General features: G+C 38.1%; 6 protein-coding genes across 8 annotated transcripts; 2 read left to right on the top strand and 4 right to left on the bottom strand.

Moving 5' to 3' along the window:
* Positions 1–10,008: 10,008 nt before the first annotated feature.
* Positions 10,009–12,822, top strand: tbxta (T-box transcription factor Ta). The gene is made up of 8 exons (XM_067425723.1): positions 10,009–10,332; positions 10,635–10,899; positions 11,064–11,198; positions 11,309–11,370; positions 11,476–11,537; positions 11,623–11,796; positions 12,329–12,452; positions 12,540–12,822. The coding sequence occupies exons 1-8, from the start codon at positions 10,148–10,150 to the stop codon at positions 12,802–12,804; spliced, it is 1,272 nt and encodes a 423-aa protein (XP_067281824.1). The 5' UTR covers positions 10,009–10,147; the 3' UTR covers positions 12,805–12,822.
* A 13,770-nt stretch (positions 12,823–26,592) lies between these two features.
* Positions 26,593–37,625, bottom strand: nudc (nudC nuclear distribution protein). The gene is made up of 9 exons (XM_067426280.1): positions 37,429–37,625; positions 36,834–36,911; positions 35,765–35,977; positions 35,329–35,412; positions 35,109–35,222; positions 33,677–33,871; positions 32,271–32,354; positions 31,989–32,107; positions 26,593–26,858 (listed from the first exon to the last, which is right to left on the bottom strand). The coding sequence occupies exons 1-9, from the start codon at positions 37,501–37,503 to the stop codon at positions 26,807–26,809; spliced, it is 1,014 nt and encodes a 337-aa protein (XP_067282381.1). The 5' UTR covers positions 37,504–37,625; the 3' UTR covers positions 26,593–26,806.
* A 2,286-nt stretch (positions 37,626–39,911) lies between these two features.
* Positions 39,912–48,739, top strand: nr0b2b (nuclear receptor subfamily 0, group B, member 2b). Its single transcript, XM_067425011.1, has 2 exons — positions 39,912–40,395; positions 48,495–48,739. Exons 1-2 carry the CDS (start codon positions 39,912–39,914, stop codon positions 48,737–48,739), a joined length of 729 nt encoding a protein of 242 aa, XP_067281112.1.
* A 17,085-nt stretch (positions 48,740–65,824) lies between these two features.
* kdf1b (keratinocyte differentiation factor 1b) lies at positions 65,825–79,206 on the bottom strand. 2 transcript variants are annotated; one of them, XM_067425338.1, is made up of 4 exons: positions 78,950–79,206; positions 77,319–78,252; positions 70,958–71,026; positions 65,825–66,901 (listed from the first exon to the last, which is right to left on the bottom strand). In XM_067425338.1, exons 2-4 carry the CDS (start codon positions 78,172–78,174, stop codon positions 66,825–66,827), a joined length of 1,002 nt encoding a protein of 333 aa, XP_067281439.1. In that variant the 5' UTR covers positions 78,175–78,252; positions 78,950–79,206; the 3' UTR covers positions 65,825–66,824. The 2 variants fall into 2 exon arrangements, with proteins under 2 accessions (XP_067281439.1, XP_067281438.1); XM_067425337.1 differs by having other exon boundaries at positions 78,959–79,206.
* Positions 79,207–83,658: 4,452 nt separating this feature from the next.
* Positions 83,659–86,769, bottom strand: zgc:175136 (uncharacterized protein LOC100136863 homolog). 2 transcript variants are annotated; one of them, XM_067425334.1, is made up of 5 exons: positions 86,673–86,769; positions 86,504–86,556; positions 84,748–86,406; positions 84,503–84,653; positions 83,659–83,869 (listed from the first exon to the last, which is right to left on the bottom strand). In XM_067425334.1, the coding sequence occupies exons 1-4, from the start codon at positions 86,693–86,695 to the stop codon at positions 84,529–84,531; spliced, it is 1,860 nt and encodes a 619-aa protein (XP_067281435.1). In that variant the 5' UTR covers positions 86,696–86,769; the 3' UTR covers positions 83,659–83,869; positions 84,503–84,528. The 2 variants fall into 2 exon arrangements, with proteins under 2 accessions (XP_067281435.1, XP_067281436.1); XM_067425335.1 differs by having other exon boundaries at positions 83,659–83,856.
* A 33,940-nt stretch (positions 86,770–120,709) lies between these two features.
* Positions 120,710–125,724, bottom strand: tpbg1b (trophoblast glycoprotein 1b). Its single transcript, XM_067425346.1, has 2 exons — positions 125,133–125,724; positions 120,710–123,702 (listed from the first exon to the last, which is right to left on the bottom strand). The coding sequence occupies exons 1-2, from the start codon at positions 125,396–125,398 to the stop codon at positions 122,853–122,855; spliced, it is 1,116 nt and encodes a 371-aa protein (XP_067281447.1). The 5' UTR covers positions 125,399–125,724; the 3' UTR covers positions 120,710–122,852.
* Positions 125,725–130,593: the final 4,869 nt, after the last annotated feature.

The raw sequence follows: 130,593 nt of genomic DNA, 5'->3' as shown, positions 1-130,593 counted from the left end.
CAGTAAATAAATGTACCTTTCTTAAAAACATACACTCACACATTCCATACTCACACTTTTGTGGTAAGGCATAAAGCGTCAATATCTGAAGAGTTCAGATGCAAAAGCCTCTAAATCAGTCTGATGTTTTTCTTTAAAATAAGTATTTTTGTCAGGCTTCCATGTATAGGTTTCTAGCTAAGTACTGGCACTTCTGAATGGGCCGAGGCTGGGATTTAGTGGGTTTGAAGTGAAAGTGTTTATGAATGTATGCAAAACGAGGAGATCATTCACTCACTATTGTTATCTCATTTTTGACCGAAGTGGCTTTTAGAGGCTTTTGCATCTTTATACACAGCCGTTTTAGCTACAAGTGGCGTCACTATGACGACATCGTCCCCCGAGGCTAAGAGGAAATGAAGACTCAGATTTACACCTACACCATCACTCTTCATGCATATTAACTGCTTATATGTTTCTGCATACAGTGTTTCCACTTGCATTCAAGTTAAACATCACTGTAATTCAAATAGCTTACGTTTAAAAACAACCCGATAAAGGAACAACCATGGGAAGAGGAACGGTGACCAAAATGTATCCTGTAAATAATCAGTTTGTGCACTGCCTTAAGAATCTGTACGGGCGAGTCTGCTTGTGGCCGCAGTTAATGTTTTAATTATGCTTTTTCTCACACACCGGTGAGGGTTGACCTCAGCGAGACACCGCAAAACATGAAAAATCTGCTAAAGGAAGCATCTTTCCATGTGATGATAGGCCTACACACACTTATCTCTTTCAAGACAAGTTTTGCCCTTAAATGCATGAATGTTTCGCCAGTCATTATTACACATTCAGGTCTTTAGCGACCCGGATCTATATCTAACATGTATGGATCTCTACCTGTTGCGATGAAATAAAACTCTCCTGATATTAGAGTAACAATTATGACCCATTAGTGACATTAACATTAGCGACCCTATTCAATTTCTACAAAAAATGAATGGGAAAACAAAGCATTCTTTAATAACTGTATTATGTTGTTCTTGTTTATAATGAATTGGTTGAGGAATACTGTAAGAAGGTTGATGTCTAACTTTAAAAAAAATGAACGAGGAGGATTTCTAGGTCACTAAAGACCCGAGGTATGCATTTATAACCAAGATAACCAAGAATATTTCCACTCTGTGAGAGACCCTTATAACAGCTATTTAAAAGATTATATTGTGTAGGCCTAAAAGACTAATGTAGAAGGCAACACTTGGGACATTTATTTCCCCTTATAGAAGTTTTTTATACAAATCAAAAATGTATTGGAATCATGTGTAACCGATGTGTTTTTAATACAGAGGCACCGACATGGAAGTTCCAACAGGATTCGCGAGTCAGTTCAGCGTGCTTTCGGCAATCTCTTAAAAAAAAGATTCATGTCTGTGGAGGAGCTCTGACCTCATGTGTGGTCCCATTTGGAAGCTTAGAGTCTCTACTGTCTGGAGATATGCATCACTTTGGCATTTGTTTTAGACAAAGTAATGTATTTACACTAAATTACTTTGGTAATATTTCCAATATTTGGCCTACAGTGGTCTAAGGACAAAATGATGTAATTTTACAGGAAACCCTTTGAAGTTACATAAAACTCTGCTAAAAGTGATAAACATGTAAGTATATTTGGTCTTAGCTGTAATAACCCCCCCCAAAAATGAGGCGCTTTTATTATTATTATTTTTTTAAATAAATACATCTTTGAAAGTGTGTAACTCAGGCCCTGTGTGCTCTAGGACCCTGCTGATAGTTTGGGTTGTTTCCAGCATGTATAATTAATTTAATGACACTGGGATATTGCATTTATATCACTGTATATGGTGGGGGGAGGGGTGGTGGAGGGGAGCAGCAGGGTGGGGGGGGGGGGGCTCATCCCTTCAGAACCATTTGAATAAATCTGTCATACAACATGACACAGACAAACTTCTTTTTTTCCCCCTGGCCCTGGAATTTAATGGAAACAGCCCAAACTGTCTGCAGGAACCTATAACACACAGGGCCTGAGTTACTAACTTTCAGAAATGAATATAAATAAAATAATAATAATCAAAAAGCCTACTTTTTTTGGGGGGGGGGGGTTATTACAGCTTAGACAACATATACTTACATGTTTATGACTTTTAGAAGTGTTTTATGTAACTTCAAAGGGTTTCCTGTAAAATGACACCAACATTTTGAACTCAGACCACTGTATGCGTGCATGGGAGGCTTTTCAATTTGGGTAGGCCAAATCCAGGCGGAAATCCCAAAAAATGGTCCTGGAGTTTAAGAGGTTGACAGGTTATTTCAATTTTTTTCTGGTGCGTTTTTGGCATTAAGAGAACATGTCTCATGTCAGAGTACATCATGCCATCTTGGATACACTGGGAAAAAAACAACAACCATCCGAATGCAAAACTTTTCAAAGGAGTAAAAAGATCTAATGAGTTGTTATCACTGTGTGTTTGTTGCTGGGCAACCTGACCTTGGAGTGTGCTGTAAATCAGTGCGTTGTCACCCTCTCTGCCTGGCCTGTGTGCTCAAACCAGCTAACACTGAAGTGAGATGGAGAGCCATGTATCCATGCCAACATGCTTTATTTTTAATATTAGACATACAAAAAAACTGTTCTCAAACCATTTGGCATTATTGTTGATGCTTTATTACGCAGCACCTGATGTCACCAAATGCAATATGTTCCTGGATCGACATCTTTGTTGACCCTGGAACAACATTCCAATCAACCAATCAGATTTAAGGAACAAGTTAACAGTCGATGTCAAGTTTGGGCTTTAAAGCAGGGTGCTTATCCATCAGTGTTATTCACCCATCCTTTCCCTCTGATTTTAGGTGATGGGGTTAGGTTTAGGCGTAGGGATAGGGTTAGGATTACACTGACATTGTTCCAGGATAAGCTAAATATGTTGACCCAGGAATACGTCTAACTCGGCTAAATCAGGACATGCCTTGATTACATAAATCATATTTTATGAGTAACTAGGGTCACACTTTATTGTTAGGTGTCGTTCTACAGTGAAATTATATATTTAAGTACCGAGTAATATTTAGTAATACTTTAGGGGTGGGATTAGGGTTTGGTTGAGGGTTAGTTGTATGTAATTATGTATTTATATACTTAAATTATACTTAATTTAATGTTATTACTATGGTAAGTACATGTAACATATGAAAGAAGGACACTGTAATGTAAAGTGTTACCGTAACTTGTTCATGTCATAATGTAAAAATCACTAATTTGATCACATATTATTATTATCATGGTGTGAAAGCACCAGAAAAACAAGCGGACACACTGTTGGGGTCTGGATTTGTTTTTCTCATTATGCTTTTAAAATACATCAAAAAGGGGGATAAATAATAAAATAGTAAAACAGAACAAATGGTAACGCTTTACGATCAGGTTTCATTAGTTCACATAGTACATTAGTTAAACTGAACTAAGAACAAACAATGTTTCTACGGCATTTAATAATCTCAATTAATGTTCATTTCAGCATTTACTAGTAAAAACTAAAATTGCATTTGTTAACATTAGTTAATGCACTGTGAACTAACATGAACAAAGGATCAGCTGTTTTTTATTAACTAATATTAACAAAGATGAATAAATATAACAAAAGTATTGCTCGTTGTTAGTTCATGTTAATTAATGCATTAACTAACATTAATAGAGACCTTATTGCAAAGTGTTACCGAAAACATAATGTATTATATTATGTATGTAAAAATGTAATAATGTATATATAATGAATTATATATAATTGATCCAAAGTGACAGTAAAGACATTTTAGTTTAAGTTAAAAAAAGATTTATATTCTAAATAAATGTTCTTTTTAACTTTCTATTTATTAAAGAATCCTGAAATTGTATCATGGTTCCCACACAAATATTAAGCAGCACAACTGTTTTAACATTGATAATAATAATGATTCTTGATCAGAAAATGAGCATATTAGATTGATTTCTGAAGGATCATGTGGACAATGATGCTGAAAATTCAGCTTTGGCATCACAGGAATAAATTACATTTTAAAATAATGATAAAATGTAAAATGTTGATCAAAAATAAATATTCTGTCCCCATACTTCCTAACAGTAGTGTATATTAATTTCTACACTGTAAATATGTATATATGTAAAAAAAAAAAAAAAAAAAAAAAAATATATATATATATATATATATATATATATATATATATATATATATATATATATATATATATATATATATATATATACAATCAATACGTTATGAAAACATATGTTTTTACATTGCTTTAACTCATCAAAATAAGTTAATACATTTTCAACTTTATTTGTAAGATAAGTATATTTGAGCATTACAGAGGACACACACGCCTGTGCACATCTAATATCAACTTCATCAAGATTTTTTGGTCATGTGAAAGGAAGCATTTTCTGTGACAAACTGAAGAAAAAAACCTGTCATTTCATACTCCTGATTAGACCAGCTTACACTGTGAAAAATATTGTTGGTTTAACTTTAAAAAGTAAGTAACCTGGTTGCCTTAAAATTTTGAGTTTTTTTAAATAAAAAAATTTGAGTTGATACCATGAAGGCAATCGGTTTAATAAATAGAAACTCAAAATATTATTGTATCTGAATCACATAAAAAATGTGATAAATCATAAAATAGCACAATTTAGCATGTTTCTCTGCGTCATCACAAATAAAACACACACAATTACCCAAAATGTTTACAAAATCTTTTAATAATATTTGAATAAAGGTTGTCGATTCTCAAAAATTCAATGAACTCAAAATTTTAGGGCAACCAGGTCATTTTTTTGCAGTGTATAGATACGTTCCTCTATGATTTTCTTTAGTTTTCTCCGCTGGTTTGTTTGTTTCTTTAGCTCTCACCTCACTGTGTCCCTACAGGATAAAGTTCATCAGAGGCTTCTGAAGCAATACCATCTTCTCTCCCGCTCTCATTAGCATCCAAAAGGTCTGACGTCTATTGCGGGGAGGGGGGCCGAGAGAGAGGGGAACAATTACTGTCCCTCCAGTCTTTTTTATCCCTTTCAAAGGGCAGGGTGATTAGGAGAGGAAAGTTTAGATTTCCTGAACTTGAAGTGGAAACGCAGCAGTGACAGACGCATCTCAAGACTCAATCCACATCTGGCTGAGAGCGGGGGGAGTGTGTCTGTGTGGACGGCAGAACTGTAAACTAGTGTAAATCTAGTGTCCCTCTACACACACTTGCACTGTCCTCTGCTTCAGCCTGTCTTCTGTAGTAAAACCACTGTGCTGAAGAAACCAAATCTACCTAGTTTCAAAACTGGCTTGTGATAAACTTGTAAAGTAAATAAACCAACCCACCAACCAGATTGTATTTTAAAAAGTTGCTTTTATTTATGCTTGCATCACGCACTCGTGTCAATTGCTCTTATACATAAAAAACTGAAATTGAATTCGAAATGGTTTATGCGAAAATCCAAGTTTCTAAAATGCTGCTAAAACGTTTGAGAGCAGCAATCATAACTGAAATGATTAACACATCTAGCATAGAGGCTAAAATATGATTAAGTAATGATCATTAATCAACATAATACTTAATAACAAATAACCATTTTAAAGCTTGACTGTCTCCACGGATGAGGAAAACAGCTTAGGCACAGACAAAATGTGTGTATGTAATACGACACAATGGATACACAATATTAAAAACTGTGTACACTCTTACCTGTCTGAAACAGTGAAAAAAAGAGAAAAAATAAATAAATATGTATATTATTTTATGTAAGTACAGCGGTCCCCACTTTTCAAAATCCTTATAAATCATACAGGATGAGTTTTTTTGAGAAAGTAAAAATGCAGAATGTTTCCTGTGATGGGTAGGTTTAGGGGCAGTGTGTGTGTGTGTGTGATGGGTAGGTTTAGGGGCAGTGTGTGTGTGTGTGTGATGGGTAGGTTTAGGGGCAGTGTCTGTGTGTGTGTGATGGGTAGGTTTAGGGGCAGTGTGTGTGTGTGTGATGGGTAGGTTTAGGGGCAGTGTGTGTGTGTGTGATGGGTAGGTTTAGGGGCAGTGTCTGTGTGTGTGTGATGGGTAGGTTTAGGGGCAGTGTGTGTGTGTGTGATGGGTAGGTTTAGGGGCAGTGTGTGTGTGTGTGTGATGGGTAGGTTTAGGGGCAGTGTCTGTGTGTGTGTGATGGGTAGGTTTAGGGGCAGTGTGTGTGTGTGTGATGGGTAGGTTTAGGGGCAGTGTGTGTGTGTGTGATGGGTAGGTTTAGGGGCAGTGTCTGTGTGTGTGTGATGGGTAGGTTTAGGGGCAGTGTCTGTGTGTGTGTGATGGGTAGGTTTAGGGGCAGTGTGTGTGTGTGTGATGGGTAGGTTTAGGGGCAGTGTGTGTGTGTGTGATGGGTAGGTTTAGGGGCAGTGTCTGTGTGTGTGTGATGGGTAGGTTTAGGGGCAGTGTCTGTGTGTGTGTGATGGGTAGGTTTAGGGGCAGTGTGTGTGTGTGTGATGGGTAGGTTTAGGGGCAGTGTGTGTGTGTGTGATGGGTAGGTTTAGGGGCAGTGTGTGTGTGTGTGATGGGTAGGTTTAGGGGCAGTGTGTGTGTGTGTGTGTATGTGTGATGGGTAGGTTTAGGGGCAGTGTGTGTGTGTGTGATGGGTAGGTTTAGGGGCAGTGTGTGTGTGTGTGATGGGTAGGTTTAGGGGCAGTGTGTGTGTGTGTGATGGGTAGGTTTAGGGGCAGTGTGTGTGTGTGTGATGGGTAGGTTTAGGGGCAGTGTGTGTGTGTGTGATGGGTAGGTTTAGGGGCAGTGTGTGTGTGTGTGTGTGTGTGTGTGATGGGTAGGTTTAGGGGCAGTGTGTGTGTGTGTGTGTGTGTGTGATGGGTAGGTTTGGGGGCAGTGTAGGGGGATAGAATGTACAGTTTGTACAGTATAAAAACCATTACGCCCATGGAGAGTCCCCACAAAGATAGTGAATCAGATATGTGTGTGTTTGTGTGTGTGTATCTTGTCTCTTTTATTTTCCAAAGACTGACTCATCCAATTCCCCTGTTTACTGAATTAGGCCGGAGAGGAGAAGTGTGGAAAATATGCATCTTCTCTTATAACTGTCCTTTTGTGGAGCACCAGTCCTCTGTAATATTTCTCACCGAGGTGAGAGTGTCCTTACGCCAGAGAGAGGCAGCATCTCTTAACCCCTACATCTCCGAGCAGAACCGCTCACACTAAACCTCCATATGCACAGAAACTCTACAGAAAACACAAAGAAAACTCTAAACAAAATACCACACACTGTGGTACACATATTTTATTGTGTCCCGGTTACACTGTAATTATACATTTAAGAGTAATATTAATTAAGTACATGTTACTAGGTTAGGGTAGGATTAGGGTTTGGTTCAGGGTCAGTTGCATGTAATTATACCTAATTTATGGGTAATATATAGTAAATATATGTAACGTTAAAATAAAGTGTTGCCAAATAATGTTTTGTCTTTTAATTACAAAAACAACAACAACAACAACAACAACAACAAAAAAAAAACAGTTTACTTTAATTGTTTAACATGTTAATCGGGTTTATTCTATTTATTTATTTTTAATGTAAAAATGCAGAAAGTTTTGTGTGATGGTTTAGGGTTGGGGTTAGTGTAAGGGGATAGATTATACATTTTTACAGAATAAAAACCATTACACTCATGGAGCATCCCAATAAAGATAATGGACCAGGTGTGTGTGTGCGCGTGCGTGCGTGCGCGTGCTTGCGTGTGTTATAACGACATGGGTATGACATAGGTATTACAAGGAGAGGGTGAAATATGAGGACATTGGCCATGTCCCCACTTTTCAAAATGCTTATAAATCATACATAATTTAGAAAGTAAAAATGCAGAATGTTTCCTGTGATGGGTAGGTTTAGGGGCAGGGGCAGTGTAAGGGGATAGAAAATACGGTTTGTACAGTTTGTGTCACAAAAACAAATGTGTGTGTGTGTGTGTGTGTGTGTGTGTGTGTGTGTGTGTGTGTGTGTGTGTGTGTGAGCCTGTTTATGTGGTTTATGAGGACACAAATTTGTATAACTACATGGGTATTACACTGGTATTACACTATAAATGTGGTTTATGAGGACATATCAAATGTCCTCATAATTCAAATGGCCTTAAAAACATACTAAATGATGTTTTTTGAGAAAGTAAAAATGCAGAATGTTTCCTGTGATGGGTAGGTTTAGGGGCAGGGGCAGTGTAAGGGGATAGGAAATACGGTTTGTACAGTATAAAAACCATTACGCCTATGGAGAGTCCCTGTAAACCACATAGACCAACATGTGTGTGTGTGTGTGTGTGTGTGTGTGTGTGTGTGTGTGTGTGTGTGTGTGTGTGTGTGTGTGTGTGTGTGTGTGTGTGAGAACAGAAGCTCAGGACAGGAGAGCGAGCTTGATGTGACTGATGACAGGCTGTTTGTTGCTCTGTAAATCGGCTGAATCTAAGCTAGTGGAAAGGAAAGGTGTGAGGGCCCTTCACATTTATGGCCCCTGAGAAGTGCGGACTACATCAACATCCTCTATTATCAACTCCAAGTGCGTCAGAAAGACACCGATTCACAGAGCTCTTTCAAACTTAAAACAGTCCACATCAATGCTTACCATCTAATGTAAGAATTATATAAGCTGAGGCAATGAGACAATAGGGAATAGGGGAAGCTTTGGGGTCTCTACATCAAATTTGACTGAAATATTGGGAATTCAGTTTTTCATTGTTTTTGCATTCTGCAGGCATACTAAAAAAATTCCACTAAAAAGATATTTGGTTAAATATATATATATATACCCCGGCTATAAAGTATCTCAATATTATATATATATATATATATATATATATATATATATATATATATATATATATATATATATATATATATATATATATATATATATATATATATATATATAAAACTCCAAATTACAAAAGAATTGGAAATGTTTAAATTGTTTACAATATAGGTTTAGATAAAGTATAGGCCTAACATGTCACAGTGCTCCCTGTCATTGCTCGACTTCTCATGTCAAACACTAAACGCACTAGGCTACATTTAAAACTGCCCCGCGATAGGCCAACTCATGCTAATAAGAAGTAAATAATTTTGTCTTCGTTATTTTAAATAAACAACGAATAAAAAGTTTCGGGTAGGCCTACGCGTTAAAATTGAGCGCATAAATATCCCAGATATTCCTGTAGGACGTTTATCCGACTGGAGTCACGCTGGATTAAGGGAATTCACACATATCACCTTTGGGCCATCCACACTTCAGTCGAGCACTGGCGCAGGACGCGTTAATGGCCCGTCCCAGTAAACACGAGCTTTCTCACATGTGTATCTGGGACAACAAAAGATTAGCATTATTCGCAAATATACAGCTGAGTTCAAAGGCACCGAGGGAGCAGACACTGTCTCTCTTCCTTCTTTTGTTTCAAAGGCGAGTTCGCGAAAAGGAAGACGAGATTGAACCGTTCAATCATTCCAGGAAGTACTCTTATAAATGTATGACTATAAATGTAACAAATATGTTCTTATAAAAGCAGCATCTTGGTCAGTGTATCAACTATAATAATACACTAGCCTATTTATAAAAATAAAAATAAACGTGGCTACTAGCCAAAATAATATTCACAATAAAAATGCAGAACAAGGTGTGTAAAGTATTAAGTATATTTTAAAAAAAGCGGAAACTTACAGACTGGAGTTTTCAAAACAATAAGTAAATGAATTATTATAGGCTAGTCATATAAAGCTAATAAATTCGTAGTTTGTCAGTGATGTTTTTTTTTTTTTAATTTGTTTTATTATTCTTTTCTTAAATAATAAAACGTTTGCCAGTGACTGTAGACTATTGAGCACTTTAACACTTTGTAATGTGCCACTATACTTTCCGTTTTGTGGCGACAAATTATCGGGCGCTATTAGGGCGCGATGGGCCTGGTCTCGCGCTCCGGGTCACGCCCCGTAACAGCGGGAGCTCAGTATCGGGCCTTTAAAAAGACTTCGGGCACGTTAAAAGGGCACATTGAGACCGTGCTGTCAAAGCATCGTTGCCCAACAGGATTTGCTGATTTCGGACTTAACTCAAGGTTTATTTATCGGAAATATGTCCTCCTCAAGTCCCGATCAGCGCCTGGATCACCTCCTGAGCGCCGTGGAGAGCGAGTTTCAGAAGGGCAGCGAGAAAGGCGACGCGTCCGAGCGGGATATTAAACTTTCCCTTGAAGACGCGGAGTTGTGGACCAAATTTAAAGAACTCACCAATGAAATGATTGTCACTAAGACTGGAAGGTATGTTGAGATTTCACACCAGTTGTTAAAATTCACTGCACTAAAACGCTCCCTATATAAAACAATTTTGCATAAAATTGACCTAAAAGGCGTGAAAATAGTCCGTGAGGTGAAGCTAGACTTTGTCAGAAGTCATAGCAAAAACAAAAACAAAAAAAAAGAAGTTGCGTTGCTATGGTTACGACTCCCTCGTTTACAAGCGTTCTAGGTTTGTAGCGATAATACTTATTCTTGTCCAGTTACTTCAGTTTGACTAGCCTACTATTAAAATGTTTTTGACAAATCTTTGTCTCGTCTTCTAGACGAATGTTTCCCGTGCTCAGAGCCAATGTATCCGGTCTTGACCCCAACGCAATGTACTCTGTCCTGCTGGACTTCGTGGCGGCCGATAATAACCGGTGGAAATATGTCAACGGCGAGTGGGTGCCAGGCGGAAAACCTGAACCCCAGAGTCCGAGCTGCGTCTACATCCATCCAGACTCACCCAACTTCGGCGCGCACTGGATGAAAGCGCCCGTCTCCTTCAGCAAAGTCAAACTCTCCAATAAACTCAACGGAGGAGGACAGGTAAATGTCATTTTTAGATCTCAGAGGTGAAATAAATACGTGTATAGTAAAAAAAAAACAAGTTTACAGTAAAAGTACAGTTTGTTAGGAGTTAATATATTTTCAAATTTTACAATTATATTCAATATTTACATTTCATAACCATAATTTTTCTTCTCTTTTAGATTATGTTGAACTCTTTGCACAAATACGAACCCAGGATTCATATAGTGAAAGTCGGTGGGATTCAGAAAATGATCAGCAGTCAGTCTTTTCCTGAGACCCAGTTTATTGCAGTCACGGCTTATCAAAACGAAGAGGTGAGTGTTTGCTAAATCAAAGTGTCAGGTGTGTCCTCAGCCTTCATAATGTTGCATTAATTGAGCATTTTCCTCTATGTTCATTTGCTCTAATCATTTATTATTTTCAGATCACGGCTCTGAAGATCAAGCATAACCCGTTTGCCAAAGCATTCCTGGATGCCAAAGAAAGGTACAAGGAAATATCCCTTTAAAAGCCATTCAGTAACCCCGTTTGGATAATTGATGTACATGATTAGCCTACAACTGATCATTTTTTGTGTTGTCATGTCAACAGAAGTGACCACAAGGATGTCCCAGATCACAGCACTGACAATCAGCAATCTGGATACTCACAACGTAAGTTAACCATCACTCAAAAATCAACTTTATGAACAACTAAATCTTCCCCTCAGTGTTTAACATTTTTGTGTACCTCCAACAGTTGGTGGCTGGTTCCTGCCCAGTAACGGCCCTATGGGCCCCAGCAGCAGCCCTCCTCAGTTCAGTGGGGCCCCTGTTCACTCCTCTGGCTCGTACTGTGAGCGATACTCCAGCCTGAGGAACCACAGAGCTGCCCCGTATCCCGGCCATTACCCCCACCGCAGCACTACCACCAGTAAGAGCACGTTCATTCAGTTCAATTTGGCTTAAAGTACTTTATTGGCATGATATGTTTACATACATTAGATACAGATATTATAAGAATGAAGAAAAATTATGTTCTGGTCACATTTTATAATAGGTGGTCTTTTTTACCTAAAGTATGTACATCACAACAAAAAAAGGTACAATGTGCTTATTGTGTTCTTGTTTTTTTGGCTATTGAGGTGGCATATTGGTAAGGTTAGATACGGGTTTGGTGGTATGGTTAGGTTTAAGGGTGGGTTAAGGTGTAAGACAAGGGTCAAGTACAATATGTACACAATATATGCATTGTGAATATTAGTACACAGCACACTTAACATAAAATGTGACATGGTCTTTGATTATATTGATCAAGGCAGTCGTTTCTGAGGCTGTGCAGAAAAAAATGAAATTAGCAGTCCATTTTAGCACAGTAAGATTGTCATAGCAGTTTATCTGACCCAGAAAGTATATTTTAAACGATTCCTTTCAATTTATTTACTTTACTTGTATTTTTCTCTTAGATAACTACATGGACAACTCTTCAGGAAGTCTTGCTTCTCATGATAGCTGGTCAGCCCTGCAGATACCCAACTCCAGCGGGATGGGCACCCTGGCCCACACCACCAACACTACCTCTAACACCAGGTGGGTGCTTTCTACACATAAAGATCTTTCTTATTTTTTTGAATAAATAGCAATGGCTGACGCATGGATGTACTTCCTACTTTACAGCCAATACCCAAGCTTGTGGTCCGTTGCTGGGACAACCCTCACCCCGTCGGGCTCTGCATCGGGGACCATCGCGGGCGGCCTGACGTCTCAGTTCCTGCGCGGTTCTTCGGTGTCCTACTCCGGGCTGACCTCTTCTCTGCCCGTCTCCTCTCCCTCCTCGATGTACGATCCAGGCCTGAGCGAAGTTGGCGTGGGAGATGCCCAGTTTGAGAGCTCAATCGCCAGGCTTACAGCATCCTGGGCTCCTGTGGCACAGAGCTACTGAGTCCCAACCGGGACTCTGGGACTGATGGAGCAGTATGGGACTTGATCTGAGGTGGAGATCCTACAAAGGCTGGCCTACATCCCGAGGGAATCTAGAAGAGCTCAATCCGAAAACTGGTCAATTTTGAAATTCACATCTGTATGATATTGCGAGTATCACAATCAAGACCTGAAAAGAGACAATCACTTTATCATAGAGCATCTATATTCACGGGGGAAAAAAACATCATTGGAATTTTAGACATCAGTCATAAAAATGGGGCCAATTATGGTGTATATTCTTAATAATATTATCTAAAAGATTAATAAGACCAAATCGTGCTTTTGACTCACTAAAATGTATATGTGTGTAAATAAAGAGAAATTAACGACCATTTTCAATGCATTACAGTATATAACTGTAACAGTCCTACATGTGCTTTCTGCAGAGCGAATGAAAGACAGACTTTGCTGTTTAGTTTAAAATGGTGGAAACGTTCGGGGGGGGGGGGGGGGTAGTCTTGTCTGCAATCCGTCCTATAGAGAAATCATTTGTACATATCTATTTGTATTTGTTGGACTCTTTGTGAGTTTTATTTATGTCATTTTAATAATAAATTAAATTTCTTTTCTTTTTTCTTTTTCTGTCAAACACTTGCCAGTGGTCTTTTCTTTCGAGGGACTTTATGTACAAATCTTGACATTGTAAAGAAAAAAAGAACACATTTCTATAATTATTAGAATATCAACTGATCACTCTAAGAGGATGCGAGTTCTTCTCTAAACCACCCAAATATAAATTATTCAAATTTAACAGCTTTAATAATAATAATGTCCTAACTGGTTGTTTACTATGAAACAGTTTAGTATTGAGGATTTTAAATATTTGCTTAAAAATTAGACATTATATATTAATAATCTGATAACATTTAAGGTTTTTCAAGTCTTTGTCTGCACATATGTCTACTCACTTAAAGCCTTCCTGTTCTATTATTGCATGTGCATTGTTGAACATCTTGATCTGGAGGTAAATCAGTGAGGCGGTTTCAAGCAGTTGGACAGCAGGTGGAAGGTGATCTTTAAATTCAGGGAAAGGTGGAGATTTTAGACGAGCGCGCTGATGACAGCGCAGCGGCAGGTTTGTGTTAAATGAAGTGTGGACTCAGTGAATGCTGTAATAGAGAGATTCAGAGCAGGTGATGGGCTTCACGATCTCTCACAGCGCTTTGTTAGAATCTGCAGATCTGTGTGACACATGGTCAACACGTTACAATAAAAGAAGAAAAAAAGGAACAAATTGCAACTGATCATGACAAACGACAAAATGAATGGCAGAATCAATTCAAATAATCTAAAAGCGGGAAGAGACGGACGTCCTCTCTTTTTTGGATTAGCATTAATGTTGCACACTTTATTAGAAATGAATTTATGTTGTGTCATACTTTTATGTATATTGTTGGAGGTCTCTTTTAGAGGTCTGACCTAATAAAACCAAAGCTTGTATAAACAAAGAAAGAAACATTTAAATAAAAATAGCAGTATGCCTGTACACAGTAAAAAGATTGTCCCTTTTCTGCCAGGATATTATCCAGTAATTCCATTAACCCTTAAAACACAACCTAATGCAATGCGTCATTTAAAAAAAAAGGGTAAAATGATTACATTTTTACATTGTGCCCTATTTTTACTGCTTTTTTTTTACAGTAGTAGTTGTATATTAGCACTATTATTATATTTTTGCTGTGTTAATAATAATACAAACAATACAATTAAATACTACCAATAATAAAACATATAATACTTACAGTATAATTACAGTATTATTACTACTACTAGTAGTAGTGGTAATGGTAGTGTATCAGTATTAGTATTAATAATAGCAATAATAATAATAATAATAATTAATATAATTAGTTGTGTGGTAATGTTTTATTTTTTAAAGCTTTGTTTAAATATTATTATTATTATTATTATTATTATTATTATTATTATTATTATTATTATTATTATTATTTATAGTGGTAGTGGTAATGGTAGTGTATTGGTATTAGTATTTTATCATTTAAATAATACATAATAATAATCATAATAATAGGATTCAATAGGATTATGGATTCAAATCTCTCATAAAATGAAATCAAGCATGTCATAAACGCTCTGCATGAGCCGTGGCGTGACTGATGTTGGTGATGTCACTGCTCATTGACAGCACTGGGGATCGGCGGTCTGGGGCCGTGATTGAGCACTCAACACTTGGGCGTAAATGAAGCCTGGAGGGTCACAGGGCCACAGGCAAACAATAATGAAGGAGCAATGTGACAGGCAGCTGGTAGAGCAGCCATGGTGTGTTCCCAGAGTAAAGAGAACAACCCATGAAAGTTAGTCTTTCTAAACAGATCTCTGTCTGTACTGTGTGTAGGGCCAAACTCACAGAATGCTGCCCTGAAAAGCACTTTGTAAACTGTCTAAGCAAAAGACTGTTGTATGAGCACTTGAACATAAAGCACATGTTTTAAAGATATTCTGGCAATGTAGTTTGCATGGTTATGTCTATGTTTTTGGATAAAAATGAAAAAATTAAACAAATAATAAAATAAATGAATTATGTGTGTTTTGAGAGTCTTAGTTCATATCCAAAGTTTTGTTTTGTACTCAAATCTGCTTTAAAAAACAAAATTGATGTACCTCTTCTGGGTCAAAACAGACCCGAATGCATTAGGAGGGCTTAAAACATCCTGAGAATCACACATCTATTAATGTAAACTTTTTATTTTTACTTACTTAAAACACTTTTAAAAATCTACAATGAGAGATGGGGTGGGCTTAGTGGATAAAATATTATATATCGCATGAGGCACTAAACCTAGTTTTACTATATTGTACTGTACATTTACACCGATCAGGCATAACATTATCGTGTTTGTCTCGCTTTTGCTGCCAAAACAACTCCACTAGACCCCTGAAGGTGTGCTGTGGTATATGGCACCAAGATGTTAGCTGAAGATCCTTTAAGTCCTGTAAGCGGGGTGGGTCCTCCATGGATCGGACTTGTTTGTTCAGCACAGATGCTCGATTGGATTGAGATCTGGGGAATTTGGAGGCCAAGTCAACACCTCAAGCTTGTTGTTGTGCCCCTCAAACCATTTTTATGAAATTAGCCACAGCCACCAGGGAATAATGTTTCCATGAAAGGGTGTACATGGTCTACAAGAATGCTTAGGTAGGTGCTACGTGTCAATAAACCTCCACATGGAGGGCAGGACCCAAGGTTTCCCAGCAGAACGTTGCCCAAAGCATCACGCTGCCTCCACCGGCTTGCCTTCTTCCCATAGTGCGTCCTGGTGCCATGTGTTCCCCGGTACGCGACGCATACACAGCCGTCCATCCAGGTGATGTAAAAGAAAGCATGATTCATCAGACCAGGCCAGCTTCTTTCATTGCTCCATGGTCCAGCTCTGATGCTCACGTGCACACTGTTGGTGCTTTCGGCGGTGGACAGGGGTCAGCATGGGCACACTGACTGGTCTGCGGCTATGCAGCCCCATACGCATCAAACTACGATACGCTGTTTATTCTGACACATTTCTATCAGAACCAGAATTAACTTTGTCTGTTTGATCAGACAACACGAGCCAGGCTTCCCTCCCCACGTGCATCAATGAGCCTTGGCCACCCATTAAGCTGTCGCCGGTTCATCACTGTTCCTTCCTTGGACCACTTTTAATAGATACTGAGCACTGCAGACCAGGAACACTCCACAAGAGCTGCAGTTTTGAAGATGCTCTGAAACAGTCGTCTAGCCATCACAATTTGGTCCTTGTCAAACTCGATCATATCCTTACGCTTGCCCATTTTTCCTGCTTCTCACATCGAGGACAAAATGTCCACTTGCTGCCTAATATATCCCACCCACTAACAGGTGCCGTGATGAAGAGATAATCAGTGTTATGCACTTAAAAATGTCAGGATGCCATATGCATTATAAAACAAATGATCAAACCAACATCATCTTCCCTCAAATACTGCTAGCACCTCACAACTAACATTCATTTTTGCTATTTTGAAATATCTCTTAACTGGTGTCCGCGTGATTTGAAGTGATGAAATAATTTCCCCTCAAGTTCACACAGGTAGAGCAACCACAGGTGTTCTTTAAACGCCACTTCCCCTCATCAGTGCCGAGTCTTCTCAGAGTATTTCTAGCTCTCTGACTGAGCTCTTTGTCTGTGTGGTTTGTCTGGACACTCATAACATCCTAAACACACACAAACACTCAAACACACATATGGCAGCCTGCCTGTGTTGATCCTTGTTAATAATAGCTTCATTGGGTCTCTGTCTTCCTGGCAAGTGTGTCTTTCAAATACGCTCTTCAAAGTGTGCTCGGCACACAGGTGAGGAAAGGAAGGCCTATAGGACCCCTTGCTGTGAGGACAAATGAGACAATTGTGTTCTGAAGTGTGCTATTTGTTGTTTTCCATTGGTGCCCGCTTTACCCATATGGACCTCACCAGTCTTGAGTTTGCTTGTTAACACTGCTAACATTGCATGTTACTGAGAAGCTGGGTATTGAGAATTATGTTTATGATACATTAGGCACAAGTCATTCTCTGATGGCCTACTCTGTACTGATGTGGGTTATTGTTTTGTATGTGGTGCTACTTTAAACAAATGTGTAACATCAGGAGAAAGAAGTAAAATGTAAAAAAATACTGGTTGAACGTAAGAGGTCTTGATTTGACCAGCCAAAAAAAAAGATAGTGGAACGCGGCATAACAGAGATGAGTAAATGGCTTGTATATTAAATTAAATATATCATATATAGATATGTATTTAGTTAGTTACAGATAATTGACTCAGAAGAGATACATCAAAAATATTTATTAATAATGTTTTAGTACCGTAAGCAAGCAGAGCAAATAAGCCAAGATGACCAAATTTTTAGTTAGTTATTTAAGCCTAATACTTTTAATACAAGTTACACGTGATGAAATTTGCCTCAAAATTACTTTTATATAATATTTGTAGCATCTTTCCCATATCTCACACCACACTTTTGGGACTAAATATATGCACATCTACTGATTAACAATCGCAGCATTAAAAACCATTGATTTCAATGCAGTTAATTTGGCTAATTCTCCGATTATATGTTTTAATAAATGTCATCGAGGCAAGTTTTTTCTTGCTCATGTGAAATTTCAAAGCTTTTCTCCCATTTGTAATAATAAAAGGGGTAATGTGATAACATGGTAGCATTCAAAACTTTGCTGCGAATTCACTAATTAAAGAGTTGTTATCATATACAATATGTTTTTAGTGAAAAAAATATTACGTTATGTCACATATTTTATAAGCTTATTTTCCACAAGGAATTCAAAAACCGACATTATGAAGGTTTGGGGGGGGGGGGGGGGGGGGGGAAGCATTGTAATAAGTGTATTTTCCCAGTTAAAAACATTCAACAGGGTTGATCCTAAGAGGAGTGAGATTTAATTTAGAAAAAATAATTTTCCCACTTTAAAGTGTTGTAATTGAATTCACATTCTGTTCAATTTGCCATAATAGGATGAACTCTGAATGGGACAAGAAGAATATGATGAGAAAACATCGAATAATCCCCCAAAAAGGAAAAGGAAATATATATTTATAAAGCTGCCATTAGTTTATACTAAAATGGTGGAAAGCAATACACTGTAAAAAATATTGTTGGCTTAACTTAAACCAACAATAAAAAACCTTTTACCCAGTAAGTAACATGGTTGCCTTAAAATGTTGAGTTAATTTAAATAAAAAAAAATTAGTTGATACAATGAAGGAAATTGGTTTAATAAATAGAAACTAAAAATATTATTGTATCTGAACCACATAAAAAATGTGATAAATCATGAAAATAGCACTATTTGGCATGTTTCACTGCGTCATCAGAAATAAAACACACACCCAATATGCTTACAAAATAATGTTTTTAATAATATTTGAATAAAGGTTGTCGATTCTCAAAAATGTTCATTGTATTAACTCAAAATTTTAATTTCAATGAACTCAAAATTATAAGGCAACCAGGTACCTTATTTTGTAAATATTTTTTTATAGTGTACTAGCAAACCTGAACAGAACTGGGGACGGAAATATCAAACAATCCCAAATCAGACTTGAGACTTAGAGAGATAGGTTTTCTAGTTCAATTATCCTTAAAGTGACATCAACATGTTATGTCCGTTATTGGTCTCACTTTATATTAGGTGGCCTTAACTACTAACATCAAAAAATAAGTACAATGTACTTATTGTGTTCATATTGTATTGCAATACACTGATATTGAGGTGGGATACGGGTAAAGTTAGGGACAGGTTTAGTGGGATGGGTAAGTTTAAGGGTAGGGTTAGGTGTAAGGGAAAGGTTAACAGTCTAATTATGAATGCAACTACGGAAATTAATTTCAGATGTTCAGATGTAATTACATGCAGGCATTTCAAAAAATATATAAGTCATGTAAAAACGTATGTACACAATAAATGCATTGTATCAAATGAAGCATTCAAATGTTAGTACATAGTAGTTAAGGCCACCTAATATAAAGTGGGTCCGCTGTTAGTATGTACTACAGAGTGATTAAAGGTGTCATTGTTACAGTGTAATTATATATTAGGTACTGAGTAATATTAGCAGCATACTTACTAGGGTTAGGGAAGGAATATGGTTTGGTTGAGGGTTAGTTGCATGTAATTAAGTATTATTTTCTGTTCATTAAACATATAAAAAGGACACTGTAAAATAATAAAAAAATGTATACCTATATGTGTATATACAGGGGACAGAAAACATGAAGTGTCAAGAATAATGAACGGTTTAAGACAAAAGAGGATTTATATTGTATATTGAAATAGCAGCAGTATTTTAAGTAAATATAATTAACGCTAAAACATAATCTGCTTGTGATGAGTTTCCCAAGGGCCAGAATATAGAGAACGTCAGCGTATGCTTCAGTTTATCCATAGGGACCTCGTTTTCCATCAACAATGCCAATTCATCTTCTATTTCCCGGTATTCGGTGCAGTCAGTACAGAGTCAGTGCATGACTGGGTAAACACCTGGGTTATAATGGTGAGTCTGAATGCGAGGACTTGTGGATGAGTTATGGGTCCCTGCTGCCAAAAACAAGTCATCAAGTCTGGAGCGGCCCGTCGTGGTGCTGTGTTTGCCCATCATCTCTCTTGCCTTTCACCCCCACACAAACCCACTTCGCCCTCTGATGTCTGTGTGCCTTCGTTAATGAAGAAATTCTCGTACCTGGGTGAGACATAGCTGTCAGCTGAGCAACCTCCAGATCCCTGTCCCGACTCTTCACCCCGGCCAGCTCACAACTACACCCACCAACAGGGACGGAGCATTCTGGAAGAAAACATTACAGCTGCATCACGCAGTAGGTGGCCTAGCTTTACCTCTTTTCTCAAAATAACCCATGAAAAATCACAAATCAGATCTCTTTATTATCTCTGTCAATCCTCCTGGGCAGCAAAGAGATTAAATGGAGAGCCAATTGGTTCTTTTTTGCCAAGAAAATCAACAGACCTCAGTACAATCTCCAACACTTCTCATCAAATTATCAAGCCCACCCTTGTGAAAAAGTTGACTTTAACACACTTTTAAATATGTATTATAGAAATTATATTATTTAATCCTGCCACAAAAAAAAAAACCTCTAAAAAAACTACTTTATATGAAAGTACTATACTATATTTTAGTTTGACAATTTAATATTTTGTATTATAGGGGGTTTTATCAACCTATATTATATTTATGGAATAGTTATGTTCCATTTACCTGGTAACATTTTTCAGCATAGAACAAAAAATTTACTTAAGGTAGGTTTCTTTTTAAAGAAGACACTTCAGATTATTGCTAAAGTGAAGAAAGTTAAAGTAATAATAATAATAAAAACACGTTATAGAAGTTTATTATGAAAAATGCACAAAAATACTATTTTTACATTTTATATGAAATGTACTAAATTAACTCTGAACAGTGAGAAAATTAAAGGCATTAACCTAAACAAGTTGTATTCCAAATTTTGAGGTTGATATAAAAATCTTTCAGTAAGATATTTAGATTTTACAAAGATTTTAAATATGAAATTAGTCTAACAACATTTCCAATGCTGTCATTTTTGACTGCGAACAATAAAACAGTGATTTTTTTTCAGAACCAAAAATCCATGATTTTTTGTACCATTCGGATGAAAAAAATAAATAAAAATAAAAACTTTTTGGTAAAAGATTACCCAACAGAACCAGAAGGGTTAAAAAATATGATACTTCTACACACTGTAAAAATTATTTAGAAAAAAAAGTTACCTGGTTGCCTTAACATTTTGAGTTTATTGAAATTAAAATTTTGAGTTAATACAATGAACATTTTTTGAGATTCAGCAACCTTTATTAAAATATTATTAAAAGATTTTGTATGCATATTGGGTAATTGTGTGTGTTTTATTTCTGATGACGCAGTGAAACATGACAAATAGTTCTATTTTCATGATTTATCACATTTTTTATGTGGTTCAGATACAATAATATTTTGAGTTTCTATTTATTGAACAAATTTACGTCATTGTATCAACTCAAATTTTTAATTTCAATAAACTCAAAATTTTAAGGCAACCAGATTACTTACTTTTTTAAGTTAAACCAACAAAAACCAACACAAATTTTTTACAGTGCATATACTAAATATTGCAAACTGAATGTAATTTTTTCGGATGTAATGGCATGTTAACGGCAATTCAATTGAAAAGTATTACATGCAGTTAGCTTAACATTAAGACATTTGATGTAATTTCATAATTAGTTCTATGGCTTTTAAAAAATTATTAAAGTGTATGTACTGAAAATACTTACAAGCATTTATAGCAAAACTAACAAAACATTTTTATACCCATTGTATTTGAATATATTTGTAATTACACATTTGTAATCAGTTAAAATTATAATCAAGTACTTTACATGGGTTTTATGATGTTAGTCAACACTTACATCATAAAAATGAACCTAAAATGAAAAAAGTACTTCAAATGTTACTAATACATAATTTTAAACGTTCACGGCGAACAAATTAACATTTTGTTAATGTATTATTAACAAACATAAATTGACACTGAACAATACTTTATTTATAAATACATTAATCTATTAAATGCAGTAAAAATTATAATGTAATAATTATTAAGATACTGTAAATGTTATTGAAAAGTGTTAGTGAAAAGTGCAGTTTTTTCCCTGGATACAATAAAAACAAGTCAGTTTATGGACAAAAGAGAATAATTTTCTAGTTCACTAAATGATTGGAGGCCTAGTTCACTAAATGATTGGTTGCTTAAAAAAAGAAGAAAAAAATGTAAATGTTGTGTTTGTGCTAAACATCATCACATGTTTGTCTACCATTCTGACGACTGAGCTGTGAAATTGCCTACAAGAGGCAAAGTTACTATTAAGTTTTAGGAAACATATGTTTCATTTCACATACAACAAACACTTGCTAGTTTGCACAAGCTACTGCAACTGACAGGCACGGGTAAGATGGTAACTGACACTCTCACCATCATGATGAAGGCCGCCACTAAAGCTATAGACAGTCGCACGATGTCCAAGAGAGTTGTTAACAAACTGCACACTCTGCTCCAAACCATTAGCAGTGATACAAAATATACAATCAAGCCTGCGTGAGGAATAACTCCAGCAAATGTGATAGCAGGGATGTCAGAGGAGGGTCTGATCTGTTCTTTTGCTCTAAGGAATGGGTATTTGAAATACCTTATCAGCATCTACATTTGAAATGAAATAACAAATGCATACCAAACATTTGACAAAGACACACTCTGAGAATATTAAAAAGCTAACCCCTAAACCTTTCCAAATAAGAAGGTCCCAAACATGAAAGATTCTCAGATTGTTGCTTTGCCCTATACACTGTAAAAAAAAAAAAAAATGTTTTTAAAAAAAGGTTACCTGGTTGCCTTAAAATTTTGAGTTCATTAAAATTAAAAGTTTGAGTTAATACGATGATACATTTTTGAGAGTCGACAACCTTTATTCAACTAGTATTAAAAGATTGTGTAAGCATATTGGGTAATTGTGTTTTATTTGTGATGATGCAGAGAAACATGCCAAATTGTGCTATTTTCATAATTTATCCAAAAAAAAAAAAAAAAAAAAAAATTGGGGTTCAGATGCAATAATAATTTGAGTTTCTATTTATTAAACCAATTTCTTTCATTGTATCAACTCACATTTTTTATTTCAATAAACTTAAAATTTTAAGGCAGCCAGGGTTACTTACTTTTTAAAGTTAAACCAACAATATTTTGTTTTTACAATGTAGAGGGCCAAAATGATCCCAAACAGAATCCCACACTTTTTTGTGGTGTAAAACAGAATGTTTAATTGTGACACTGGACCACAAAAACATCATAAGGGTACATTTTTTTTTTTATTGAGATTTATACATCATCTGAAAGCTGAATAAATGTACCATTCGGATGAAGTAAAAAAAAAAAAAAGGAAGTAAAAGAACCAAAACAAAACTTTTTGGTCAAAAATGACAAAACCAGAAGGGTTAAAAAAAAGAAGATATTTCTACATATACTATCATGCAAACTGAATGTCATGTTTTCGGATGTAACCGCATGTTAATGGCAATTCAATGGAAAAGTATTTCGGGAAATTTAATGCGGAACATTATGACATTTTATAGGCTATGAAATTTCATAATTATTTCTATTGGCTTTCAAAATTGGTTAAAGTGTTCAGCCGAATGTACTCACAAGCATTTATGGATAACTAAAATATCTTAATGGAACGTGATCTATACATAATATCTTAATTTGTGGCTAATCTTAATTTTGGCTATGTAGGCTAATGCCACAAATATACCCATGTAACTTGTTTTGTGACCCAGGATCATATTTGTAAAAGGATGTAACAGGATCTTCATTGATATAGGAGTCAGAGGAAGTGTTTAAATAAAATTATGAAAAAACAGAAGATTAATCTGGAAACTACTATTTTTAGCCTAAGGTTCTCTGTGCTTTTAAAATATTTTAATATTCTCATTAAAACTGTGGTAATGTACTATTAGACACCATGATTATATACATTGCATTATTTTTACAGTAGTAACAATTGTTGTAAGCATGATATGTAGCAGTAGAAAATAATTAACATAGTCAAATTTGTGAGGGAATATTTTTTATGGTGGATTGAAAACGTGAGGGTTCAATGCCGCCTCCTGATGGCCAGGAGAGGAAAAACACAGCTCTCACAAAAACAGCCGCCGTCGCAATGATCATTTGCCAGCACTGCCCCCTTGTGTCGCTCGAGTTGAATTGGACAACTATGTCTGCATCAACAATTTTTCTCTATACTTTCAATTGAGAAAATTTGGTCAGTAAGTAGGCCTCAAACATTTTCACCAAAAAAATAAGGTAAAGGAAATGAATATTAGAATACTGCACAGGTATTATCCATGTAATGTGTTTCTTAACACACACACACACAAAAAGAGGAAGAAAAAAAAAAAAAGACTTCTCACCACAATGTTCTTTTTGTAATATTGAAACTGAAACACACACATTTATTTTGTAATTGTAAATATTTAGAATCTGTGCCTGGTTGCATTAAACACCTTAAAGGGGTACTTCAGCGCTGTGAAGATGAATCTGTATTTAAACTGGGTCATCAATGCAGTAGAAATATGAAATTATTTTTGAATTTGGTGCCTCCTAGACAGAGAAAAGACAGAAAATGTATTTTTGTCCCATGGGGATGAAAGACTACAATTCCCAGAATGCTTTGCTGCCCTGTGAGGCCATTCCCAAAGCCACCAACTTGATTACTGTGACGGAGTTAGAGAAGACTGAACGTGTCTGTCCAATATAATGAGTGAGTCACCGCGCGAGTATCACAGCACTGAGCACTAACTGCAGTGTGTGATGAGAGTGATGAGAGTGATGAGAGCTGAGGTAATTGCAACAACACTTGCGGCATACATTCACAACGCGAGTTCAGTCTGGCACGTTTCAGTTCATGCCTTTGCAAGCTTAACTTTCATAGAAATTAATTTGAGAAGTTAAAAGACTTACATTGCTCACCATATCTCTGTTTAAATGAGTGCCTGTAGCTGCCAGCTGAGCTCTCCCTGCCAGCTGAGTGTAATCTCCCATCCCCTATGCGCGGATTCAAAACATGCGAAAATGGCTCCCTCTGCTGCTGTAGTCTCTAGCCTTTGGGCAAACATTCCTCCTATGATGCAAATATCGTCAATTTGCATCATAGGAGGAATTTTTCCAGAAATAAAATGCATTAATCTCGTGTCTCAGGGGGATATGAAGGGGGAAAGCACAATCATTTGAATATACTCCAGAGTTTCTACTGATACAAAGCCATATGCTAATCGCTGAAGTAACCCTTTAATAACACATTAAAGTGAATTCTTCTTCTTGGGAAGTTTCATATTCATAAAGCTAAAGTAATGGCTATCACCCCTGCATTTAAAGGTGCACTATGCAACTTTCCGTCCACTAGAGGGTGCCTATTCTAAACAAAGGCGTATTTTGATGACGCCAAGTGTGAGCGCAGTATCTTGGGACATGTGGTCTTCACCTCACAGCCGGTGGGACTGTAGGAAAATGTGGGAAAATGTGGGAAAATAGGACTCGGGCAGAAATCATGTTCATGAATGCTTACTGTTAACGTTACTGTAGTGTAAAGCAGAGCAGGACCGAGTGTTGTGGAGCTGAGCACAGCCGCTGGAGTGATACAAACACACGGCTCGCGAGTACCGGGACTTTTATTATGACGGGACGGGACATAGTCGCTGGGGGCGCGCACTTCCGCTTTTTCCAGTCATGAATATAAGGTAAAGCCAGCAGCTGTTTATCATATAAGATACATTTAAGTGTGTTTTAAATTATGTTATGACGTTACTCTGTGCGTTCGCTCGGCGCTGCTGTGACATTTTCACACCGCTAAGAGAAAAGCGCTTCTGCAGAATAAAACCGAGGGTAGCGCAGATATGACGCGAATGACAGGCGACTCGCTCAAACGCTATGCTGAAACGTCCCAGTCCTTAGTTAAAATAGCAATTTTCTCACAATTTACAAATAGTTGGAAACATTTGGGATATTGTAATTACTCAACTGAACAAAATATATAACACTGGCCTAGTGTTTTTTGGATATTTAACTGCCAAAATACTACATAGTGCACATTTGTAAAACATTACAAATGTAATGTTTTACCCTGTACAATTTAAGATCTATTATGCCTCCCCAAATTTCTGTTTATTTTTTGTTTGATGTTAAATGTCATGTTTTTTTCATAGCCAATGACATATTGTTTTATATATCAATAAAGTACATCAGAATATCGGGTAAAAATGTTTTAACATTCAAATTTAAGATTATGAAATCTTTCATTGGAATAATAAATAAATACTGGAATAAATAAATAAATAATCTTTATAATTAATTTTTTTTTAGCAAACTTAGCATTTCTTAGGTACAAAGAGCACTTCACTAATCACTCTAGTTTGTAATTACTGTGTGTTAAATTTGGTCAACTTGTGTAAAAATGTCTTCATAAATGTTAAGCTCAACCTAATCACACTTGATTAACTATTCAAATTCCCTAATCAGTGTTTTTAACCAGCCCTCTAACCAGTGATCTCTATACGTGACTTTAGGACAATTATAAAATCGTGACTTTCAATATAATAGTTAAGAGACTTTAAGAGTTAAAGTTACACAAACAGATAAGGTTTGAAATGATTTATTTATAAAAACAAAAAGACAAAGCTGGACATGGTGTATCATCATCACATTCACATCAATGAAATTGTTAGTTGAACACGCGTAAACCCAAAACAAACTCGTCTAACTGAACGGGTGAGCAGAACAGGAGGGTAACCTTGGGTCACATGTACAGTGATGATCATTCAGAGGTTTGTTCATGCAGCACAAACGGCTCTCAGCTGAACTTGGCTTTAGAGAAGTCCATCTCAGGATGCTGAGCCATGAACCTGCAGACACAGACACATGGAAGAACATTCATGAATTCAGAAGAGCAAGTTTCAGTTTTAAACAGACAGAACGGATTTATGTACAGGACCATTCAAAAGGTTTGAGTTCGGTAAGATTAAAAAGGTTCCATTTACACATTAAATAACTATTACTAACTGTTTTATATTTGAATACATTTTAAAGTGTAATTTTTTTTTTCATGTGTAGGTAAAGCTACATTTTAAGCAATTACTTCAGTCGTCAGGGTCACATACTTCAGAAAACATCAAAAGAGCTATGCTGCTTAGATTCTATGATGAGCAATGTTTAAAAGAACATAATTAAATTGAAACAATTTTATTTTTTTGAACAGAGACCTTAATGTTTTTAGAGTCACTCTGCTGGAAAATTATTCTTACTGACAAAACTTCTTATAGTGTATTATGACATTTTATTTCAAGGTCAAATGTATTTAACCAAAAACATTTTTTTTTATACAAGTTAAAACATTTTGGGAGGCACATGACATTTACAACCTGACTAGGAAAATGTTGCCGTTATTTTGCCACTTATTGAGCAGTAGGCTAGGTGGAGCCATTGACCTCCAGTCTCTGTGCTAAGCTAGGCTAGCTTTGGGTGCGTCAGACAGAGTTATGGCACGCATGGAGATGAGAATGGTATGTTTGGACTTATCTAACTCTGGGGGATACGATGAATAAGCTAAAGTCCCCAAAGTCAGTGTGTTCCTTTAAGAAGTGCTGGGCTCCAGACATAAAAAAATAATAATAATTAAGGAGCCATTGGCTCCTATAAGGGAAAAAGATAGGCGCCAAAATATAATTTTTTTACGTGCAAATATATGGCCGGTGTTTAATTTCATTTTTAGCTACTTCCATTATTTCTCATGAAGACAACAGTTAAAGTAAACCTATAAGGATTATGTGATAGTGCATATATTTAGCAAAATGCCCTTTTTATAGTTAATTTTCTAGCTAGTAAAGTTTATGAGCGTTGAATGGCTTTTCTGAGGTAAATTTGACGTTACGTGACATGATTGTTCTTAAGCTGTTTTATACAAGCTCTTTCCAATGTTGAAATGCTGATTAAGCAATCTGTCACGCCACATTAAAGGGCGCCAACAAGTTAATAGTTTGTTAATGGTTTACTAAAATTAGCAAACAAGTTAAAAGTGACATTAAAGGTTACAGTTAAGTACAAATCTTCTTGTAATTATGGATGGCTGCGCTACAAATAATGAAGTTCAGGCAATAACAGAAAACAGCAACGGTTAAAATATATTGAGAAAAAGATTCCATATCATTATCTATTAAAACCAAGATTTGTTAATGATTAGTTTGCGTTCACACAGCTGACATGCTTATCTGTAGTGGCTAACCACTTTGTGTGCACGAAATAGACACTGCCTTACTGTACCCCTGGTGCGGTTCATTTGGCCGGCCCTGGCCCGATTGGAAGAGGTGGGCCAGAGCGTGGTTCGGTTGGGCTCGAGTGTGGTTTACATACAGTGTGAGCGCCAACCGTGCCAGAGAAAGGAACAGCTGTGCGCTACTGTCATCATTATAACGGCAAACAATTTTTGATTAAATCAAGTATAATTAGGTTAATAATGGTCCAGGTTATCACCTTATTGATGATCATGAATTGTAGTTTGCGAGTAAAGCTGCATATTCATTCATCAATATCAGCTGCCTCTGTAATATTCTTCTGGTAAGTGCAGTGTAGTCAAGTAAAAATCGCTACGTGGCATCAATCTATTAGACAGTCTATTACGAAAGCACTTTTCTTCTGGTCTTCTTCAAAACAAAAAGCTGTATTGTGAATGGCGAAAGCGTGCACCAGCCCGGTACGTTAAGTGCAATGTGAGTGTAGGCCAGTGGGGGAGTAGAGAATGGGGTACATGCCTAGTGTGAGTACACCCTGACAGTATTTGGGTGTTCATTCATTGACATGTGTCCGTCGCTTTCGAACTCTCTCATGCTAGACAGCCATCAGCGTTGTTGCTCTATAAAGATGAGAGCTTTGAAAAAGCCAGATATTTTCCATTTTGACATCCCTTTCTGCAAGTATTTTGTCCCCAGACACGGTGAGCTGTTTTTTTTCCACTGGAACTTTGCTGCGCATCGTCTCATTTTACTACGTCAACACATAACAAAAGACGTAAAGGGCTACCCACAGAATATGCCGGTAAAAAGTCACATTTTTAACCATGACGTACATGGTCACCAGTGGCGATCACAGCAAAAATATCACTCACAAATTGATCTGACTTAGTCACAGTTTTAGTCAGTCTGGAGCCCTGAAGTGTGTTTTTGGTTGTAAGGGAAAGATAACCATGTACAGATTCCCAAATAACCCAGCATTAAGGAAACAGTGGATGCAGTTTTTTTTCTCCAGAGCAGCAATGGAGTTCTGCATAGTGTTTGTTTGTTCCCGGTCATGACTTGAAACCGAAGGCAGTGAATGAAACTGCATCAAATGTCTGTGTTTTGTTGGCATGCGGGACGTAAACAACAAACATATAGTGAATCAAAAGTTATTTAGGGATAATATGATGATATATTGTTTCTGTCTCTTTAACTCTGGCCACTGCATGCCTCCACAAGTTTTGCTGTTTTCAAAAAGAATTTGTACAGCGTATCTGTCTTTTATAAATATGATAAAACTAAAGACTCATCTGAGATATGAACTAGTGCTGGGCGGTAAGACCAAAAAGTTATATAACGGTATTTTTCTAAATTATATCGGTTTTGCGGTATATGACGGTATTTTTTTTTCTATACACGACCAGGTGTTAACCATATTTTAAACTGATTGAGAGAGGAAATACTGCAGTAGATTGACTCGAATGCCCTATTTTACTCTCATGATGAGTGAATACTATAGAAACATTCCACACTAGAGTTAATACAGGTTTGAAAAATCCCACAAAATGATGCTGTGGGGAGACAACCAATAAAACACAGACCTGAAACAAACTCATTACAGAAGCATAAATATTTAAAATATGACCACGGAGAGAAAAAAAAAAGAGTTGAGGGCACCTTAAAGCATTTTAAAAATCTAACCCTATATAAAAAACAAACTGCCAATATGACGGAGAAACACGGAAGACCATTTAAAAGATCTAGGATATTTTCAAAACATTTAAGAGCACTACAGTCTCTAAACAAATGACCAGTGTTGGGAATAACGCGTTACAAAAGTAATGCATTACAGTAACATATTACTTTTTGCTGTAACGCAGTAGTGTAAGGCACTACTAATCAATTTTTAGTAATATTTTACTCTATACATTTTCAGAAACGTTTACGTTACAACACAGTTTTAGCCCAAATTTTAACTGTTCAAAAAACAAACAAACAGCAAGACTGCGAGACATTAACGAATTTGTCTAAAACCGAAAGAACTATCGACGTGCAAAATACAACTAGTAATAAAAAAAATTAAGAAGTAAAGCAATTACTTCTGTTTATTAACTTACTTTATTAAAGCGGGGGTGAAATGCTGTTTCATGCATACTGATCTTTTTACACTGTTAAAGACTTGGAATCCCATACTAAACATAGACAAAGTTTCAAAAGTTAAGGTGGACGTTTGATGGGAGTATTTCTTTGTCAAAAATACTACTTCCGGTTAGTCATAAGTTTCGGCAAGTTTTTTGAGATCATTTGATGAGGCGGAATTTCCTTGTATGGGCCTTACGGACAATTCTACCGGAAGCGCGTGAGAGAGAGAGAGGGAGAGAGCGAAAGTAACAGGCTACGCCCATCAAAGCGCTGGCTTGTAGGATGCTGGACAGGTGATGTGCACATAACAATGTCACCAAAAAAGTGCGTTTTTGGTTGCCAGACCAAGACAGTCCTGCACAGATTCCCCAAAAACCCCGCGTTAAGGCAACAGTGGATGTAATTTGCTTTTCCGGATCAGCAACTGAGTTGCGCGAATGTTTATATCTGTTCGCTGCATTTCGGTGCCGACTGTTTCATAAACAAGGCCCAGCTCGACGCCGGATTTTCCCGATCGCCTAATGCTGAAGGATGGAGCAGTCCCAACGATAAAGGTCCCAACGTTAGAACCGCAGGCGGTGAGTGAGACTGCTTCAAATGTCTGTGTTTTTGCCTATGCCCATCAAGTAGCCCAAACATGATCACGTATAGTTAATTGATCAATGGAGCATGCGATGTGTAGTGCGTGTACATTTGTTTAGCTGGGCACTATATGTGTAACTTTATGTTTGTATATTGTAAAAGCACTCCAAACAACAATACACAAAGAGGGGGGAAATATGTTGAACTAAATAAGCACGCTTCTTCATTCAAATGCGCTACTATTCCGTGTCTTTCTATGTAAACACTAACTTAACCTGCCGTGCAAAACCAGTCCGCTTACTGTCTACACAAACCACGCGTAAACACACGTGCACAACTGCACTTCCCACATGTACACCTTCAAAGACAAAAATACGACGATATAATTCAAGTATAAATATGTAAATAACACAAGCCGCTAAGCATATTATATAGTTAGTGTATAACTTGTACCACATAGAGACGTCCTGCTCTAGTCGTTTTTGCTGCTGCTCCTGTTCAACTGCAGCCTCTGGGTCTGATTCCGGATCATAGATGTATGGCTGTATCTGATTAAAAGCCATATTTTTTATTTTGAATAAAGTTTTTTTCCCGCTGTTAGGGATGACACAGCTTTACGACGCACTCGACTCAACACAATAGCAGCAGCGAGCACACGTCATTATTTAGCTCCGCTCACACGATACGCCCCCACCCGCTCGGCTTTTTTCGGAAAGACTCAGAACAGCGCATCTTTCTTATATAATTATAAAAAAAAATAAAGACTTTTCGGAGATATGCAGGATGCAATGCTACTCTATAGGTACTCAAGATTGACATGACACTGACTGAAACTAAGTGTTTCACCCCCCCTTTAACTGTTTAGTCTGTTTATTTACTTGCATCATTATCTTTCATGTAGCAGAATAATCTATGGTGTCATCGCTGTTGTGATCAGAAACTGTGTTATGTACCCTTTAAAGACATGAGGGTTTCTCTATGATGACATTTCAATTACAGTTTTATGTTTTTTCTGGTTGCAACACAACTTTATATTCTTACTTCTTCAGGATATCCTGCTTCTTCTGCTCTTCAGAGGTGGGCAGCCCCATGGACTTCTGTCTCTGGTCATACATCATCTTCTCCACCATACTGCGCGTCTCACCGTCCAAATCTGACAGCTGAGCAGATTCCATTTAAAAACACAGCATGAGATGAAAGGGCACAATTTATCATTTTGTCTAATACTGATTTAATATTTATTAGACTACATAATGATCCAAACGTTTTTTCAAGCTTGAACATGCAGTTTGAAATCAACTCTTGATCAAAAAGATTGCTTACCTTGGAATTCTCTGGGCAAATTTTCTTGGTGTTGATTTCAGGGTCTGTGGTCACAAACCTGTTCCACCACTCCATTTTGTTTATCTGGAATAAACGTGCATCATTAGTCATCTGGGGTAGAGGTCTTCACGGGGCACCCGAGACCCGTGGACCCGGGATCCGACCCGGGACCCGTACGGGTTCGGGTCTATTTTTTAAATGGTCAGCCGGGTCCGGGTCGGGTCCTAATCTATTACTTCGGTTCCCGGGTCTGTTAATGTTGTAGCCTATGTAATACGCCAATCGGACTCGGAGAACACCTGGCCGTGAGAGTCAGCGCGGCTTGTGTGTTTTGTGTAACTTACAAATTGCTAAATTAGGATAAGAAAAGTGTGAGTCGGGAAATGAGGTTTAGAAATACACAACAACAACAACAACACAAGCGCTCTCTCTCTCTCTCTCTCTCTCTCGCGCGCGCTCTCTCTCTCTCTCTCTCTCTCTCTCGCGCGTGCTCTCAGTCGTTTAGAAAGCGGGCAGATTTAATGCATGCGCGCGGTAATAATGTACTCAAGAATATATTTCAAATCAGCAACAAGACCTCAGGTGATCTGTCACATAAATGTTTTCTGTGATGCTCAAATTGCGTTAAAAAAGGCTCATATTTCAGGTTGCTCCAGCTGACGCGCGAGTGCAGTCTCAAGCGCGTGTCATGTTTCTATGGCAACCCGAGCTTCCGCAGTGACTGTAATGACTTTAAAAATAATATGAATGAACTGTCTTGTTTAATCTTAAAGTTCTGCTAGTCAGACTTGGCTCAGAGAGATTATGGCAAATAAATAATGGTAACGCAAGCGGCCATGGCACTAAACGAGCAATAGTTATTAGTTCAAAAGGGCAAACAGTCAAAGTTATTATGCGAATTAACTCATAAATCCGTCACTGTGAAATAAAATTGACTTTTACAGCTGAAATGAGTGAATTAAGCATGCTTGGAACAATTAATGAGGAATATTGTAATACATCACAATCAAGGTACAAGGAAGGGAAACAACGGCTATATATCGTTAGGTAGGCTGACTGAGACAAAGTTATTTTTCGCAGCTTGTTCATTAACTTGTTAACAGCAGTATATTGTGTAATATGAGACAATCGGGTCCAGTCGCGTCTGTCTTCCCGGCGGGTTCGGTTCCAGCTATCAAATAATAGACGGGTCCATGTCGGTTCCGGGTAATATATTTTTGGCATTTTTCGGATCTGCACGGGTCGGGTCCAGTTTTTGAAATAATAGACGGGTCCGGGTCGGATCTGTGTTGAACATTGCGGGTCTCTTCGGGTTCGGGTGCGAATTTTTGGACCCGTGAAGACCTCTAATCTGGGGCAAATCACAAGCTCAAACAAATGCCATCTATGCATTTTCTCATCCATACCTTCTCAAAATGGATCGTGACCACTTTCCCATCCTCTATAAGCCAGGAGCTCTCCTCCACTTTCACCTCATTGAACATCTGTCCGTCAATCACAGGTGGATGACCCTTCAACCCCACTTTCAGGGAACGCCGCTGTATGTCCACCACCACATCCTTCCCTTTCAGACGGAAGTTCACGTCGAAAGGCACAACCAGCTGTAGGAGGATTTGACAGTTGAGATATGGGTTTTTTTTTAATTAAATTAGTTTTATATTCGTTCCCCCCCCCCCCCCCCCAAAAAAAAAATCCCCACAGTTCCCATTACCTTGATTATCATGAAATTTGTTACAAAGCAAAAGCTTTCCTTCAACCAATTTTTTTTTAAATCTTTTTAATTTTGATTAAATATGAATGTGTTATGCACATACATGACATGAATATGTTATTTAACCATAAAATTTTTGAAATGTACTGTATATGTGGCAAAAATTACACAAAATTAAATAGTTTTGGAGGGTCAAAATCTTTGACAGAAACAGTGATATTATTTAGTGCAGTGGTTCCCAAACTGGGGGGTGCACACCCACTGAGGGGACCCGGAGTTATAAAAAGGGAGGCGAGGGAAGGCAAGGAATAGTATACAGATAGCAGACTGTTATGCAAAAAAACCTCTTAATATATTTTATACATTTATATATATTCAAAACATTTTATATATTCAAGCAAAAAGACAGGATCCGAAGATAGATGCCTGTTTTCGTATACTGTGTGTATACTGTATGTGTAAGCGCTCAGTCAAAGATGTCTATTTTAGAGGTCAACCGATAGTGGATTCTAAATTGCATATGTAAAAATGATTATTTTAAAAATTATATTTCACTCACTCGTCTCATTTGCGGCGATTAAATAATGCTTGTATTGTGTGTAATTGAAAACACGGACGGAACCAGTAAAAAAATGTGGAATGTCACAGAATTTTGTAAATTTTTTGGATTAATAAGATCAAAAGTAGGTCAGTACACAAATCATATTGCGTGTTAACTAATGTCTGTGAATATTAAACCTTATTAATATTAAATCTGAATATGAATCCTACATTTTCTGTCTGTTTCTGTTTGAAATTAATGAATTGTGCAGATGTGCACTTCATGAGCATTTTATTGTTTATTTGAGAAAAACTAGTATCATATATATACACAGAAACTCAAGATCTTCACAGCAACCCATGAAAATAACAGAAATATATTACTATTGCATAGTACTATGTACTATTTTACAGTATAATGCATGTCTACTACTAATAATAACAACAACACAAATGAAAACTTTAATTTCCGTTTTGGCTAAAAATTATTTCAGTGCATTACTTATTATAAACATGGCTGTGTAATCCTATGTGCAGTCTAACTAACTCTCTGTTCCAATAGTAAATAAAGAAACAATACGACTCACGTCCACTTCAGACAGGGTCTGAGTCCACCGGTAGTTTGAAAGGTCTGCTCCATTTCCAGCATTGGGCTTTATCTTGTCCTTGTCCTTTTCATCTTCCTCTCCTTCTGAGTCCGACTGACATACACACAAAAGTGAGCATGAGACATATAGAGCTGCTCAAAACTAAATCAACTATTCAGTTTTCACTAGTATATTTAAAAATGATTTAAACCTCAGTTACCCCTTTTATGTCTTTTGCTTTTTCTGATGTACCGACATCTGTTTTCTCAGCTACTCCAGAATTTTTCTTTTCCTCTTGTTTTGTCTGAGAAGAATGGTGAAAGCTCACGAATTACATTTGATGCTTATTCCTTACATGGTGATAACGGGATAATTCACCCCCAAAAAATGAAAAATTAAACTCTTATTTATTTACCCTCATGCTATTCCAAACCCACAAATCTTCAAAAACAGGTTTAGTTAAAAAAAATATTTTTTTGTTTTCAAAGATTAACAAAATTGGGAGTAAATGATGACAATTTTTATTTTTGGGTGAACTATCCCTTTAAGGTGTAAAAGTATTTAGTTTATACAGGTAAGGTAATACATAAACAGTATTAAATAATTTAGTACATAAACAGTTAAAAATGAATTTAATGGTTTAAAAATGCTCATACTTGATTTAATTGTGACTGGAGTCTCTCGGCCTCCTCATCAGTGAGTTCTTTGATTCTAGGCTCCTCTACATCCTGCTTCCTCTTTTTCTCCTCTTCCTTCAGTTTGGAAGCTCGGTCAGCCTTCTCTTTCTTCTCTTTCTCTTCTCTGGACTGTTTGTCTTTCTGAACTTTCAGGGCGAGCTGATTGTGATGAGCAAACACCTCTTTAACCAGCTATAGGACAAATGAAAAGAAAGCAGATCAATAATCAGTTGGGAAATGCTCACACATTTTTATGTAGAATAAAGGTACATTCAATAATAAAATCGGTACTTCGGTATTAGATTGTGGTACCGTACCGAAGCCAAAATTGTGGTATCGAGCCATCCCTAGTAGGGATACTGCAGGCTTGACCAAAACGCAGAAACGAGTTGGTATAGCGAGTTAGCACCAGTTCCATTATCCCCAAATCAATGGCTTTTTGATAGCTTAAATAAGGTCTGTGGTGATCAGACATTATTCTTCTATGACATTCTACAATTTAAAAAAAGACTATTGCTAACAAATGGCAAAATGGGACTACAGAGGCTGCCTCATTATGCTCATATAAACTATTCTAACTCAAACATTCTGGGGAAATGTTTTTAGATAAAAACTGAAAGAATTGTCAGAAGCTTAGCGATGGTGCCGTTGAACTTGTGGGACCGTGGTGTAGTTTGTTTATAGCCTACCTCTAGCCCCTTTTTACTTCTGGCAACTGCATTTAGGCTTCAAAATTCATAAAAATTGTTTATCTGTGATAATTATCTTGTTGTCTTGAACATAAACTTCTGTTGATCACAGAGCTTTTTTGCTGTTGTGATAATCCAAAAGCCTATGGGAAAATCATATTGGGTTTTTGTTGAGGGAACCAGTGTGATGCTAACTTTCGTTTGACCTACAAAGTCTTCTGTTACATGCAGTCTTTATGAATCAAAAAGACAAACCTTTAATGATTCACAAATACAAATAAAGAAAACAATACTTTATTATTATATGAAATTAAATCTTAGTTAGTAGAACTGACAGTCAATCAAATCAAAATGAAAACCTTCTCTGGGGCTCCAGACTCTCCTCCCGTGAAGAAATCTGTTTTTCTCCTCAGAAAACTGAAGAATGTGTTCACCAGCTGTCAACAATAATAATGAAGAAATGAGAACAAAAGTGATACTCAATTAGGAAGGTATAACAAAACACAAATGTTAACTGGAATGGCATGGCATATAGAAAACAGGTTTATGGCTTGGTTAAATTTTTATTCAATCTTACATTGTATATCAATGAGAACTGTAAACATGAAAAATCTGAAGTATTATTACAAGACATATACCAAATGAACATGTTCAGTTCTTATTGATATGGTTGTTTCAAAACTAGTCAGCTGTCTAACTAGACAGCATTTTTGACATCATAGGCACAGTTAAAGACTGTCTAAAAATATATCTGACTAGGTTTTAAAACAAAACCATATTCTCCACATTATAATACCCCATATAATTGAATGTGCCGTTTTGCCAGGCCAACACTAATAAACAGTCCAGTGGTACTAATGTACATACAGATGTCTTATATATCGTTAGAGCCAGTCATCGTGCATCAGTTAGCTCGGCTGCTAGCATGCAACTGCATGTGTGTTGACATGTTACCTCCTGCACTCCTCCTTCATGCTGCTGCGCCATGGCGAGCAACATCCCATCGAATTTCTCCTCATCATCACCCATTTTCACTATTTCCCAGAGACAACAGATTAAAGAACTACAATTTGATGTGTGATGCTAAGAGTCACGCTAACACCGGTGTGTTGCCTAGACTTCCTAGTTACAAGAACCGCCCACATAATCTTTAGGACCAATCAGATCACAAATATTTGATGGACAAACGCGCAAACTAATCAGGTAACAGTTTTATGAATCCGTAGCGGGTGAGGCGGTTCTTCAGCACCCAAAGATGAGGCCCGAGGACCTGTATGGCAGAACTTTCTAGACGAGACCACACTGACAGACCAATATTCGGACAGACTGATTAACAATACAGTTTTGGGATTGTCTTTATATTAATCTTAAGAAATGGCCTTGGAAACGAAAAACATAAGCACACGACAACACATGAGCTAAATGTACAATGGAATAATAAAATAAAATAAAATAATGGACAGGCCAGTTCTCATATGGGCTCTGGATTAAAATGGACATAATACAATAATAGAACAGAACAAACTGATTTTTTTTCTTCAAATACTTGCAGGTTTGTCAGATTTGTAGTCCTATCTTTACATAAAAGAGGGTATTTAGACTTTATCCCACTGAGTTGGAACAATTTCTTATCTCTGCTATACTTCAGTTAACTGAAAGATCTCACTTGTATTGAATCTTGTCTGATAGAACTCCTTTTCTTATTTAAGAATAAACTGGGAAATACAATTTAAAAGGAAGTTTGGTGAAAAAGAATGGTTAAATCTGTGTATTGAACTGACCTCACCTTTGACTATAAATAGCCTATTCAAGTAAAAGAAACTAATGATAAATTTCTGCATTAGCTATAACCCCAATGAAGTTCAATATGTTTGATGCTGCAAATTCTCCTTATGTAGAACTGAATCAGAGACATGTATGCATTTATTTTGGTATTGTAAAGCTAAAGCTCCTTTTGAGAGAAGTAACTAAAGATGTGTAACTGTACTTTTGAGCTATGTCCTATATTTGTTGAATTATGAAGTGGAAAACAAGTTTCCTTACAAAAGAAAAAATGTGTTCACAATGTTTTCTTATCTTGCAAAAAATGTATACTTACTACATAGATTTCCCAGTCAGCACCCTCCTTGGGTCGATGGCTAGAGCAAATAATAATAGACGTGTAAGTAAACGACATTCAAGACTGCAAGAATTTTTCCACATGGTCCTTACTGAATTAAATAGAGACTATAAAATAAAAAATTCATATTGAACAATGGATATTCCACAGCCTGTGGCATAGGATTATTATTAGAATTATTAATAATTATAATATTTTTATATATTTTTTTCTCTACTGTCCTGTGGATTAGCTGTACTGTCATGTAATATGTCCTAAATTGCGAAAAAAAGAGGGAAAAAAAGAATAGAACATTTCTATATTCACTAATAAATATTGTCCGTAGATCATTAATTAAATTTATTTTGTATAAATTAATTACCATATTTGTATAAGTATTAGGCTAATTAATAACATTGTCATGACGATGTGTTGTCATCTGTAATGTATGAACAATATATGCATGAATAATATACAGCATAATAATATGAATAATGTACAAATTCTAAAAATTATTTTATTTATCAGTGAAACTGGCTTGTCAGGCTAGTCATAGGGCCTGAAGAATATTTCATAACTTTATTTTATTTTAAATCTGAGGTTGTTACTTATCTATTCAGTTGGCTTGTCTGCTTCTGAACACAAATGCTGATTAATATGATAATAAAGTGAGGTGAATGACCAAGAGTGCAACCTGTGACTAAGATAACAAATCATGGGGTCTATTATCTTTCAAAGGGTATAATACACACTGAAATAACAATTATGTTTATTGATCATTTTCAACTTTTCAAACACAGTATAATCGAACCGATATATATAACTCTTGAAGGAATGTAGCCACAGGTCCCTTCATTTAAAATCAAGAGAGATGTTGAAGAATAATGAACACAACTATAACATAAACCTCCAAGAAAAAGAAAAGCAAACAACTTTATCTGTTATGATTACAGTATCAGTTTTTATGTAGTGACATACTAAACGTCGGGCCCGAACTCAAGCCCAAAGTCAAGATAATAGGACTATATTAGTCCTTGGTGACTTGGTACAGGCTAAGTTAATGACAGTTAAACATGATAAATGTCATTAACCCCTTTCCGCATGGTTCAGCTCCCACAGCGTGGACCTTACCGTCTCCACGTGGAGCAGACCTTTTCCTTTAAAGTAAAAAGTTAAGTCTGTCTGATGTGTAAGGGTCAGAAAGGTCAAGGCTGAAGATTAGTCACATGCTATAAATAAGCCTTTGGGGATTCAAACTGGAGTCATTCAGGAGTGCAAAACGGGACCTTTCACAATGACAACAGTGTCACATTATATTTAGGCACTACATCAGAGCAAAATGAAAAAAATCTTTAACAAACAGCATCCCCGTGGAATTCTCTTCAGCATCCTTAGCCGTAAGTGTGACTTTGCATACTTTGAGACACACAGCTGTCACTGTGAGCGGATAGCGTGCTTGAAAAACCCACACACCACCTGTCACGCAGCCTTCGGCGTCTTGATAAAAACCATTCACTTCTTGAAGAGCTTACCTTCCTTCCAAAACCTGCCGCTCGACGACCGGCTCGCCCTTCTCCAGAACCGCTGGGTGCCTCTTTTCCTCCTGGGACTTGCGCAAGAGCACATCACTTTCGAGGTGTGGGACTTCCCTGCTGCCAGCATCCTTAGAGGCATACTGTTGAACGGTCAGCAGAAATCAGATGGCTGTCCGCCCACCCTGGCAGAAGTGTACAAACTTAAGATGTTCCTAAACAAAGTACGGAGCCTGGACCTGAGTCTAAATGAGTATGCGTATCTCAAGGGCGCAGTACTGTTCAATCAAGGTGAGATTTTTAAAAAGGAATTCAAGAGCATGGTTTGCCATCCATCGCTTCTAAGAAAGAAGTGCTCTAATTTGTATTGAATACGTGCACTATTGAGCAATTTTTACAAATAACAATTTAGTTATATGAACAAAAGAAATTCAAGTAAGGCTCACACAATTTCTTTGAGTAAATACAAACCTTTTGAATTTTTCACTGTTACATAATATTTATATGTGCTTTAAGTTTACTTAATACACTCTAAAAAATGCTGGGTTGTTTTAACCCAATGTTGGGTCAAATATGGACTAACCCAGCAATTGGGTTGTTTTAACCCAGCGATTGGGTTGTTTTAATCCTGCGGTTGGGTTAAATTTTTGCTCAAAACAACCCAATCGCTGGGTTAGTCCATATTTGACCCAACCTGGGTTGTTTTTTACTTAGAATTTTTTAGAGTGTAGGGTCCAAATCTCACTATTAACTCTGTCTTTTGACGGGCTTATTAATAGTTAGTAATGTCGTTGTTAAATTGTGGGTGTAGACAATGTTCATGAATAATAAAGCATTAATATGTGCCCCAATAAACTGCCAATATTCTAGTAATATGAATATTAATAAACAACTATTACACTCTAAAAAAATGTTGAGTTTAACCCAATTTTGGGTCAAATATATGTTGGGTTACATTTTTTAGTTTAAATTTTAACCCAACTGCTGGGTTTTTCTATATTTGATCCTAATTTGAGGTGGAACAACTCAGCATTTTTAGACTTTGGTTATTTAAAGAATCCTTTGCTACACTCTAAAAAATGTGGGTAAAAAACAACCCCATGCTGGGTCAAATATGGACTAACCCAGCAATTGTGTTGTTTTAACCCAGCGATTGGGTTGTTTTAAGCAAATATTTAACCCAACTGCAGCTTTAAAACAACCCAATTGCTGGGTTAGTCCATATTTGACCCAACATTGGGTTACAACAACCCAGCATTTTTTAGAGTGTACATTACATGACATTTATAAAAGTTTATTATGTAAGGTGAACACAGTTATCAATTTAATGTACCTTTAAAACTTTTAAATAACAACAAGCATATTTTTAGAAATTAAATACAAAAATAACTCATTGGACAAACTCTTGTTAATAATTTTTTTGATTAATATTTTTTTTTTATTATTGAGATCAGCATTCCATCCAATGAATATCTGTATAAGTGCCCACAGCCTAAACTCAGGCCCCACTCTTCTGCATGATAACTACAAAATTACAGAAACTCCTCAATGTCCAATATAACTGAACATTAAACACTAACATAAACTAACAACATCTTTCCCTTTACAGAAACCCACCTAAAATAACCATTTAATCCCTATATTTACTTTCCTAACGCAGTCCCTTGCAAAGCATGCTGGGAACTACAGATCCACTGCCCAGTTAGTTATGTCAACACAAATATTTAATGTAGTTTTAACACAAATGAATTAAGTAAACTTCCGTTTTAAATATATTAGGTTGATTAAACACAATTAAATTGAGTTGAGACACAATTAGATATGTTTAAATAAGTGGACAGAATTTAAATGTGTCATATCTTAGCCTAGATATCTAGACGCACCCAAGCGGCAGCAAATCTAATCTGCTGCGAGTGTCGTCTAGCAACTCTCAATACACTTCTGAGCTGTACTCTGTACGGGCCAATCACATCGTGAATAGAGTCAGTGGGCGGGGCTTAACATAATGACGGCCGAGTTGCGTTTGTGTGCTTCTAGTAAACACAGAAGCCGGCTTTGACCACGACTCTGGAAGACTTGGAGTTAAGCTTTTCTCTGAGAAAAGAACAAAGAACGGTACTGAAGTCATTCTTTAAAAGGGAAGATGTGTTCGGAGTTTTGCCGACCGGATACGGCGAATGTTTAATCTTTTAACTAGCTCTGTTTCACCTTCGTTGCTCTGGTTGGTTGTAGCGCTATCCTATCGCGTGCAGACGGAGTTTGAAAGACAACCGTTTATCCCGCCCCTCGGATTGAGCCCTGTCTATGGTGAGTTTCCAGACCAAACATCTTGATGTGGGCCTGGCTTGTCAGGCTAGTCATATCTATGAAGGGCCTGAAGAATATTTCATTACTTTTAAAAAGTAGCATTTTGTAATAATGTCAATTTTTTTTATTTTTTTTTATTTAAGGCTACATTTTAAATCATTATGTTTTAATAAACTTTAGTCAGGCTTTAAAAAGTATTATTTTGATGTGTTTGAATTTATTTAAAGCACATGTAAAGTACTATTTTAACTGCACAAAATTACAACGTCATCATTACAAATATTAACAAATGTAGGACATAAATGCATTAGCAAACATGAACTAACAATGAGGAATGTATTTATTAAAACAATTAATCTCTGTTAATGTTAGTCAATAAAAGTAAATTTAAAAAAAAAGTTATTTTAACCCTTTTGTCTGCAGACATGATGTTTTTTCCTGTTCAGGTGAAGGTTCAGATGATATGCACTCTGTCATTTAGAGCTGCACCGTAACACTTGGCCCTGATGCGGTTAAAGGGACCCTAAAATGAAAGTTCTGTCATTGTTTACTCTCCCTCAACATGGTCCAAACCTATGTGAGTTGCTTTCTCACAAAAATAAGAATAATATATTTTAAAGAATGTCAGTAACCTAACAGTTAATGGTCCCATTGAATTCCATATAATTTCCCCCCCATAATATGGAAGACAAAAGGGGACCAGCAACTGTTTGGTTACATTCTTCAAAATATATTATTTTGTGTTCAGCAGAAGAAAGCAACTCACATAGGTTTGGAACAAGTCGAGGGAGAGTAAAAAATGATAGAACCTTCATTATAGGGTGAACTATCCCTTTAATAAAATAAACTGCATTCATCTTGCAGGTGGTTCTAACTTCGAGCCGAGGCGTACATCACATGCAGCGGATGGACAAATAAATATATATATATTTTTTGTCATTACAACCAAACAATTTTCTCAACAAAGTTTCAGTTTTCAACAAACTTTTCATCTACCCACAACTAGCTAAAACTACTTTTTCTGTGAACGGGTCTGACGTGACATGCACGTGCATATGTAGGCAATCTCTCTCGTCCTGCCATTAAAAATGAAAAAAGTAAATTATAAAATTATCATCATCAAAGCAAAGTCATGGTTAGACAGATGGATTTTTTGCACTCCTGCATTAATAATACTTTGATGTTTAAAAAAAAAAAGTTGCATAAAGCCCGCTTGAACATGCATTGACCTGTGTGTGTGTGTGTGTGTGTGTGTGTGTGTGTAGGTGTAACCATGACATAGGCTTCTCTCTGCATTCTGAGCAGTTTTGAGATTTTGAGCTTCAAAGTTTTAGCATTCAATATAGCAAAAATGATATGGGAAACAAGTCACACATGACATTGACAGAGACCCTAAATGTATAATATCAAGATCCTCTCAAATGTGTAAATGGGGATTTTAGGAACAGGTCAATTGCAGATATGACCTTCTAATAAAAAAATAAAAAAACAAATAAAAAAACACTTTCTGCTTGGAATTATAAGGTTTAATCTTGCAAAACATTAACTGAAGCAGTAATTTTCAAGAGCTTATGTTAATGTTGTAACAATGTTTTGACATGCGAAAGATAACTCTAATGCACTGTAACAAAATATTGTTGATTTAACTTAAAAAAGTAAATAACCTGGTTGCCTTAAGATTTTGAATTTATTGAAATAAAAAAAATGAGTTGATACAATGAAGGAAATTGGTTTAATAATTAGAAACTCAAAATATTATTGTATCTAAACCACATCAAAAATGCGATAAATCAGTTTCACTGTGTGATCACAAATAAAACACACACAATTACCCAATATGCTTACAAAATCTTATAATAATATTTAAGTAAAGGTTGTCGATTCTCAAAATTGTACATTGTATTAACTAAAATTTTGAAGGCAACCAGGTAACTTATTTTTTAAATAATTTTTTACAGTGTGCTTTCTTGACATTTATTTAAAGGGGTCATATAATGCCATTTTAAGTTAATATGATTCTTTAGTGTCTAAATGAAAACTTTGTAATATACTTCAATTAAAAATTCTCATTAGTATTGTAATAAAACATTAATTTTACCTGGTCAAAAACAGCTCTGTTTTCACCTAGCCATTCCAGTGCATACAGTTGTCTGCTACACGAGTCTCTAGGTGCAGATCCACTTATCCATGCAACACTTCTGTCGCGGCGCGCTCCACTTTATTCCTATGGGTGACGTCAAGCGACTTTAATGCGCTTGCACATCATTCCGGGAAGGCAGGGCTGCATCTGAGCCGATTTTAACACACAAATGACGGGAAGTGTCACAACATCACGCTTCATTCGTGTCGCAAAAGTGGATCTCCACGGTCTAGGTGCAGATCCACTTGTCCGTGCAACACTTCTGTCGCGCCGCACTCCACTTTATTCCTACGGTGACGTCAAGCGACTTTAACGCGCCCATATTCCGGGAAGTCAGCACTGCATTTAAACCGATTTGAACGCACAAAATAATGGGAAGCGTCACAATATCAAGCTTCAGTCGTGTCGCAACAGTGGATCTGTTCATAGACAGATCATAGACGTAAAAAAGATCAACTCTATCAACTTGAAATGGAGTCGGACCGGGACAAGATGACAGCTCCAACGAAATTTGTCATTTAACCCTTAAATACATGACTGTTTCGCCAAACATTCTTACATATTCGGGTCGTTAGCGACCTGGATTTATATTTAACATGGATAGACCTCTACCTGTCATGATAATATAAAACTCCTGATGTTAGAGGTACAGTTACAGAAGAATAAAATAAAGCCTATTTCGTTACCTTTTGGAGCTTGGAAGGATTCAGTTTGACCAGATGTTTTATACCATCATCATCTGTCCTCAGAGCTCGTTTACCAGTACATTCAGCATCTGCCTCATATGCGCAATCTCGAGCATATTCTCCAAACTCATTTTTAACGTCTTCAAAATCAATAGTTTGATCACTGACAGCTTCTTGAGCACATCCATCATCAAAAGACACTGACACTAATATATGATTGTGTTTAGTACTTGCTCTCTGCAGTAAATCACTGAGCCATTTCAAGTTTTGCAGATTATAATTATTATTGTTTTGTTTTCTGTCAGAGGTAACTATGAGTGAAACGTCACTTCATCATTGCGTATCAGACATTGCCACCTTGTGGAATAAAGGTGAACTGCACCCTATTTCGTCATTATAGATTAATTTATCATTGTGCAAAAAAAATATACGTACAATCCTACACACCTCGGGTCGTTAGCGACCCTATACATTTTTGACAAAAACTAGTGAAAAAACAGGCATTCAGTTATATTGAGGAATACTAAGAAGGTTGATGTCTAACTTTTAAAAAAATAATGAGGAGCAGGGTAGTGAATGACGTCTCGGGTCGCTAACAACCCGAGGTATGCATTTAAGGGTTAAATCCTAAACAAGACGTTTCTGAATGGTTGGTTAATGTCATGTCACTTTGATCTGTCTTTGTACGGGCAGGGTTATGTTTGCACGAATGCTATGTGTTTACTGATGTATACATTAGTTCATGACAGATGTTACACCTAATGCCAATAAAAACTTTTTTTCTGTTAATGTCGGTTTGTCAGTGATGCATAACGTTATCTATGCATTGTAATAACTGTTACAACAAGATTTATTTTTAGACAGTAACAGACATCGTTATAAAATATCTACATAATTAAGCTTAGTGTGAAGTTACCACATCCATGTTAACTTTAAAACCAGAGTACACAGTTTGTAATAACACAATAACCATAACATATTGTTCATTATAAACGTGGGATTATGAATAATATTGAGAACATCATACATAGAAAGCATGCCGTAATTTAACGTTACCCTGTAAACTTTAGCTGCACTTCATCGTGAAGCGTTTTAACTTCTTGTGGAGGGGCAGCATAAACCCGAAGAGCTGGTACAGATCTTTATTCAGGAGCAGCTGAATTAAATGTTCGGATATAGGAACATCAGAATGACTGCTGTGTTCATTATTACACCCAAGAACAGAACACTACAATCGCCCAGCGTCTCTACTTATACAATATGGCGGACTGTACCGACCATAGACATCATATAGATTTGAAACATATGATGTCTATGGTAACGACGACAGCTCGAGCTCGCTCAGGGCGGGTCTGAGCTGAAACTCTGCTTGTCAATCGACAGTCGTGGGAGGGGTGTTCGATCGTGTGACGTCACACATTGAACAGCTCGATTTGAGACAGGAGAAAACATATAAGGAGATTTAAAAAAACACTTAATGGATTTTTATCATTATAGGATGGTTGTGTACAGGCACTGCCAACACACATTTCCATACAATCAGCTTGTAAAAGTGCATGTACCATTATATGACCCCTTTAATATTTTAGGACACATCATTATTTTCTTGTTCAAGTTAAGCATAAAAGGCAGTGCTAAATATTTTGTCCCGTGCAGATTTTTATTTTAGGTAGGAATGCGGTGGGCAATTTAACACATTGCAGAAACAGTTTCTTTTGGTAGACCAAAAGCAGCTACTGTAATACATCTGACCAGGACTTTATTCCACAGAAAGTGAGACAGGTAAAATGGCTTTCTCTTTAGATCAGTACACTGTAAAAAATTATTTAGGAAAAAAGTTACCTGGTTGTCTTAAAATTTTTAGTTCATTGAAATTAATTGAGTTAATACAATGAAAATTTTTTGAGATTCGACAACCTTTATTAAAATATTATTAAAAAATGTTGTATGCATATTGGGTAATTGTGTGTGTTTTATTTCTGATGACGCAGTGAAACATGCCAAATAGTGCTATTTTCATGATTTATCAAATTTTTTATGTGGTTCAGATACAAAAATATTTTGACTATCTATTAATTAAACAAATTCCCTTCATTGTATCAACTCAAATTTTTAATTTCAATAAACTCAAAATTTTAAGGCAACCAGTAAACTTAAACTTTTTTTAAGTTTAAAAAAGTTAAGTTTACAAAAACGGACAATTTTTTTTACAGTGTAGGTATTAAAAAGTTTGTAGACAAACTTTTATGTTGACTTTAGAAAGCCTAGCCAGAAAGTTTGACGTAGTTGTAACAGTTTGAAGGCTTTAAAGGGATGGTTCTGCGTTTTTTTGGTTGTGTTTATGGGGCTCAGTATAGCATGTCTTAATACTTTTTTTTTTTTTTATCGCCGTATTTTTCTAATATTTGACCTTTATTCCACACTGCTGTCTCCACTGTTCTTTGAACATCTCATTTGCTTCCTGCTTCTATGAAGCCCTTCCCTCCGAAAAACGCAATGGTCTTAGATTGGTTAGATTGCCAAATGTAGTTTCATCTATTTTCATTGGCTGAAGTGCCAAGCACTGGTTGTCTGGAAAGGCCATGCCCCTTACCATTACGGGCAAAAGTTACATCTGTGGTGACTAGCAAGGGTTTATGATGTCACCAAACCAGGAAGAAGCTCGTTTTAGTCCAAACTGGCGGTTTTTGTAGGAAATAAGCTGCCATAACTTTAAAAGACAATTTCATTGAACTTTCAGCGCTGTAACTTTGCAGATACTGTTCATGCTCAAGCAGCAACATTACACACTAACTAAAGTTTAAAAAGTGAAATCTCATGCAACCACCCCTTTAAGTTTGAAGGAGAATGATATAATGGAATATTGGCTCACAAATAGAATCTTTTAGAACCAAGAATTTGACTTTGTAGATATGGTTTCTAGAAAGTTTTTTTTTTTTTTTAAACACAGGAAATAAGCTGTCACAGAATAAGAAAACGTGATTAACTACATTTGAAATTTGACTTTAATTTGATGAGAAGAGAACCTTATTCCAAGGTGACTGTGTTTGTGTGTGTGTTCAAAGTGTTCATGTTCATAATGCGACAAACTACACCTGTGGTTACTCCATAGGTGTATATAATCTATAAATGTGACATGTTGCATGGATTCAGACATTATTTTACATTTAATGTCTGAAATGTGAAAGTGACGATCACAGAATGTTCTGTATATTCTTTGGAGTTCTGTCATGTCACTGACTTCCCTCTGTTTTTAGATATTCCTGGCCTGAAGAGTTGGGCAGTGATAGCAGGACTGCGGGAGGAGGCCCAGAGAGCTCTGCACATGCATATTCACTCTCATCATCACCCCAGAGATCAGCATACATTCACGGACATGCTGCTTATGGCTAGCACTCTACAGATGGAGGCCTGTAGCGTGGTGATGGAGCTGTTTTTCAGACCCATCGCTGGCCAGATTGAGCTCCAGGAACTCTTCAATGAGATTATTGTCAACCAATAGAAAAAGAGACAATGTAGGATTATAGCCTATACAATCTGGGAGAGTACAACACTTGATGTTTTATTAACCTTTTATAACCGCATTTTTTATAATAAAAAGCACAAAGTACTTCAGACAAAGCGAGTTGTTTTGCCTTTTAAAATCATATAAAACTAAAATAGATTATAGCTACATTTTGCATTTTGTCAGCAATCCTTTCTCATAACTATTATTTGTCTCCACCTATTGGTTGTTCCCTGCATAGCAGTTTACATATACAGGTGGGTGAAATAGATTTTTATTTGTCAAAATATTGTTTGTGATCCATAGAAGAAAGAAATGCACACGGGTTTGAAGAATGTGAGGGTGAAATGATGACAGAAATTTAATTTTTGGGTGAAATATCCCTTTAAAGGTTGTTTATCAGTTCATGCATTCCTTAGGAATCAAACCCTTGACCTATATAGTTGTTGCTTGTGTGTCATCATGCTCTACTCTTTAATTAACATGAACAGAAGTAAAGGTTTACTTCTAATGTGACCTTCATATAACAATGTGATAAACTCAACCTCTGGGAAATTAAATAAAAGTAAACATTACATTATCCCCTATCCCTAATATGCAGGATTGGTCCTAATACCCATATACTTCCCGGGCTCCAGTGAATGGCTGCTCAATTCTATGCGTGAGTCCACAGTTTGCAGTGTGTGTGTGTGTGTGTTACCTACTCACTGCTCCTAATGTGTGTGGATGGGTTAAATACTGAGGACAAATTCTGAGTATGGGTTACCATACTTGGCTTTCATGTCAATAAATCAATCAACTTTATTTATATAGCGCTTTTACAATCAAGATTGTAGTGTCACAGTGTCAAACAGGACAGTATTGCAACAAAATTAGATTTGGCTGTGCAGTCGTTCTGGAGAAAACAGTGATGTTATCAGCTTATTTTAATTTATCATATAGCGACAATGTTGGCAGATCTGTATTATAGTTTATAGAATTAATTAAAACCTAATTCATAAATTTTATTTGTATAATTAGTTGAATAACTTTGATCATGATTTTAGTGTCCCCAACTGAGCAAGCCAAGCCAAAGGCGACAGTGGCAAGGAACCAAAACTCCATAAGGGCATGATGCACCATCCGATCCGGGTAAACCTCGGGATAAACAGAGAGACTAACATTAGCGTAGATGCCACTCTTTTTATGATGTAACGAGTACATCAGGTGTTATGGGAAGTGTTCCCGGTTCCGGCTGACCTAGTTAATGCAGCCTAACAATCAGTCAATTGATTTGAATAATGAAAGTTAAAAATGGTATGCCATAGTAAAGAGATGTGTTTTTAGTCTAGATGCTAGGAAGACTGTTCCAGAGTTTAGGTGCTAAATAGGAAAAGGATCGACCGCCTGCAGTTGATTTAGATATTCTAGGTATTATCAACTGGCCAGAGTTTTGAGACCGCAATAGACGTGATGGAGTATAATGCGTTAAGAGCTCGCTTAAGTACCGGGGAGCTAAACTATTTAGTGCTTTGTAAGTAATAAGCAAGATTTTAAAATGTATGCGATGTTTAATAGGGAGCCAGTGCAGTGTTGACAGAACTGGACTAATATGATCATACTTCCTGGTTCTAGTAAGAACTCTAGCTGCTGCATTTTGGACTAGCTGGAGTTTGTTTATTAAGCGAGCAGGGCAACCACCCAGTAGAGCATTACAATAATCTAGCCTTGAGCTCATTAAAGCATGTACTGTTCAGCATTTTCCACTGAAAGCATGTGCCATAATTTAGATATATTTTTAAGATGGTAGAATGCAGTTTTACAGATGCTAGAAACGTGGCTTTCAAATGAAAGATTGGTATCAAAGAGCACACCCAGGTTCCTCACTGACGACGAGGGCTTGACAGAGCAGTCATCAAGTGTTAGACAGTATTCTCGGTTACTACTTGTGGAGCTTTTCTGTCCAATAATTAAAAATTCAGTTTTATCAGAATTAAGTTGCAGGAAATTACTATTCATCCAATTTTTATATCAGCTATGCATTCCGTTAATCTTGTGAATTGGTAGGTTTCGTCAGGGTGTGAGGAATTATAGAGCTGAGTATCGTCAGCATAACAATGAAAACTAACGCCATGTTTCCTAATGATATCTCCCAGTGGTAGCATATACAGGGTGAAAAGCAACGGTCCTAACACTGAGCCTTCGGTACCCCATACTGAACTTGTGATCGGTGCGACATCTCTTCATTTACTGCTACAAACTGATAACGGTCAGATAAGTACGATTTAAACCATGCCAAAGCAGTTCCACTAACGCCAACATAATTTTCGATTCTATTCAGAAGAATATTGTGATCGATAGTATCAAATGCAGCGCTAAGATCAAGTAACACTAATAGAGAGATACAACCACGATCAGATGATAAGAGTAAATCATTAGTAACTCTGATGACAGTAGTCTCAGACTATGATGCGGTCTAAATCCTGACTGGAAATCCTCACATATACCATTTCTTTCTAAAAAGGAACATAATTGTGAAGACACAGCCTTTTCTAGTATTTTTGATAGAAACGGTAGATTCGAGATTGGCCTGTAATTGACTAATTCTTTAGGATCAAGTTGCGTTTTTTTAATAAGTGGTTTAATTATAGCCAACTTAAAAGTTTTCGGTACATATTCTAATGTCAAGGATGAATGAATGATATTTAGAAGAGGATCTATGACCTCTGGAAGCATCTCTTTTAGTAGCCTAGTCGGTATAGGGTCAAGCCTACATGTTGTTGATTTTGATGATTTAACAAGTTTAGCCAAATCTTCTCCTCCTATAGTAGTGAATGAGTGTAATTTTTCTTTAGTGAAGCTACAATGCTCTGTCTGAAGTGATACTGTAGTAGACGGCTGCATGGTTATAATTTTATTCCTAATATTATCAATCTTACTAGTAAAGAAGTTCATAAAGTCATTACTGCTGTGTTGTTTACAAATGTCAGCAGTCGAAGCTTTATTTTTTGTTAATTTAGCCACTATTTTAGCCGAATAAATACCTAGGGTTGTGTGTTTTCTTCTAAAAGAATTGAGAAATAAGCAGATCTAGCAGTTTTTATGGCCTTTCTATATGCCATCATGCTCTCTTTCCACAAATTGTGAAAAACCTCCAGTTTTGTTTTCTTCCATTTTCTTCGTTGTACCACGGCGTTGGATTATTTGCTTTAATCTTCTTTAAGTGCCGGGGAGCAACTATGTCTAAAGTGCTAGTAAAGAGAGAGTCAATAGTTTCTGTTGCAGCATCAAGTTCCTCTTGGCTATCTGTAATGCTGAGGAGATGGAACTGATGAGGAAGATTATGTACAAACAATCTTTAGTCGCTGCGGTTATCGTCCTGCCATATTTGAAGCGAGGGGATGGCTTTGCAGCCTTAGGTAAATTAAGTATACATGATATTAGGTAATGATCTGAGAATGATCTGTTGATACTTAACAGTATCAACATTTATTCCATGTGACATTATTAGATCTAAAAAGTATGATTAAGGCGATGAGTGGGTCCCGAAACGTGTTGTCTAACTCCAATAGAGTTTAGAATGTCTCTAAATGCCAATCCCAATGCGTCTTTTTCATTGTCGACATAGATATTAAAATCACCAACAGATAAAGATGTACTTTATCTACAACTAATGCTAACTCTGATACAAAACCAGCAAATTCTTTGATGAAGTCTGTATTGTGCCCTGGTGGCCTGTATACAGTAGCCAACACAAATGTCAAACGGGATTTATCATTTACACTACACAGCGTTACATAAAGCACCAAAACTTCAAAGGAATTATATTTGAAACTAGACTTCTGAGTAATACTGAAGATATTATTATAAATTACAGCAACACCTCTCCCTTTACCTTTCAGATGCGGTTCGTGTTTATAACAATAATCTTGTGGGGTGCACTCTTTTAAAGTAATGTAATCGTCAGGTTTTAGCCAGGTTTCTGTCAAACACTGCACATCTAAGTTATGATCTATAATCATATCATTAACAATAAGCGTTTTTGGAGAAAGGGACTGAATATTCAGCAACCCAAGCTTTATCAATTGTTCATCCGCATTATATCTGTTGTTTATTTGTTGGACATCAATTAAATTTTTACTGTTGAATGGTTTTGATGACAGTCTCTATGTATCTAGGTGAAAGAGTCTCTATGTGCTGGGATTTACCTGACTTTGGTGATGTGAGACAGCTAGCAGACGGTTGGTTTAGCCAGTTTGTCTGCTTCCTGACCTGGGCCCCAGTGAGTCAAGGTCACTTGATTAATTACGCCATAAATAAAGCTCTGTATGTTTTCAAAGCGCTCTCGTGGTACTTTGATGCCATACACTAATAGGTCTGGCGCTGCTTCTCGTCGAACACAGCTTGAATCTGCAGCGGGTCACATGAATCTTTCCGAAAATTACGAGTTTACACAGTTCAGAATCGTTAGTAATTACGACATGGCATGAACACACCTTCAAGCTATTTTTGAGAGATGAAAAATGTTGCCTTCGGAGGATGCATTCCAAGGAAAGGTAGTGTTAGGCAGTAGGAAGGTAAGTAAGTTAGGCAGTAGAAAGGCGAAACCAGTGAATCCACAATCCTATGCGTTCCATTCACGACTGTTGAACTTAAAAATATACATTGCACCTTAAAGTTGTTTCATGGTCAGTATGTGCAAATGTATATTTTTGACCACTGTTTTCCACTTTAGATGGAATTTCTAGCAAGACATTAATAGTTAAGTAATTAAATATTTGCTTAGATCTCTCTATTTTGCTGTAGATTATTAAACCATTATGCTGCCTCAGATGTACACTATATTGCCAAAAGTTTTGGGATGCCTGCCTTTACATGAACTTTAATGACATCCCATTCCTAATCTGTAGGGTTTTAATATGCAGTTTGCCCACCCTTTGCAGCTATAACAGCTTCAACTCATCTGGGAAGGCTTTCCACAAGGTTTAGGAGTGTGTTTATAGGAATTTTTGACCATTCCTCTAGTATTCCCTTTGTGAGGTCAGGCACTGATGTTGGAAGATAAGGCCTGCCTCGCAGTCTCCGCTCTAATTCATCCAGGTGTCTAATTCAGGTGTTCTATCGGGTTGAGGTCAGGACTCGGTTCAGGCCAATCAAGTTTCTCCACACCAAACTTGCTCATCCATGTCTTTATGGACCTTGTTTTTGCGCACTGGTGCGTACTGCGTAGTCATGTTGGAAGAGTTCCCACAAAGTTGGGAGCATGAAATGTTCAAATTTGTCTTGATATGCTGAAGCATTAAGAGTTTCTTCAACTGGAACTAAGGGTCAAAGCCCAACCCATGAAAAACAACCCCACACTATAACCCCCCCTCCATCAAACTTTACACTTGACACAAAGCAGACAGACATGTACCGTTCTCCTGTCAATCACCAAACCCAGAATCATCCATCGGATTGCCAGACGGAGAAGCGTGATTTGCCACTCCAGAAAACACGTCTCCACTGCTGTAGAATCCAGTGGTGGCGTGCTTTACACCACTGCATCCAACACTTTGCATTGCACTTGGTGATGTAAGGGTTGGATGCAGCTGCCCAGCAATGTTCAATGGTCTGTAACTATTGACTCCATAGAAAGTTGGTGACTTCTGTGCACTGTGCAACTACGCATGCACTAACTACGCTCTGTGATTTTACATGGCCTATCACTTCATGGCTGAATTGCTGTTATTCATAACTGCTTCCACTTTGTTATAATACCACTAACAGTTGACCATGGCATATTTAGTAGTGACGGAATTTCACTATGGCAAGCAGCTAGGCCGAGGGACTATGAGAATGGGGCGAGGCCGGTGGCGTGATGATAATGAGGTGGTGAAGGGGGGGATTCTGAAATCCCCTGCCGCTTCAATATACCTGTATATATTTATATCCTAATTAACTTTATAATCAAAACTTTAATCAATATTTATCCTGTATTATTATAATGATTCTATCCAGTTATGATTTAGTTTTAGTTTCTTGTTTTCTAAAGTGTGTATTTGGTCTCTGAGGAGTGACTGAGGGTCTGGCCTAGAGATGTGTGATGTGTCACTAAACACTGGCAACAAGGTCATGTGTTTGGATTTTGGAGGTATCACACACCCCTAACATGTCAGGAGTGCAGCAACAGGGTTTGCTCACTTAGCCCGGCTTCCAGATATGAAATATGGATTTGTCTTTCATTTAATTTATTATGTTTTATTCCTTTTATATTTCCTTTTACTGAAACACTAAAGACTCAAGATGAATATTGCCTGTACTATATTGTGTGTCCCTCTCACTAAAAGAAAGCACATGTTATCAGTATGTTTTGGTAAGAACTGGTTAGAACTGGAGCTTAATCAGCTCCAACCTTGGAGAGACTGTGTATCTGTGTATGTGCACAATATTCTATGCTACAGATCAGAATGGTGTTCAAATGGGCACCCTAAGAGATGGGTGGACTTGTTGTTCTGGGCAAGCTGGCGCCTGCTCCAGATCTGGAAGGTCACTACGGGCCTAATTCTGGGTGAAAGCATCAACAAGTGACACGTCAGTGGAAACGTGCATCAGATTAACTGACATGAGTGGAAATTTACCATGACTGTGCATTGTCTCTGAGCCAATCAGAACCATCCACATCGCAGTAATGACGTGGATAAGACCTTGAAAACGGTATAACTGTTGGGACAATGGTATGTACGAGGGGGCGAGGCAACGAGACGGTGAGAGAGGGAGCGCGGCCTACGAACTCCTTGTGAGACTTGAAGCTGGCTTCTGCTTTTGAAACTGCAAACTATTCTTAAGTAAATTTTTCTTTTATTTAATTGGAATCCTGACTCTGTCTTCATTTCTTCACTACTGGTCCTGGGTCATAAGCTGTTAACCCCTAACAGTTTTGGTGGAGGATGCGCGGGCAATCATTCCTTGGTGACACCCCTGGCAAAACAACAAATAAGGTAGTAGAAAGCTTTAATTATTTGGTTAGGGCTGTCTGACTGGAAGAGATTGGGTACGGGGAGCGAGAGAGCTTCATTTCGATAGGAATGGGGATTAATTATACTAAGTGTTTGTTTTTTGGGAACAGCATAAGGGTATAAGAAGGTCGCTGAGAGCACGCCACGTTACTACGGGCAACGGCTAACGCGTAGCAGACAGCGCAAGACACGTGTCTAATACAGGGGAGAGCCCATTGGGGGCCACTGGTGTAGCACCACCTCTACAGGGGCACGTCTCTCTGGTCTGTGATCTGTTTGTCTGAGTTAGAGTCTTAAGAGACGGTCACACGGACCAGGGGGCATCGCAAACCTGCTCTCTCTCTTCCATCTCAGATAGGGGTACCCCGAACTTAGAGTTTAGAAATTAGAGAATCAGGCAGTCAGGGAAAAAAAAAAAAAAAAAAAAAAAAAAAATATTAGTTATTAGTTAAACAAAATAAAAATAGATTCAGGAGTTGTTTGCCAGGGATGCATCTGGAACGATCCCGAGTAAAATAAAAATTGTGACCCAAATTGGCACGGACCAGTATGTGTGACGTTTTCGTACAAGTGTCCTTTGCAGTTTCATCACGCAGAAGCCACAGCTGTGTTGGGTAAAGATCGCTGCCTCCATCTCTTGCTGTTTCGGTGAGTATGAACTTTGACTAAAATATGGCTGATAAATTGTGACATGATCAGTAACTTGAACAGTCTTGATAATATATATTGAAATGAAAGAGAGCAAACGCTGTAACTAGCTTTGCTCTGAAGCCCTCACTTAAAAGAAATTTGCAGAACATATTTATATAAAAATTAAAACATGGCAGCAAGGTTTTAATTCAGACTGAAAAGTTAAACAGTAACTTGACTGGCTACAAACAAAGAGTATTAATGAATTTGTAGAATGGGTGGGGTTTAACCCCTGAACGAAAAATCCCAGAAGATTACTGAGGGATGGTATAGTCTAATTGCCAAACGTAATAAATTGTCTGAAATTACTGGAATTGAGTTGTAGTCTGAAAAAGGGCTTGAGATTGTTTTTGAAAAAGCGAAAACACCAAGATGTGTGAGCAGCCAGTCTTATCTGCCCCCTCCCCTCTCGCGCGCTCTTCTCTTCTCTGACTGTCCGAGCGAGTGCCGCTTTAGGCACCGCCTTACAGACTGGGAACTAGACTGAAACATGCCAGTTGCTAAATGACAGAGTGTTTTAATTGTGGTCAGCAGGGCCATTTTGTATGTAACTGTAACCACCCACCCATAAGGTGTAGAAATGGTGGCAAATCAGCCCATCAGATTAAATTTTGTAGATAGAACAAAGTAAAAAGAAACAAAGATTTACACTCTGTCTAAGAAAATAAGAAATAATAATGTTAATGATTTTAACATCTTAAGTATTTTTGAAGGAAAGATCTATGAAAATTAATTAAAATTTTGAGGTAAAGTTAAAGACAATGACCGAAAAACATGTGAGGCGAGAAAATGTATAAATAGTGACATAGAGGTTTAAATGACAGATTTATGAAAAAGGTGGTTCCTGTTCCTCTAACTCTTGAAAAATTCTAATAATGTTAATTTGTCTGAATGTTGGTAAAAACACTGTTTGTAAGATAAATTGGAGTTAATATGTTAAAAACCTAGATGCTGGTGTTTTGGTTTCAAAAAGATAAGCTGGTGCAGAGCTGTAATAAAACAATTCGCTTATCTGAATCTGGCCCCACCATTTCTGGTGCTATGGCCGAACTTGCTACAGTAACAGAGACTTAATCTGAGAAATGTGTAGTTTCTAAATTAATTGTATGGAGAAAAAAAAAAAAAGACAAATATAAACTTATGATTAATGAAAAATGTGATCTCTGTCTAAGGATAGAGTTTAAAGGAAAGGTTTGATGTCTTATTTGAAAACAATTTTAATTTCTAGCCAGATCTTATGCTGAGCTAGTGTGAGTAGTATAAAGTTTATGAAAGCACAATGAACCATCCTGAATAACTCAGAGTCTCTCTCTCATTCAAAACCAGCTCAAAGCTGTTATCTGAGCCTGTGTCAGAGGTGATAAGATATTTCTAGTAAAAGCACAGTGCATCAGTTGAAAATCATAGAGACAGTGATTTGTTAAAAAGAGTGAAAGTGCCATTAGGAGGGCAATAATAAAGGTTTAAAATGTTTTCAAATACAGAATTTTAATGAATTAAAATTTTTAAATAAATTATTCCATGACCAGTGACATCTTTGTCTAATCTTAGCCACCACCATGCACAGGACCAATGGATCAGCTCACAGAGTCAACATGCAGGACATTAAATTGAATGGACAGTTGTTATGGCTAAATTCACTGAGTATAATCTACGCACTATGTTGCGGTTTGGAAGATGTAATTGGTATCAGTGATTAAGTGTTATGATTAACCTGTCTCCATGTTCTACTTATAGTAAGCAGACTAAATGGCTCTGGTGACTCTTGAATGCACTTTCCCCAAAGGCTCCAGAAAAACATCTGATCCATTTTAAGGGTCAAAGATCTCAAGCGATGACCAATGTGAATGAGGGTGATTCGCCTAAGACGGGTAAGATCCTCTTTTGGCCAGCGGGGGACAACCTAAGACATGGGGGTCACCGCCATTGGGCACTTCCAAGAAGGGAGGTGTTTTATGTGAGGTGTGTATGAGAGTTGAACCGATGTCTGTGAGGCCAGCAGCATCAGTAAGGGGGGACGCTGTGGTTGTAGGGGCCGAGAGTCCAGACAGGACACAGCATGGCCTGCCCTAATAATGGCTCCTCCATACCGCTCACTCAAATACCGCACTGTTTGTGAATGCCAGGGAAGACCCTGAGTCAAAGTTATGATGGTAAAGGTCATTCAAGAGCCAGCTGAGACCATGAGGTGATTGTCATTAACTTTTGTGGAGACCAGAACAAAAATGCATTAACTGAATCAGTAAAACTGTGATATTGAACTAATATTTCCATATCATGAGTTTAATCCTGCAAGTCATTAGATATGGCAGTGGAGAATTTGAAGGCATGGTGGTGTCTAAAAATAAGGACAGCTGTTGAAGTTTAAACAGGAGGTCTGGATAACAAAAGGTATTTAACTAAAGTAACTTGAAGAAAATAAATCATAGCATAACTTATTTTGAGATGATTATATAGCTCTAATTGGAAAGTTAAACATTTAAAATTTCTGATACAAATTTATTCTTTAAGGATAAACTTTGTGAAGGTTAAAGGTTAATGAATTTAATATAAGAGACTATCCGTGTAAGAGAGAAAGAGAGACTGCTTGAGAAGCAGCGATGGTGCTCTGTCTGTTATCGTCCTGCTAAAGCTGAAACTAAACAAAAGCAATGATATCAGAACCAAAACAACCCAGCTGACTTCTCTAAAAATGAAGGAATAACGAACAGACATGATTTGAAATTGGTTAAGAAACCATGTAAGAACTGAGATTAAATAATTTTTAGTTAAACACTAAAAACTAATTTTGAGAATGAGCAATTCATATGTGCGTATGTTTGTTGATGACTGCACTTTATGTTTTGTATGTGTTGGTTTGTGAAACTGTTCTGTCCTGATAGTGTGTGTGAGGTCATTAACCTCTGGAATGAGTGTTTATCATTACAGATGGGTTAAGGCAACCTTTAAAGGAACTGCTAATTCTGAAGGAATCTGGAAAAGATGATCCAGAACATGGGACGAGCTTTAAGTGGACTGGTATCCAGCTCTGTCCGTTACTGGTAATTATGACTAATTTTGTCATTTATGATGTTGATTTGAATTAATCTCTGGATTAGTTGAAGTGGAATTATAAAGTTAAAGATTGCCGTTTCTTAATGGGTTAAACACCCATCTCCAAATTTAACTGAGGGTTTAAATTGAAATAATGTCAATTGATTAGAAATGGTAAACATAAATGTTAGAAACTTGACGGCAGAGACAAAGTGACAAATTGGCTGAAGTCACTATCTAAATTATCCAGAGATTCCCTCATATTTCTGAAGGCAGAAGGGCGGCCAAAAAGATAACTTCTAAAAGAAAAAGTTTTATTTTTATTTTTATTGTTTATCCCTTAAATGGATGCAGGACATTAGATGTCTAGTAATAATGTCTAATTAATGTTAAAGGAGCAAGTGACTTTAAGTTTTTCGGTGTGACTGGGATTGAAAGATGAATAAAATAATATTTTGGTTTCTGTAGAGCAGTAGAGATAAGACTGAAACAATAACGATCACATGGTGCATTTGCACTGGAGACTTAATATTTTGATAAAGAATAATCTGACAAGTTAAAACGAGAGAGAAATAGCCCTAAAGATTAATGTTGTGAAAATAAAACTTTACGAACAATTTATGAACACTTTACATCAAATTAAGTAAATATTGAACAATGAATGATTTTCAAAATACAGATTGTTTTAAAACTGTTTTAAAGAAACTGATGATGACAGTACAAATGTGAATACTTTATAAAGTAACATGGGAGATTATGGAAATGTGTAAATTCTTGGGAAAATTATAACAATTTTGGTGTAAGTGGCAAAGGAAGGCTAGTGAGGATATGATGAGAAGTATCACTGCCAGATGACATAAATCAACAGGGTTAAGATTTTGGTCATTTGGAGCTTACGCCTAAAGAGTTTTAATGGACAAGACATTGAAAGGAAATGTTACTTTAAAGGAAACCCTAATTAATTGATTTTGAATGGTTTGCTAAATAACATGGCTTTGGAAATATATTTTGAAAAATAATTTGTATTGAGTATGATTAAGCACAATGTCACAAGATAAAGATGTGAACAAGCTGAATGAATGTAATACAAATGGATAAATATGTCACTTTGATGAAGTTTTCAACATTAACAATTTTATGGTTATGTTAATTTTAAGTAAAAAAAAATGATGTGGGCTATCATGAGTGAAAACTGGATTTGATGGAAAAAGCAAGTGTAACAAAAAGGTTTGAGTATGTGGAAACCTATGGAAAAGAAAAAGATGAGTTATGAAAATGGGTTTAACAAGAAGGTTCTTGAGTAAAATCAGGGAAAAGCGATTGAAATGGATGTTATGTACATGTTTGAGAAAGAAATGAATAGAATGTGAAATTAAGATGGTACATGCATGTAGACTGTAAACTGAAGGATGTTTTATGCAGAGACTGAATGTACTTGGATGGATTATGATGCCTATTTATTTTGTTTATTTTTATTTCAGACCACTATTGTTTTTAAGATGAAAAAGGTCTGTGTTTTGAAAGAAATGTATTTAAAATCCCTCTTTTTAGATGAGATATCTTGGTATTTATAATGGGGTGGTATTTAACATGGGGTGCTAATGTAGTATGTCCTCCTGAGGATGAATATGTTCTTATTGTAATCAATCAAGGCATTGATAAAACCAAATTAGATGAGATTAATAATGGTTGAAGTTAAATCCCTGAGGGGAAAAGAGATTTTCTGTTTTTCAAAGATTATAAACTAAAAAGGGGAGGGCATTGAACATTATGAAGCGGCCTAAATTGGTAGACCAACTTTAGGGGGTCATTGGGACCCCAAAATTGGCCTTTAGGAGGGAGTGAAGGGGGGGATTCTGAAATCCCCTGCCGCTTCAATATACCTGTATATATTTATATCCTAATTAACTTTATAATCAAAACTTTAATCAATATTTATCCTGTATTATTATAATGATTCTATCCAGTTATGATTTAGTTTTAGTTTCTTGTTTTCTAAAGTGTGTATTTGGTCTCTGAGGAGTGACTGAGGGTCTGGCCTAGAGATGTGTGATGTGTCACTAAACACTGGCAACAAGGTCATGTGTTTGGATTTTGGAGGTATCACACACCCCTAACATGTCAGGAGTGCAGCAACAGGGTTTGCTCACTTAGCCCGGCTTCCAGATATGAAATATGGATTTGTCTTTCATTTAATTTATTATGTTTTATTCCTTTTATATTTCCTTTTACTGAAACACTAAAGACTCAAGATGAATATTGCCTGTACTATATTGTGTGTCCCTCTCACTAAAAGAAAGCACATGTTATCAGTATGTTTTGGTAAGAACTGGTTAGAACTGGAGCTTAATCAGCTCCAACCTTGGAGAGACTGTGTATCTGTGTATGTGCACAATATTCTATGCTACAGATCAGAATGGTGTTCAAATGGGCACCCTAAGAGATGGGTGGACTTGTTGTTCTGGGCAAGCTGGCGCCTGCTCCAGATCTGGAAGGTCACTACGGGCCTAATTCTGGGTGAAAGCATCAACAAGTGACACGTCAGTGGAAACGTGCATCAGATTAACTGACATGAGTGGAAATTTACCATGACTGTGCATTGTCTCTGAGCCAATCAGAACCATCCACATCGCAGTAATGACGTGGATAAGACCTTGAAAACGGTATAACTGTTGGGACAATGGTATGTACGAGGGGGCGAGGCAACGAGACGGTGAGAGAGGGAGCGCGGCCTACGAACTCCTTGTGAGACTTGAAGCTGGCTTCTGCTTTTGAAACTGCAAACTATTCTTAAGTAAATTTTTCTTTTATTTAATTGGAATCCTGACTCTGTCTTCATTTCTTCACTACTGGTCCTGGGTCATAAGCTGTTAACCCCTAACAGTGGGGACCTATCACGGTACCATGCTTGAATTTGCCGAGCTCCTGAGAGCTACCCATTCTTTCACAAATGTTTGTAGAAGCCGTCTGCATGCCTAGGTACTTGATTTTATACACCTGTGGCCATGAAAGTGATTGGAACACCTGAATTCAATTATTTGAAGGGGTGTCCCAATACTTTTGGCAATATAGTGTATGTCCAAAATCAGCTTCAGCAGGTACCTTTATGCGCAAACTTTGCCTGCAAAGTCATTGTCCGATAGGGCATGCGGCGAGGCAAAAAGTTAACCTCAATGCATAATTCCAAGTACGAGGATGTGAAAAGCTCAAGTAGATTGTCACATGTTGTCATCTCGTAATTACGTTTATTATGACATGGTTGGGACAAAGAAGAAGATTCTTCTGAAAGTGAGTCCAAATATGTTGTTTCTCTGTTAGGTTATAGTTGTGGTGTGGTGTATTTAGAATGATTTTTAGAGCTATATCTTTATTGTTCTTAGTGTCTTTTTTATATGACTCAGTACAGCACTTCCACTCTGTTTAGCACCAATATGAAGGTAGTGTTATTCCCCATCTATGACAAGAGCTTGTTCAACCTGTTGCGTTTGTTTGCTGTTGCCAGAGCTCTGTTTTATATGAGGAGACATAAAATCATATCTTTAGGCCTATAGTACTGCAGAAACACACCTTAATGAAACTAATTAAAATGTTCATTACTTTTTATATTATTCATGTAGGCTACATCATTTTCCTAGATATGTGTATAAATACACAGAACATTATGTCTCAGTATTGAATCTGCACTATCAGGCATGACCAACTTCAGTAGTTTCGATGGTAACTAAACAAGAGAATAATCATACAGACATATCGGATGATTCATAAAGCATCAACAGGAACATACTGGATGTAGGTACATTTGGCAACCATTCAAATGACCCTGTTTTCTCCTGCCAGACTCCAAAAGCCCCCGCAGAGGCTTCATTAAACAAGGGTGGATTGTTGTTAAACTGATACAACAGTGATAGTACTTAGAGCAAATACACTCTGTGTTATAAGGAAATAAGTCCATGCCAATGAGAGTTTTATGCCTAATCACGCCTGGACTTATTTGATATTGAGCCAACAGCAGACAGAATCAAACGCACACTCTAAAAAATGCTGGGTTTAAAACAACATAAGTTGGGTTGAAATGGACAAATCCAGAAATTGGGTTGTTTGAATGGGTCTCAAACAACCCAATTTCTGGGTTTGTCCATTTCCAACCCAACTTGGGTTGTTTTAAACCCAGCATTTTTATAGTGCAATCAATAAATGATTGACTTTGTGGTTGATTTCACATAAGACATAATTAAACTACAACTACATAACCAAGACTGTGGTGTATACAGGCCAATCTGTAACCCACTGACTGCAGAATTATGTAAGGTCATGTGACTGTGGTTTATGGGCCGATTGATCTAGGGTAAGAGTCAAGAAAGTGAATGGTTTGTGGTGAAAGTGCTATAAACAGTACTGTGGTCTCCACAGATTAGCTGTATAGGCTACCAATGATTAGTAAATCGAATTATATTTTGACTACAAATGGCAGTGACATTGGTACAACAGTTAGTATGATAATATAAATGCTAATATTAATACCTATACATCGATCAGGTATAACATTATGTGACACTGATTATCTCTTCATCACGGCACCTGTTAGTGGGTTGGATATTAGGCAGCAAGTAAACATTTTGTCCTCAAAGTTGGTGTGTTTGAAGCAGGAAAAATGGGCAAGCATAATGATTTGAGCGAGTTTGACAAGGACCAATTTGAGATGGCTAGATGACTGGGTCAGAGCATCTCCAAAACTGCAGCTCTTGTGGAGTGTTCCTGGTCTGCAGTGCTCAGTATCTATTAAAAGTGGTCCAAGGAAGGAACAGTGGTGAACCAGCGACAGGGTCATGGGCGGCCACAGCAGGAGTGGCCACACAGGAGCGAAGGCCGATTGAACAGATGAGTTACTGTAGCTCAAATTGCTAAAGAATTTAATGCTGGTTCTAATAGAAAGGTGTCAGAATACATCATGCATCGCAGTTTGTTGTGAATGGGACTGCATAAATGCAGACCAGTAAGGGTTACCATATTGTCCCCATCCACTGCATCAGAACTGGACCACATCAGTGGAAGAAGGTGGCCTGGTCTGATGAATCACGTTTTCTTACATCACATGGATGGCCTGGTGCGCTTGGGGAACAAATGGCACCAGGACGCACTATGGGAAGAATTCAAGCCAGCAGAGGCAATATTCTGCTAGGGTCCTGCCATCCATGTGGATGCTAGTTTGACCCGTAGCACCTACTTAAGCATTGTTGCAGACCATGTACACCCTTTTGTGGAAACTGTGGTGGCTGCCAATTTCAGTAGGATAATGCGCCCTGCCACAAAGCAAAAATGTTTTTTTACAACAAGTAGTCTGAGGTGTTAATTTGGCCTCTAAATTCCCCATATCTCAATCCAATCGAGCATCTGTGCTGAACAAACAAGTCCGATCCATGGAGGCCCCACATTGCAACATACAGGACTTAAATAATCTGCTGCTAACATCTTGGTGCCAGATTCAACAGCCCACCTTCAGGGGTCTAGTGGAGTCAATACATCGACAGGTCAGGGCTGTTTTTCAACAGCACATCTCACAGCTGGCTTTGTGTCTTATGATGCATTCTTAGATAAACACTGGTATATCAAACATGGTGGATGTATTAAAACAACTCTTCTCTCACATTGACTAATAGTTCAAATATGAATTGGCTTCTTGTAGTAAACAATTATTAAACAATGCATGTTGCCATGCAAAACCCCTTTAAAACATTTTACCATGTATAACCAAATGCCTGAAGGGTTCCGAAATACTAAACATGTCAAAACACAACACTTTTACAGCCATTTAACCTTAAGGCAGAAACTGAAATTCTAATGAATCAAAAATCATGTTTCAGTGCATAAGCAGTGCATGTCAAATGTGAAACAAAGGATCAGTTTCAAGTATATGCTGACGCACTATTCCTCTGCTCTTTCTCCTTAAGCAAATATCCCTTTCTGCTTTACAATTTCCTGGTAGTCTCGAGGGGGTTTTATGGTTTCGATATACAAAGCATGCTGTATAGCTGCTTAACTTGAGCATTTCCAAACTGAATGTGACATTGTGTCCTATGAACCATAGTTTAAATGAGTTCTGGCACTGAAAAAGCACATGTTGACATGTTTCTGGGATCACCTCTGGCATAGTCTTGCACGAGGGATTTTTTTTATTTAAATTTGCATATGCATTACAGTAGAGTGTAAATACAGTAGTAGCTAGTACAACTGATTTCAGTGTTGAACACAGTGCATTTACTACATTCGGATGATGTCAGCCACCTTCACTGTAGGCACATGCAAATGCAGAACATTTTAGTTTACTTAGCTTACCAATTTTACAAGGTCTTTGACCAAAACAAGAATCCCATGTACTATGAAACAAGCAACAAAACTTTATTATCATTATTAAGGCAACCCTAAGGGTCTTGCATAAGAGAATGATTTTTCAAACAAATTACAGTGAAATTCACATTAAAATATACATTGAATTGAAACAAGTAATCAATTAAAAGCTATCCTAGACTTTGCCTATGGCAAGTGAAGTGCATATATTGTTTCTTTGTACTTTTAAATAAGCATTTAGCACTCTTCGACATTCATTCCGGCATTTTGTTTGATACAACAAACTTCACACAGTCAAATTTTCACGGATTAGCCAACATTTGACTAATACATTCTTCAATTTAACAATAAAGCAATAGTTCACGACTCATAAAGATGAAACATGTCATTATTTATTAACCCTCACTTTGTTTCTTTAGTAAATCATGACAATAGTTTAATAGCAAAAGAGGGGCTTGCGCTGGTGCAAGCTATTAGTAAATCTGGCCCTGTCTTCAGCAATTTTTTCTTGTTTGTATACTAACACCACTGTTTTTCATCAACTTGGAGCTTGATTGATGCATTTCAAGAATGAAATGCATGAGGGTGAATAAATAATGACAGAATTTTTTTTATAAAACATTTAAAAGGCAGATCTAAGGAGAGTTAAATCATGCTACAGTATATTGTCCATCTGTTTGCTAAAAAGAGGTCAGATTGTTTTCCATTCTTCCATTCTCATTTCATTATTAATTGTTGTCTTATGTCTTCTGGACAGCAACATTGAGATACTTCACACATCCATCACAAGAGACCAAAGAAAAAAAAAGTGAAATAGAAGCATAAATACAACTACCTCTTCAAATGTAAAACAAACAAACAAACAAACAAATAAACAAACAAAAAACAAAAAACTGCCCATGAAATCACATTTTTCAGGGGTATACTTCAAAATCATCCACTGACTCTAAGCCAGAGGATATATACATCATAAAGATGAAGTATGCATTATTTAAGGACGTTTGGAAATTAAAAGTCGATGGTCTGACGGAAAACTCTCACACCATGCTGCTGGGTAGTAAAGGAGTGTCCGACCTGATCGGCACACCCGTTTCCTGGAAACTTGGAGTTAATGCTGTGTGGAAAGAGAAAAAAAAAGACTTTTTTCAAAGCAAATAAACATGCAATTTGATCTATTCTTTATGGGTGTCGTATTGTGAAATCATTTAAAATAAAAGTGTTTTCATTTACCATAAAATAATACTGTAACTTTCAAACCCCCAAAATTCACTCCATTGAAAAAACTAAACAAAAAAACAAGCTGTGTGAATAGCTTTTTCTGAAATCATAGATTTCTGTTGTCAGAACTAAATTGTATATTCCTGAAAATTTATATATATATATATATATATATATATATATATATATATATATATATATATATATATATATATATATATATATATATATATATATATATATAAACCTGTAAGACTTTTGTTTAACTTTGGAACACAAATTAAGATTTTTTTTTGATGAGACATGTTCCGAAGAAGAACAAAAATCTTTTTTTAACCACAGTTTACCAGACATTGTGCCGTTCCTAGCTGTGTCTCTCAACTGCTGTTTTGCATATTGTTTTATTAATCGGTTTATTTTATGATTCTTTCACAATATAAGGCGTTTTTAGTAGGTTCTAGAAGTATGAACTATACTTCACTTGCGGAAGAAACTGTGCCTAAATTGTATCAAATGTACACTTATAGTTTACTTCAAATCTTAAACGTGTGTGTGTATACAGTATATATATATATATATATATATATATATATATATATATATATATATATATATATATATATATATATATATATATATATATATATGATTATCTCTTCATCACAGCACTTGTTAGTGGGTGATATATTAGGATGCAAGTAAACATTTTGTCCTCAGCGAGTTTGACAATGGCCAAATTGTGATGGCTAGATGACTGGGTCAGAACATTTCCAAAACTGCAGCCCTTGTGGGGTGTTCCCACAAGGTGTCAGTTGGGTGTCAGTATCTATCAAAAGTGGTCCAAGAAGGAACAGTGGTGAACCGGCAACATGGTCATGGGCGGCCACGGCTCATTGACGCACACGTGGAACGAAGGCTTGCCTGTGTTGTCTGATGAAACAGGCAAGCTACTGTAGCTTAAATTGCTCAAGAAGTTAATGCTGGTTCTGATATAAAGCTGTTGAATACACAGTGCATCGCAGTTTGTTGCCTATGGGGCAGCAGAGCCGCAGTCCAGTCAGGATGACCCCTGTCCACCGGCGAAAGCACCAACAGTGGGCATGTGAGGCTAAAAACTGGACAACAGCGCAATGGAAGGAGCCTAGTCTGATGATTCATGTTTTCTTTTACATCACGTGCACTTTGTTTGTGCGTCGCTTCCCTGGGGAACACATGGGACCAGGATGCACTATGGGAAGAAGGCAAGCTGGAGAAGGCAGTGTGATGCTTTAGGCAATGTTCTGCTGCACCTTGGGTCCTGCCCTCCATGTGGATGTTACTTTGACACATACCACCTACTTTAGTATTGTTACGGACCATAAACACCCTTTTAATGGAAACAGTATTCCCTGGTGGCTGTGGCCTCTTTCAGAAGGATAATGCGCCCTGCCACAAAGCAAAAATTGTCCAGGAATGGTCTGAGGACCACAAATGAGGTGTTGACTTGGCCTCCAAATTCCCCAGATCTCAATCCAATGTGTTCCATGTGCTGAACAAACACGTCAGATCAATGGAGGCCCCACCTTCCAAGTTACAGGATTTAAATGATCTGCTGCTAACATCTTGGTGCCAGAAACCACAGCACACTTTCAGGGGTCTAGTGGAGTTCATGACTTGACGAGTCAGGGCTGTTTTTAGAAGGAAAAGGGGGACGAACACAATATTATTAATAATGTCATAATGTTATGCCTGATATATATTTACTTTACTTGCACATAATATAATATTAATGAAATAAATGGTCACTGAAGTGTACTTAAAGACAGTACACTTTCAGGACTGTTTTCTTAATACTTAAGTACACTTAAAAAACTGCAGTTTGTTAAAATTAAAAGTTTTTTTTTTTAAATCATTTTTTTTTTTAAAGTACATTAAATCATTGTTTTAAGAATCATTGGTCATGCTTTAAAGAGGTACATTTATTTGGATAAATACTTCATTATAATTTAAACTGTAGTATTATTCAATATTACATTTAAAGTTATAAGAATTTACAGATATATTTAAATACATGACATACAAGTTTCAATAGAAATTATATTAAAGTATAAATGCTTGCCAGTACATTTGACAGTAAACTAATAATATTTAATTTCATATAATGTACTGAAGCCCTACTCTGGGTCAAAAAGCACTCCGAAATGGCACCCATTTCACATCCTGTTCAACTATTTGCATTTATTATTAATTTAAACTATAATACCTTTTCATTTAATTGTAAGTGTCCAAAAGCATGGTTAACACTTTTTTTTGTAAGTCTACTATTTTTGTAATACAGTACTTGGTAAAGTGTCCTGAAGAGTTGACCTGACAGAAAACCTACAGCCTGTGAATAAGCTTACATCTCATTTGCATCTCATTTCACATGTGAAGAGGATATTTACATAGTCTTAAAGCACAGCAGCAAAACACAAACAAACAACCAGCTCATTTTTGACGGATCTTGTGATTATGTCTGGCAAAAAAAGAGAATAAAAACGTAAGTGGGACAAAGGGAAAAATGATATAATTTAAATGATAAACTATGACATGGGCCTGCCTACAGAAAGTATAAATGCTTAAGTAATATATGGGTGCTCTCAGAACGACATGCTGAAAGTTATTATATTCTTAACTTCATGTTTCCACAAACGTTTATATAATAGCATAAAGACAAATAAAAAATCCAGCTGTTGCTTGCCAACACTGTAGACCATGAAAACAACATCAAGCAAAGTGAAAGGGAGGGGTAAACCACCACTGATGAGGAAAAGAGAGACATTCAAATTCAGAAGAGTGTAACCGATCAGATGGCTTCCAGACAAGAGAGCATTGTTTGTGACAATGTGGTTGGTTACATCACAAAACTCCCTCTCTCTCTCTGCTGATGCAGGCACTCAACAGTCTTTAATTCAGGCAGGAAGAGCCTACAGCACTGCTACGCACAAACACACAGAACCATCTTGAGCTGCTAGCTAAATTAGCATGAGGTTAAGACATGGTCTTTGTTAGTTTTATGCAAATCTCATGAAAGTCGAGGTCACATACCTCCCCAAAATCAAAAGAAAGAAAATAAATGATATTTTGCATATAAAACAGTTTTATGAACAGATTTCCACATTTCAGTATTTTTTCATGGTATGTCATTTAAACTATCACAACTAATTAAAATATAATTTACATACCTGTAATATGAATAAAAAAAACATTAATATAAGTTAACATTGTCATGTACATTACCATTTTTGGGGTTAGTAAGATTTGTTGTTTTTTATGCTCAGCAAAGATGTATTTATTTGATAATAAAAACAGTAATACATCATTACAATTTAAAATAACAGTTTTCTAAATGAATATATTTTAATATGTACTGAATTTTCAGCATAATTACTCCCGTCTTTAGTGTCACATTATCCTTCAGAAATCATTCTAATAGGCTATTCCTATTATTATCAATGTTGAAAAACAGTAATGCTGCTTAAAGATGAGGTAAGGGCTTTCTGGTAACCGTTGTTGATATTTCAAATCCCCAAAACAAACACGGCCCTACCCCCAAAAGCTTCTCTGCCCTATTTTGATAGCTCCGCCCCACACATACGTAACCCAGGCAACGACTATGGCATTCTCTGTGCTACTAATCCAGGTTGAATATTCAATGAAAAAGTCACCCCTTCTATCACAAAAACACAAACTGTTCTCATGAACAACTATAGTGCACGAGCCCAACTAACGGGCGTATAGAAAGCATTTGTAACATTTCAGCATTTTGCAACTTTTGAACGTACTGTATTGTAATACCAAGATTTAAATTGCATAATATAAATCATAGGTTTGGGTGAAATGTATCCTAGGAATATTTTCTCATTGCAGTAATCAGGTTGTGTTGAGAAAAGCCTGTGTAAACGGTTCATAAAAATCGAAATTTCCTACTTACACTGGTCACTGTTGTTGCGTAAGTTCCTGGCTGTTATGTCATCGGACCTCTCCATTGAAATCTGCAACTCTAAAAAGAACAAAAAAATGTATTTACTTATTCAAATATCATTATAGCAACATATGGCATGCAGTGATTTCCACCATTTATTATTCACTGTTGATGAGGACTACAGGCTACTTCCACTACAGAAAGAACATCATACAGGTTTTTGGATCGGAAAGATTGGATGAGAGTGTCATTTATACCAAAAGTTTAAAGTTGGCATGAAACCAAAGTTGTAACAGTTTTTTTTGACATACAGTCAAACCAAAAATTATTCAGAGACCAGATATAATTGTTTCCTATTGGGTGCAAGTCACTATAGTTAATTTATGTAAGTGTCATGAGGATAGCAAAATAAACTGTGACGTATTATACCCAAAAAATCTTCATCCAGTGGACTACCAGCAAATTGATATTTTTTGACCAAAATTATTCAGACACTTTGACCTTACCATGTTTTGCTTAAAGGGGGGGTGAAATGCTGTTTCATGCATACTGATCTTTTTACACTGTTAAAGACAAGGAATCCCATACTAAACATAGACAAAGTTTCAAAAGTTAAGGTGGACGTTTGATGGGAGTATTTCTTTGTCAAAAATACTACTTCCGGTTAGTCATAAGTTTCGGCAAGTTTTTTGCGATCATGCGTCCCCTTTGACGTTAATGGGGGCGGAATTTCCTTGTATGGGCCTTACGGACAATTCTACCGGAAGCGTGTGAGAGAGAGAGAGGGAGAGAGAGAGAGGGAGAGAGCGAAAGCAACAGGCTATGCCCATCAAAGCGCTCGTAGGCTGAGCTGCACAGGTAATGTGCACAATTAACAATGACATCAAAAAGTGCGTTTTTGGTTGCCAGACCAAGACAGTCCTGCACAGATTCTCCAAAACCCCGCGGTAAGGCAACAGTGGATGTAATTTGCTTTTCCGGATCAGCAACTGAGTTGCGCGAATGTTTATATCTGTTCGCTGCATTTCGGTGCCGACTGTTTCATAAACAAGGCCCAGCATGACGCCGGATTTTCCAATCGCCTAATGCTGAAGGATGGAGCAGTCCCAACGTTAGAACCGCGGGCGGTGAGTTAGACTGCTTCAAATGTCTGTGTCTATGCTCATCAAGTAGCCCAAACATGATCACGTATAGTTACTATATATATTACTATATATAGAAATTGATCAATGGAGCATGCGATGTGTAGTGCGTGTACATTTGTTTAGCTGGCCACTATATGTGTAACTTTATGTTTGTGTATTGTAAAAGCACTCAACAATACACAAAGAGGGGGGAAATATGTTGAACTAAATAAGCACGCTTCTTCATTCAAATGCGCTACTATTCCGTGTCTTTCTATGTAAACACTAACTTAACCTGTCTACACAAACCACGCGTAAACACACAAACACACGTGCACAACTGCACTTCCCACATGTACACCTTCAAAGACAAAAATACGACGATATAATTCAAGTATAAATATGTAAATAACACAAGCCGCTAAGCATATTATATAGTTAGTGTATCGTACCACATAGAGACGTCCTGCTCTAGTCGTTTTTGCTGCTGCTCCTGTTCAACTGCAGCCTCTGGGTCTGATTCCGGATCATAGATGTATGGCTGTATCTGATTAAAAGCCATATTTTTATTTTGAATAAAGTTTTTTTCCCGCTGTTAGGGATGACACAGCTTTACGACGCACTCAATACAATAGCAGCGCGCTGCTGCACACGTCATTATTTAGCTCCGCTCACACGACACGCCCCCACCCGCTCGGCTTTTTTCGGAAAGACTCGGAACAGCGCATCTTTCTTATATAATTATAAAAAAAATAAAGACTTTTCGGAGATATGCAGGATGCAATGCTACTCTATAGGTACTCAAGATTGACATGACACTGACTGAAACTGAGTGTTTCACCCCCCCTTTAAGTGTTTTTTCTTTCATTTCTAATAAAACCTTTTACACCACAGACCAAACAAAATGCCCTGTTCACAGGGAGTTTAGCACATATCAATTTTGTACCATATCAGCGGTTCGTCCACACGGATCCGGTGTTTTGGAAGCATAAATCCGATATTTTTTTAAACAGGGTCCCGGAGTGGATAAATCTGAAAACGACATTCTTTCATTTTCGTATGTACAGTCAATCCGTATATTTTGTGAAACGGTGATGTCATCACACTACGTCCGGCACGGTGAAAGAGTTAAAGGGTTACTTCAGCGATTAGCATATGGCTTTGTATCAGTAGAAACCCTGGAGTATATTCAAATGATCGTTTGAAAATTTGCCAGACTGAATACGCGTTACCTCAGCTCTCCTCATGACAGCTCATTCATCACGATGATTGTAATCTGACTCCTGCTGCGTTTGTGCTGTGAAACTCGCTTTGCGAATTACTCATTATATTGAACAGACACGTTTAGTTTCTAAATGTAGTGTCTGTTCTCTAACTGAACTGATTTTATGGGTGCATTCTGGGAACTGTTGTCTTTCATCCCCATGAGACAAAAATACATTTTCTGTCTTTTCTCTGTCTAGAAGACACTAAATTCAAAAATAATTTCCCATTTCTTTACATACAGTCCCTGACAAAAGTCTTGTCGCTTATCTATTTTCTAGAAATACCTGATATTAACCTGACTTTTAATTAATTAATTTGTGTTAGAAATAGCTCATATGAAAAGCTAAAACCCTCCCAAATGATGTTTAATGCACTGAAGTAAATAATTTTCATAGAAAAAATATGGGAGAATGTGCGCACCTTTAAGCAAACTTTGAGCTGTGTGTACGCACATTTAGGAGACAAAGGGAATTGGCGACACAGATGGGGAAGTCGTGAACTGAAGTTAGATTGTAGAAAATAAATGTGAGGTTATAAGAATTAATTAATGACATTTCATTTTCACTCCATTTCATACGTTATATCCACATTGTCATGAAGATTAAATCCAAAAGTGTTATTTGTGCTGATTGTTTTAGGCTATATGCATCTAGTAAAATACAAACGTAATTCAAAATGTATTAAAATAATATATCGCTGCCTTACAGTCACATCGTCTCCAATGAGAGCGCAGGAGGAGATGGCGCGACTACATGTGATACAGAATAGCATGAAATACGCTTTTATTAGAGAACTGCACAACACAGAGTAAAAACAAAATATTTTCCTTAATATAGGCTACATATATCATAAAATGTCAATGTCTGCAACAGTCATGAAGCACAATCGCTACTCATCAGCAGTCCTAACTATTACATCACAAATTCGTCATGAAGAAGCATGTGTTCACTATAACATTTTCGTCTTCAATTTTCCCCCACAAATTAATTCTGTGATTTTGTCGAGGTGTTAATGATCGGTCTATTTGTTAGAAACAAAAATCCTCTGGTGACCCAGGTATGTAACGCTTCATGATGGCACTGTTGGAGGATTACACCAATGGCGGAATAAGGAGAGAACGAGTTTCCATCTAGGGACATTATCATCAAAACTGCATGAATTTAATTTTATTTGAAGTGTTTAAAATGAACGAAATTAACTAAATATTTTTAATTAGCCTAAAATAACACTTTATTTATTTATGTTTTTATGGATATTTTGATATATTTATTTTAAAACATAAAAAGGATATTGAATGTTATTCAGCAATGTAATGTGTAAGCGAAAAATAGCATTTATAGTCTGTATCTAATATTTTTCAATGTCTTTTACCTTTGACAGTGTTAAACATGGTGTCACGTGGATGGGGATATGCATGCAAATGATATGCAGATGAGGTGATGCATAGTAAAACTAGGCATTGTAAGCTCCATGTATGGTGATTTCGGGGAGGAGACAGGGTGGAGAAGCACGTACGCACAATCTGCTGCTGGCTGTGATTTATAAAGGGATTTTCGCGCAGCTTCTGACTCTGCATGGTTTTATAAATCTTTATATATAAATTTTTGTGTGCGTACACAAACAGGTTAGAGCTTGCACACCGTCTGCATGAGCCAGGCGGAAAACGCGTGCATGCTAGAAATAGAAGAGACGCCTATTTTTCACGCGACACGCGAGCATGTTGGAAACGTTTCCAGGCAAAATAGAATAGGAAAAGATGCTTATGTCATTTTAACACAAATACATATTAATAAATGACATTTTCATGTTTGAAAGTCTCTAGGTTAACATAAATGCAGATATAGGCCTAATATTAATAATAAAAAACAACATAATTATCAATTTTGCAACTGTCAATACAGTACTAAATATACTGTAGCCTATTTTGCTGTTACATAACAAGATTTGTATGGTCAATACTGCCGACGTTTCTGTATCAGTAGGCATGTTTAACATGAATTATAGGCTTTGCCTGTACATCAATAGCAGCAGCAGCACCACGTCAGACACGCTTCTGGTGTGCAAAGGCATAGAAAACGCCACACAGCCGCCCCGCGGCTGACACGCAACAGAAACGCCATGCTTGCAGTGTGTCTCCGGCCTTATTGTAAGGGTAGGTTTAGGCTTGGCGTAGGTGTAGGGGTTAATAAAACACATCTGTTAAGTAGTAAATGTATTTATTGTTATTGTATCATGAGATTTTGCCTCACCTCCAACCACTGATATACCCCTTCTAGCCACAACTCTTCTTCTCCATTTTTAGTGTATTTTACAGCGCCACCCACTGGCTTGACATGTATACTACATCGTTTTGTGCATGCAGATATTTCTTGAAACAAGGGGAAAAAAAAGATTGGATTGGGAAAGCTCTAGCTTCGTGTGGACAGGGCGTGAAGCATTTATTGGTAATGGCTGCCCTAAATTGGTATTAATTGTGTACTTAAATTTAACAACTGACAGGTTGATTGATATCATTACAGAGCTTTTTATCAAAGTTATCTGACATAATCAAGATTAATTTGTTCTGACACAGTTTAACGGAGTTCTGTCATACTGTGGGTGCCATTTTCTAAACTACAGTGAATAAACTGTGATAATGTGTACATCTGAGTGAAACGCGCGGTATACCGGTACTGGAAAAATACCGGTATATATTTTATTTCAAACGGTACGATATCATGATTTGGCACATTTCGGTATATGCTGCTTTTCCGAAGTTCACCGCTAGATGGCAGCGCTCTACCCAAACTGAGCCGAAACAACCGGCAAATGTGACAACAACATAGACGAACAAAATGGATTAAGCAGTCGAATCTCACTCAAGATGCCCAAAATGAATTAATAAAGAGAGGAGTAGAAGTGACATTTGTAATGACTTTGCTTATAAAACTGATGAAGAACCCTCAAACCTAGCCAAGAAGCATCTGTCACTATCCTGACTTTAAGACTTCTTATGAGATCGACAGGTCAGTGAATCATTCAAACCATCTCATTTAGCCATTTATTTTCTTTTTACACTGATCAACGCACACACACAGCCTAACATAAGATCGAATATCACAATCTCCAGCGTTCGTTACAACCAATGACATTTAGATCTCATTATATTTGCACGCGTACTATTGCACTATTTACATTCGCGTTAGACACAACCGACTGTGTTTATGTGAATACTCACTAAAGACGGACATTTGTACATAATTCTGTGTATTTGACTGTTTTAGGAAACTTAATGTGTAATGTGCGAGCGTGACTAAGTGACAGGCGTGTGTGTGTGTGTGTGTGTGTGTGTGTCTGTCGTATGAGCTCATATCTCCTGTAACTGTTATTACGAAATGCTATAAAATCTCTTGCGTGTTCAAATGATTTCCGTTCTCCATCCCGAGACGAGCGTGAAATGTTGAATCGGATTATGCAGATTGCTTTAGTGTAGTGCGATGTCTTTTGAAACCAGAAGCAATTTGCTAATTTTGAGAGATTTTTGCTGAAATTATTTCTCACAAGAAAGTTTTCAAATGACTGATTTGATGTGATAAGCTTTGCTGATTAATTTACTAATAAACATTTGTGGTAATTTCCCACTTTATAAACTCAAAACTTGCATAATTGTTCTCATTCGCGTGCAATATACCCGCGCTAATATCAGACCTTGTGGTATCGATTTAATATCGGTACTTCGGTATTAGATTGTGGTACCGTACCGAAGCCAAAATTGTGGTATCGAGCCATCCCTAGTAGTGTGTAGTGTAGTAATGATTTGATTTTGGTGTGCACAGATAAGTCATTTATAAAAAAAAACCTGCAATATCCCATAAAAAATAATTGCCAATATTGGTTTCGTGGTGACTTTAACAAGAGGCCATGGAGAATGAGACGACATACTTTACAAAGTTCAGGACTAGACATTGAGAAAAAGAAAGAGAAATGTTGTTGTCACTCACTTCCATCACTCATGGAACTGAAGCTGCTCTTTTGGCTGTTCCTTTTGCTGTTCCAGGTGTCATTGCCGCTGTCCCGCTGCAGCTCCTGTGGACGAATTTGCTGCCTCTTCTTACTCTTCCGCATACTTATGCGAACGATCTCTCGCACCAGCCTGCCCTCGGCCTCCTTCTCTTCTATGTTGTGTTCCTGCACGATATCCGAGATAAGCTGACTGATCTCCCGGGAACGCCGCAGGAACATTGAGTCCGTGGTGCACTTGGCCAGCTCGTTGATCTCAAACTCAGAAAAGACCTCCATAAGCTTTCGGGTGATGAGTTCGTCCACATCTTCTGTCTCGTTGCCTTTGATAAAGTCATCTTCCAGTAAGCTACTGATGTAGCTTGGACTGTCCATCTCAATTTTAGAAGTGGGGAACGAAATATCGTCAACTTCTTCAATGACAGATGTGTTCACCTTGACACCATGAATATGGAGGTCGGGATAGAAGCCATTCTCAACATTTGGAGGACTTGACTGGTTCTCCACCTGCACATTGGCAGCTGAGCTTTCACTCGAAATGAGACAAGGCAAGCGCCGACATATGCGGTACAGTCCACAAGTCAAGACGCTACAAAAAAGCTTCCTGCAGCTACCCACAGATGTGCAAGGTCCGCACACACTAGTCCCCGAAACGGGCTCTTCTTTGGCAGGGAGAAAGCTTACTGTCTCTTGCTCAGTCGTATTGCCATTAGCATCCTTGTTGACTTTGCCCCTCACTCCATAGTGTTGGATCTCAATCTCCACAGGGTCGACAGATCGTTCCCTGTATGGCCCTTCATCAATGGGACCCCTGGTCCAGGACGTGGTGCCCTCCATAGGGACAACACTCTGCCCTGACCGTCCTCTGAAGACTGCTTTTTGCAGTTACCTGATGCTGGACTAAGGCCTCAGTGTCTGTTAAAGAAAAATAGACATAATGGGGGAAAACTGGGAGGGGGTGAAGGTTTTACCTTACACTTTCAGTGAGTCTCCGAAACAAAACTACAGCATGCTGTCCCAAATTTCCCTTAGAAATGTAAACCAACCAGTTTAAGAGATGTTTAGTGTTTGCTTTCTTCACTGTTGTAGTCATTGTTAATAAGATAATGAAAGTAAACTTTTACCACAACACCATCAATACAGAATCTAAATTTTATGCCATTTAAAGTATTATGAAATTAAAATAACTGGTTGTATAAACATTATTGTACATTTTAAATACATGTAATTTTACTGTAGACTACAGATTTGTATTATTTTGGACCAATTCAACTCTAAAAGCAGTCTCAGCTAAGTAAATATTGAAAACATTCAATAATTATTTCAAAATTAAATGTTAGCTATAGTTTTAGATCAGATAATAGAACTATGATGCAGAGTAAATTACTTTACTATCTATTTATAGTTTGGCCGCCAATGAATATTTACAAATTCGGAAAAGATACAAAGTTCACACTGTCCCCAAACAAACATGAAGCAGTTTTTTTTTAAAAAATCCAGTCAAATTAACAAAACGTGGGTTTAGGAACTAACTAGTGAATGCCACAGTTTAAAATACTTTAACAACATCAGAACATCTTAAATAAGTAATATTATCAACAATAATACAAACTTCACTCACCATATGGGGGACGAATTGTGGAAGCGTGACGAGATTCTTCCGGAAGTTCGGAGAGCTCAAAAAGGTTGTTGGATTTAGATTTTTACTATTTGTCCACAAATATACCGCCGGTGCAGATTCAGTCGTCCTCAAACTGAATTTAAAGAGCAAAAAGAGAAGAACGATTTAACCGGAATGCTCGTCGTAGCCTACCTGCTGCTTCCATAAACACGGCAGAGCTACCTGATTCTACAGGTACATCAGGACATGGACACTGGTGACGTCATTCGAAAAAATAAACAATTGTTTCATTGGGCTGTAAATCAGACCAGCAGACGTTTGCAACCTAGTGTACACGTACATTTGAATAAAAACAGTTTAAACCTTCGATATATATTTTGAATTGGATAGTTCATCTACATAGTTCATCTACATTTGATGAGGTAAACGCAGCGCTGATATTAACCAACAGATGGCGTCAGTGCTACAGCTAAGTGGAATACATTTTTCACCTTCCCAAGTACAATTTGGTTTGGAGTATTATGGCAAGCCGTGTTAGCATTAAATACACCTTCCCATACTAGTCATGAATCAGTTTTGACCAGTCATAATTCCAGTTCCAGATATCTCCTCTACAATTCTGACTAGTCGTGATATCTACAATGTGATTGTGTGACTAGTCATAATATACATTCAAGATATCTATAATGCCATTTTTACTAGTCATATTCTTCCATTGGAAAATATTTCCAGATATCTTCAAATGAGTTTTGACTAGTAGAAGTTGTAATTAAAGATATTTATAATTGATTTTATACTAGGCATAATTCTAATTAGAGATATCTCAAATTACAATTGTACTAGTCATAATTAAATTAAAGATATCTCTAACTGAATTATTACTAGTGAAAATTATAATTAGAGATATCTAACTGGTTAACTGGTTTTTGGCTAGTCATAATCACATTTAAGATATCTTTAAAGGTGCACTATGCAACTTTCCGTCCACTGGAGGGCGCCTATTCTAAACAAAGGCGTAGTTTGATGATGCCAAGTTTGAGCGCAGTATCTTGGGACATGTGGTCTTCACCTCACAGCCGGTGGAAAATAGGACTCGGGCAGAAATCATGTTCATGGATGCGGTTATTAACGTTACTGTAGTGTGAAGCAGAGCAGGACCGAGTGCTGTGGAGCTGAGCACAGCCGCTGGAGCGATTGTTACACAAACACACGGCTCGCAAGTACCGGGACTTTTATTATTTTATTATTTTATTACGGGACGGGACACAGTCGCCGGGCGCGCCCACTTCCGCTTTTTCCGGTCATGACTACAAGGTAAAGCCAGCAGCTCTGTTTATCATATTAGATACATTTAAGTGTGTTTAAAATGATGTTATGACGTTACTCTGTACGTTTGCTCGACGCTGATGTGACATGTTCACACTGCTAAGAGAAAAGCGCTTCTGCAGAATAAAACCGAGGGTAGCGCAGATATGACGCAATTGACAGGCGACTCTCTCAAACGCTATGCTGAAACGTCCCGGTCCTTAGTTAAAATAGCAATTTTCTCACAATTTACAAATAGTTGGAAACATTTGGGATATTGTAAGTACTCAACCGAACAAAATATATAACACTGGCCTAGTGGTTTTTGGATATTTTACTGCAAAAATACTAGATAGTGCACCTTTAATTCATCAATTTTAAAGATATCTAAAATACATATTTAGATTAGATTAATATAAGATATCTTGAATTGGAATTTTTCCTAGTCAAAACTCATTTAAAGATATCTGCAATTTAATTATAGACATCTCTATCTATAATTAGCTTTTTGACTAGAAAGATCTTTCTTTGGGGATATCTGCATTTACCTTTGTGACTAAGAATTTAAATGCAGATATCTGGAATTAACATTCTGACTAGTCAAAACTCCTTTATAGATATCTTAAACATGGATGCAAATATGCCTTAGCTAAGTCACACCTTAAGGGGGGGGGGGGGGGGGGGGGGGTGAAATGCTGTTTCATGCATACTGAGCTTTTTACACTGTTAAAGACTTAGAATCTATAATATATATATAATCTATTTAGATTCTATATGATACTTCAGTTCAATGTTTGAGTGGTAGGTAATCACCATAATGACAGCATCGGTCGGGCACGCCTCCTTCAGCTCAGGCAACCGAGCAAACGCTGGTCATGTTGATCCTCGTCCTGGCTTTAATCCCATCACTTTTTCGTTTCCTCTTATTGCTTTCCTCCAACAAAACCTTTTCTTTCTTATTTGTCTGTGTTGCTTCGGACATGACTATATTATCCGACAAACAAAGTTGGGCTCGCACGTCCGAATTAAAGGAAGTGTAGGTGTTGGTGGAAGTGACGTATATGCCGTAAAGCAGTCGAATTTTGTAGTTCTTTTAGTTCTCGGGTTACTACCCGAACCCCGTAGTTTAAAAGTACGATTAAAAACGATACAGACCCCGTCAAGCTATGGCAGACGTGTCATTCAACCTATTGTAAGTCGATGTATCATCACAAGAGTCTTGAAAATATATTATGAAGGTTGAAAAGTTCCCTAGTGCTGTTTAAATAGAGTTTTGACTAGTCAAAATGTATTTAGAGATATCTCCAATCAGACTTCTTACTAATGCAATTATAATTGCAGATATCTCTAATTGTCATTCTGACTAGTCGAATTAAAATTATCACTAGTCAAAATACAATTGTTACTATCTTTAAATATATTTATAGATAGTCAGACAAAGGTTTAAATGCTAAAATGGCTTGCGATAGTAGGCAGGCTTTATTCACAGAAACTGCTGAGGCCGAGCGCAAATTTTAACAGCGCAAGACCAATAAAGCAAGCTGCTAAACTAAACATTTTGACAGCTGCTGCTTTAAGTCAGAAATGTTAAACAAAAGGCAAAAATATTCAGGCAAATGAATAAACATTTGTCTAACCCTCTATGGTACGCAATAAGATTTCAATGAGGAAAAAATTATTTGTGGTGTTTTTCCTGCTTAAAATAGGACACTTTAACAATAGCAATAAAAAAATTCATTATTTTTATTTTTATTTATTTTTTTAAAGTTTGTTGCCTCAAGGCAACATTGTACCACAATGGACAAATTTAAACTTTTTAAGTTTTCATGTAGAAAAAATAAATATATTTATTGAAAAAATCTATTTCTTTAACCAGAGACCTGAACAAACAAATTTATCCAGTTTATAATGTATTAAAAATTTCATATTTAATAAAAAGTAACATTTCAAATTCAGCTGTTGCTCTCAGGCAACATTGTACCATCATGGAACACAAGTATTACCAAACCATTACATCAAGCCATCACATCAAGTTATCATATCATAACCATCTTCATCCTCATCTCCATCTTCGATCTCACCCTCACTCTCTCCCTGCCGGATTGTCACTATGGCCTCATCTTCCTCATCACATGACACCTCATCAGTTGTGTTTTATACCTTTTTTGAGTGCTATAGAAAATGTGCAGATCATAATATATGCAGTTATAGTATGTGTATTGCTATTTTTATTCATGCATTACAAGATTGTGCAAAAATGCAGATATATTTAGATAATTCTCTATTTAGATAATTCTTTTCCTTTCAAATATGCTGTATTTGTATCCAACCTAGTGTGTCTGCTATGGCCTTACGCAATTCCATTATGGTACAATGTTGCCTTGAGGCAACACACAGTTTTTTGTTATTTACTCTAAAACATTTGATGATATATAATGTAAAGGTCTTGAAAATACTTCTTAACCAGTGAAGGTGACTAATATTTTTGTGGGTGATTATCTGGACAGGAAAAGTAGTGAAAAAGGCCATTTTCATTGGAGAAAATATGGAGCCATGTGACCTGTGCACATGACTGAAACAGGACACAAAATGGACCCCTGTGGGTCATGTGACCCATTTTTTTACACTTTCATTGATTAGTATTTGAGTTCTTCCCGGGGATAGGTTTGAACAATACATTGGTGTTTCATTTGATTAAGAATAATCTAAAATAGACTATGTTGCCTGGAGGCAACACCGTAGAGGGTTAATTTCACAATTTTTAACTGAATACACGTATAATGTAGGCTTAGGCCTAATTTATACAAATAAATATTTTAAATATTAACAAAGCCATTTTTCATCAGATTAGGCATAGGATTGATAATGAATGTGTATATATTATAAATTAATATAATTCCAGCTTCAGTAAAAAAAAGGCTTTTTTCCACCTGTATTGGGCATAAGATTAGTAATAAATGTGTTTATAATGTGAATTAATTTAATAAACAAAAAATTAACATGTCTAAGAAAATTATTCACAAAACAAATATCAGTATGTATATATGAAACCATATTTAGCCTACTTTATTCACTGGCAAAAATGGAAAAACTATCAAAGCTCAGCGTTATGAGGGGAAGATAAAAACTTGAGTTTTTATTCTTAAGAACTTTAAGATGTGGAGATAAGACTTTAAGCTTCAAGTTATTATCTATTTTTTTGGCCTTCAGAACATCTTAAGGCACATAAGATCATAAATGGCAAAGCATCCCAATCACCCCTGTAAGTACCAAGTAGGCGATCCTGTTTTAGTCTGACAGATATTCAACTTCTGGTACACTATCAAGTATTCAACTCCAAACATGCCTATTCAAATAGGAAGTCAAGTCACATGTATAGTGTAAGAACAGTCAACTGATTTTCTCAGGTTTAAACTTTATTTACATGAAGTGTACAGTCTTTAAAAGGGTTTTACAGCAATAGTCGTAAAATGCCAAGACAGTTCCCCGTGTCCACAGTTTCTATGATCACAGAACAGCAACGCAATGGATCAGAGCATCCTTTAGTCTTTGCAGAGACCAGAGCATGATGATTGACAGCCTTCAACACAAACCTAAAAATCAAGGCTGCAAAAACAATATTGAAATTTGAGAATCATACAAGCATGTAATTTAAAAATTAGATTTGAGACTTATTTCAGGCTTCAATTCTATAGGCCATGTTTAAGAAAGGCAAGCTATACTAAAATTTCTACTGCATGCATTTTACAAGGGTTTTCAGGCTACACACCGAATACCCCGATGACCTATACAGCTGCCAAGTCATCAAGTATATTTTAGGAAGCCATGTGGAATACTGTATTGTATCAGTATTGCGGTGGTATTGACATTATTGAGAAGTGAAATTACAAAAATGCTACTAGACTAAATTGAAATTGAAAATGCGAAAGTGTAGCAGTCATTTGAAATGTTACATTATACTGTACATGATTACATATAACTTAAGTGAGGGTCAGAATGTAGTATATTGCAAGTATGAACTAAACTACAATCCTATTATGAACATGGTCACAAATCCTGAATTACAGTTAGAAAATAAGGCTGCCCACTACGTAAAGCAAAGACAGATTGCTGGGATGCTGTAAATGATGAAGTAACCATCCCACTTTTGGATGTTACAATAATATGTGCAGTGCGCAAACCATTTCCTGGTAAAAAAAACAAAAAAAACAAAACAAACAAAAAAACAATTGTACTCACTTTATAGCAGGCATTGAAAACCACTTCTAGATGGAGAGATTCATGTTCTGGAATTTGACTAGGCCCTGTTGACCAGGACCTGCAGGGCTATTTTGGATCACCTTGCATTTAGGAGATGAGGAATCCATTCTCTTACCTTGAGGCTGGTTTACTGTGGCAGAAGGACCAATAAGGTTATTTTCTGACTGAAAACTATATTTTAAACATGCAATGGGATTATGATTGCAGTGCACTTTGGAGCAAACCTTGTCTGTAGTTGCTGGAAAGTGTAGGAAAAAGCCTTCGGATGGCACCTTGGCCAAAACCACTTGGAATGGCAGTAATATGCCTTTTGTAATCTGGATTTCTTTGAGATGCAGTGAATTGGCCCTGGACTCCTTTGGAACTATAATATTGAGGCGCTGAAGAACTAACAGGCATTTGTGCTCTTTGACCTGGCCTCTGACCCAGGTAACTTGGAGGCAAGGAACTTTGTAAAGCTCCATTGCTAATGCCACCAGGAGCCCATTGGTTTTGAGAGTTACCAAAGCTGCTTGTGAGTGGTTTATGAAGCCTAACACGGACTGTTTTGATCTCATTAGAAGGTTGAGAGGGCGTAGACTTTGGCTTGTATGAGGTCCCCTTCAAAGACGAGGTCTGATACCCAGTTCGGGAAGAGCTGGCATAAGTACTGGTGGCTGGCTGGACATTAAGGGAATTTTGGGTCACTTCAAAAGGCTGATGAGCAGTCTGACGAGAAGCAAATGTTACCCTATGCTCTGGAAAACTAGGATGAACTTCAGGTTTATTGGATTCAGTTCTAACAGTTGTAGGATCCTGCATTATCAGGATAGCTCCAGAACTGGCAGTTGAGTACTTTGCCACATCACGTTGATCCCCACTTGGCGAGGGATACATGGGCTTATTGATTTGACTAGGCGGACCATGGACGTTGTAGGTCTGCTGGAATTTGGGGTGAGTAACTTCATAGCGAGGTAACGCATTTCTTTGAGCACTTTCTGGGGCATTGCGAAGAGTTTCACCAGAGCTGGCAATGAAAGATTTATCAGAATCTCCCCAAAATGGCTGTAGGGGCAGTTTTCTTGGCTCAGGACTGGATGAAGTACCACCCATTGAGTACTGAAGAGGTTGATTCCATGACTTGCCCTGACTACTGGCAGTCAATCTAATATCCCTAGAGATCTGGCTGGCCTGGTAAGAGTCAACATGACTGGGAACTCCAAGTGGTTTTACTGGATCTGGAAGGCCATTGTAGTCCCCATGATCTTGAGCACTTCCTCCACCTTGAATTAAAAAGATTGCCCCCGAGCTAACAACTGAAGCCTTGTCCTCAGTGTACTTAAATCCACTACTTAAAGGTTCTCTTGGATTTGAACGCGAACACACAGGTGTTCCCTTCAGCAATGGGCCATAACTGCTACTGGCTGTCTGGACTTTGTTATTACTTTGGCTTCCCTTAGATGAACTATGTTGATGGACAAACTCATTTTTAGGAGGCTTCGTCACTACAGAGACCTTGCGAGATCCAGATGTTTCAGTATAACTATAGTCATCTCTAGAGGGTTTAAATGGCTTTGGTTTAGGTACTTTTAGGGCTCTCATCAAGGTGGACCCACCCGGAGATGAAGTAGAAGCCAGTTGGCTACTAGGCTGGATATTTTTGAAGGTATCAGTTGTACGGGATTCATATTGAGCAGAGGGTTGACCAAAACCTGACAAGTCAGATTTTGGAACAGAGGAAGAAGACTGAAAGCCAATCATATTTTCTTGATTGTCACTTTCAGCTGCAGTCTGACAATCATTTGGATCTGACTTTACACGGGTGCCTTGACGTTGCGGCAGGTAAACAGAACTGTAGGCAGGGTCATTCCAACGTCCCATTTGTTTCACCTCAGGGGTAATCACTGAGAAAGTGAAAGTTAAATTTGTTTTAAATAAAAAAGGTACATAAACAGCATGCAACAACATTTCAAATAAACATCAGAAGTGTGTTAGACCAACCTTCATAGTTCCCCAAACAGGTTACGCAAGCAGGAAACAAGGCAAAAAGAAGTCTGAAAAAAAAGCATGACATAGCTAAACCAATTGGTAGAGCGATGTACAGGATTAGGCAGCTTCAGACCAGACAACAAAACAAACAAAAAATACTTTTAGTCAGTTTAGAGCTCACCTTAAACAGTATCTAGAACCCATTGTTAAAATAGGCACCACAAGCCTAAATAACCAGCAACTACAATTTTCTCAATTGATAGCTTCAGGCACAAATGGCTATAGGAATCTCTTATAGACCTCACTCCTCACCTTCAGCCAATCAGCAATCAAGACATCTACAAGCTGCAGCTGTTAACAATAATAACAAGGGCAGAAAAAAAACATGAATGATCTTATCTCTGTTTTGACTATGCCTGATAAAAGAATGTAATGATGATGATGATGATGATAATAATAATAAATTCAAATGAATTCAAATGTATTTTGATAGATAACATAAAATGTCATTTATATGCTGAAAATTATATTTTTTCAACAAAATATTACCTATAATTTACTTTATTTCCAGAAAGGAGGTCATGTGACATACCTGGGTATGTTTAAGGGTAAATAAGCAGATATTGGTTTATTTTAATGTCACACATGGATCTGCATTCAATTAATTAGCATCAAACGAACTATATAATCCTTATTCTCAGTGAATAAAGATGACTTATTAAATAAAGACATTGAAAAAATTATTGCATAACCACCAAATAGGTAGCTGTGCATTAAGGAGGTTATGTAAATCACCATTAAACAAACGAAAAAGAGGAAGTAGAATGGCGAGCTTCTTTGCGTCAGTTTCCATGGTGAATCATTGATTCGTCACTTTGTTGAGAATGTCTTGAGTGTTAACCGAGAACATACTCTGAGCTGTCTGAACTTACTCCTGGACGCGTTTTTGGAACCAGCATACCTCGAGTAAGCAAGGTTTGGGTTAATCAACTGAGAGTTCAAGGTATACGTGAAGGTAAGTTAACCTTGCTTTCTGGAATACCCCCATGCAGGTTTACACACAAGACATTATCAAGAGAGTTATGAATCAATGATTCACCATCAACAAAAAAACAACATACATACTCAGAGTTTTCACTTAACCTCCTTTCTGAAACAGGCCCCATGAGCAAATTGCTGACAAATAATTTGTTCTCAATGCACTTGAATATTTTACAGGGTGTAAAAATGATGGCTATTAGAAGCTCTCCTGATGTGAATTTGCCGGTTGATAACAGACCCACAGAGCGTGCGGTGAGAGACGTTTAACACAGAAGATCAGGTGTACGGGAATAACCCATTTATTGTCACCACAACTCAGTACATTCTTCTTTGCATGTGTGTGTGGTTTGCTACAATTGGAAGATAAAAGATAAAATAAGTACAAAATAACAATGACAAATAACAGTAATCCCAATAAATAAGAACAGTAGCCTAATCTTCACAAGGATTATTTAAATACAATGGTTAATACAGTAAATAGGAAGAATGAAATGTGCCATTATATAGGAAAATACACCGTTACAAATTACTGATATGGTGCAGTTGAAATTCGACACCTTTTAGCGCTGAATGCTGAAGACAGAGCCACTCTGTCTAGCTTATTAGTGCGCATGCGCTTACAGAGTGCTCTAACTCTTGGAAATGAGCGATATAGGCTACATATTAAATAAACCATATGATAAATAAATAGCACAGAATATGTCTTTGCTACATGACAATGATATATGTGAGGAAACTGGTATGTAAATATACACACGAACATCTTTACACGTTAGTTCGCATTTGTCACTCGCATACATTAACTTATACACACTCGAGGCAACCGAACCGGTCCTCAACAGAGTATGAAACATTATATTTATACTTATATATATATACATAAACAGACTGCTACTTACTTTGCAGGCACGCACACAATTTTAGTAAAGATAAATCGCTACAGTACAGCTCGCATCCCTTTGCATCACTGATCGATCTGACTCAACTTGCGGTGCACTGCTCTGCACGTTCTATTCTGAGCGCTGATTGGCTCGCTGGATGGATGATGTGACAGATGATGCGATTTGGCATACTAATATATATCAATATAACCTTCCTGGTGGCCTTTTTTACACAGGGGTTCCATCCCTTTTTTTACCAGTACATTTTCAGTTATTTCTAATTACTGATAAGGATTTTAGAAAATCATTAATAATTCATTCAGACTATAGTCAGAATACACATATAGTCAGTATACACTGTAAAAAATGCTGGGTTTAAAGCAATTGTGTTTTGACCCAGCAATTGGGTTATTTTAAGCAAACATTTAACCCAACTGCTGGTTAAAACAACCCATTTGCTGGGTTTTGTCCATTTTCAACCCTGCATTTTTTAGAGTGCATGTAATTTGTGAATCAGTTCCACTTGCAAACAGGTTTTACAAAAAACGAGAGAAAAGATGCATGAATAAAAATATAGACCTGGCAAACATAAGCTACATTTATCTGCTAGTTAGGTTTTCTATGACTGAAAAAATAGTTTCTGATTGCATGATGATGCTTGATAAACTATGAGCTAACATCAATAAAATACAATACCTTGTCCATGAGCTAAACTTGGTAGAAAGCATAGTTTATATCATTTATCATACTTACATGGACAACTATATCGGCATTTTGTGTTGAAGTTCAGTTTGCAAAATATTCAATGTGCACAATGTCCTGTAATGGCCAGACTTCACATCCAGTATATTTTGAAGCGAGTGCTTTTGAAGAAGAAGCTTCTAATGCATCAAGCTGAAGTGCTGACATGTGTTCACAGCATGAGGCTTCATACCTTAAGGAGGTATAAAAGCCATTAATGCAGCCTAATACATAGCCTTCCCTCATTCTCATTCTCACACGCATACACAAACCACTCTGTCAATTTCCCATTCCCACCAGTGCACATTTGATAGATAGGGATCATTACTGTCATTCCTGCAGTCAGCAGGAAGGAGAAGCATTCGTCTCCTGATACCAGGCACTTTAACAGGGGAGGAGATCTGTCACACCGTCCTACTTTTCCTTGGCATGTCATTTCATCCTTTACATTGTCCCTCATTTATTCCTCCAACCAGGGGTGAAGAGGGAATGTTGTTACTGAGTAATTTTCTATATTACCAGAATCCCACATGAGCTCTTCACCTGCCATTATTGATAGTGAAGCAACTGTGTGACCTTTACATGGAGCTGTGATTAAGAGTCAAGTTTACGTTAAAATGTTGGTGGCTGTTAATATATGGCACTTTCAGATTTCTGCTTTTTGTATAAGGGAATTGATGAAATGAATGCTTTATTCCTGTTAAGCTCTGTTTAGAGACAAATGAAAAAGTACATGAAGTTTAGTAAAGAAGCCAGTTTCTTCTTGCTTGCATCATCAGAAATCCTCTAAGCACAAATAAAGTGACTCAGTATGGAAACAATGAATAGAAAATGTTGAAAAAAAGGTTTTTTTTTCAACTGCAATGAGCCTCATTAATCAGAAAACATGTATCCAGGAAAACACACCCCATCAGTCCTGCTCTGAATACTTTGTTTTAGTCTGCATTTATGAGGGAAGTTTTGAGAATAAGCTCCAATAATGGCCAGCCACACTTGGCAAATTCCATCGTCAGCAGATTCTCCTTAGCAAGCAACGACATACAGGAGAGAATGCCCCATTGTGAGGTGTAGTGTGAATCTATTCATCATCGGACATTCAAGGAATCTTATTATAAAACTTGGACTAGATATTGTATTTTTCCATCAATCGTACATTCTGCCGCCACCACCACCACCACTACCACCACTATACAGATCTGGGGTCTTATGTATAAAGCCACAATGTATTAGACTCAAAATTTGAGTCTTAATTATGTCAAAATTCCAAGAAAAATGTAATTCTACTTTTATTCCTAGACTTAAAGGGTTAGTTCACCCAAAAATGAAATTTCTTTCATTTATGACTTGTCCCGTAAGACCTCCGTTCATCTTCAGAACACAGTTTAAGATATTTTAGATTTAGTCAGAGGCCTTTCTGTCCTTTGAATGTAAGTGTATGCCCACTTGCTGTCCATGTCCAGAAGGTAATGAAAACATCATCAAAGTAGTCCATATATGACATCAGTTAGTTAGTTAGACTCTTTTGAAGCGTCGACAATACATTTCGGTCTTTAATTACTCCACTAATTGTCACATGCCTGTCCTCTCTTGTGTGCACATGGGGGTTTTGTGATGTCTAGCATGTGCTCCTGTCATTGTCAGATCCCTCCCCCTTGTTATCTGATTAGTGTTGATTTCTCCCACCTGTTCCCTCTTGATTTCTTCCCTTTATAAGCTCCTTGTGTTTGTCAGTCTGTGTTGGATCTTTGTGAAATGTCTGCGTCTCCCGTCTTCCCCGTGATTCCAGTTTGGTATGTTTTTAAGTTTATGTTTTGATTATGTATTTTTGCCCCCTTGTGGGTTTTGTTTTGTATTTATGTTTCTTTTTATAATAAATTATCACTTCTTTTGCACATGAGTCCTTGCACCATTTTCCCTTGTCTGTGATGTGACAGAAGGATCCAACCAAGACAATGAGGACTCAGCAGAGAAGGTCTCCCTCGGTGCCAGTTCCGGGGGTCCCGAGACCGGGGGCCTCGAGTCCAGACATGGCCTGGAGGGCTGTAATGGGAGGCTTTGTGGTGGCAGTCCTTCATTCTTGGGAGAAGCACAGGGTCTCATCCACCACTCGGGTGGTCCCTGTGCCGTTGATCCCAGTTCCGGTGGATCGTGTTCCGGTGGTCCCAGTTCCGGTGGATCGTGTTACGGCGGTCCCTGTGCCGGTGGATCGTGTTACGGCGGTCCCTGTGCCGGTGGTCCCGAGTCCGGACACAGCCTGGAGGGCTGTAATGGGATGCTTCGTGGTGGCAGTCTTTCATTCTTGGGAGAAGCACAGGGTGTCATCCACAATCGTGGATCATATTCCGGTGGTCCCTGTGCAGGTGGATCGTGTTCCGGTGGATCATGTTCCGGTGAATCGTGTGCCAGTGGTCCCTGTGCCAGTGGATCGTGTGCCGGTGGTCCCTGTGCCGGTGGATCGTGTTCCGATGGTCCCAGTGCCGGTGGTCCCAGTGCCTCCTGCACCACCCAGGCATCTTGCTTTGCTCCTGCCCTGGCCACCTGAACTCTGCAGGCCATCATGGCCCCTTGAACTTTTTTTTTTCCATATTCCTCCCTTGTTTACCCCTCCCTTGTCTGTTCCTTCCTGGTCTGTTTCCCCTGTCCCTCCCGTGCCCCCCTGGTCTGTCCCTCCCGTGCCCCCCTGGTCTGTCCCTCCCGTCCCTCCCTGGTCTGTCCCTCCCGTCCCTAGTGGAGCGTCTGGTAGCCGCTCCTTAAGGAGGGGGTAATGTCACTTGCCTGTCCTGTCTTGTGTGCATGGGGGTTTTGTGATGTCTAGCATGTGCTCCTGTCATTGTCAGATATCTCCCCATTGTTATCTGATTAGTATTGATTTCTCCCACCTGTTCCCTCTTGATTTCTTCCTTTTATAAGCTCTTTGTGTTTGTCAGTCTGTGTTGGATCTTTGTGAAATGTCTGCGTCTCCCGTCTTCCCCGTGATTCCAGTTTATGTTTTTGAGTTTTATGTTTTGATTATGCATTTTTGCCCCCTTTGTGGGTTTTGTTTTGTATTTATGTTTCTTTTTATAATAATTCATCACTTCTTTTGCACATGAGTCCTTGCACCATTTTCCCTTGTCTATGACGTGACACTAATATAGTTCACTTGAAGTAGTGAATGAAGCCGAGTGAAATTCAGACACTGAGTGCACCAGAAAGGCTGCCGTTTTTATATAGTTGGTGCTTTTTAATAATTATTTTAAACGTATAAAACTGGTAGTTCCAGTAGTAATGCAAAGATTTATCTTTTGCATACACTTTATATATTTATACTTCTATACATTGCATTTTTTGATGAGAACCATATTACAGACACATACAAATGCATATTTGCTGCCAAAACAGCCCTGACCGGTCGAGGCATGGACTCCACTGAACCCCTAAAGGTGTGCTGTGGTATCTGGCACCAAGATGTTAGCAGCAGATCCTTTAAGTTCTGTAAGTTGCAAAGTGGGGCCTCCATGGATTGGGCTTGTTTGTTCAGCACACCCCACATATCTGGGGAATTTGGAGGCCAAGTCAACACCTCAAAATCATTGTTGTGCTCCTCAAACCATTCATGAACCATTCTTCTTTGTGGCAGGGCACATTATCCTGCTGAAAGAGGCCACAGCCTTCCATGAAAGGGTGGACATGATCTGTAACAATGTTTAAGTAGGTGCTACATGTCAAAGTAACATCCACATGGACGGCACGACCCAAGGTTTCCCGGCAGAACATTGCCCAAAGCATCACACTGCCTCCACTGGCTTGCCTTCTTCTCATAGTGCATCCTGGTGCCATCTGTTCCCCAGATAAGCAATGCACAAGCACCAGGCCATCCACATTATGTAAAAGAAAACGTGATTCATCAGACCAGGTCACCTTCTTCCTGTGCTCCATAGTCCTAGCCTAGAAATCTAGACGCACCCTAGCAGCAGCAAATCTAATCTGACGCGAGTATCGTCTAGCAACTCTTAATACCCTTCTGAGCTGTAAACGCTAAACTCTGGTCAGGTCAATCACGGTGTAAAGAGTCGTTGGGAGGGGCTTAACATAATGATGGCCGAGTTGCGCTTGCGTGCTTCTAGTAAACACAGAAACTGGCGAACGGCGGTCTTTCGAATCAGTTTTGACCATGACTCTGGAAGACTTGGAGTAAAGCTTTTCTCTGAGAAAAGAACAAAGAACGGCACTTAAGACATTCTTAAGAAGGGGAGATGTGTTCAGAGTTTTGCCGACCGGATATGGCGAAAGTTTAATGTTTCAACTAGCTCCGCTTCATCTTTGTTGCTCTGGTTGGTTGTAGCGCTATCCTATTGCATGCAGATGGAGTTTGAAAGACAACCGTTTTTCCGGTCCCTTGGATTGAGCCCTGTCAATGGTGAGTTTCCAGAACAAACATCTTGATGTGGGTCTGGCTTGTCAGGTTAGTAAAAGTCCACTGTAGGCAAGTTTGAAGAACCCAAGTGCTGTTTATTTAGCACAACACAAAGTGAGCAAACAGACTTGCGTTAACTTGCCATGATCATTAACATAAACAATTTGGAGCCATCACTGGACTCTGGTCAGGGGCTGGAGTCCCCTCTGGACGCTGGTTAGGGGATTGGCGTGGATGCGTCTGTGGCCCAAACACACATAATAGCAGTGGCCAAAATGGTCAGTGCTGGACGCTCTGTGGTGGCCATGACGGGATGAGACTGTGGCAGGGCGGCCATCTTGGTGGGAGACTCTGGCAGGAATGACATTAACAGGTACTGACCTGGCAGACATGACGTGAACAGGCCTTGGTATGGCGTGAATAACTCCAGACATGACTGTAGGGGCATGGAGACACTCTGGTGTGGAGGGGGCTGTGGGATTGTGGGGTTCCTAATTAGTTTCTCCCAGGGTAAATGAGGAGCCACTCAACAGCAAGGCATAGTCAATATGTTGAGCAAGAGAAAATGTACATGCATGAACGAACAGATTCTTTTAACCCACAAAAAAAATGTCCTTAAGAGCCACACATTTAAACTCCACCAGGTACAAAAGGTCACAAAAGTCCGCCACATAATTCTACGATCACCTTGATGGAGGGTCCATTGTATAGTCTAGTATTCTGTAACATAGTCCACTTTAGGCAAGTTTGCAGAACCCAAGTACAGTTTATTTAACATAATATAAAGTGCGCAAAAAACTAAACAAAACTTGACATAGACACAATTCCCCAAAAGAGGTTATACAAAATTATACCAGTCAAAGATGCATGGAAAACATAAGGGCTAATGCTGCCTTCACGTAGTGATGTTAGGTTCTTGAACAAATTGTTCTTTTGAGCCGGTTCTCAGCAAGTAACCGGTCGAGCCAGTTCACAATCGAACTGTTCATGTGTCTTGTCCTTAGTACTTTGTGTATTTAATGCCACCTTCACTTATCCGACAATCAATCAATCAAAACATGATGTAGTAGTAGGGGATTTTACTATTTGTTTTCTTTTTGCGTTCATTATCCTTTATATGAGAATGGGTGTGCACGATAATTAGGGCCAGTGTATTTAAGTGTGTAGACAGGAAACCTTCGAACGTAGATTGTCATACCCGCCCCTCTTCCGGTTATCGGTGTCACTATAGTGGAGGTAAGTGAAGGAGGTGATGTACGGCTTTGCGTGGTTGTAGAGTTGTTAAAGTGTGTTTCTTTGTCTCTGAAGTGATCGCTGTAGTCGTCTCAGTGACGTGCCCTGGGAGTTGCGTTAAGCGCTCATTGAAAGCTTTGAGGTACGTCGGCGATCACCGTTGTGGTGCGGGTTTTATTGTTAGTTGGGTTTAATGGGGGTTATTGTGTGTTTTTAACAGGACATTCGCGAGTGTATCCTGACATCGGGGTATGTATGATCTAGTGAATGCTCGTATTACAGAAGTAAATTTGATTGACTTGGAGTAAATCTTTGCTTGATGGTTATGGGAGCGCGCCGAGGGGGAAGGCTAGTCACCTGGGTGAAACACATTTGCTGTGAGTTTGATGCACCAGGGTTGGCACCTCTTGTTTTGGTTTGCTGTGCACACATAAGGGGTGGAACACTTATTTACAGCTAGGTTGCCGCCCCTGAGGTAAGCTCTAGGCTTGTTTTCTTTTTCTTTTTTTCTTTTCATTTATTTCTTTTTGTTAATGTATTTATTTGGTGAAAACAGTGCATTGTTTTTGTGTTCGTTTGTTTGATCTGATGCAGTATCTGAATCAGGCATGATTGGAGGAGTCTTTTTCTAACCATGAGCATTGATATGTTTAGTATTGTTACAATAAACGTGCTAGTGATTTATACCATGATTAAACGATGCTAGTGAAACATTTTAACTTTATGTCTTTTAAATAACACTCTTCATTGGTTTATTGGATGACCCGACTCTGTCTTTTCACTGAACCACCGACCTGTGTTCCTTTCTTATTTCCTTGGGTGTAATTCCCAAGGTGGCGTAGTCAGTGATATCTGGATTATACTATATAATACTGTGTTACGGCCGGTTACAATGACAACATAAAACACATGACAAGGGTCACATGACTAGAAGAATGGAATCACATGACAACAGAAACCATGACAGTGAACATAAAATTAGAACTTGAAACATGAATAAGTAACAAAACCAAACGGATACTGTCGTGTGCGCTGGTAATAAAGAACAGAAGGATCCAATTGCGAATGAACAATAGTTTATTACTCTCAATACACAATGTCGATCAGAACAGTAATGTCTCATAAGGCAGCTCAGTCCATGAAGGGGAGACGGCAGGGCACAAGATGTTCCTCCATGAAGCAGGGAGGCAACGGGCAGATACGGTCGGCTGGAACTGGAACCGGAGCGAAGCAATCCCATGACGAACACGAAACCCACGGGAAACCCACAGGACACACTGCAACGATCTGACACAAGACTGAGTGAGACACAGGAATATATGGGCCCAGTAATAAGGTGCAGCAGGTGAGAGTGATCGGTGATGAGTAATCAGTGACCATGCCTCCAACAACAACACACAACACAGACAGATCGAGACGATGAATTTATGATTGACAGGATGTATCCTCCCGTACGCTGGATCTAGTTTGAGGCGGACTGTCACCGAGCTAATGATCTTAGTGACAGGAAACGGGACAATGAATTTAGGAGCGAGCTTATTACTTACGGAGCGCAAAGCAATGTTCTTAGTAGAAAGCCACACTTTTTGACCCACAACGTAAACGGGAGGCTTAGACCGGTGGCGATCGGCTTGGGCCTTGGTGCGTCTACCTACATGGTGCAGAGTCTCACTGTGTGACGACACCTCTGGACGAAGGCGTGAGTGGAGGGGACTGCGATTTCGGATTCCAGACTGGGAAAGATAGGTGGCTGGTACCCTAAACTACACTTGAACGGAGAGAGTGGTAACACTGGTAACGAGTTTTAAGCGTACTCAACCTAAGAAATCAGTTGGCTCCAAGAGGAAGGGTTCTTGGCAGCAATGCATCGTAACACTCTCTCAAGATCTTGGTTGGCTTGTTCAGTTTGACCATCGCTCTGGGGATGGAAACCCGAAGACAGACTAACTGTCGCCCCCAGTAATTTACAAAATTCACGCCAACTTTTGGATACAAATTGGGGCCCCCTGTCGAAAACCACGTCAGACGGAAGGCCATGTAAGTGAAAGACATGGTCTACGACAGCCACCGCTGTCTCCTTGGCGGAAGGTAATTTAGGCAAGGGAATAAAATGAACCATTTTCGAGAACCGGTCCACAACAGTCAAAATGACCATCTTGCCCTGGGAGGGCGGGAGGGCGGTAACGGAATCTAGAGCGATATGGGACCAGGGTAGGGTGAACACCCGTCCCGCGTAGCACGTGCGCGCACAGCGTTTGAAGCAAAATTCATGCGTCCCGCAAATTGAGACCGTGTCACGCATAATTAATGCTTGCTCAAAAAGAAGTTGGTCGCTCTATATCCTCGTGCCTCAGGCAGCCAAACCAACATTACTTGACAGTTCAGCGTGCTACTGTTGCCCCACCCACCCCTCAGTTGAACTGCTGTTGTCAACTTTTTCATTGTTGTCATGACAGCGCACGCACGTGCGTACCTGACACACTTACAACTTTTTAGATGCGCACTTTCCTATTCGAAAAATGGAGTCTGAGGCACCGCAATCATCAATTAAAAAGAGAAGGAGTGGGTACAAGAAATACTGGAAAAATTCATATTTGTGACTGAAAGGTGTTCAAAAAAGAGAGCTTTTTGTGACCTTTGCAAAACGTCTTTCTCAATCGGACATGGAGAGTAAAATACGATGTCAAACGACACAGACTCACACTGCAAAAAAGTTTTTCTTTCTTAGTATGTTTGTCTTGTTTCTTGCCAAAATATAATAAAAAAATATCAAGCAAAAGTAATTGTCTTGTTTTGGGAACAAATAACTCAAAACTAAGAGAGTTTTTTTGCTTAAAATAAGACAAATAATCAGCCAATGGGGTAAGAAAAATAATCTTAATTCAAAAAGAAAACAAGAATAATTTTCTTACCCCATTGGCATATTGTTTGGCTTAATTTTGAGCTATTTTTTCCCCAAAACAAGACAATAATTTTTACATGTCTATTAAATGTTTCTTAATGTAAGAATTTTTAGATATTTAGACTTGAAACAAGACAAAAATACTAAGTAAGAATGTTTTTTTTTTTTTTTTTTTTTTTGCAGTGCAGACTTTACTAACATGGAAGTTCACCATTCTTCCTCCCCTTCTCGTTCCGTGAACTGGAGTTAACTTTACTTTTAGTTTAACTTAACACATTTTTTTTTACTGTTCCTGTGGTGTTGAGCGACTTCAGTTTCTGTTAATCATATAATTTTATATTATAATTGATTTAAAGTGAATAAATTGTAATGAAAAATAAGTAAAGTAAATTAGCTAAAGTAAATCGTAAGTGGAAGTGCATCTGTCAATTCATTGAATGTTCAAAATATTATGTTAAAAATACACATTGGTGACTTCCGGTTTGGCGATGTAAGAGAAAGCAGTAGCGACGAGATCCTCCCAACCACACTTCATAAAAACATACTTAAGCGTCTTCTTTTACCATCTGACCGGTTCGCAACGTGAAATATAAGAACTGAAATCAGTTTAGGAAGTGAAATGAGTAACTTTAAACAAAAGAAAAGCGCTGTGCCAGCAACACGATCAGGCACTACTCTAGCGGGTAAATTAGCAGCTATGGCGGCTAACGATACCACGAGCATCAAAGATACACCTGAAAAAGACAACCCAGATAATTTGTCGATGAGCCAGCTAGTCTCAGAACTGGCGAAACAACGGGTCAGCTTAAAAGAGGACATGGCAAGTCTAATTCAAGAATCAATTAAGCCGCTACAAGTCTCCGTTGACACACTGCGGGAAACCGTGAGCTCGTTCCAACAGCGGCTCGCATCTACTGAAGTACTCGTCGGCGAAAACTTCGAAAGGCTAGTCTCGGCGGAAGCAACGATTAAATCATTGAAAGCACAGAATTTAGCTCTTCTCGACCAAATTGACGACATTGAGAATAGATCCAGAAGGGCCAACCTGCGTATAATTAATGTTCCGGAAGGCGCCGAAGATGGAAAAGACACTATCAGATTTATATCTGGGCTGCTTAAAGATACCATGGAGAGCGTGTTTGACAAACCTCCTGAACTTGAGCGAGCGCATCGCGCACTTCGCCCTAAACCTGGAGCAGGGCAATCCCCAAGACCATTCATCGTCTGCTTCCACCGTTTTCAGGAAAAGGAAAAGGCACTTCACTGGGCCAGGCGACATGATATTAAATTCAACAGAGAGTCACTGAGGCTGTACCCGGATACAAGCGCAGCTTTGGCGAAAAAACGCGCCGGATTCAGAGAAGTCAAACATTCCCTCTATAAGAAAGGAATAAAGTTTCAACTTCTGTATCCTGCCCGTCTGCGCGTGAGACTCGGAGAGGAAACTCACACATTTGATTCACCGGAGGCGGCTGAGTCCTTTTACAAACAACGCATCCTCATACAGGACTAAAGACCGGTTCTGACTAATGCGCTGTGTGAAGTTATACAGACAATATTTCAAGCAATAAGGTGACGTTTCTTTCCTTTTTTTCTCTCTTTTTTTTCTATTGCAAATCATCTAAACTTTAAGGGATGATAGTAGCCTATGTTGTTTGTTTCTGTTCATTGCCTTAATACAAATTCAGCACAACGTGTTCACAAAGACGCTATACTGAACTCCGTGTTAATTCCGTGGTTGGGATCTCTCAAGAAGGTAAAGGAAAAGACTGGATAATCGGGAGCCATTCAAATTGAGTAGGATTCTGCGGCTTGTTTCAGTTGGGGAAGCAGGCAAGGGGATCATGTTGGGACGTTTGGGTTCATTTTGCTTGTTTTATCAAAGAAGTGTTGTAACAGTTTTGTTTTATGTTGTGTTTCTGGAAGATCTTAACAATGAGGAAACATGGAAGTTGATGATTGCATCTTTAATTTGTGATTGCCTGTTTAAACTTGTATTTGCCCATGTCTGATATGGCCGATATTACTAAATCTCCTGGGGGATCAAAAGTTAGATTTGTTAGCTGGAATGTCAAAGGCCTAAATAGCCCAACAAAAAGAGGAAGAATTTTTGCATACCTAAAAAAAATAAAATCTGAAATAATATATTTACAGGAAACCCACCTACGTATGGTCGATCATCTCAGAATTAGGAAATCATGGGTGGGGCAAGTTTATCACGCCAACTTTAACGCTAAGGCAAGGGGCACTGCCATATTGATACACAAAAATATCCAATTTACAGCCTCTGCTTCTATTGCAGACCCTCAAGGAAGATATGTTGTTGTCTCTGGGATGTTATCATGTCCCTGTTTTATTGGTTAATGTATATGCTCCAAACTGGGATGATGTGAATTTCATTAATAAGTTAATTTCTTTACTACCAGACCTAAATTCCCACCTCTTAATTTTCGGTGGTGACATAAATTGTGTTATGGATCCATCCCTTGACCGTTCAAATCCTAAATCTTTATCCCGCTCTAAGATGGCGCAAGCCTTATCCACGTTCATGGATCAAATGGGGGCATTTGACCCATGGCGATTTCTGTTTCCAAACAGCAGAGCATATTCCTATTTTTCACAAGTTCATCACTCCTATTCTAGAATTGATTATTTCTTTATAGATAAATCTCTCCTTTCTTCTGTTGGACAAATCGAATATTTACCTATTGTGGAATCAGACCATGCCCCCTTGCAATTAGATCTAATTTGCAATTTGAGGTATAACGAACGGCCTAGGTGGAGACTAAATACGGCCTTATTATCAGATCCTGCATTTTGTTCATTTATATCAACAGCTATAGATAATTTTCTTTTACATAACAAATCAGAATCTATTTCAGCATCTACATTGTGGGAGAAGCTTAAAGTAGTTATCAGGGGAGAAATAATTTCATATTCCTCCACTCTCAACAACGTAAACGTAAACGTAGACTCTTTAGGAAAGGGTGGTTTGCCGCAAACTTTGAATGAAGCAAACATTACACTCTTAATGAAACCTGGGAAGGATCCTTTGAAATGTAATTCTTATAGGCCAATCTCACTTTTAAATTCCGATGTTAAAATCTTGGCAAAAATCCTTGCTTTACGTTTAGATACAATAATAGGAAATTTGGTTTCTGAAGACCAAACAGGCTTTATCAGAGGCCGGCATTCGTTTAGTAATATCCGGAGATTGTTAGGGGTAATTCACTCACCTAAACTTTCTCAGAACCCGGTCCCTCAAGTAGTCATCTCATTAGACGCTGAAAAAGCGTTCGACAGAGTTGAATGGAATTATTTATTCTCTGTGCTGGAAAGATTTGGTCTTGGAACGCATATTCTCTCATTGATTAAATTATTATACTCTTCCCCTAATGCGTCTGCTATCACAAACAGAGTACGTTCAGAGTCTTTTCCCCTGTCAAGGGGTACAAGACAAGGATGTCCTCTTAGCCCTTTACTTTTTACTTTAGCCATTGAGCCCCTATCTATAGCATTAAGATTCTCACAGCATTTTACCGGCATTAACACTAGGGGCATAGAACATAGAGTATCGTTATATGCAGATGATATGCTGTTGTACATTTCAGATCCGATCTTAGGTATTCCACAAGTGGTCAAAATATTAAAACAATTTGGAACATTCTCAGGCTATAAATTAAATTTTTCAAAGAGCGTCTGTTTTCCCATAAATGATAAGGGTCTCCATATTTCAAACACTGATATACCTTTTCAGTTGTCTGTATCAGGTTTTAGATACTTAGGGATAAATATTACACAGGGATTTCCTAACCTTTATAAAGAGAACTTTGCTCTTTTAATCGACAAGTTAAAACTAGACCTCAAAAACTGGAACTTGCTGTTTCTTTCTCTAGCAGGCAGAATCAATTGCGTAAAAATGAACATTTTGCCAAGGTTCATGTACTTGTTTCAATGTATCCCAATCTATTTAACAAAGTCCTTTTTTCAGAATTTAGACAGATTGATTTCCTCATTTATATGGGGTGGCAAAACACCTAGAATTAGGAAGGAATTTCTCCAAAAACAGAAAACTCAAGGTGGATTAGGGCTTCCTAACCTTAGGTATTATTATTGGGCTGCAAACATCTCAAAAGTACTTTATTGGCTTAAAAACTCCAATAATGTCTGGTGTATTTCAGAGGCAAAATCATGTACTTCATCATCTCTTCCTGCTTTAGCTTTATCTAAATTACCCCTTGGTATTTCTTTGTATACTCAATGCCCAGTTGTAGCAAATACCCTAAAGATTTGGTTTCAGTTCAGACAATATTTTGGTTTTAAAGACTTCTCTATAGCCAGCCCTATATGCAAGAATCACCTATTCCTCCCGGCTCAGTTGGACTCAATTTTCAGCCAGTGGCATCATTTAGGTCTTGTCAAATTTAGCGACCTTTTTATGGATGATTTTTTTGCCCCATTCTCCACTCTCTCCTCAAAATACAATCTGCCAAGATCACACATGTTTAGATATTTTCAAGTTCATCATCTAATCCAAAATCATTGTCCCACTTATCCCTCCATTCCTCCCAGCACAGGATTGGGCACAATTCTAAATATTCCACTGCATATTAAGGGAGTTATTTCTAATATATATAATATGTTAATGTCAATAAAAAGTACTAATTTAGACAAAATCCGTGCAGACTGGACAAAGGATCTGGGAGTGGATATATCAGATGAAACTTGGAATAATGCAATATCTAGAGTGAATGGAACAACCTCCTGTACTTGTTTAGGTTTAATTCAGTTCAAGGTACTCCACAGACTTTATTACAGTAAGGTTAGACTGTCCAAGATCTATGCAAATGTAAATGACGTGTGAACGGTGTTGTTCTGATAGAGCAGACTTGGCTCATATGTTCTGGGCTTGCTCTAGACTGCTTGACTACTGGACAACTATATTTAAAATTCTGTCTGAGGCATATAGCAAGGAGATCAGACCTAGCTTTGAAATGGCTGTTTTTGGAGTATCTGAGCAAGGTGTGGTCATGTCTAAAAAATGTCAAAATGCTTGTGCTTTTGCATGTCTTTTGGCTCGGAGGAGAATTTTACTTGATTGGAAATCAAAGAAACCACCCTTAGTTTCACTCTGGCTTAGTGATTTAATGTTGTTCTTGAAATTGGAGAAAATTAAATATTCTCTTAGAGGATCCACCAATCGTTTTTACTCTGTATGGACTCCAATGATCACATATTTTGAAAAGGGTGTAACACTTCCCCCAAATTAAATTAAATGATGAATGCTTGTCTTGTACAAGTTTAAAGAAAAAAGTCAATCAGACACAATGGGCTAGCAACCTTGTCAATTTCCTCATTGTTTGCAACATCATACTTTGAGATTAATTAATGTATTAATGTAATTATTTTGTTTTATTTTTATTTATTTATTTATTTATTTATTTATTTATTTATTTATTTATTTATTTTTTTTTACTGTTCTGGGGTGGGTCAAGGGTAAGGGGTTATTTGTAAAATCGTAAAATCATAAGGACACTGTTCAATTTACCTGTTTGTAATTTCTCATTGTTCTTCCTTTAATAAAATACATATAATATAAAAAAAAAAAATACACATTGGTTGGCCTATATTCATGAGCATACATCAGCAATTAGCCTACACATGTTTAGGGGAATAGGGCATTATTAATATACCATGTAAGGTGCTATGTGCTAGAAATGGGTAAACCTCTATCTGCCCGTCTGCCCGTGGGGTGGGGCACCGCCGCGGCAGGCAGTGTCCCACATTGTCCCTCAGAAACATACCCTTTGTCCCCCCTTGGGCTTATTAGCAGGTGGTCACCCTAGACCAGGGTCTCGAAGGAACAGACAGCAATTGGAGTAACCCTTCTGGGGAACGATTGGAAGTCTTACCCATGGCGCAAACTGAACAAGCCAATACAAATTCCCGAATGTCACGAGCCATACCAGGCCACCAGAACTGTTGCTTTACCAAAAATTTGGCTCTATTAACTCCCGGATGGCAACCCCCGCTCCCTCTAACCAATGACGCCATTCCTCCAATGCATTCCTCCAGTTCCCTCTTACCAATGTCGTAGTTACATTCAGCTGGCGATAAAAAGTGAGACAAAAACGCGCAAGGATGCAGTTTGTCGTCCGAGGGAGAGCGCTGGGAAAGAACCGTTCCTACCCCCACCTCTGAAGCGTCCACCTCCACCACAAACTGACGTGATGGATCAGGGGCGATGAGAATGGGAGCTGAAACAAAGAGGCTCTTGAGGTTGGTAAATGCAGTTTTTGCTGTACTAGACCACCTGAACGTCACTTTGGGGGAGGTCAATGCTGTCAGAGGCGCGGCTAGTTGGCTGAAGTTACGAATAAAATGTCGATAAAAATTGGCGAACCGCAGAAACCTCTGTGTGGCCTTGCGGAAATCTGGGGTTGGCCAATCTATCACAGTGAGACCTTGTCTCGGACGAGACGAGACGAGACCTTGTCGGGATCCATTCGCATTCCCTCGGATGAGACGATGTGTCCTAGGAATGGAACAGACTGTGCATGGAAAGCGCATTTCTCCGCCTTGACAAAAAGCCCATTCGCTTACAACCTCTGGAGCACTAGTCGAACGTGCTGGACACGTTCCTGGAGAGATGACGAAAATATCAAAATGTCATCCAAGGCATGACCAAATATTCAAAGTGCCCCCTGGGGGTAACCCTTAAATGCATGACTGTTTCGCCAAACATTCTTACATATTCGGGTCTTTATATTTAACGTGGATAGACCTCTACCTGTCGTGATAATTTATAAAACTCCTGATATTAGGGTAACACTTACAGAAGAATAAAATAAAACCTATTTCGTTACCTTTTGGATTTTGGAAGGATTCAGTTTGAGCAGATGTTTAATACCATCATCATCTGTCCTCGTCAGAGCTCGTTTACCAGTACATTCAGCATCTGCTCATATTCACGATCTCCAGCATATTTTCCAAACTCATTTTCAATGTCTTCAAAATCAATATTTTGATCACTGACAGCTTCTTGACCACATTCATCAAGAGACAGTGACACTAATATTTGATTGTGTTTAGTACTTGCTCTCTGCAGTAAATCACTGAGCCATTTCAAGTTTTGCAGATTATAATTATTATTGTTTTGTTTTCTGTCAGAGGTAACTATGAGTGAAACGTCACTTCATCATTGGGTATCAGACATCTTGTGGAATAAAGATGAATTGCACCATATTTCGTCATTATAGATTCATTTATTATTGTGCAAAAAATATAAACGTACAATCCTACACACCTCGGGTAATTAGCGACCCTATGCAATTTTGACAAAAAAACTAGTGAAAAAACAGGCATTCAATTATAATTCTTTTATTTTTTTCTTGTTATATTGTTTAAAATGGATTGATTGAGGAATACTAAGAAGGTTGATGTCTAACTTTAAAAAATGAATGAGGAGCAGGGTAGTGAATGACGAGGTATGCATTTAAGGGTTAAAAGCAGTCTTCCACTCATCCCCCTCTCTTATGCGGACCAAATGATAAGCCTTACGTAAATCCAGTTTTGTGAATATGGATGCTCCCTGCAACCTCTCAAAGGCTTAAGACATCAACAGCAAAGGATAGGTATTCTTTACCGTGATGTTGTTCAGCCCTCGGTAATCAATGCAAGATTGCAGGGACACATCCTTCTTACCCACAAAAAAGAACCCCACCCCCGCCGGAGAAGAAGAGGGGCAGATGAACTTGGAGGCTAGCAAATCAGAAATGTATTTCTCCATTGCCTCCCTTTCTGGAATAGAAAGTGAGTATAGCTTGCCCTTAGGTGGAGACGTACCTGGCATGAGATTTATTGCACAGTCATAGGGATGATGAGGAGGAAGAGAAGCAGCCCTGGACTTACTGAACACTTCCTTCAGGTCGAGGTACTCCGTTAGACAAATTCACTGCCTCCTCCTGTAAAACAGAACTAGACACAGACTTACAGGCAGACACAAGACAAGAGGCATAGCACTGATTACTCCAATCAGATACCCAACTGCGTCCCCAGTCAACCCTGGGATTATGTTCGACCAACTAGGGATGACCGAGGACGATGGGCATGAGGGGTGTGTCAGTGATGAAAAAGTGATTGTCTCTGTGTGGTTGCCTGTGATGGTGAGTTTGACAGAGTCCATGGTGTGTGTGATGGTGGGGAGTGTCTGTCCATTTAGTGCATGCACAGCAATAGGAGTGCTGAGGGGGTGCATGGGGATCTGGAGCTGGGTGGCCAGTGAACGGTCCATAAAATTACCCTTCGCTACGGAGTCCACAAACACTTGGCAGCTGTGTGACCGGTCTGCCCATTGCACTCTTTCCGGCAAGAGAGTTGCGGACGAGGATTTCCACAATGACGCTCAACCCCGATAGTAGCCTCCTCTCTAAAAAGGCAGCTCAGTCCATGAAGGGGAGACAGCAGGGCACAAGATGTTCCTCCATGAAGCAGGGAGGCAACGGGCAGACACGGTCGGCTGGAACCGGAGCGAAGCAATCCCACGATGAACACGAACGAACAGGAAACCCACAGGACACACTCCAATGATCTGACACAAGACTGACCCTGCGTCCCAATTCGCATACTATCCATCCTAAATAGTATTCGAAAATAGAATTAGTGTGTCCCAAATCGTAGTATGTTGAAAAGTGTATTCCAAAGATTCCCAGATGGTTTACTATTTCCGGTCCGAATTCGAAGTATGGATCGATGGGCACTCTAACGGCTGATATTGCCCACAACCCATTGCGAGTTGGACGAGGATTCGATTAGAACTACAAACATGGCAAACATGTTTGTAAAAATACAAACATGACGGATGTGCGAGTCAGACGGTTAAGTAAAGAAGTTTAGATAAAGGGGTTTGAGTGACCAACTATCAATATTTAACCTGACAAAAATATATTTATTCAGTGTTGTCCACATTATATTTCACCTGCAGCAGCATTGTGAACTTTTTTAATGACACGTTTGACCATTAACTTTTAAATGCATCATTATATTTAAACTGCAAACACATGAGGAGAGTCTCTGACCCACAAAGAACCACACATGGCAGATCAACGAGCGGCTACATTTCTCTCCGATACAGTAGGAGATTAAACTGAATGTGGAGGATTTGAACTGTGACGAATCTAATGATGATTGACAGGGCAGATAAACGGTGACGGGATGCACATAACTAAGCGACAGACTCCGTTAAAGATGGCGAAGTAGTATGTCCCAAAGCTTGCATACTTTTCTGCTACACACTCAAAAGTATATACTTTTTCTTCACAGAAAGAGTACATACTTTTAGGAAGTAGTATAAGTAGGCGAATTGGGACGCAGCATGAGTGAGACACAGGAATATATGGGCCCGGTAATGAGGTGCAGCAGGTGAGAGTGATCGGTGATGAGTAATCAATGACCACACGCCTCCAACAACACCATACAACACAGACAGAACGAGACGATGAATACATGAACCGTGACAGATAGATTACAATCACAAACTGCATGTAAAGAACCATGTAAAGTTTGACAGTTAGTGGGTAAACATTTGTTCAAATTAATAGTGATGTTTTCCATCATATTTTAAATGGTTAAACAGAACTTATTTTAAACAGAACAAATATCTAAAGGTTATTGGAAAATGGCATTTGGGGGGTAAAATGTGTGTTATTTTGGCAAGGTCGCCTGCTAAAATTCGCACTCATGGGTATATCACATAATAGTCGCTTCAACCTGCGGACATATAGAAAACAACCAGCGGGGAAAAAAAACGCGGACTTAGCAAAACAGTGAAGTTGAACTATGTTGACATTTGACAATACGTCGCTTCGTTGCTCTGATTGGTTGTAGGTCTATCCAACTGAGGTCTTTCCTGGGTCGGTTGAAACACGCCCCATAATCACAGCCCAATGGAGCAGTTTCAGACTCATATTCTGACTAGAATTGAGTATGACCACGTCAGGCTAGTTAATGCTCATACTCTTATATTATATTAAGTCTGTGACGGTGTGCTGGTATGATGTGACTATTTATTGATCTTAGTCAATCTGTCATGTTTCTCATTGACAGGAAGGAACACTAAGATCAGTCCGCCATGAGTCAGCAGTGAGCCAGATGGTGTCTTCCCTTTGGAAGTATCTGCCCTCTGACCTCTAGAACGTTCTCCACATCCCAGCCAATCACACACAGCTATTCCTGGCTTGGCACTTAAAACCCCCTCCTGCTCAGGCATCTGGTCATCTCGAATAATGTACATAATGACAATAACTTGAGTCATAATAGGCTTAATGCTCAGCAGGAACAAAAGGTCAGATTACCTAGAGAAAGATACGCCCACCTCTCATCATTCTCTTCCGTCAAAATCATTAACAATTGCTTTCCGTTTGACTAGCACTCCCTAAACAACGGAAGCAATGTTGTTCCAGAAAATCTTTAATAACATGGATTGTTAGTAAAATGTCTCCAATAGGTCAGGTGAGACCTATTTAAACAAATTGATTCTCTGTGATTGAGCCATTCATCGGTTGTGTGGGTTACATTGCAAAAAAAGCTCTTCTTATTTAGTATTTTTTTCTTGTTTCCAGTCCAAATATCTAAACATTTTTTAATCAAGTTGCATTTACAAGATAAGTAAAATGACATAAGATAATTGTTCTTGTTTTCTGAAGGAACAAATCTAAAAGAAGCGAGTTTTTGCTTAAAACAAGCTAAATTATCTGCCAATGGGGTTAGAAAAATAACCTTAGTTCTGTTTGGGACAGAAGCAAAAAACACCATTTTAATCAGAAACAAGATTCTTTTGCAGTGTAGTTTTGCAGTTTTGCTAGTAGATGCCACTCCATGAATTCTGACTAAACAACCTTGTATGCAAACAACATATAAATTGCACCAGTTGTTTCACCAGTGACCTGTTTTTATTTTGAGGTGGGTGCTCATTAAAATGGAAGCCTGTTTCTGCCACTATAAATAAAAAAATAAAAAGAGCAATTTTTCGACAAAATTCTGACTTTGAATCAAGCAATTGCGAGTTTATATCTCAGAATTGTGACTTTTTTTTCTCAGTCAGAATTGTGACTCTTTATATCACCCAATTGCTAGTTTATATCTCAGAATTATGACTTCATAACTCGCAATTGAGAAAAAAAGGTCAGAATTCAAAGGTAAAAAGTCACAATTACTCTTTTTATTTTTTTATTTAGTGGTGGAAACGGGCTTCCATACTTATAATGTCACCAGTCACAGGACCTTTATAGCTCAAGAGACATGGCTTAAAGGGATAGTTCACTTTGAAATTAAATTTTGATATGTTTTAGCTTACCTCATGGGCATCCGAGATGTAGGAGTATTTGTTTCCCCAGTAGTTTCAATTTTGATCATTTTAACTAAAACCGTTCTTGTCTGTGCTTCACATAATGCAGGTCTTTGGTCAGCACCTCAAAGAGCATACACAGAGAAGTCCAAATTAAACAATCCCCCATCGTAAGTACACATTGATGGCCTAAGACATGAAATGAGCGGTTTGTGTGAGAAAACGAACAGTATTTATATCGTTTTTACCTCTTGTACACCACAGGAAACACTCACACGTGCCCTCGGATCAGTCGAACGTAGTGGTGTACAAGAGGTAAAAACGATATAAATACTGTTCGTTTTCTCACACAAACCGCTCATTTCGTGTCTTCTCTGTGTATGCTCTTTGAGGTGGTGACCATAGACCTGCATTATGTGAAGCACAGACAAGAACAGTTTGACCTAAAATGATCAAAATTGAAACTACTGGGGAAAGAAATACTCCTACATCTCGGATGCCGATGAGGTAAGCTAAAACATATCAAAATTTTATTTTAAAGTGAACCATCCCTTTAAGTCAGTTCATAGTGCCTATATGTGTATATTATAACACTCCTAAGCAGCTTTTTGAGTCATGTTAGCACAGCGTCTATCAACTTAAAGGGATAATAAAGGGATAATTTACTCACCCTCAAGTTGTTCCAAACCTATGAGTGTGTATGCTCTATCTGCTTGGTTACGAACATTCTTCAAAATATCTTCTTTTGTGTTCATCAGAACAAAGAAACTCATACAGGTTTGGAAAAACTTGATGAGGAGTAAATGATGACAGAATTTTCTTTTTTGCGTTTCACATATTTTAAGTCAGAAATAACACTGGACAACACTGGTATCATAATGTGTCTCTGTCAAAAGGGTGACAGGCTCTTTTAACTGTAAAAGGATGGTCACACTAGATATTTCTATTGTTCTTTTGACTTCCATTCATATGCATACAAATGCAGGCGACCAGACTCGCAAGCTCAGCTCATATGAAGAAGTTTAGCATTTCACTGATTTTCAAAGTACAGTTTTTGTGAACTCTGAACTGCTAATTCGTATCATGTGAAGACGTGCCTGTGAAGACGTTTCTTACCTAAAGATTGATACATCCCTGTATGACCTCTTAGCTGAATTAAAACTTTATAGCAAGGAAATTTGAGAAGCCTTTAGTTTTACAGATTTGGGTTTTTTACACTGATCTATATAAATGACTGGATTGCTCATCGCATTCTAAACTGCCAGCAGGCGGTGAAGCCACCGAAAGTGGCCATCTTATTCCCTACTGACAGAAGGCATCATTGATTTACAGCTAAAACACTGACCTAAAATCATTCAATTTGCAGCGTCTCAGTCTCACAGGATTTCTTTTACAATATAGGTATGTAAAATCATTGTTATTTCAGATATTGAAATTGTTATGTGGGTGTGCTTACTGCTTCCGACACAGGTAATTGAACTAATTATAAAACATATTTCTTTATATAATTATGCAGGAAATACTACACATGAACATCTGTTTAGTTGCAGAAATGTATTTGAATAGCCTATACAATAAATAAACGCCTCTGTTACTATATAGCACTATATTGTTTTAATATTCAACGTTTACCGTGCATCATCTTAGAAATAAAGCAGTCAGCGTGTCCGAATAAGTTATAATGCGTGTATTTTATTTACTGATTGAGCAACATCAATGACTCTTAAAGACAAAAAGGGCAGTTTCCATATGGGTAGAGTGCTATGTAGGCTATATGTTGTTATTAGCTATTATTATAACCATTGATTAAATTATTAAGTGCTGTTAGCGAAATTTCGAAGCAAGTTCAGTGCATTTGCAGAGAAAGCTCTGCCCACACTCTCTTTCGACTGGCTGGGAATTTTGATTGAAATCGATTGATGATTGAAAACTGAAATCTTATTGCAATGCTTCTGTTTATGATATGGTATTATGTTACTTGTTCATTCACACAGTGTTCGTGCCGCCACTGTGCTTGAGGACATTTAGACTCTCATACTTGCGATAGTAATATTTCAATTTTCAGTTCAATTTGAGCTCAGAACCTTGGGACGTGTGGTCTTCACTCACAGCCAGTGGAAAAGAATCGGGAAAGGACTCGGGCAGAATTCATGTTCATGGATGCAGTTATTAACGTTACTGTAGTATGAAGCACCGTTGTGGAGCTGAGCAAGGCCACTGGAGCGATTGTTGAGCAACATGCTCGTGAGCTGCGGGACTTTTATTATGACAGGACACAGTCGTCGGCGCCATTTCCTCTTTTCCGGTCAAAAGTATAAGGTAATGCAGCTTTGTTTATCATATCAGATACATTTAATAACTTAAAAATCCTAAGCCATTTCACTTGGCAGCCATCTTTAAAGGTCCTGTTCTTCGCGATTCCATCTTTCAAACTTTAGTTAGTTTGAAATGTTGTTGTTAGAGCATAAATAATACCTTTAAAATTTTAAAGCTCAAAGTTCAATGCCAAGCGAGATATTTTATTTAACAGAAGTTCCCTTTCAAAGCCTACAGCGAATGGCCGGTTTGGACTACACCCCTGCACATCCTTCAGGAATGACGTCACTAGAACCATTTGTTGACCCTCCGCCCACAAGGACACGCAAAATAGAGGGCGTGGTCTTGTTGCTCTCCCACGTGGAGAAGAGCGCACATTCAGCGCTTGCATCTCCCCATTATGGTAAGAGGCGGGACCTTTCCGGGCAAAGTGCGCTAAGCTGCTGTCCAATCACAACACGAGAAGCGCTGGCCCAATCAGAACTCATTACGTATTTCTGAAGGAGGGTCTTCATAGAACAAGGAAATCATCAGGCCGTTTTTAGGAAAGAGAAAACAGCGCTGTACAGATAAGTAAATTGTGTGAAAAATACTGTGTTTTTTTTATACGCGAAACATGAACTTATGTTATATTGCACACTGTAAACATAATCAAAGCTTCGAAAACACACAAAGAACAGGACCTTTAAAACGCCTTCTCTTTGAATCTCTTTGAATGAGGAAATATCAAATTCTTAACATTTCTGAAATCACAAATTAAATTCAACAACTATCTCATAAGTTTAGTTTCTATATGCTTAAATGCTTAAAAAAATTTCAGGCTGGACCAAGCTAATGTACATGCACAGTTCTAAGTCTAAGTCCTATGAGTGTACAGTACGTCTTTCTGTGGATAAAGTCTTTATTTATACCTAACTCTTTCCCTATGGATGCACACTTATAGTTCTATAAAGATCAATGCTAACAGTTTTGTTACAGGATTGTAAATAAATGTGGTTTTGACTCACATACCGAAGGTACAAATGTCGAAAGATGCCATGCTGTGACACTGTGGACACTGATTCATTTCCTGACATGGTGATGAGAGTATTTATCGTCAACTGTTACTCATATTCTGTATTCATATCCAATGTCATAAACTCACAATGGCATTTTTCTCCCAGAGACGATGACTAGAACTAAACAACGAGAACTGTGGTAGGACACACCAACAGACAGGGAGGCAACACAAGAAACAAACCCACATAACAGCACCCACAGCTGGGCAAAGGGTAGGGAAAACCCAGAGGGATGATATAATTTCTGACTGTACTGCATTAAGGGAATGTAGTATGGATGCATTTTGGAGATCAAAGAGCTTTTGATGTTTGATGGCTCTTCTGTTGTTTGGGATGTCAAAGATATTATCCTATTGTTGAACGCGAGGTCACTGGGTTCAACATGCATTTGCTTTTCATTTAAAACCCAGTCCTTCATTATGCCTCTTTGTTTGTGTGAGGGGCCATGGAGAAGCCAGGCTTGTGTCATAGAGACTTTTGGAAAATTGTCATGGTTACTTATTAATGCTTGCAAGCAATCCTCATGATTTATTAACTTATTGTCCTCCAGTTACATTAACCCATTTAATCACAATAGAAAATAAATTAAAGTATAAAATAAAGGTCCCATGAAACTTTTTAATCCATTTCTTTTAATCTATGTCTGTTAGCTTTGGGATCATGCTACTGTACTCATGTTGACCAAATTCACTATATACACATTTAAAATGAACAGATTTCTTCTTCCAGGAAAACTTGGCAAAAATATTGATGACTCATCCTAACCTAAACTACATTTTTGTCCAATTAAATGCTCTCTAGAAGGAGAATGACCTTCCTGCTAACACCAGCTGGAACTGGTTAGCAAGTAGCAAACCTGGGCTGCATCCGATATCACATCCTTCCCTACTTACACTCTAAAAAATGCTGGGTTAAAAACAACCAAAGTTGGGTTGAAAATGGACAAACCCAGAAATTGGGTTGTTTGAACCCAGTGAATGGACCCATTCAAATTAACCCAATATCTGCGGGTTTGTCCACTTTTAACCCAACTGGGATTGTTTTTAACCCAGCATTTTTTAGAGTATAGTAGGGGAAAACAGTATGAGACCAAAGAAGCATTTCCGAATTCACAGTACTCCTTAAAGAGGCAAAAAGTACCCGGATGACGTACTTCATGTGAGAATCCTTTGAATACCTGACACATAATACATACTTTTTTTTTGCAGTTGTGAGGTAATTACCTATTCACAATATATCAGGCATAAAATTACTAAAATTGTGTTGGTCCCTCTTTTGTTGCCAAAACAGCCCTGACCCGTCAAGACATGGACTCCACTAGACCCCTGAAAGTGTGCTGTGGCATCTGACACCAAGATGTTAGCAGCAGATCTTTTAAGTCCTGTAAGTTGCTAGGTGGGGCCTATGGATTCTGAGTCCTTCTGACTTGTTTGTTCACCACATCCCACAGATGCTCGATTGGATTGAGATCTGGGGAATTTGGAGACCAAGTCAACATCTCAAACTTGCTGTTGTGCTCCTTAAACCATTCCTCAACCATTTTTGGTTTGTGGCAGGGCGCATTATTCTGCTAAAAAAGGCCACAGCCACCAAGGAATACCGTTTCCATGAAAAGGTGTACATGGTCTGCAGTAATGCTTAGGTAGGTGCTACGGGTCAAACTAACATCCACATGGATGGCAGGAACCAAGGTTTCCCAGAAAAACATTGCCCAAAGCATCACACTGCCTCCGCCGGCTTGCCTTCTTGCAATAGTGCATCTTAGTGCCATGTGTTCCCCAGGTAAATGACGCACCTGGCCATCCATGTGAAGTAAAAAGTGAAAACTTGAATTCATCAGACCAGACCATTGCTTTTTTCCATTGCTCTATGGTAAAGTTCTGATGCGTTGATACTGACCACTGCAGACCAGGAACACCCCACAAGAGCTGCAGTTTTGGAGATGCTCTGACCCAGTCGTATAGCCATCACAATTTGGTGTTTGTCGCTCAAATCCTTATGCTTACCCAGTTTTCTTTGAGAACAAAATGTTCACTTACCACCTAATATATACCACCCACTAACAGGTGCCATGAAGACAAGATAATCAGTGTTATTCACTTTCCCTGAATAATGTTATGCCTGATTGGTGTATTCCTACTCAAGAAAGTTTGACATTTTAGAGGCAGTCTGCGGGGCGGCTCATGTGCCATAATTACGGCCTATTGGCTTTAAAAAAAAGTATTATTATCATGTCTCACCTATTCTTCTCTTATAGGAATACAAGGCAAAAAAGAAAAACTCTGATCTGCTTTAAATTTGTGCCGATTTTGCTCAATTTTAACCAAAGAAAAATCATTGTAGCCTACAACAATATTTTTTACTGCAGAAAAATCTCAGATTACCATATTACAGTGATACAGTAATGTCTTTATTGAGAATAAGGAATTACAAAAATAACTATTGGCTAGCCTAGAAATCTAGACGCACCCTAGCGGCAGCAAATCTAATCTGCCCGCGAGTGTCGTCTAGCAACTCTCAATACCCTTCTGAGTTGTAAACGCCAAACTCTGGTCGGGCCAATCACATTGTGTATAGAGTCGGTGGGCGGGGCTTAACATAATGACGGCCGAGTTGCGCTTGCGTGCTTCTAGTAAACACAGAAACCGGCGAACGGCGGTCTTTCGCGTCGGCTTTGACCGCGACTCTGGAAGACTTGGAGCTCAACTTTTCTCTGAGAAAAGAAAAAGAACGCCACTGAAGTCATTCTTAAGAAGGGAAGATGTGTTCTGAGTTTTGCCGACCGGATACGGCGAAAGTTTAATCTTTCAACTAGCTCTGCTTCACCTTCGTTGCTCTGGTTGGTTGTAGCGCTATCCTATCGCGTCATTCGCGTGCAGAGGGAGTTTGAAAGACAGCCGTTTATCCCGGCCCTCGCATTGAGCCCTGTCAATGGTGAGTTTCCAGACCCAACATCTTGATGTGGGCCTGGCTTGTCAGGCTACATATAGGCTTCATTTATGCCAAATATTGATATTTGTTCTTTTTGATGATGGGGTGAAACACAACCCGAACATTTCTTCATGAGATTCACACGATGGGCCATGAAATTGTCTCTGCGTTATAGAAAGTTCTAAAAGCCTGTTATGCCTCCTACGTCATGCTAGTGAGCAATAATCATGATTTATTGACTTTTATTAAACCCTCTGTCTTTCAGCACAGCACATTATTCAATATAGAATGCTGCAATAATACCTTCAACTTTATTTGCTCGGATGATATGATTACACATGAAAAGGCCATGTGAGGAAAAGCACAATTGGTATGTAGAATATAGCAGCTCATCCATCACTGTGTATGTGCTTAGCTGGGAGTGTGTGTGTGTAAGCAGGTGCACACTGTTGTGTGTATGAGTGCGAGTTGATTGTTACCTCTAATTGAAAGTGATAAATAGAGCAGATACTGCATTGGGAGCATGTACCTCCAGCTTGAACAACTGGCCATTTATTAAAGCTCTCAAAATACAATCGTTTGCCAACACAGCCAACAGTTGGACAATAGAGCACTGCCGCTGGGAGTAGGACCTTTATAGCTGCCTGTTGTCATTGGGTTTGTTGGACAACTGGACTAGATAAACCTGAATAAACAGTAAAAGTTGAAAATCAGTGCTGTGGGAGAGAATCGGATGCTTTATGTGTGCCTTTGTATGTGTGAGAGGCAAAAAACAAAACGATCTGTTCAACTAAATTAGCATGTACATAGACATCCATCCAAAAGAGAAAAGTGCATCATGCAATCTTGCTGAAACCACAATGAAATCACTTGATTTACAACATCTTAGCATGCAAAGTCTAACTGAAGACATAAAATGAGCTAGATTTTGACGTTTTATGAAGAGCACGTTTTATGTTTCCCTGTGCAAACCTCAGTGCATTGTTGCTGTGGGTGGTGGCCAGGGCATTGGTATGTGGTTGCTAAAGTGTATTGAGGTGAATGCCTTTGTGAACAGGAGTGCACTTAAATGTATTGAATGTGCTCTTGTAGTGTACTTCAAAGTATAGTTTTAAATTACTGCACTAATGATAATAAATATTTATGAAACAAAAGGCCACTTAGAAAGTTCACTTAACACACTTACACACATTAAGTATATTTTAGTTTACCAAAAATGCTTGTCAGTACAATCTGCAGGACACTTCAACAATATTTAAATGACAATTAATTAAGCCTGGTTTTACTTAATTACTTTATAAAAATACTGGTGTACTTTTCAAAGCTGTCCTATGTCATGATTTTGTTTTTGGGGTGGACTAATATGCTCTCATGCTTGATTGTTCAAAAACACATTATAAGCTATTTCACATATTTTACATTATTACAGCACCTCTCTTCTCAGTCTGGCCCAAAAGCGCCATTTAGTTATCCTGACAAGCCAGACCCACATCAAGATTATTGTTCTGGAAACTCACCATTGACAGGGGTCAATCCGAGAGGCGGGATAAACGGTTGTCTTTCAAACTCCCTCTGCACTCAATAGGATAGCGCTACAACCAACCAGAGCAACGAAGGTGAAGCGGAGCTCGTTGACAGATTAAACTTTTGCAGTATCAAGAATGACTTCAGTGCCGGTGTTTGTTAGCCTAGAAATCTAGACGCACCCTAGCGGCAGCAAATTTAATTTGCCCGCAAGTGTCGTCTAGGAACTCTCAATACCCATCTGAGCTGTATTCCTCACAATCTGGACGGCCCAATCACATCGTGTATAGAGTCGGTGGGCGGGGCCATAATGACGACGGCCGAGTTGCGTTTGCGTGCTTCTAGTAAACACAGAAACTGGCGAACGGCGGCGGTCTTTCGAATCAGCTTTGACCGCGACTCTGGAAGACTTGGAGTTAAGCTTTTCTCTGAGAAAAGAACAAAGAGCGGCACTGAAGTCATTCTTAAAAAGGGAAGATGTGTTCGGAGTATAGCCGACCGGATACGGCGAATGTTTAATCAGTCAGCGAGCTCTGCTTCACCTTCGTTGCTCTGGTTGGTGTAGCGCTATCCTATCGCGTGCAGAAGGAGTTTGAAAGACAACCGTTTATCGGATTGAGCCCTGTCTATGGTGAGTTTCCAGACCAAACATCTTGATGTGGGTCTGGCTTGTCAGGGTAGGTCTTTGCTCTTTTCTCAGAGAAAAGCTTAACTTCAAGTCTTCCAGAATCGCGGCCAAAGCTGATTCGAAAGACTGCCGTTCGCCAGTTTCTGTGTTTACTAGAAGCACTCAAGCGCAACTCTGCCCTCATTATGTTAAGCCCCGCCCACCGACTCTATACACGATGTGATTGGCCTGACCAGAGTTTGGCTTTTACACCTCAGAAGTGTATTGAGAGTTGCTAGACAACACTCGCGGCAGATTAGATTTGCTGCCGCTAGGGTGCGTCAAGATTTCTAGGCCACCATTTAGTTCCAGTTTCACTGAAGCCCCTCCTTTCGAAATACAAAATGTGCTGTGATTGGTTAGCTGGCCCAGTGTGTCGTGATTGACACCGTTTAGCATGTGTTTGGGAAATGTCATGCCCCTTACTATAACCGCAAGTTACTCAGATATAGTCAAGTCAATTCAGATTTATTTATATAGATCTTTTACAATGATGATTGTTTCAAAGCATCTTCACAGTTTTAAACATGAAAATACTGCAACAAAATTTGATTCGGCTGTATAGTTGTTTTGGAGAAAACAGTGATGTTATTAGCTCATTTCAATGTATCGTATAGCAACAATATGGGCAGATCAGTAATATAGTTGATACAGTTAATTTAGTAAATAATTAATTTTGATATTTAGTTGAGCAAGCCTAAGGCGACAGTGGCAAGGAACCAAAACTCCATTAGGGCATGGTGGAGAAAAATAAATCTCTATATTTATCTCTCTAGATATGACTTTCTTCAGTAAAAGTCTTTGGGATTTCTTCCTGTTTTACCATCCATCAGACAAAAAAAAGTCCTCCAGGATGAGTTATGAACTAATGTTTTAATAGGGTTAGGGTTATATTCAATACCTCACTGTAAGCTTATCATAGCAAACAACACTGTGTCTTAGGGTGATAAAACAGGTACAGTATCTTAATGAAAACAAAAGATATGGGAAGAAACACAAAGTGTAACAAAGAGATGTTTACTAAAGAATTGAAAATGAAAGGATGGGAATTGAGGTTAAGAAAGAAAGCTGAGGAGAAAAATGCCTCTGTAGACAGTCAGCTGCCACTAAATCGCTGTTGTCACGTTGATGACTGTTGTGGGTTTGCTTTTAATGTATTCAATCCCTCATAGATGTGAGATTCATTTCATGAACCCATATATCAATCTACTAAATGTCTCTTAATGGTGCCAGGATGTTTCTAAACCAAAGAGCATTAGAGTCTGCAAACACATGACTAATTGCAAAAGAGCAGCATTTCTCTGTAACATCCCGAGGGCACTTTACTGTTTAATAGCGAAACCACAGTGCAGGGCCATCGAGAAAGAATAAAACAAGTGTGTCTCTTCTCAGCGGTCATATGAACTTAAATGTCTTTGTTCTTGAAAGGCTAGTTTGCTTGAAAGTCAGACGCAAACAAGATGAAATTTAGAGCCGTGGGATATTTTGTCTTGCTTGCAGGCTTACATGAGGCCGAGTGAAGATTACATTAATCTTCACTACTGTTCTTTGGCACAGCGGTGTCCAACCAGATGATGCCAGGTAAATAGCAATTTTTGTGGGTCGGAGCCTTAGGACGGCCATAAATTCATAACTAATTGGCTAAATTTCTTCGTAGTTTTTAACAAGCCCACCATGGTCTTCTGCACAGGGAGCTGTTGGAGGAAAGAGGCACTTTGTAAACTCTTCAGTTCTGCTCTCGTGTTTCATTAACTATCAGCAATGCTAACATCACGTCATAACCAGGCACGGCACCACTAAGCAATAGCAATAAAAGCAATTCGATATATAGGGGCCTTCACACACACAGGTTAAATCGCTGTACTGCTTTCACTTGACTGGAAGTTTTCTTCACTCTCATTGGTTGATGTGTAGAGATGTTTACTTTTCTTTTTCACGTCACCAATGGGAGCTCTTGCTCAAGAATTGGCACCTCGAATTCGCAGACTTTTGGTCGCTTTGTTTTGCTCCGGATCGCTGCCAATGTGAACGACCTTGAATCGTTTTGACCAACTATTCTGATTTACTTATGGTAGAAGGCTGACGTAATCAAACCGTTCATTAAAAGATTTTTCAAATGCTTTAAATTAGACACGGAGCCTTGCTCTGAACCACAGATGATTTTCAACGAGGCATTACATGCAACTTTATACTGTAGCCGATTATCGTACATATGCTGATCTCATGTGTTTTCTATTACGTGTTGCATGTTGAGAATTGCAGCTGTAAAAATGCGACTAAGCCCGCTCATATTATTATCAGTTATGAAACACCTCTGATGCCCTGCAAGCTCTTGGTAAAGGCCATTTGTTCTGAGGGAGAATATCTTACAGCATCAGCATTATAGCCCATAACGCAGATAATGCATTTTCATTGAGTTCATTCTGCAATTCATTTGGACTGATTTGAAGGATAATACAATAAGAAGCTAAAAATGAGGGTGAAAACTTGTGGACTAATTTGTTGGATATACCATGCAAATATTTGGAGGAGATTGTGGTGACTAACTAAAGGAATCCCGATCAAACATCTTTCTGACCAATAAGACACAAAATGTAAAGTGATTTAAATTTAAAATGTAAAAACCTTTATTTTTTTTAGCATGCAAAATAAACTCTTCTCTGAAGAAAGACCATTTATTTGCCCATGCGATGCATGACACATCCACAGAAGAGTTGTTTTGCACTTGATACCTGATAAATTCATGAGTAAACATTTTGCTTTTGGCATCCCACTTAAACGGTTTTCTTTACCTCTTTATAGAAAGGTTCATTTGAATATAATGAATAATACATGAGTACAAAGCTATAAAAGCACAATGGAAGACGGCCCAATTTCTGTGAAGTTTCATATCACAATTTGACAAGCAAAGGTATGATGCTTTTTAGATAATGGTTCCCAATCTAAAATATTGTGGCCAAATGGGCGGATCTCACAAAGGAATATACTGTATATTTATATGTATATACATTTTCATTTATTTTCACAAATATTTTTTTTGCACTGTGATATTATGACAGTTAATAAAATCGACAATAATTCTATTCAGAACATATATATATATATACACACACACATACACACACACACACACACACACATATATATATATACACCCATATATATATACACTTATACACACACACGTCTGTTTAATCTATCTTTGTGGGGGCTCTCCATAGGCGTAACGGTTTTCATACTGTACAAACCATATTTTCTATTCCCTTACACTGCCCCTGCCCCTAAACCTACCCATCACAGGAAACATTCTGCATTTTTACTTCCTCAAAAAAAAAAAAAAAAACCTCATCCTGTATGATTTATAAGCCTTTTGAAAAATGGGGACCGCTGGCTGGCTCCCACAATGTAGGTAATCTCAGGTTTTACTATCCTTATGGGGAAATTTATTCCCCATAATTCAATATAAACAAGGGCACACACACACACACACACACACACACACACACAGTAAAAAGTTTGGAAAGTTACTATTTTTTATGTTTTTGAAAGAAATCAAGGCTGCATTTTTTTAAATCAAAAATACAGAAAAACAAAAAAACAAAAAACTGCAATATTGTGAAATAGAGATCTTTTGTAACAATATAAACTACTGTTCAAAGTTTGTGGTCAGATGTTTTTTTAAAGAAATTAATATTCAGCAAGTGTTGAAATGACAGGAATCTTTTCTAACAATATAAATATTTACTATCACTTTTTATTTTGAATAAATGCGGTTCTTTGTTACTCTTTATTTGTCAGTGAATCCTGGAAAAAACATCAAAAATATTAAGCTGCACAACTATTTCCAACATTGATTATAACTGATAATCCGCATATTAGAACGATTTCTGAAGGATCATGTGACTCTGAAGATTGAAGTAATGATGCTGAAAATTCAGCGTTGTATCACAGAAATAAATTATATCTTGAAGTATATTAAAATAGAAACCCATTATTTTAAATTGTAATATTTCAGGGGTTTTTTTGTATATTTGATCTAATAAACACAGCCTTGAGGATCATAAGAGACTTCTAAAAAAAAAAAAAGTGGTACTGTATATAGCACACGTACTTAATTGTCATAAAAATGTCACAATGCAAAAAAACAGTCTTTGTGTTGTTTATGCAAAATATATATATTTTACTTTTAAAAGGGGAAATACGAATTCATTTACACAAGAAATTTCCAGCCTTTGTGAGATTCACTCAAAGACTAAGTAGTCTTTTGATAAACATATGCTGCATAAAACCATGTTATCCAGACACAAGTGGCACAACACATGAAGCATATTTCTTTTCAGTCTTACACATTTGGAAACGTTACTAAAAAAAATAGAGCAGGAGACCCTTTCAGCACAACGGCCCCAGCTTCATCTGTATCTTATCACCGTAACAGTCCCTTAAACAGAAAAAGCTGGGGAACATATGAGGAACTGAGCCAGACTGAGTCTTCAAAGGGGGAACGGGCTTCGCGGAGGAGGGGTCTCGCTCAGCGGCCCTCGTAAGGGCTGGTTCTCATCATTCTGACAATAAAAATGAGTGGAATAAAAACAAAGCAAAACGTCTCTTTTGAACGGAAAAAAAAAGCGGCCAGAGATTTCTGCAAACTGGCTCTCTTTCTTCAAAAGATCCTCCTTCTAGAGCTTAGAGGAGGTTATCCTCCTGCTGGAATGCTTTTGGAGAGAAAATCCGGCACATTCTTCGCAGGCTCCCTGTGGATAGAGGGACAGAAAGGACCATAGAAGGCTGCTAATTCTGTTGCTCAGGGTTCGACACTAGAACTGCATACGCTTCCATAAAAACAGGGCTGCACAAGCATGCAATAAAACAGTCCTCAAAACTCCACAAACAGCACAGTATGCATTTATATATCTATATATATATATAGGATTTGTCCCTTTTTGAAGCTGGTCAGCCCCTTAAATCCAATAAACAAGGCACTTGAGCACTAAAGAGGTGGGCAATATTCCAGTTCAGGACAATGGAGATTGGTGGGGGGGTTTGTTGGTGGTGGTCAGAGTTACTTTATGGCTTCTGTCCCCTTATTGGGCTAATCCTCAAACATCCCATGATGATTGAGAAGCAAATGCATCTTGGGGCAAATTCTGTGCAGACTTGAGGGGGAGGTGTGCTTGTTATAAAGGTTTCGACAAGACAGGCAGTACATGCTTTTCACAAGAAATGTGCCTACTTAAGCCTACATGTTCGCATCAGGCATTTTCCAAATATAAATGCAATAGAAAACATGTTCATTAAAGGAGCTTGGTTTGGGAAGAGTTCACGTCCAATCACACATCAGCTGTTGTAGAAAATTGCGACAGTCTGGGATCGGAGTCGATCTCATATCGGTAGTGGTACCCTTCCCAGACTTCCCGGCATGCGTCGCGCATGTCGTTGATGCGCTTCTTAATACCTTTGCGGTTCAGGTAGAGCACAAAGAGAAACATGAGACCGACGAATCCCAGCACGAGACCCAGGAAGACATAGGAGGTTTGCAGCGCTAGGTTGTCGGACTCACCCTCCTTATGGCAACCCAACTCCAGTTCGCCCACAGTCAGTAGCGATGTGTTCCTCAACGCGATGGGGAACGCACAAGTCAGATGCTCAACGTCCTCTATACGCACCCGTGAGCCATTCAGCCATGCGGAAAAGGGCTCTATGTCACATGTGCAGGTGTAAGGATTCTCCGCCAAGTGGATTCTTACCGAACGCAACTGCTCCAGCTCCTTTAGAGCCTCCACACGTAAAGTCCTGAGGGCATTGTGGGTGAGATCGAGCTCCTGGAGGTGATCCAGTCCCGTGAATGTGCCGTTATGTATAGACACTATAGAGTTGTTGGCAAGCTGAAGACGCCGCAGGCCGACAAGATGGTAAAAGATGCCAGGGGGCAAGTAGACAAGGCCGTTACTGGACAGGTCCAACCCCAGCAGGTCACTCAATGTGCTCCAGCGAAGAGAGGTGGCTAAATCAATGACGGACGAGTGGTTGTAGAGAGCCCGACTGAGGTTGAGCTCCCTCAGCATACGGCTCTGGACAGTGAACGCCTCGGGATGGATGATGGCCAGCTGGTTGTTGCTGAGGTCCAGCGATCTGAGGCTCCGCAGGCTAGAAAATGTATGAGACTTGACCTCAGAGATCCTGGACAGAGAAAAATGAATAGTTTTACTCTACACTCTTGAAAAGAGTGTTTTACACAGTGATACTTTTGAAGAACCATTTCTGGGTCCACAAAGAACCTTTCAGTGAACCATTCTGAACATGTTTTAGATTCTTTAGAACATCTAAAGAAACTTTTTTCCACTGTAAAGAACCTTTTGTGCAATGCAAAGGTACCATTGAGGTTAAAGGTTCCTCATGAACCATCAAGGACAATACAGAGAGCAGTTGCAGGGTCAGAACTACCACTGATATTGAAGAGGTTTATTTATTTGCTTGTTTAAGCCATGTCAGCATCTTAGGCTATTTTCATGGCAAGAACGGTAACAGGCAAATAAATAGGCTAGATAAACATATTTAAAAGAAGATGACACCAAAGGATAAATAATTTACTTATACAGAAATATTTTAGGTGCACTCGGGTAGTTAACATTACAGTGTAAAAAATAAGTTACCTGGTTGCCTTAAAATTGAGTTTATTGAAATTAAAAATGTTAGTTAATACGGACATTTTTGAGAATCGACAACCTTTATTCAAATATCATTAAACGATTGTGTAAAAATATTGTGTAACTGTGTTTTATTTGTGAAAATGCTGCGAAACATAACAAATTGTGCTATTTTCGCAATTTATCACATTTTTATGTGGTTCAGACATATATTTTGAGTTTCTATTTATTAAACCAATTTCCTTCATTGTATCAACTCAATTTTTTAATCTCAATAAACTCCAAACCAGGTTACTTACTTTTTTCAGTTAAACCAACAATATATTTTTTACAGTGTACTAAAACCTTCCTTTAGGGGGACGTTCAGTATAAAAGCAGTTTAAATTCATTCAATATTACACTGTAAAAAATTATATGATAAATAAGTTATAACAACATATGTTTTTACATTGTTTTAACTCATCAAAATAAGTTAAGAAATGTTAAACTTTTTTTTAATAAGTTATACAAGATGCAACTCATTTTTCAAAGTCAGTTTAACATAATTTAAGTTGAAATAACTTAAACATCCAAGTCAATTGTACTGCAATTGTCAATTATTTTTTTTACAGTGTATGGTGATAGATTTTTCACATCTGGTCCTGGATATGAGGTCACATCTTTGACTAATAAGATCCTACTTCATTTCGTCATAAATCTGTTTTAATAGGTCATACATTATGCAGAATGCACAATGTATAGAATGTGGCTCATTAAAAGCTAAAAATAAAACCTGAACACACATTAAACATCTTCTTTGAAAAAGTACCATTGTAAACTGCCAAAACAGGTCACTTAGATTTAGTATTTACTCTCCTTAAAAAAAAGATATTTAAAATGACAGAAAGCTTCTTACAGTTTGAAGGAGATCCCATATTAACTTCAAGGTGAATTATACGCAGCTTCGAATATACATCACTTTACCTGTTGTTAGACAGTGACAAATTTGTCACGTTGTCCAGTGCCTGGAAAGATTCGGGTCCGATCTGACTGATGTTGTTTCCGATGATGAAGAGGTTTCTGGTGTAGCTCGGAATGCCGGTCGGTATGTGCCGCAGATCTTTAGAAACGCATTTGACCGTCAGCGCGGCTTCTGAGCACTCGCAGCCGGCTGGACACACCGATCCGCCCGCGGAGAGCGCAGCGCACAGCAGCCCAAAAACCAGCGCGCACCGTCCAAGGGCAAACATGGTGAAATATCAGCAACACCTCATCAATCTCACTAAATAAATGCCCTCATTTAGCTTGCGTGCGCTTCCAGGGATCCTCTTCGGCAAAGTGTCTCTCGAAGAAAGACTCCAGTCCCGCGTGCTCGTAACTTCACTCAGTAGTGTTTGTGTGTAGTCTCCATGCGTGCTCGACCTCTTTGCATTAGAGAAACTCGTGTTTCAATGAGAGGCAGACACTTTATTTCCATGAGAAAAAGAGGTTCTCTGTATGGGGCGTTTGATCCGCTCCTCTCAAACAATGGGACTGAATCACTACTGCCCTCAACAATCAGCAGGGAGGAGTTTTGGACTCACACCTCTCCTCCTCCACTTCACCATATAGGCAGATACTAGGATCATTCACATCTCACACTCATCATAATGATTGATAGGCTTAATTAATAGCGATTAAAGCTCATCAAAAGATTACGACAATCCAAGAAGTTTAGTCGATCGTTTACTTCAGGACAGCTCAAGGTCTCCACTTCTGCTAGTTTTAACATACACTTAAAACTTAAAAACGTTCTGTTCAGAAGTTTCTTGTAGGTTCTGCAAAGGGTTTGTATGTTCTTGACAAAGTTATAGATGCAACACACGAGCAATGGTTCTCAATTAGGGGGTGGGGCCCACTAGGGAGCCTCAGTAAACTTTCAAAGGGGGTGATTTGCCCATAATATACAGTCCAAAAGTGATGCCCGGAGGGGACTGACATGAGGATTTGTTTTTAATGATCCAAGTTCAATTAAATGCATCATAATATTGGAAAATGTTTTACATATTTCTTTAAAAATTAGGGAAGAACAAAACACTAAACTTGGTTACGGTATTTATCTGACAAAAAATATTTGGAAAAACGGTACAGCTACAGGTTTTATTTTATTATGCAAAAAAATGCATAGAAAAACAAAACACTCACAGGAAAAAGCATACATTAAAGGGATAGTTCACCCCAAAACTGTCGGTTAGGCCTACTAACCCTCATGTTGTTCCAAACATACACAGGTTTTCTCCTTCTAAATTTTGAACACAAAATAAGATATTTTAAAGAATGTTAGTAACCAGACAGTTGATGGCACCCATTTACTTTCACAGTATTTTTTCCTACTATGAAAGGCAATGGGTCAACTGTCTGGTTGCTAAGGGTGCTTTCACATCTCTAGTTCGGTTCATTTGGTCCGAACCAAGGTCAAACAATTATACATTGTTGCATTTTTCAGCTTTTTTGGTTCCTTTTCACACCACACTGATTGCTTTGGTCCGAACCAGTTGAAACGAACCAAAACGCAGGCACGTGACAACATCCACATCACTCATTGGCCATGGCGTATTTCCTAAACTGCTTTTCGATTGGTCAGAATTTACGTGTGGGAAAATTCCAACAGAAGAGGCAACGCCAGCAAACTATAATAACACTATGCACTGTCAGAAAAAAAAGTACAGTGCTGTCACTGGCACAGTACCCTAAGGTACAAAACTGTAAAGGTACTAATATGTACCTTAAAGGTACTAATACGCACTCTTAAAGTACTGATATGTACCTTTTAAGGTACTAATATGTAACATTTAGGGGTTAGTTAGGTACAAAGATGTACCTTTTTACTTTTGTACCTTAGGGTACCGCCCCAGTGACAGCACTGTATACCCTTTTTTCTGAGAGTGTGGAGAGAAGACTGCGCGGGCTGGTTTTTTCCCTGGCCATAATCTACTACACTGAGTGTATTTACCACAGTATTAAAATACCTTTCTATAATGAAGTGCGGATTAGACGCGAAAACAATGTTCTAATGCACTGCAGACGGTGAGCACGCATCTTTTGTCACTTCAAGAGGAGGCGTGCATTAATTATTAACTCTTGACATGCTCATCTTCCGAAAATATTGCCAACGATCTTTCAGGTAATAATATCATGCACACAATGTCAGCGCAGCTAACTACGGCAGCTGGTTTAGTCCAAAAATGATCAGTACTTTTGCAGTTGGTTCTGTTCGAGGTCGGATCACGTTCTCACCACAAACAAACCGCTCCAGAGTTTGTTTGAAAGCGTACCGAGACCACCTCTTCAAGGAGGTCTCGGTACGCTTGTTTGGTCCGCTTTTGGTGCGCACCCGAGTGCGATTGCTGCTTTCAGACCTGACCAAACGAACCGCACCAAAGAGGGAAACGAACTCTAGTACGATTTAACCGAACTAAATGAGGCAGGTGTGAAAGCACCCTAACGCTCTCATTTGTGAACGATCCCTTAGAAACTCATACAGGTTTGAAACAACTTGAGGGTGAGTAATGATAAAAATTTCATTTTTACAGATATTTTTAGAGAGAGAGAGAGAGAGAGAGAGAGAGAGAGAGAGAGAGAGAGAGAGAGAGAGAGAGAGAGAGAGAGAGAGAAAGAGAGAGAGAGAGAGAGAGAGAGAGAGAGAGAGAGAGAGAGAGAGAGAGAGAGAAAGAAAGAGAGAGAGAGAGAGAGAGAGAGAGAGAGAGAGAGAGAGAGAGAGAGAGAGAGAGAGAGAGAGAGAGAGAGAGATAGAGAGAGAGATAGAGAAATGTGGGGACCTTCCATAGGATAGGTGTACTGGTTTTTATACCGTACAAACCGTATTTTCTATCCCCTTACACTGCCCCTGCCCCTAAACCTACCCATCACAGGAAACATTCTGCATTTTTACTTTCTCAAAAAACCTCATCCTGTATTACCTGTGTCATACCCATGTCATTATACACATTTGTGTCCTCATATTACTTTGGTGCTGTTTTTCTTGACGACATATGGCATCATCACCACGGTATGGTCACGGCCGTAATGTTGGTGAAAGTATCAACCAGTGTTAAAACAAATGTGCAAAGACTAAATCAAACGGCCTTTACAAAACTAAAGGTAAAACAACACTGTCAGACAATTTTAAAGTTGGAGGAGAACACGAGATGGATTTTTCGCCGCTGGGTCGGTACGTCCACCTATTTGTAGCTAAAAAGTGTACACATTTTGTATTTATTTTTTGAAAATGACTGGTGGTTTCGCTAAGACCCTATTCCTCGTCTTGGATTTTGCAGAGCCTCTGAAGCCCTTTAAAACTGCATTGATTTGTATCTTCAACCCGTTGGTTGGAATTGAAGTCTGCAGCCAACCAACCAACCAACCGCAACCATTATATGGAGAAAATCCTGGAATGTTTTCCTCAAACAAATTCATTTCTTTTCATCTGAAGATAGAAAGACATGAACATTTTGGATGACATGGGGGTGAGTAAATTATCAGGAAATGTTCATTGTGAGGTGAACTAACCCTTTAAGAATGTTGTAAATCCAAGGCAGCAAACTCTGCATCTTCTGCAAAACCAAAGGAAAAACTGCTATATGTTTTGATTTCTTTAACCTTAAATAATAATAATAAAAAAGGATAAAGAAACTAATTATGATTTATGTATATATACGAGTTATTGTTCCTTTTATTAAAATAGAGGAAGAGGTCAAATCATAGCTTATGTAGGGGCCTTTGAATACTGACCAGATGAAAAGCACTGCAAAGCTTCTTCAGGTCAGTTTTATTGGCTTCAGAGTTCTGTCCAGGTTTTCTGAAGATTAAACTAGTAGTTCAATGTTTTTGTATAAAGAAGTTTGGAACACTGATGTGATATCCCACTCCACAGGACCCCTCATCCTTTGAACTCGGCGGGGGTCTGCTGAAGTGCAGGGGGACAATAAGCTATGAATTCAACACATTGTTCTTTTGCCTGCTGAGAGAGTCATTTGTTCTCTTGCGCAATTAAAGGTTTCCAGGGCAACAGTTCAAAGGAGCGCACGAAAAATAACATTTGAAACTTTCTGAAAATGCACGCATGTATCTTAAGTCATACTGAGTCAAAACTGTGCAGTCCACCGTTTTTGAATTATAAAAAACTACATCAAATAGAACTCATATAGTCTCTAAGTGCATTGAATAAGAGAGGTGCTTGGAAAATAGCCAATATATGCACACCTGTTGTTAAGAAACTATGAACAGTGTAATAAAATACAATATTTGATAAAATACCTGTTTTATTTGTTTATTCTTTCATCCTGCTGCTTTTGAAAGTTTTATGGAGACAAATGCTGCTTTGCACTTGGAAAGACTAAAAACATTGTATAGTAATAGTAAACATCTTTTATTGATATGAATAATGCATGGACATTAAATATCATAAATTATATTGTTGGCAGAATCGGATGATACAAAACTGCGAACTTTAAATTAAACGATTTAGAAGATGATTTTGTTGCCATTGGTGTTCTTGTTATGGTTAGACTCAACTTTGAGGAAACATTGTGTAACCTCAATAACTCGATTTAAAAAAAAAATCCCCATTACTGGTCGTATTGGAGTAAAAGTAAACGACAATGAAAGACCAACAGACCAATTTAAACTGATGCACACTTTACAAAAAGAAATCGGATAAAGCACACAGTCATCTTTCTTCACATTCTTATATTGAATGCACTAGTGTAGAAGGTTATTGCCTTATGAATATAAAAATAAGTGGCAAGTCATCTGGAGTAAGAAAGACCTTGTGATGTGTTTTTATTTTACCCTGTTCCTAGTTGTTCCATGTGCTCTTACTAAATGGTTGTTATATTCAAGGTTAAAAAAGAAAAAAAAGCATACTAAGAAAAGCATACTAAGCATACTTATAAAAAGCATTATCTATAACACTCAACATACATACCACACATACTACAGCCAGAAGGCAAAATACATGCGGCCCGTTCTCTGGAAGGCAAAATATACCATTACAAAGATTCGAATAACCTGATATTAAAATACATTTGATTATAAGCTAATAAATAAGAAATCCAAAACTATCAACTGTCATGTGCCAATATCATACTTTCTTAGTAGCAGACAGAGCAGAACATGCCAAATAAGCAAGCATTCACACACACACGCACGCACGCACACACACTAATGCAGCTGCAGAAGGTTTGAGGTTTTGACAGTTTCATAAATATTAAAAGTCTATTTGTTAATAACTGCGCGAAGATAATGTAATTCTGAGCTTAAGCAGTGCATGAAAAACAACATTTTCAACTCCTTTTTACTCATAGATAAGTTGTAAATTAGCCAAAATAGCCGAAAACGGAATTATGGAATCTGCTAATAAAACTGTTCCAATGCCAAAGATGTATCATACGTTTAAGCTTTCCAT

The sequence above is a fragment of the Pseudorasbora parva genome, chromosome 19 (assembly GCF_024679245.1).
Source record: "Pseudorasbora parva isolate DD20220531a chromosome 19, ASM2467924v1, whole genome shotgun sequence".
Classification (NCBI taxonomy): domain Eukaryota; kingdom Metazoa; phylum Chordata; class Actinopteri; order Cypriniformes; family Gobionidae; genus Pseudorasbora; species Pseudorasbora parva.
The sequence above is the reverse complement of the archived record's forward strand: the minus strand, read 5'-3'. Positions and strand labels throughout refer to the sequence as shown.

Excerpts from the sequence above, each read along its gene's own strand:
- nr0b2b (XM_067425011.1), top strand. The coding sequence starts at position 39,912 with ATGAAAAAAATCTTTAACAAACAGCATCCCCGTGGAATTCTCTTCAGC. Across the intron at positions 40,396-48,494 it reads CGCAGTACTGTTCAATCAAG|ATATTCCTGGCCTGAAGAGT; the intron begins GTGAGATTTTTA and ends CTCTGTTTTTAG.
- zgc:175136 (XM_067425334.1), bottom strand. The coding sequence starts at position 86,695 with ATGGGTTCTAGATACTGTTTAAG. Across the intron at positions 86,557-86,672 it reads GGTTCTAGATACTGTTTAAG|ACTTCTTTTTGCCTTGTTTC; the intron begins GTGAGCTCTAAA and ends CTTTTTTTTCAG. Across the intron at positions 84,654-84,747 it reads TTCCAGCAACTACAGACAAG|TAAACCAGCCTCAAGGTAAG; the intron begins GTTTGCTCCAAA and ends CTTCTGCCACAG.
- tpbg1b (XM_067425346.1), bottom strand. The coding sequence starts at position 125,398 with ATGTTTGCCCTTGGACGGTGCGCGCTGGTTTTTGGGCTGCTGTGCGCT. Across the intron at positions 123,703-125,132 it reads TTGTCACTGTCTAACAACAG|GATCTCTGAGGTCAAGTCTC; the intron begins GTAAAGTGATGT and ends TTCTCTGTCCAG.
- nudc (XM_067426280.1), bottom strand. The coding sequence starts at position 37,503 with ATGGGTGATGATGAGGAGAAATTCGATGGGATGTTGCTCGCCATGGCG. Across the intron at positions 32,355-33,676 it reads TCACGATCCATTTTGAGAAG|ATAAACAAAATGGAGTGGTG; the intron begins GTATGGATGAGA and ends CGTTTATTCCAG. Across the intron at positions 32,108-32,270 it reads TTTGCCCAGAGAATTCCAAG|CTGTCAGATTTGGACGGTGA; the intron begins GTAAGCAATCTT and ends GAATCTGCTCAG.
- kdf1b (XM_067425338.1), bottom strand. The coding sequence starts at position 78,174 with ATGGAGGGCACCACGTCCTGGACCAGGGGTCCCATTGATGAAGGGCCA. Across the intron at positions 71,027-77,318 it reads CAGTTCCATGAGTGATGGAA|AGTTGCAGATTTCAATGGAG; the intron begins GTGAGTGACAAC and ends TGTTCTTTTTAG. Across the intron at positions 66,902-70,957 it reads ACGCAACAACAGTGACCAGT|CATTAACTCCAAGTTTCCAG; the intron begins GTAAGTAGGAAA and ends CTTTCCACACAG.
- tbxta (XM_067425723.1), top strand. The coding sequence starts at position 10,148 with ATGTCCTCCTCAAGTCCCGATCAGCGCCTGGATCACCTCCTGAGCGCC. Across the intron at positions 10,333-10,634 it reads ATTGTCACTAAGACTGGAAG|ACGAATGTTTCCCGTGCTCA; the intron begins GTATGTTGAGAT and ends CTCGTCTTCTAG. Across the intron at positions 12,453-12,539 it reads AACACTACCTCTAACACCAG|CCAATACCCAAGCTTGTGGT; the intron begins GTGGGTGCTTTC and ends CCTACTTTACAG.